We start from the raw sequence: 144,179 nt of genomic DNA on the forward strand, positions 1-144,179 counted from the left end.
CCCAGCGCTTGGACCATTTGTGAAGACAATGATTGCCAAGAGACTAATTAAAGTTTCTATTCCAAACAGTGGGCCTAGATTTTCTGCGCACAGACCTGGCTGTTATTTACACACAGCAAATCTAATGGAGTCTGAAATTACATGCTTCTCCGGGAACTTTAGATATAGCTGGGGAGACATAATACAAATACAAAAGGAGGAATATCACTGATGAATATCATGCTAATTGAAAGACGTAAATGAATCATTACAATAGCAAACTCAGGTGAGCAAGAAACAGCCATATCCTTCTTTTCTAGATCAATGTAATTTGGGCCCAGACTGAAAGGAAATTCAACTTGAGTCAATGCCAAGGGCGCCCCTCCCTGCACTGATGTGGTGTCCAGGTCTGAGAAGGCCACCGGTCACCTGCCTGTCCACATGAGTTATCTTGAGACACGAATTTCCAGTTTGCATGATCCCTTGAGGACCAAGCGCTCTGCCACTTTGAAGGCCCACCTAGGGCTCGGCAGTTTGGGGACAGGCTCGGTTCTGGCGCCCAGGGTGCTGCCTTCTCCAGCATCCCCCTCAGCTCTCCCCCGGGAGTTTGCCTCCAGCCCTGGGGTGTTGCCTTGGAACTGCTGCTTGGTCCCCATTCTTTGGCGAGTCTTATAGCTCTCTCTCACCTGGCCCTTCACCGAGGACATGCTTCACTCTGCAGGCTCCTCTCAGACACCTTGCCCTCTCTCTCCCACTGCTCCAGGCTACAAAATGAATCAACTCAATAGACTGGGTTTTTGCAAAAAGCAGGGAAGGCTGTTGACTTTAGGATACTCTGACTTCCTCCCTTGGCAAAATTCCTGAGGGTCTGGGTACTCAAAATGAAAAAAGGAAAAAGAAGGAAAGAACAGAGGAGAAACCATGCCAGCAAACATACCTGTAAGAGTTTAGAACTGGGAGTAACTGCTGAACTTCGAAGTTATTCAGCAGGGTTCGTGAAGGAAATAGCCCTAAATCTGAGGCTTGGAGGATGGATCGGTCTTGAACAAGGAGAGAAGAAGCAGGGCTTTCCGAGCACGTGGAATTCAGTGAGTGAGAAGGTGAAGAGGGAACAGTCACGCCCTGGCCAGGAACTGTGAACACTAGTGAGTTGGGAGCTCACAGAGCAGGGACAGACACATTTGGAGATGCCGTGGTCACATTGTGGAAGGCCTTGGATGCCAAAGTACTGCTCCTTTTAATTATTTGGAAGCTAACAGGAAGCACTAAAGACTTTTTCAAGGAGTATGACATGAAAAATGTGGTCAGATAGGTAAATGTGGGCAAAGCCATCTTAGGGTGACTATTAGAGAACACCTCTCCAAGGAGCTAGGTCTTGGGATTGCACCGTAGAAGGTAAGACCAAACCCACACACAAAACTGGTCTCATGTGGTGACTGATGAAGTTACACGGGCGCTAAGAGTGTGTGGAGTGTATGAAAAGTTTTATTACCCACATAATGGAGATATTTTGGGGAGAGCAAGGCAGATAGATACCCAAGCCAGTTCAAATGTTTATTCTTGTGGGTACGGGGTGGTGGTGTGGTGAAGTTTCCATGGGTTGGAGCATGTGTGGTTTGAACTTCCCACCTGTCCCTGTGCCGAAGGAGTGGAGCAGCTTCTTACTGGCTTGCCCAGAGGAGCAGAGCTTGAAGCTATGCATGGTTAAGCATCATAAGGGGAACCAGACTCTATTACAAGGTAATATTTCAGCTGAGACCAAGGGATGGGAAAGCCACAGGAAGAAATGGAGGAAGAGAACCCCAGATTGAGAGAATGAATGAAAAAGCCCAAAAGTTGGGAAAGGCCTTGAATGTTTGAAAGAAAGAAGCCAGTGTGCTTAGAAGATGGCAAATAAAGGAAGACACGGTTAGAGAGGCCAAAAGAAGCCAGATCGTGCAGGCCGTACTAAGCCATGGCCATGAGTTTGGATTCGATAGAAAAGGCAATGAGAAATCATTCAAGGATACTAGCCATAGAGAAATGAGACCAGCATTTGACTGCAAGCTTGACAAAACACATCTGGATATGGTGAAAGAGGAAAAAATAGACAAATCAATGGAACAACACTACCATTATTTTATTCATGTAGATACTGTGTACCCAAATAAACCTAACCCTCTTGGACCAAGAGGTTTAGCCTAAAGTTGAGGACCAGTTTTGAATTCCTGCAAAAATTTCCCCGCCCCAGCCTTCAACATGGTGAGCACAGTACTCTCTAGGTGCTGAATAAATAATTAAGCATGGGTATAGACAATCATTTTATAAAAATAAGTGGTACATAAAAGTAGCAAAATACTTAAGCACCCTTTCTTTTATGTTGATGACAGAATTGTAGGGCTTCAATCCTCGCCACCCCCCACCCCGCCCCGATGGCTACATCCCTCCGCTCTGCTCTGCCAAGGGTCACCTGGGGAAGAGAGACCGGAAGTGAAAAGGAAGTTTCTGAAACTGGAAGGTCATTAGCAGGCACCTGCTAGAGGACATCACGTACTGTCGCTTCTTTAATAGGAAACCTGCAACAAAACTCACATCCCATTTGTAGCTGATACAGTTAGCCGTTAGTGATAGATTTGAGAAAATCGCCCATTTGTTTTCGAGAGCAATTGTTGTTCAGAACCACTATTCCTTTAAAACGACGATAATGTAATATTTTCCTGTTCATTTAATTTTCCATTTGTATAAAACATTTGTGACCAGAATGATTTCTTCTAGGATGTTCAAAATGATTGAATTACATATTCCTTATTATCACAACATTGCTTTTGCACTTGCGACTTAGGCAAGGTGACAGGAAGTCACTGAACGCCAGTATTACTTTCACCCGTTTCTACCTGGAAATGGGCAGGCCCACCTCAGTCACAGGACATGACCATGCTGAGGTGCGTCCCCTGGGGATATTGTAAATGTTGCCTTTGAAGGCAATGACTCTACTTGAAAAACATACTTGTGTGTTTGACTTAAAAACTTTTTTTATGATTATGTCTCATGCTATATCTTGAATTCATACTTAACACTGTACTATTTCGGAGTTTGTATTCTATAAAAATAAAACTAGCTCAGTGTCACATTAGTATCAGTGTATGTTCAACTCCCTTCTATTGTTATTACCAAGAATCTTCTTTTAGCTGTGTTTCAAAATTGTCAATCATTAAGAAGTATCCTAAGAAATTGACATGTCTTATGCCATATTTTATAACTTGACTTAGCAAATAAATCGAAGACCAAAGGGGTCCCAAGGTTGATACTTAGAATAAGCCGGTAACTATGGAATGTGATTTTGGAGGGGCCAAGAGGTCTCTCTCTTCTTGCTGGTCACAGTGTTCTGCAACGCCACCGTCTTGGGTATGGTAAGGGGGGTTCCCAAGGCACGAAGTCTAAGGAGTTGCTCACTCGCAGAGCTGTGCAAGCTCCTCCTTAAATCGTGCAGCCTGGGCACCTCAGGTACCTCACCTCCATCTCAGCCCTGAGAGTCCATTGGGATGAAGCTCAAAAGGACCTAGTTACCATGCAAACACATTCTCTGAACAGTGTATCACAATCATTCATCAGCAACCACCAGATGCAACCAGCTTATTAGATTAGAATCAACCCCACCAGAAGGGCACTTAGGAAACGGAACACTGAACAGGTGGCAAAACAGCTCATACCTTTGTCTGCTGGTTTTCAAACTCCTGAAAACTGGGGAATTGGCACTGGAAGAATTCTAAGCTTCTTCTGTCACTAACATTTCACTCTATTCCCCCTTGAAGAACTGTTTTGATTTAAAATAAAAACTCTAACTACCCCTCTGGACAACTCCTGGACCATTGGTGGCCGGTTGTCTCACTCAGGTGTGTGTCTATATACGACTGGTGACCTTGCGTTTCCTCCACCTCCTCGTGCGGCTCTGAGCCCCCCTCTCACCCACATGGTGCCTGCAGCACTTTGTTCTGGGGAGAACAGGGGTCTCAGCTCTCTGCTGAGTGGAGGCCCCCTTGACCACCAGGCCAAACCCTTTCCTAAGCATTAAGCACTGAAGATGATTGAAGATGAGCTGCTTTTCTGTGGCCTGAGAGAAAGACAGCAAAATCCCATTACCAACACCCTAAACAGCAAAGAACGTTCTAAAGGTCCTGCAATCCACCCTTCAAAATGCTATGCACTCTTTTATTTTTCACGGAGGTCAAAAGAAACTACTACAATTTTACTCTTTCAAAAGATGAGCTTCTCTGAGGTGCTTTAGACCAACATTTAGGCTGTTGCCTGGCAACCATCCTAAAGGCCAGAGTAGCCTTAGGCCTGAAGAAACCTCATATTAGGAATGTGCCTAGTGCCCGTGTTAGAGTTGTTCTGGTTTAGTAGCCCAATTGAAGGGCAGAGACTTTTCTGCTTCGGAAACACAAAAGAGTGAGTTGACTTTGCTGAGGGTGAAACATGATTAGCACACTTTCCACCCACCCATCATCTATGGGCTAATGCTGCCATGGCACACGTGTAGCCTTTTCACGGGTGCCGTCTTAGTGCGTCTCCGCATCCACAGGGCCGCAGGTGGGCAGGAGAGTCTCAGCAGCTGCGTAACAGCAGCCCTCCCCCGTGAGCTCTTCTTAAACACTGTGATGACTTCCCACAGAGCTCACAATCTCATTGGACGGGTCCATACTTTTTCTTGACCGATCTATTTTTTGAAACATTCTCTTAGAATCAATCCCCTTCTTTAAGAACTGAAATTGTTTCTAGGTCACTTTCAAATACCAGTCCTCACTCTCCCATACCTTTTACCCTGTTTTAAATGTGTGTCAATTAACAGGAGCTACCGCAACAAACAAGCCTCCAAATGTGAATGACTTAAAACAGCAGAGGTTTATTTGTTGGTCAGCTAAAGGCCAGTGCAGGTTGCGGAGCCACCTCTATCTTGTAGCTATACTACTGAAACATGTTTCCAAAAGAGGATACAGGAAATTGGTGGGAGCAGACCAGCCCTAACTTCCTTGGCCTGTAAGTGGCACCAACAGATCTCTGCTCCTAGCTCATTGCTCAGCACTAGCCACAGGGCCCTGACCTAAGTGCGCATGGAATTCAGGGGGCACTGTGTCTGCCTCATCCCGTTTCTTCGGAACCAAGCACACAGGCTGGGAGGCTGAGGCAGGTTCCATCACACTGGTATTGAGTCCGGACGCCAGACCGTGCCCAGGAACAGCTGGTGCTTCTCTGATCGTGGAGAGAGCCGAGCGGTCATCCCTGCAGAGTCTGGTGGCTGGCCCTCCTCTGTCTCTATGCAGCGTCCAGAGTGTGCACCTTTCCCCAGCATAGCCTGGGTGTTTACAAGAGCTGGTGGCATGCCGTCCAGCCATCCACCGTTGTTGTCGACCAGATGCATTTTATATTTGTACCTCCAGACTCGGAGCTCAAGAATTTGACAGCGTGAAGGAGGGATGTCATTTTGTGCTCATTAAGATCATGTTCATTGAGCTCGTTACTGTAGTTCCACCTTTCGGACATTCCCCAGGGGCTGAAAGTGAGAGGGCAGTGAGGGAGCAGACATCAGACTTCTCCAACAAGCTGAAACTCGCGCTGTGATGTTTGACTCTCAAACGAGAAACTGAGACTCCCGGAGACCGAGTGACTTATCTGTGTTTACACGAGCTGTGAATGGCAAAGCCAGAAGAGCCCCAGGATCTGTGACTTTGGATCCAGTACAAAGCGCTCTGTTAAGGGCAAGCCAAGAACTAGATTCCAATCTCTTCCATGCTTTCGCTTTTCAAATGTCAGAATACCAGCCTGCCACTACAGGGTAGAAAACGAGAGAGACGCCAGGCCCTCTCTGATAACGGCTCCTGTGGTGTTAGCACCAGGCAAATAATAGGCAGTGGCAAATGCATATTTAAATCATGCCAAAATTAGTGGTATGATAAGGACCATAAGAGGCCTCTGATGGAATAATTGCTTCCCTGTGGGGTGTTTGAGCTCACGCACAGACTCTAAATGAGTTCGCGCTGGAGGTGTCTCCACAGCCGCTACAATGGAATTGAAGGGGAGGAGGCAGCGCTGGCATGGAGTTTTCAAAACCAAATGAGATATGAATTGCTGAAGTGCTGTTCAGGAAATTTTACACCCCTTGAAAAGCTTTAAAGTTTTATCTTTTAAGGAAGAAATGGCCAAATGACCCCCCCCCCGCCCCAGCATAGATTCTGCCCCGACTCCCACGAGGTTGGGGTAGGCAACATTCACTTCTGTAATAACAACCTAGACAGGCATTTCAAAACTGCCTCTGCAAGCAGCTGTGCATTTTGCAAACGCGTTCTGCTCTACGCTGGTGCGAGAATCATCCCGTGATGGCATCTGGGACGTCCATGGCGATGTGGGATGCAGTCGCAGAAGGGGACAACAACTCAGGATGACAAAGCCTGTGCACGCTGCAGCAGAATTAGGTATCGGATTGCAGAGAGCTCCTGATGAAACCAGAAAATCTGCATGATCTCCGTGGAGATGGCAAATGCATTACAGGAAACAAGTGGATTGGCTTTCCTCTGCAGTCTCAACACACGACCCCTGCAATCCCATACAGCTTCTTGTTCGTTTTGGAAAGCAAGGCGGTCTCCTTCACCCCAATTTGCACATATATATTCAAATGCATCATTTAAAAGCCCCGTTTGACTTATGTAGTCCCCGTCCTTTTGTGCAGAGGGAAAATTATTTACACTTTATTGAGTTTTGCACGTACACAGACGGATTTTAGGAGTCTGATTTGAGATGAGATGGTGCTTGTAAAGCAGATGGGACAGAGAGTGTAATCCCCATATTTTAAAATGAGGAAACATGAGGTTCAGAGGAATTAGGTACTTTGCCCAGTATCCCACAGCTAGCAGGAAATAAAGGCTGACCTCTTGTTCCCTCTCCAAAGGCCACAAGGCCAGTGTAGCCTCTGTCCCAGAGTTTACCAGTGGACTCATTGTTGAAAATACTCCCAGGAGCACACATTGTGTCCAGAGCTCCCGATACCCTGAAACAGCCCAAGGGCATCTGAAAATGGGGTGACTGGAGCTACAGGCTCTGAGTCTGGAGCCCACGAGCACTTGGGAGCTGCTCACACTTTCATAAAACATTTAATGTGGATGAATTTTCCTCGGGAAAGGGCCTGTGACTTTCAAAACTTCAAAGAGTGACAACCCACTAACTCGAAAGTAATAGGAAAATCCTGAAATAGTATTTCTCAAGCTTTATAAGCCTTTTTCTCTTTCATGAACATGAAAATCCAATGCCCTTCTTTAAAGTTATTTAAAAGTCAAAGTAAATTAGGAATCACCCACACAAAAAGGAATCATAAATGGAGCAAAGGCTCGCTTTGTGTTTGAACTGCACGGGTCATCCCACCCTCCAAAGATTCTAATGCGCTCCTGCTTTCCATCCGCTACTTCCCCCACCCCACACAGCACTCCTGCCCGGGAAGACGGTCTCCCCAGGACGATGAAAACTACTGTTCCAGACCCCAAAGCAATGCTAGACAGGACATGGAAAGCTTAGTCCCTGATAATTATAGATTTCTGGGGAATGTAGCCTTCTTCTGTTCCACATCTCCTTCACTCTGTTGCCCAATCAATGAGTGACCAATTAATTAATTGATTGATTAGTGGGGAAAGGACTAGGGGTCAGATTTGAGGGACAAGAAATATCATCAAAACCCAACAGCAGTTTACCCCAATATCCAAAAGCACAAATTTGGCTGTTTAAAAACCAATAAACAGGAATAAAGATTCATTTTTAAAAACAACTTTATTGAGCTATAATTGACATATGATAAACTGCACATATTTGAATTATACAATTTGACTAGTTTTGATATATGTATGTTCCAAGAAACCATCACCACAGTCAAGATGGTGATTGTATCCATCATCCCCCCAGATTTCCTCGATCCCCTTTATAATCTCTCCCTCACATCCTTAACTGCTTTCTATTTGCATTTGTCACAGATTTATGTAAATAAGTCAATTGTACATTATGTGCATTTTGTGGCTGGCCTCACTTGCTAAATATTGTTTTTTAATTTTTTTATTTATTGATTTGAGAATGGAAGAGCGAGAAACATCAATTTGTTGTTCCACTTACTTATACACCCACTGGTTGATTCCCGTATGTGCCCTGACTGGATATGCAACTTATAACCTTAGCGTATGAGGAAGTTGCTCTAACAAATTCAGCTACCTGACCAGGGAAGCATTATTGTTTTGAGGTGTTACATTGCGCCTATCAATAGTTCATTCTTTCTACTGTTGAGCAGTATTCCATTGTATGGCTATCTCACAGTTTGTTTATTCACTTACCTGTTGATAGATATTTGTATAATTTCTGATTCTGAGCTATTACAAAGCTGCTGTGAATGTATAAAAATCTTTGAAGGCCCTGGTTGGTGTGGCTCAGTGGATTGAGCACAGGCCTGCAAACCAAATGGTCACCAGTTCGATTCCCAGTCAGGGCACATGCCTGGGTTTCAGGCCAGGTCCCCAGCAGGGGGCGTGCGAGAGGCAACCACACATTGATGCTTCTCTCCCTCTCTTTCTCCCTCCCTTTCCCTCTGTCTAAGATAAATAAATAACTACCACCACCCACCCCCCCGGCAAAAAAAAGAATCTTTGCATGGCTTCCCTTTCTCTTGGGTTGGATAAATACCTGGGCATGGACTGGCTGGATCATATGATGGGTGTATTTTAACTTTTAACCTAGTAGTGTCTTCCTATTCAAAGCGCCTTTCTTATAGAGAGTATATAATTGGGTCTGACAATTATTGCCTTTTAATGGGACATTTAGACCATTTACATTTATAGTGATTTTTATGTGGTTAAGTCCAGCATCTTGCTATTTGTTTTGTTTTTACTTGCCACGTTTGTTTCCCTTGTCCCTCTTTTTCTGTCTTTTAGATTGACTGAATGGTATTTTCAAAAAGCTTTGTTAGTTTATTATCTATCTGAATTATTATTTTAGTGGTTGTTTTAGGTTCATAATAGATATATTTAACATAACATTATTTAAGTTATATTATACTACTTTGTATGTAATATAATAACCTTACAATACTATATGTCAATTTCTCTCATCTTGGTCTTTAAGCTTTGTATATTCACACAATTATAAACCCCAGAATACATTGTTATTATTCTTGTTTAAAAAGTCAATTGTGTTTTTAAACTTTTTAAATAAAAAGGAAAAGTCCTTGTAAATGACCCACATAGTTATTTTCAATATTCTTTATTCCTCTGGTTAGATCCATATTTCCCTCTGGTATCACTGTCCTTCTGTCTAAAAGACTTCCTTTTATACTTCATGTAGCGCTATGTGACTCTAATATATGTCTCTGTATATATTTTTTATTTTTTTGGCATACAAATAAGTTACTTGGAAATAGGTTTATCTTTTTGGATCTTGAATTTAAGATATATTAAGCCAGATCAGTGTGGTGTTTGCGGGCACAGGGGGAAAAGGGTATAATGGGAAAAAAACACAATAGAAATTTAAAAAAATAAAAAGTAAAAGTTTTATTGAATCATAAAAAAATAAAACATATCCAGCAGGATCACAGCAGCCTCTGGTCTGAGGCTAATTTTGCCTCACTGCTGACGCAAAGCTGTTCCCTGCACTTACCCAGTTTTCTGTGAATTACTAGGTTTTCCAATCTGGTTGGTAGGAACAGGCACAATTCCCACTCAGTGTGAATGCTGGGAACATTCACATCTCTTATTTTTCTCTCTCTTCTGTTCTCATCGATCCAGTACTCTTTCCTACAGGCTCTAGCTGCTTTGGCCAATGCAAATCCTAGATCCGTCTCCTCACTCGGGGAGGGTGCTGGGCTTTTCCCACATTCCCCCAAACAGGACAGTCTGGGAACTCTTCCAAGGCAGCCGTTGGGCTCAAGTCACTTATTTCTCATCATGTAAGGTCATTGTCCTTCACTGTCTGATATACAGTATCTCGAAACCCATTTTCTCATATGTTTTGCCCAGTGTTTTGCTTGTGTAATGTGGAATGGTCATTTTTTCCCTGTCACACCATCTTCACCATCTTTTTCTTTAATGTTATAATGTTATACTTTCTTTTTTACCAGGGAAATCTTATTCTTCCCACTATTTGTCTGAGCTACACATGGGCACTCAGGACGAGGGCTCGCCCTCAAGGAGGCAGGGAGCAGCACCCGGGTGTAAGAGCAGGGTGCCTGTCAAACACCAAAACGTCTCTCAGAGCTGTGAATGCTTCGGAATGATATTATTAACTCTCTCTGTCACTGAGTCTAAGGCCCAGGCATCTATTTTTTGAACGGCATTAATGTGAAAGGGGAGAACAGTGAATGCTACTATATTTGCAGGTAAAGTGATATGGTAAATTAGACATGACACGTAGTCAAAGGAGCGTGCCTATATTTAGATCTTTGTGTAATGTGGAGACAATCAGGTGCCCCCTCAAATGATCTTACCTATTTATTTAACAGTAATTTCTAACCATCTTCACAACCCTAACCCAACCTCCAAACAGAAAATTTTAGAAATTAAGATAATATAAATAGTTCCAGATATATCCACAACCTAGAGATGCTTACTGCTTAGTTTACCTAAATAAAATCTCCACATGAATTCTAATGGTTCCCACTGCCAATCTTCTAGAAAGAGTAACAATCATCTATCCTTGTCCCTCGTACCATAGCTCCCACCCTGGCTGCAACATTACCGAAACCTCTAATTGCCAAATCCACTGAGTTTTGTTTTGGGTTTCCCCCCTCTATTTTCTTTTATAAATGACCTCATTCAAGTCTTTGAAACCCTTCAAAACTCTTATCTTCTTGACGTGTTCTTATTTCAATCACTTTTCCTCTGGTTCACTCTCATAATGTCTCACCTAGCCTATGACAATGGCTGTGTAATTATGGAAGGCATGCAGTAATTTGTAATAAGTTAGCAGAGTATAGAAACAGCCAAATCAGGGGTGCCCCATTTGAAAGAAACCTTCCCATCTTCACATGTTGTTCTTATGATTAATGAGAAAAGTAAACCAAACCCGTGTTTCTTTTGTACTCGTTTTACTCGATAGAGAACTGCATTGCACATGGTTCAGAATATATGAATCACTGATATGCTTCCAAGTGTTATTCCTCATGCGGGGAGAGGAAGAGTGATTGCCTGATGTTGACTCTCACATCCACACTTTATAATCCACAACAGAGGACCAAATTTTGAGACACAAGTTGCACAAGAGTGAAAAATGTCCTCTGCCCAGACTGCGGTGTTTATTCCCCTGCTGTGATCCATTAGTAAACAGCTGTTCCTTGACTTCCGCAAGATAAGAATTCTTTCCGTACTGCAAGCTGGGAAGAGAAGGGACTCAATTCTTTCAAACAGGTGAAGCCAGGACCAAAACATAATTTACAAATCCTTGCAATGTATCCCACACATGGAGCCCCCAGTTCATATGCTCTAGGTGTCATTACCTAGCAGCATTCTCACTTAATCCGCTCTGGTATCACTCCCAATGGGAGGAAAATCACAAGAATTTGAAGTGAAGGAACTTTTGATGAGGTATAAAACAACAAAATATTTAAATCCTTAAAACAGATGCCATTTTTTTCTTAAACACATCCATCCTATTCTCTAGAATTCAATTTTTCAAGAGATTTAAAAAGAAAAATTTAATGTTGATGAAACCTCATACATAAAACTTCTGAATTAAAAAAAATAAGGTTTTACATGCACAAATCAGAGAGCACTCTGTTTGAAAAACCACTTACAGATTTAGCTGTCATTTATTCTGTTGCAAAATGTATTAAAAGAATACTTATCAATTGCTGACAGTGAACACCAAAAATCGCAGGGTAAGTTTCTCTGCTGAACTGTAATGATTAACACAGACAAATGGAATGCCTTAATAATGCACCTCCATTGCCAAATACAGGATTTTAGAGCTAGACCTCATTGAGTTTACTGCTGACATGTTTATCTTCTGGGGAAAAATAATATCACAGTTTAATATTCTTTAATATTGGAAAGAACCCAATAAAAACCATGAGTGCTATAGAAAAATAAATTAGTTTTACTTTCCAGGCCTATTTTTGCTTTATCTAACAAGAATGGACAAACCATGCATTTCATGAATTAATTCCTTAGAGAACAGAATTAAAATTCCTCGTGTGGAACACACTTAACTTGTAGAATTGAGTTATTTTTAAGGAATGTTCTTCAGGAAAATTTCCATGTTCATTACTAATCCCAAAGTTAATTCAAAATTGATTCAAATTTGGGAAAAGTGTTAAGAAAAAGTGTTAAGACAAAGTGTTTAAGAAAATTTTAAAGTATCCAAGTTTGAGAAACACCATATTAATTGGGTTTTTTTTTGTTCTAGTTTTTCCTTTTGTATCATCAAAGTATAGAAACATTTCCATTTTGTTGATTGAGAAAAATCACCAACACTGTTCATTTGCCAAACCCTTGGAACTCTCATGGCATGCCAGGGGTAATGCAAGATGTTAAAGACTAAAAGATGACTGAACTATAGTCTGACTTACGCTTTATAGTCCATAAACTGAAACTGGTAGTATCAAAAGGAAACAGACAGGTAAAAGACTCAAGAACTACGCACTGTGACAGATGGGTCAATTGTATCACGATGCAGAAACCACACTGTTATTTGAACAGGGAAACTGTACTATAAGAAACTATTCAAAGTTAACTACTAAGAGAGATGAAGGGGTCTAGAGGTAGCAGAAATGAAAGCTACCATCCCCAGGCCATGGAAAAGTGCAAAATAAGGGAACTAGTGACTGGGAGAGAACCTTCTCCCCAGCCAAGACCATAACCAAGACTTCTTGAAAAGGGGATGCTATAATAGGAGCACAAAATCTGCTAGTGACAAAGACACTTGCCAGAGAGAAGGGGACAGCTCTGCTCTGCTCTGCTCTGCAGAAAGAGCCCTGGTTTCTGGAGCTGGTGCACAGCATTGTGAGAGAGTGTGGAAGGATCAGAGCTCCTCGGAAGCGTCTGTTGTTGAGGAAAGCACAGTCTAGGGTGCAACTGCACAAAGCATTTCATTATTTCACTTCGCATTTATAAATGTGCTCACCTCTGCAAAATAATAGGTGCTTTATGCACAGAGTCCAGCTTTTATAGGAGGAATGGAAGCTGAGTATCCCTGCTGCAGAGGAGACGTGGGGTGTTCAGGAGACGGGCAAGGAGGATGCCTTAAGGAGCAACAGGACAAAGTGACTTTGTACCAGGTGTGTTTAATGAGGCTTTGCCCAGGGGTGTGGTGCACAGGGTGTGACTGTCACCGTTTCCAATGCCTCTGGAAATCTAAAGTAGGGACTGAAAAAAAAATAAGAAAAAGGAAAAAATGATGATGGATGGTAGGCCCTAACTTCAACTGAATTTCATGCGAAACTAGTGAAGGGTCTGAGTTTCACATACTGACTGATTTTAGGCCAAAAGAGAATCAATTTGAACAGAAGAGAAGACGACTACTATCTGGGTTATTTAAGCAGTACAGGTACAATTCAAATCTTAAAAGGAAAGAAACAAGACAAGCAAACTAAAACTTAAGAAAAAAATAATCCCCACTTCCAGTTTCAGTTCTGATATGTAAAGAGCTTGGAAATTGCCACTGCTTTCCTAACATAAAGAAAAAAAAAAGCTAAACAGACTAGAAATCAATGACCTGTATCAAAGAATTGAAGTCACAGGGCAAACCGGAATGCTGAAATGTAGAGATGGGAAAATACAGAAAACCACAGCCAAGATGCATTTGCCCAGAGCAGATGCTGCAGGAGCCACACGCTGCAGAAACACTTACATGGTACTTCTGACAAATTGCTGGAGTCTGAATGTGGCCTGGAAGGAGGGCGAGAAACTCCTGTGGGCTTCAGTCTTAAGGAAACTCTCACATGTCCGTGGGTTTACTTCCAGAAATCTCCTACCCTTCTCCTGGCGAACAGCCAAGAAAGATCCCCTTGTGGTTCCGCTGGAAGGCAGGGAGAGTCATCACTGAAATACACCCAGGATATTCTCCATAACACAGTAGAATACATTACCAGAGCCTTCCACACCACCAGCCCTCCTGTTTCACCCACATAGAGGAAAAAACTACAACCATTTGTGAAGTTCGCGGCACAAGGACACAGGCCCACTAAAAGACTCGTATTTAAGCATGAGATTACAGAACACTTCTCCTCAGCCTCACTGAAGTGCCGCATCAACAGGGCTTCAATATAAGGGGAGTGGGTTACAGTCATGGGCCACGTAACGACGTTTCAGTCAACAAAAGACAATATATACGATGGTGGTCTCCTAAAATTATAATGGAGCTGAAAAATTCCTGCTGCCTATTGACACTACAGCCCGCCTAGCATTGCAGCTCAATGCATCATATATGTGTTTGTGGCAATGCCGGCGTAAACAAACCTACTGGGCAAGAAACAACTAAACTCAACTATGATGTTGAATGTACGGCCAGTGACTCAAGATTTGTTTTTCATTTTATAATATGAAAGTGGATGGTGAGTCTGTGAGTGCTGGTGTGAAAGCAGTTGAATTTTTGCACACTCTAAATAAGCGGACGGTGGAGGAAATTCACTCGCCAGAGCCAATATTCAATGTGGATGAAAACCTCCCTCTTCTGGAAATGGATGCCTGAAAAGACTTTCATCCTTAATTAAGGAGGCCCAGTTGATGCCAGTTTTCAAAGCTTTTAAGGACCGGATAACAGTCTTGCTTGGGGACAATGTTGTACGCTACCAAACGAAGCCATGTGTGATCTGGCACAGTGAAAACCCCAGGTCCCCAAGAACACCAGTGAGCACACAGCGCCAGTGTCCTACAGGAGCAAACAAATGGGAACCAAATGAACACGGTAGGAGGGTCACCCCCGGGGCTATGGGAGCAACCGTGCCAACGAGGGGTCCTGGGCTTCAGCGGCTTCATGATGAATCTGTCTCTGCTCCCGAGTCCTCATTTTCGGAAGGCAGCAGAATAAAGAAGGTGGCTCTGCCTAAAACTCAGTTCAGCAGAGTGACCAGAGACAGAGCAACAGAGCCTTCCTGCTGGCATCCACACCTCGTGCCAGCAGGGCTCTCTGGGGCGTCTGTCCTTGGCCACGAAGACCACGGCATCTCTGGAACTCAGGCATCACTTCTGGCTGTGAGTCCCCAGCCCTGTGATGCTGCCAAATGCCCCTTCATAAACTCCTTCGGCTGCACAAACGAAACTATCTAGAAGAGAATCTGCTATTTCTACATTTAAAAGATTGTGTGACTTGACTGTGCAAGTCAGTACGGCTGACCCCTTCCACTTGCGGGCGGTCCCAGTGACTGGACCCCCCAGGACCGTCAGGCTCTTTTCTCGTGTGCTTTTGAGACCTGCAGTCAGAGCACTTATTTTAATTTTTAGTATAATTTTATGTGATTAATTCATGGACATCTGTCCCCCCAAAGACTAAAAATCCTGATACCAGGGACTGTGTCTGTTTTAGTTCACCAGTACTCATCACCTGACATTTAGCAGGTGACAAAGAAATGTTACTTGATGAAAAATAAAGGCACTTATCCTGGCTGGTGTAGCTCAGTGGATTGAGCGCGGGCTGCGAACCAAAGTGTCGCAGGTTCGATTTCCAGCCAGGGTACATGCCTGGGTTGCAGGCCATGACCCCCAGTGGAGAAACATCAATTTGAAACATCATGTTGATGTCTCTCTCTATCTCCCTCCCTTCCCTCTCTAAAAATAAATAAATAAAATCTTTAAAAAAAAATAAAAGCACTTATCAAATGAATCAATTTCCTCCACATTTTTATCCTGCACTTACCTTTATTGCCATATTTAACACATTCTATTTTTATGTGCTCTTTGTACATCCACACCCCATTAGATTATAAGCTCCTAGGTCAATGTTATTTCTCAACTAATTAAGAAATTAATTGAATACTCACCATTAAGTATTCAATAAATGTCTGTGGACCTGATTGGGGCCCTAAACTGGGAGTTAGTATTTCTGCCATGTATCTCAGTTGGCTTCTTGGAAATCCGAATTTTTTAAATCTGCCAAAGTAGGTATTTTAGAAATGATCTCTTAGGATCCCTTCCAGTTAAAAGCTAAAAGTTATATGATTCTAAATAAAAAACACATTGTCGTATTTCAAACCACTAACAATGTCTATTAAGCAATTTAAATGAATAAAAAAGGCCGTTGGGGTAAATTTGAGGTTTAGGGGAGAAATTTCATTAAAATATGTAGACTGAAAATTTGTTAACTATTTGATTTTTACCCAAAAGAACTACGAAACATAAAATGTTTATTCACTGAAGCTAAATTAGATAACCATAAAGAGTTTATGCTCTTTTGGGGGGCCATGCACATAAATGCCTAAAATGTGTGTGATTTTTTTAAAACTTATTTTGGGAAACGGTGTAGTTCATACTTGGAAATTTGAGAAATGTTATTATGCCTTCTGGATAATATTACTGTACACAAAGATTTGAAAATTTCCTTTAGGAATTTAGTATCAGACTCAAAAGATATATATTTGGGCATATTGGACCATTCAGTACACTCCCCTTTAACAAATTTGATTCTTGGTAAAGAATAAAACATATGTATATTTGAATGATTCAGCTTTAGCTTTCACCCTGCTCTTACAAATGCAAATTTTAAATTGAATCTACAAAATGCAATTATTGGAAAATCTAACCCAGACACAGAAGAATATCTTGAAATAATCTATTCAACATGAAATAATGTTTTACCCATGTGGAAAACTTTCCCCATTTAAGTTTTATTACAATCTTCAAAATAAATCATTAATGACCACTGGTTTCATGAGAAAGTACAGTATTTAGTGTCATTTGCTCCAGAGCCTGAGAATAATTTTTATAAGTCAAATAGTTCATCAAGTTAAAGGAGTTCATCAACACCCAGCCCTTATTATATTAAATGTTAAAGGGACTTATCTAAGAAAAAGAAGATCAAAACTATGAACAGTAAAAGACAAACTCACAACTATCAACAACTGAACCTAAAAAACAAAAACAAACTAAGCAAATAAAGCTAAAACAGGAACAGAATCATAGAATGGAGATCACATGGTGGGTCACCAGCAAGAAGGGGGAGAGGAGAAATTAAGGGAAAATGTACAGGGAATAAGACGCATAATTGTAGGTACAAAATAGACAGGGGGAGGTTAAGAATAGTATAGGAAGTGGAGTAGCCAAACAAGTTATATGTATGACCCATGGCCATGAACTAAGGTAGGGGTGGGGATGCTGGAGGGAAGGGGATGCAGGGTGGAGGGGGATAAAAGGGAGAAAAAATGGGACAACTATAATAGCATAATCAATAAAATATACTTAAAATGTTTTAAAAGATATTCCAGAGAAACAAGAAAAAAAGAAGGTAATTTGAGGAAAATGAGTAAAAGCAAATAGTTGTTTTGCTTCTCATATTCTCATGCAAAATATGTCCTTAGTGAACAACATTACTTCCTTTTGGAAAAATAGAATAAAACATATTACCTCCAGTGCCTTCCAACCTCTCCCTCCAAGTGATCGTTGAAGACTTACGTCTACGTATGTAGATGACTTGTTAAACGATCTCACTTTGAAAAACACTGATGTGGACCACTGGCCTCTAAAGATCACCTAGACCATCATAAAATCAGACATTTCTCTGCTTGAGATTCATTCTCTGGAGATCTTTGCGGTGAGTAGGCAGGTCCCTTTTTGGTGTCTAATTTGGGGGGAAGCACTAAATATACCAAACTTTTATTATTCCATCATGTTGCCTCTAGAACTTAGAGTACAGTCATTGCCCAACCACGAAGTAAGGCACAAGCGGGAGGGAAAATCAAACTGGGGAGAGGAGAGGAGGTGGCTTGTACCTGAGCAGGGCAGGCCTGGGAACCAGAGTGAGGCTTCCTCGACATTCATACTCCAGCTCGTTGCATCACTGGGGTGGGGAGAGGGAAGGAAGGAATAGAGAATGGTAATCAATGCTCAAAGGAACAGGAGGGTGGCAAAAATCAATTATGTCAGAGACCGATTATATGTTTTACAGATTGAAGTTGATCAAGATAACAAATAAAAAATACCTGGGACAGGCTGTAACTTGTGGTGGAGCAGGGAGGGGAGCGGGACGGATATGAGGGGAAAACATGAGACACAGGAAGCTGAGTTAAGCAGTAAAGCAGGTGGACAGACTAAAGACTGGAGGATGTGGAAACAACACTGGTCTGCGGCTGGTGCTGGAGGGGAGGTGAGGACACAGCCACTCTGATTGACAGGAGCTGGCGCAGGGGCTACAGAGGGAGACACATCACTGTTCTTACGTCTTCAGCTGATATGGGAATCTCCATCCCAACTGGTCCCATGCTCAAGGTAATATAAATTAAGAGGGTGAGCAGGTAAAAGAAAAAGTGCATCAAAAAATGACATTGGTATTTTAAAGCACTTACTATCATGTGGGGTCAGCACTTACTATCGTAACCCTTTGCAACTCCTCTCCTATCCTTCACCTTTGTCGCTACCAGTTGCCTGGTAGCTGGGCACTCAGCCCACTGTTTCTGAGGGCATGGGGAAGCCAGGACACAGGATTCAAAAACAGCTGTATATACATATTTACTGAAGCATGCGTGCACAGGCATTTACTCTCCAAAGCTAGTAATATCAGAAATACACTTAAGAAACGATTTCATTAATACCCTTTTCAAGTTGTTTTCTTTTGTGAAATGACTTTTGCTTTCTGCATGCCCTCACATGGAAAATCTCCCTGTCACCCCTTCCATTCGTTTTGCACATATCACCTCATATGCAGCTCGAGATCTTCGTAAATGAAAGCAAATATTCCTACTACCTCCTTAGTTGGTCATGTCTCTCCTCCAGTGGTACTAAAGAAGAAAAAACAAAATGAACCCACTTTCTTAAGCTGCAGACTACAAAAGAAGTACTCCTTTGAGGTTCCATTTAAGTCTGATGCATTTGAAGAGAGTCATACACAGTCTGAAGAAACAGATACAAGTGTGTCATGGAGAAGACAGGGAAAGGAAGAACAGCTCTCAGAACGAGCCTGTGATGCCAGCTCCCATCATGAGCTAAGTACCTCTACTGCGGGGTAGACGACAAACATCTAATTAATGCAAATACGCAACTTCTAATTGAACAGGCAGCCAATTATGTCAAAGGGAAGAAATTAAACAGCAGTGAAAATAGGAAGAAAACTACTCAGGAGATTATTTGAGAAATGTGATCATATTCATGAGCATCTTTCGCTTGAATGTACTTGGTTAAGACATCCTCACAGAAAAGAGCTCTTGTCCTGTGAGACAGTAAAAGGAAGTCCTTCCAATGGGAGGAAAAGGATGGTATTCATCCAGAAGACCAGCTAATTAATAAGATCCCAGTCTGTCCATCATGCTTGTCTTAAGTAGTGCTCTGACTCAATTAATCTGATCTGACTGTATGCCTGGATCAAAGTTAAAATAGAAAATAAATAAGTAACTGAGCAGGACTTGACCAATCTGCCTAATCTAATGTGGCTCATAGAATTGTCAGCCAGTAAACTAGAACTGGGTCCAGGAGTGATCAAATTTGAATTTCTTTTACTGACACCAGATTAAATTTTTGTCTGAGATGTTTTAAAGTGAAATCTTCATTTCACTTGAATCATTCTGAATAAAAATCCTACATGGAAAGCACATGGAGAAGATCATGCCCTGATTAGGACAGTCACTGCACTCGAAATGACTTCAGGGGCTGGCTCCTATGGCCTCTTCTATCCTGCAGCCTGTGCCCCTCTTTCTCCGTTACAATTCTTCTATTGGGAAGCTATCCACAGCTCACGCCATTTGGCCCCAAGTAAGTTATTCTGGAATTCCCTACACACAGTATGAAACCCCCTGAATAGCCACAGAAGGTTTACACTTACTTATTTAGGCTGCGCCTTTTCTTTATCTTTTCCAGCGTCACTTGGAAGTGGCCAGAGTCAATCCTGTTTTCTCTGGGAGCACTGCAACAACACTTCTGTACTGCCCTCCAATGCCCTTTGGCTGCCTTCGTAAATGCTAATTTGTAGCTGTTAATGTTCAGAGGAAGAGGAAAAATGGAAAGCTAACATAAATCAATAGTTAGAAGCATAGATTATTAATTAGGAAAACTTTGGAAGGGACCTCAGAAGTCATAAGATCAGATCTCACATCCAGTAATTAATCCTCTTTAAAACATTTTTGGAGTTTTTTCAACTTCTGTTTTAAAATCATTTAGTGGCAGAAAGATCACTATCTCCAAAAGCAATCTGTTTTACCATTTTCCAACCCTATTTAGAAAGTTCTTTCTTAAAGGAAGATGGATGCTACCACCCTATAACTCCTACCCATGTGCAAGGTAATTGTCTTATTTATAAGTCAACCCTTCACATAGTTAAAGAGTGCTATTTCTTTCCATAATCTTCTTTTTTTCAAGCAAATCTTCCTCAGTTCTTTTCTATATATTTCAATACTTACTCTGATCCACAAGGCCACTGAGAGCACTAGACGAGTGAAAGTCCAACCCCATACCTGGACGACAGTAAGCATCTGGGCAATTGTTCAAACAATGAAATCAGTAGTACGCAAAGCTCTCTGGGTTTTGTTTTCTCATCTATACTTCATGAAAAATTAGAAATTCTCTTTGGAAAACCATCTGACCTATAAAAGTCAATATCCTACTTCAAACTTGTTGACAGAAATCAATATAGTCTTTCAGTAGGCTAGTGGTCAGATCCAAAGTTTTGCAGTGTACTTTGTGGGGGCAGGGCCTGAGCACTCCAGTTTGTTTGTATATTTTCATGTGAAATAAATCACCCCACAATTTTGTTTGCCTTTTTAGCAGCAACAGCAAGTGGCTGGTTCATTTAAATGCCCTACATTGTTTTCACTTGAACTATTATTAAACTAGGCCTTTTTTATAATTTAAAAAAAAATCTTATTGACAATGCTTCAGTTATGAGCTATGGAAATATTTACTCCTGATTAAAATGTGGATTTCTTTTACCTTCTATTTCTGTCATTAAAGATAATAAAATATTATGTATTATAGCTCAAAGAGTTCTTTTTTATTCAGAAGAAAGTAAACCACTGAGAAATAAAATATATTCTGTACTAACAGGAAATGCTTTTGTGAAAATGATTCCTAGAGGAATAATATTGGCTAATGTTTCCATTTAAACCAGGAAGGTGCTTAGAAACACTTTAAAATCATGTGACAAAAGAGAACTGTTTCATAGCAATTGTGATTTATCACGCATATCAAAAACTATTTAAATACCAAAAATAAAAACAAATTTTCTCTAAAGAACTCCAATTACTGCTTGCCAGTGCCATATATGCAAGGCTCTTTCATCTAATGGGTTTACACGTGTAATGATCTTCCAAAGAGTGTCACTCCATTTGCTAGTCATCAGCTTAATTTATTAAAATAATCAGCTTAATATATTTAAATATTCAAAATTTTTCTGTGTCAAGAAATGTGATCTTTTTTTTAAAGTTTTTTTAAAAGATTTTATTTATTTATTTATTTTTAGCAAGTGAAGGGAGGGAGATAGAGAGAGAGAGAAACGTCAATGTGCGGTTGCTGGGGGTTATGGCCTGCAACCCAGGCATGTACCCTGACTGGGAATCAAACCTTCGACGCTTTGGTTTGTAGCCCGCGCTCAAGAAACATGATTCTTTTAAAGCATTAAGTTAATTTTTTATTACATTTGGAAAAAACAATATACTATAAATGGGAAAAAGTTAAAATTTGGTGTTAACTTCAAGAGGGAATACTGCCCATGTAATAATACTGACTATGAAGTGCACAGTTTGCTGTGGAACAGAGAATTCCACTCTTCAGAGACCTGAAATGTGACTAACAGGCCAGTAGGTTTGCCTAATATTTTCATTGTGACTTTTATTTACGACTATCTGAGGCCTGTGGCTGTTTATATGCCAAACAGAATATAAGGAAGAACAGATGGTCACATGTGATTATTAATTCCACTGTTTATAAGTTACCAGAGACTAAGCAAATTGTTGGATTAATCAGAAAAAAAGAAAAGAAAAATGCATTCCTCTACCTGTAAAGGCGTAGCTGCACAGGAAACTTACGCTGATGACGTGAACTCTAGTTCACCCTTGCTTAACCAAGACAATGCATCTATCAATCAAATCAACACACAGCCGTGAAGACATTCGTCTATAGGTTTGACCCAACCTCTGCTATTTGTGTCTCTGAGGTGAAGGATGATATTAACGTTAGTATCCAAAAGACAGACTTTTACCCTGAAATATATATGACATTTCATGACATTTCACCTTTTTGTGACCTTTACACAATAGTTTTCATAATGTCAGCCTCTAGATTGTGCAAAAGCTTCACCAAGGCAATATTTTGTATTTATTTATACCCCTCTTTCCCCAAAAAGAATTAAATGTGACATGCTATGATGGATAAAGCAGTATAGCAACATTAAAATAAAATTAAAAACACCTACGGAAGATGAGACCATAGGGTATAATGAAAAGCAGACCAAGGAGTAAAGTTAGTTCAGGAAATTAGTGCTACCTAATCTTAACTGTTCCTGAGAAGAGTAAAACAATTATGTATAAGCATCACAGTTGCATAAAGTATTTTTATTGCTCTGAAAAATAACTGCTGTGCTTAATTCCTTAGCCAGAAGGTAGTTGCTGCCCTGAGGTCGCTCACTGGGAGAACACCGAGCAGGGTGACACAAGGACCGGGGACCGACATTCTCAGTACGCGCGGCAATGCAGTTAGTTCACCAGGCTGCTCCTGTCGGAAGGCCCTCAGGGTCAGCCTACGATGGCCAACCCAAGGGAGATTTAATCAGCGCAATTCTCAGAAAGAGACAGAGTTGAAAATGCAATGTAGCATTTTATAAGATCATGGCTTTCTGATGTTGACCTGTGATATTTGCTACAATTTGATATTAAACCTATAAATTGTTAAAATGCCTAAAACAAACAAAAGAAGAAAGCCTTTGATAGTACTTTCATTAAATAAATTACTCAACCATTAACTTACATGAAAAAAAATTTCTCATGAAGTGTTTTTTTCACATTCTCTTAGATTAAAATATACGTTAGATCAGAGCACAGGATCCAAAGAAATATTTGGCTTAAGTAATATCCGAGAATGTCAAGAACCTATATGGCTAAGCACCATTTATCATTCTACTTACAGATGCTATAGTGCTGGGTGCAATGTTAAAGTTCTTTCACTTGGGGAGTGGTTTTTTTTTACTGTTGTTCAACTACAGTTGTCCCATTTCCCCCCATAACTCTCCCCTACCCTACTCACCCCCATTTCTCACATTCAATCCCCCCACATTGTCTTTGTCCCTGGGTCCTTCCCGTTCTTTCCTCCATTACACTCTTCCCCCGCCCCTCTGGTCACTGCCAGCTTGTTCTTTATTTTCATGTCTCCAGTTATATTTTGCTTATTTGTTTTGTTGATTAGTTCTTTCATTTTTAAGGAGAAGTAATAATTGAAGTAAAAAATAAAGTCAAAAAATAAAACTAAAACAGAAATATCAGGAAATTTTTGAAATAAAAAACTAAGTAAATAGAAAAAAAGTCCAAATATATAAGTAATCACAATAAACAGAAATGGCTTAAGCCCCAGAAACATGTGAGGTGCTGGGTCGGTCTATGCATTATTTGAACACCATTCTTTAAAATATGGGGGATGCTAGCCCTGGCTGGAGTAGCTCAGTGGATTGAGCGTGGGCTGCAAACCAAAGTGTCGCAGGGTCGATTCCCAGTCAGGGTACATGCCTGGGTTGCAGGCCATAACCCCCAGCAACCGCACATTGATGTTTCTCTCTCTCTCTCTATCTCCCTCCCTTCCCTCTCTAAAAGTAAATAAATAAAATCTTTAAAAGAAATATGGGGGATGCTTAACTCGTTTGACCTCAGTGGGTACAAAGTCTTCACCATCATTTTCCAGAGCATGAATTCATCTATGGCTTTTTTTTTATTTTAACAAGGTAAAAATAAAGATTTTTGAGGAGAAAACATACTCTACTTTCTTCATTATATCTAGGCAAACTAAATTCAAAAAAGTTTTTGCAAAGCAAAGGAAACCATCAACAAAACAAAAAGACAACCTACTAACTGGAAGAAGATAGTTGCCAATAATACATCTGATAAAGGGTTAATATCCAAAATTAATAAAGGACTCACACAACTCAACACCCCAAAAACAAACAACCCAATTAATAAATGAGCAGAGGACCTCAACAGACACTTCTTCAAAGAGGACATACAGATGGCCAAAAGACATAGGAAAAGATGCTCAATGTCACCAATCATCTGAGAAATGCAAATTAAATCACAATGAGATATAACCTCACACCTGTCAGAATGGCTGTCATCAAAAATCATCTGAGAAATGCAAATGAGAATCACAATAACTTCACACCTGTCAGAATGGCTATCACCAATAAATCAACAAGCAAGCAAGGATGTGGAGAAAAGGGAACCCTCATTCACTGTTGGTGGGAATGCAGACTGGTGCAGCCATTATGGGAAACAGTACGGTGTTTCCTCAAAAATTAAAAATGGAACTGGTTTATGACCCAGTGATTCCACTTCTGGGTGTAGAGCCAAAGAAATCCAAAACGCTAGTTCAAAAGAATGTCTGTGCCCTGTGTTCACTGCAGTGTTACTTACCACCGCCAAGATATGGAAGCAGCCCAGGCGTCCATCAATAAACTAGCAGATAAAAAAGGAGTGGTACCCATGTACAATAAAATATTGCTGAGTCATAAAAAAGAATGAAATCTTACTATTTGTGACAGCACTGATGGATGAAGAGGGTATTATGCTAAGTGAAGTAAGTCAGTCAGAGAAAGACAAGTAGCATATGACTTCACTTACATGTGGAATCTAATGAACAATATCAGTGAACACACAAAAACGAAACAGTGTCAAAGGCACAGAGAACAGACTGATGGATGCCAGAGGAGAGGAGGGTTGGGGGACTGGGTGAAAAGGTGAACAGATTAAGAAGTACAAATTGATACTTACAGAATAGTATCGGGGATATAAAGTACAGAATAAGGAATATAGTAAATATTATTGTAATGGCTATGTATGGGGCCAGGTGGGTACTGAAAATATCAGGGGAGGAATACTCTGTAAATTGTATAACTGTCTAACCACTACGCTGTAGACCTGAAAGTAATACAAAGTAATACTGAATGTAAACTATAATTGACAAATACAATTTAAAAACTAAATTATATTCAGTGAGTTCTGAGTTGTCTCTCACCAGGCATCAATGGAAGCCTTGCAGGTGTGACAATGGCAACTGGCTGTTTCGCACTGTTCTGGGTCCAGTTTCTTCTGACTTTCTCCTTTGCAATCCGTACTGCTCTGATGCTGTGCCAGATCATTTAATACTGATTGCTCTTAGCTCAGGTTTTAAATGACAGCAATCTTATTCACTGAACACTAAGCAGAATTTCCTGTAGTTATATTGGAATAATAATGTCTGATACAATTACAGTACAGGAATTCCTCCTGTCTTTTATTTGAATGGCTCTACATTTTCTCTGTGTCTCAGACAATTCTTTCAGCCGTCTCTGGATTTTGCTCTTGGGTTTCTGTCTGTCCTTTGGGCCCAATGGTAACTTCCAGAATGTATCTGAGCCTAAAGCGTTTCCCACATTGGACAGGTTCTTGGATATTCAATCATATCCTCTAGCTATGGGAGCCCAGAGCTTACCTATCCGATGCCTTCCATAATGTGTACTGCCCACATGTTTCATGTCAGCACTAAATTAATACCAAGGAATCAAAGATAAACAAATAAAAACAATTAAAGGAACATCTTTAGAAGGTGATAAGAAGATGCTCAGTAGAAGGCAAATAATATATACATTTGTACCACATTCTAAATTATCTCACGTGAGAGAAAATAGCTAATTTTAAACCAAAGCATGTCTTTAAATGTTTTGTGTTAGTTTTAAATGAAAGTTTTATTAGATTAAAAACTTGGTCCAAGTCTGTAAATATACAGCTAGAAACACTGAACACTGTCATATGAATCAGCTCTTAAAGTCTCTCCTTCAAATTTCTACTTGAGAATTCTACTTTTAAAATGTAAAATCCCAATTCACATATTTGGAGCCAAGGATTCCATTTGTGAGAAGTTCATTATTTTTACTGCTTCTTCTACTTCATGTACCCTTTTTATGTTTCTTTTAGTTAAAAAAATTAATAAGACTTGGTATAATTTCTGTCTAAAGGTAGGAAAAAGGGATCATAAACTTCAAATCAGCCCAATCCATTCATTTTCACTAGCCACTTGGCTACATAGTAAGAGTGCCTGGCTCACATAAGGCATGGAGACTACCTGAATGTGTAATTCTTTGAGGTGTACATGTTTATTGCCCAGGAAAATGGAAAATTTGTGGTATCTCCGCTTCAGGTTGGCTTTCAGTTAAGTAGGTAAGAATCACTGCTTTAAGGCCGATGATCAGAAATCACAAACACAGCTGTTCTGAAGTCTAACAGGTCCACCACGGGCTGCCTTCCCTGTCACACAATTTTAACCTGTAGATCATCACTCCAGAGCGCCCATCTTCCCGTTAGCACTGTCCTCCGAAGCCCAGCGGTACAGAAACTACTAACGACACTGTCCTAGGAGGAGCAAATACAAAAACATAAGTTCCTTAAATGACATAAGAATGTATTTTAATACCAGAAATGATGACAAAATAAAGACTATTTTTTATTACTAAAACTAGAACTTATATAATTGGTAGTGTGCCAACTGCTTTGCTTCAACTGTAAGCAATCGAAAACGTGACTCTGATTGGCTTGAACACAAATAGGTCATCATGCCCAACCGGAAGTGAAGAAATTGAGCAGAATCCAGGGCTAACTTATCTGGTAGCCACAACTTCAGTCCTCTTTTCTCTGTCATTTCACGTGTGGGCTTTATTCTCAGGCTGTTAGGAAGATGGTCCCACTAGTCTGGATCACGTATCCACACAGAACAGGAACTGAAGGAAGAAAAAGCATCACTTCCTGTCGTTCTTTATTCAGAGTGAATGGGGACAGACATAGATGGAGAGCAGGATGACAGGTAGTTGGGGGAGGGGAGTTACAGGGTGGAAGGACGGAGCAAAAAGGAACAAGGACTCACGGACCTGGACAGCAGTGTGGTGATTGCTGGGGGAGGCGTGTATAAGGGCACTAAATGGTAATCAAAAAATAATACAATAAAGATTTTTTAATTAAAAAAATAAAATCAGGATTTCCCAAAGGGGGGCAGTGAAAACACTACTCAGAAACCCCCAGAAACTCTTCATGTATCTCAGGGGCCCATGTTATATCACATACTGTTTCCTAATTTCTATCACAAGGGAAATGCTTGATTTTGCTCCACTCTGGGGTCCTGAACCAAGGATGAGAGTGTTGCATTTTACCTGTCTCAGCAACACTATGAGTGCAGCCTGACATCAGGACAAATCGTAAAAACAGCAAACTCAGCCCAGTCTAGTCCCTTCTTCCAAGCTTCCACTCCCCTCGTATCTGCCTGCTTTTTTCACCTCCATAGTCTTCAGGTAGTTGTGTTTGGTAGTGGTATGATTCAAATTGTACCCCCCAAAATCTGTGTATTGAAATCCTAACTCCAGTACCTTCAAATGTGAGCTTATTTAGAAATAGGTCTTTGCATATGTAATTAGTTAAGATGAGGTCCTTCTGAAATACAGTGGCCCACTAATCCAATGTGACTGGTATCCTTATAAAAAGGGGAAATTTGGACCCCCCCACATACACAAACACACAAACACTCATGGGGAGAATGCCCTGTGAAGATGAGTGCAGGGGCCAGTAATGCTTCCACAGACTGAGGCATGCCAAAGGTTGCCAGCAAACCACCAGAAACCAGGCGAGAGGCCTGGGCAGCTTCCCCTTCCATCCTGCAGAAGGAATCAGCCCTGCTGACACCTTGACCTTGCTTCCAGAACTGTGAAACAATAAACGTCTGTTGTTTAAGCCAGCCAGTGTGTGGTACATCTTTACGGCTAGCAAACTAATAATACATGCGGTGTGCCCAGAGTTTCTACGGGGTGGCTCTTTAGGAGCTTACTCTACCAAACCAGGAGTGAAACTCTTCCCTGCCTTAAAATAAGTTCACATTTCTTCTATGCCTTTAGTCTTCTTACCTGTAAAATAGAGATAATAGTAATATCTACTTCCTAGCCTTGTGGGGAAAATTAAATGATCTGACATAAGCAAAGCCTTTAGAGAACAGCCCAGAGAATAGGTGTGCTGTCAACAGTTATTAGCTATTCTTGACCTTCACTCATTGAACTATATGCCAGACTCCGAGACACTCTAGGTACATCACCAAACAAAATAGATACAAATTTTTTTAAAGATCTAATTTATTTATTTTTAGAGAGGGAAGAGAGAGAGAGAGAGACATCAATGTGCAGTTGCTGGGGGCTATGGCCTGCAACCCAGGCATGTGCCCTGACTGGGAATCGAACCTGCGATACTTTGGTTCGCAACCCGTGCTCAATCCACTGAGCTATGTCAGCCAGGGGTTAGATACAACTTTTTATCTGTACGTAGTTCACATTGTAGTGACAGAATGCAGACAATAAAACAAATAAAACAATTATGTAATATATTGGCCAGTAGTGAGTCCCATGAAGGATAATAAAGCAAAAAATGAGCAAAGGCAAAGCTAAGATTGGGTGTGGCGAATCTTGGTGGGCGGTCCAGGAAGGCATCGGTGCTGGAGGCACAGAGGGAGCCGTGTGCAGACCTGGGAGAGAGCCCTCCAGGCAGACAGCATGGCGGGGGGCGGGGGGGAGGTGCGGGTGTCCTGACACGGGAGCCTGCCGGGAATCCTCCAGGCCCAAGAAGACCCGTGTGGCTGGGGCACAGGGAGGCAGAGGGCAGTAGGAGATGAGGTCAGACACCAAGAGGCCCAGGTTGTGTAGGTCCTTGAAGGGCTTGGGCCTTCACCCTGAGAGACATGGCACATCCCTGGAGGCTTTGAGCACAGGCGCGCCATAATCCATGTGTTTCCCCAGGATCCCCCCGCCAGAGTGTGAGAGTGGACAGGAGAGAGGTAGGGGCGGGGGGTGGAGGGAAGGACAGAAATGGGGAGACCAGATAGGAGGCTCTTTCTGAAGTTCAGTCTGGAGATCAGTAACCAGGCTGTAACCAGGCTTCTTCTGTGGGGGAGATAAAACATGGGCTATAGATATTTTGACAGGAGAGGTGACAGATTTTCCAGATAGATTAAACATGATGTCTGAAAGGAAGAAAGGAGTTACTATAAGAATGACGCTGACGTTTGGAACCTGAGCAACCAGAAGTACGAGTCCCTTACCTGAACGGGGAAAAACTTTGGGAGAAATGGATTAAGGAAGGGAAGAGTGAAGTCATTGTCATGGTTGTTCCTCCTCTTCCCCTTATCATCCTGCCGTTATTATCATTTTAATGCGAGGTAGCTTCATCAGTCCTTATTGTTAGTTCCATCTCCTGTCAGATTTTTTCTTTCTTTTCCTAGCAGGTAATAAGCTAATGCACAGCACACCTCCTGTTTGAACAGCACATCACGTCCAGTTGTCCTTTTCCTACTGCCTTGACCATTTAGCACGACCTCCTGTCCTGTCCTGGGAACATAACCTTGACTCTCTCGCCCCTCTGCTACTGCAGCCGCACCTCCCTTCTCAGCCCTTCCAACAGTATGTTTCCTTCATAAAAGGAAACACCTGCTTCTTCTTTTGGAAATTTCATTTTTCTTTGATTGTCCTCATTTTAGCCATTTTTCTTCCACTTACTCCAATTCCCAATGACTCCTTCCACCAATTCTTTCCCGTAACGACACCGTCTCCTCTCATGTCCATGGGCCCACAGGGCCCCCTCAACACCAAAACAAATCTCCCGGCCGATCCTCCCAGCGCGTCCCTCCCCTCCGACCCTCTGCTGAATCTCTGTGCCGCTCAGAGTCATCTGCTGTCTCTGGGTCTGGGTTTGTTCCTTTGAAAAATAAAGGAATAAACTAGATGACAAATAAGAAAAGACAGTTTGCTCTTTTGAATTGCAACCAAAATTAATACTTAAAAAAATTCTATACACAAAGGTCATTTCAATTCTTTTATTGAGGAAAAATTACAGGTGACTCTGAAACAGACCAGACAATCCGATCACTGAAGACAAGGGAAGTTATTCCCAAATATTCTTAGCCCTAAAACGATTTTGCCCATCAGAGCAAAAAAAAAAAAAATTCATTCAAAAAGGATTTTCCCTTAGTGAAAATTACATAACTGGGCTTCATAGACATTAAGGAATTTCATACACAAATATACAATTGGTTAGAAATATTTCATTTTTAAAATTAAATTTTACACAACACATTACGACTATAAAGGGGTGACTTTAATACAACAGTTACCTCCAGTTCTTTTTATCAAGGGAACTGGACTCCATATTAGTCCATCTTGGCTTATAAATCTAACTTTGTAAAACTGCAGGAGAAATGTGCCTTGTCTAGCCTTCCCTGCTGAGCCAAATGCCATCTCCCCTGAGGCCCACAGTTATAAAGCGTCTTTCCCTCCTCTGAACGCCAGTGGGTCTCGCCTTGCATCCTTCTTATTCCCACCCTTCCTAAAGGGTGGGAGTCTGTCCCAGACTCCCTCATAGCTATCAATAAATATTTATGAAATATTTATTTCATAATAAGGATTGCACAATAAGCAAATAAGGATTGCAGTTTAATAGGAACAGCATGGGCTTTGACTCAGACAAACCTAGATGCATAACTCATTTCCTCTACTTAGTCACCATGTTGTCCTACCCAGTTGCTTTAACCTCTCTGGGCCTTAGTTACCTGGTCTATACAATGGAGATAACAAGGCCTCTCTCTCACACAGGGTACTGCGAAGATTAAAAGGGATAAGATGGTAAAGCACCTAGCCCGTAAGAGGCACCCAATAAAAGTCACTTCCCCCTCCCCTACCTAGCATGGCACCCACAGTTCAATCCTACGTGGTACTAAATGGAACACGGGGCTGTTCCTGGGCTACGAGCTCTTGAAGGCAAAGTCTCATTCGTCTCTGAGTTTTCAGCAGGACCTAGGGAGAGGCAGTGGGCTGCACATTCTGGAAGCACAGCGTGTGTGCTGTGTATTGTTACTGTACTAAACTGAGTGTGGACCAGGGTGGCTGCCCAGCTGTGGAGCAACGACCTATGGATCTGGGCTCTGGGAGCTCTATTGGTAATACAGGGTGAGGCACAATAGGTTTACAGTTGTTCGTATGGAAAATAATACAATAATTAATAAATAGTAAAACAAGAATAAGCTTGTTCCACATACTCACACCATAAACCTACTTTCACCCCACGTGTATAGCTCCTCTTGTGAGCTATGGCTCAGGTCACTTTGGCCTTGAGACAGCCCACCAGGTTTTAAAGCAGGTCGTACAAAATACAAGTACTCTCCTAAATTCTTTGGCAACTGATCAGAATGCTGTTCCATTTCTCATGGTAACAACTGCTGCAGAAACAGCAACCTTACTCTGTGATAGAGAAACTGAATTCACTCGAGTTCGTTGGCAGAACAAGCTGTGTTGAAGAAGCAGTGAATCAAAAAAACTCCACCTCAACCTTGAGTAGCAAGAAACCCTTAAGCAAGCTATCTGTGTTCACTGAACCTCAATTCAAACAAATAGAGAGGTGGTAACTCTACTTTGGATGTTACACGGGGTCGTGGGGGGCTCAGGAAGGTGATGCCTTGGAACAGACTTTGAAGCAGGATGCAAAATCGAGGTCTAGAAAGCCACTTATTTTGGTCACATTGAGGTCTTAATTTGTCATAGCCCAGGCTTCTACTCATATGTCCTTCTTGGCAATTGACCAGCTCTCATTTTACCATTTCAGTGGAAAATTTGCGTGTGCGTGTGTTTGTGTGTGGGGGTGGGTGGGTGTGGGTGTGTGTACATGCACACATACAAGTGATGAAATCTACATGACGCCCTATCTTTTTTTCTGCGCACCACTCAACAACGCAGCAAGAAATTGCAGTGGCGAATTCACAACACAAGGAACATGGCATCTGGAAAGCGAGGGGCGGGTCTGCTTGCCGGCGGCCAGACCTGCGTGCATTCCCTCTCTGTCTGATGCTACAACTACAGTGCACGGCCCAACTGCCTGTGGCTATTTCTCCTGTGTTGGTCACAGCTTCCTTTGTAAAATACTTCAAAGACAATACAGCTCTACCAAAGCATAGGAGAAAGTCGGCCCCAGACTGAAAGAGGCGGGTTGGGGGAAAAGCCAGTGGCCAGTCTCTTCGAGCGGAATCTTTGTTTCTAGGCTCTTGAACTCCCATGGCTCCGTGCTTCCACAGGAAATGGGAGAGAGGGGAGGCAGACGGGCCACCTACACACTGCAAATGGAAGAATGCACCTTCCCAAATTTCTGAAAGAAGTCCTCTTGTGCCAGGGCCAAGGCATCCTCATCAATGTACACGGCCGGCCTTTTGGCCATGACGAAGTACTGCACCTTCCTCAGCTTCCAGCCCATCACGTAGTGGAGCCAGCCGCACACGGCCGCCGTGGACCGGCCGACCCCCGCATTGCAGTGGACGTACACGGTGTGTCCATTCTCAAGCAGCGCGTGCAGGAGGCAGACCGCCTGGGGCAGCATCTGTACCCGGCCTGGGACAGAGAAAGCACAGCACAGTCACATGAGTAGTGGAACCCTGATATTGCTGCTAATTACCATCACTCCAGCACCCTGGGAAGTCACAGCACCGAGTAGAGCAACGCAGGGATGATATGACCGGTTCCATTCCCCTGTCTCAAAGGGAGAGGCGAGACAATACCAACTCCTGCTAATGACAGAGTGGGAAGGGTCCTCAGAGGCAATGGGTCTGCTCTGAACTGCTGCTGATTTGGCTGCTCCTTTGAGGGGCTTCTGTGCCCAGTTTCCCTTCAAAGAAAAGTTCGCTGTAGCCTGTCATCAGATGATCTGTGCATACAGATTAGACAGAGGTTTAGAGGATTTCACAGGGAGCCCAACAGGTCCTGTCAACTCAGTTTCCTGTCATCCAAAAGGACCTTCTAGGTAAATGTACAACAGAGTTAGTGGGTCTTGATGAAAGAAGTCAGTCTCATCCATTCAACACAAGATGCTAGTTCTCTTTTGTCCAATGGAGTGACTAACTTATTAACTGATACACTGTTCATTTATTCCCTCATGATGCAGTGGGTATTACAACTGATTCAGTTTCTCCTTTACTGGGCAGTCATGATTATAGTTATTGCAGCTTCATGATTAGTTTTTCAATTATGAGATGATTAAAATATCCCCTTGCCACACAGAGAGGATACGCAGGCTCTGCTGCAGCCTGTTGTAAGAGACCCTGGTGTAAGAGATCCCCCCTAAAATCATCAAACTCCTGGGTGCCTGCAGTGTCTGCTGCCTATAGGTTCACAGTCAAAGATGTTTAGTGGATTTGGGGGAGGGTTGGAGAACGGTCTGTGTAAATTACTTCAAAAAGGGATGAAACAGGGAAACCACACAGAGTCCTGGACTAAAACCCTGTGCCTGTGATTTGACAATCTCGAGCCACTCCCTGTCCTCAACCACACAGATACAACGTGTAGTACCCCCGGCCGAGGCCCAAGGCCTTCACATTGCCGGCCCACTGGAGGACCGGAGAGGCCCTCCCTCGAGTGATTTCACTGGGCCCAGAGTCCTCCCGGGAGAACCACTCAGGCAAGTTGAGACTTCCCTCTCCAGCTGTCCTCTTTCACGATGCAGGGGCCCCGAAGGGGCCAACACCACACACTGTGACCCGGAGTCGGCACCTGAGGACAGGTGTCACCAAGGACCTGCTTGTGGCCGGAGCGCCCTCTCAGTTCCCATTCCATCCTGCAGCAGAACGTCCACGTGGAACCAGGACAATATTCTATTTTTGCTGCTGGTGCTCTGCTGATTGCTATTACGACAGGGTCTCAAGAGCAGTGTAGAGACGCCTGTAACTGGGACTCCTTTAGGCAGGGCCCACTTCACAGTCCCTGGGGCCCCAGCTGTCTTAGTGTGGCCTGCCTGGTCCCCGAGGGCATCTGAATTGGAGACACACGAGCTGTAACTTATTGGGTAATTTCTCCGAGTCCACACTGAGCCACAGCTCTGACCGGCTGACACCTCTGTGCTGGGTTGGGAGGTGCTCCCAGGTGAGATCTGGGTGGGCCTGCCATGCAGTCAGTCATTTCTGGCAGTCTCCCCGAGGCAGGCAGATGTCACTGGAGATGTAAGGAGGTGAGAACACTGTACATACCAGAGAGATGTCTCACTGCGAGCCTCGGGAGAGGACGGTGTAGTTCATCCACTGTTTGAATTGGGTGACAGGGGGAAACAGACATACCTCCAAGGCATGTCTGTGCAGCCTGCTGATGGGGTGAGGCTGGCTCAAGTTCAGGGCTTCTGTTGTGCATGAAGGGGTGTTAGAGGTTTACCCCGAGCAATAGTGCAGGGAAAGGAACTCCCAGTGATGGGTCCAGGAAGCCTGGGTTCTCCCTGCTCCTCCCTAATGCACCACTTGACAAGGTCCCCATTTATAGCAACCTCTCAGCTACCATGCACACTGCCAGGAAATAGACATATGTTTAATGTGGGCTTTTATTAAAGGCCAAATATAGAAAGAGAGCATAGTGGCCGTTAGCAGGAGGAGCTGCTGAAGCCGGATTCCCAGCCCCTGGTGCTTGGCCCCTGTGCCATCAGGGCAGCTGGCCTGCCCGAGCCAGGGATGGCATGGACCTGTCAGGTCCCTGCCCAACAGTCTCTCTGGCTGGAGGTCCCCCGATAAAAGGGTCTGCACCAAACAGCCAAACGATGCGATCTCGCCCTTTTTCCTTTGTATCTGTGGAAGATTCTCCGAGATGCACGCAAAGAGTCTAGAAGGTAAAACTGTTGAAAATGGGTATGTGCTACTTTGAGGTTCTATGATCTGAGACATGTGATCCTGGAGGTTGAAGGTCAGCAACCGCGTGGGAGCTCTGTAAGGCTCCCAGTTTTAACACAGGTCTCACACACCAGTGGTCTTCTCCCAAAATCACTTAGCCATCCCACTTAAGAACTGTCAAGCAAAGACTCAGATGACATAAAAAAGAACAAATAGTAAAAAGGAGCACCAGACAAGTTGTAGGTCCAGGATGCCCACCCATCTCGGCCTGGCATCCCCCGGACACCTCATGCATCGTGACCTCCAGGGACGGCACATCACCTGCTCGGATGACAGCTCCTTCTGCCTTTTGACCAGCCACGTGCCTTTGTAAGCAGTGAGCACCCAGGAGCTCCTCTACAACCACCTCCTGCCAACGAGGACCTTGGTACCATTATTATCCCCCAGTATGCCTGAGGAAACTGAGGCTCAGAGGGCTTCCCAAGGTTATTGTTCTCTCATGGCCGCTCAAACCCAGCCAGCCAGATGCCACAGCCTCCAGTCTTAACCTCTGTGCTACTGTCCTTCCCTCGCCTGCCTGATTAGTGGTGCTGGCCGGCTCCCATGCCATCAACCTGATCTCTCCATCAGCCCCTGCTCCCCACCTGCCTGGTCACCTGCTGCTTTCAGCCCTGTGGGAGGGCCAATCCGGCCTGGGGCTACACGCCTCTGCCCCTGGCCTAGGGGGCCATGTGTGCCCAACGCGCCTGCATCCCTCTGCTTCCAGACCGCTCCAGAGAGCCTCAGCTGATCATATGTAACCCACTGAGGGATAGAAAGGGTCCCCAGGGTATCCTCAGGGCTCGCACAGAAAAGCCAGCATCTACCAGAGCCCCTGGTATTTGTTTTGTGTATTTTGGCTCCACATAGAATTTAATTTGGTAAAAAGTCTTTATTCTTAAAAACAATTATCCCGAAAGGCAAGACAGAAATGCATATTTTTAACGTATAACAGTCCAAATTTTAAATGTTGGCAACTAAGTTGAAAATCTGAAACCCTATGCCGGCCAACAACACACTCCACTGCCTGTGATTCTTCCTTTGGAACTCACAGCAGGCCCTGGCCCTCAACAGATGCCCAAAGGCATGAATTGAAACAATAGAAAATGAAGCCCAATACTGCCAATTTGCGCTGAGACACTACTAGACCCCTCCGGTCTAACTTCCGGCCCCGCCTCCTCTAGGCTCCTCCAGCTCAGCGGTGACTGAGCGCCTCCTGGAAGCACGCGATGAACACGCAAAGGTGGCGAGAAGGGGCATGAGGGGGAGCTGGGGCGGCCTGAGACAGGAGGGACTGACACAAGTGGGGGGCCCTGAAGACACCCACGGTTTAGCTGGGGCTGGCCCCGAATGAGATCATTCCTAGAACAACATTCAGCCTTTCCAAAACAAACACACACACATATGCACACACATAGCTTTCCTTTCTTAATCCAGGGGCAGATTTATGCCAAGTATATTATTATTCTATTTCAGTATATCTTCTTCTTCACCTTTGCATTGTAATGGAAATAAGGTTCATATTATCTATGACATCCTTTGGTAGAAACGTAAGGACTTGGGACTAATAACACAGTCCCAACTTTGTGATTTTCAAAGCACATTCACATCCATCATCTTTTTCCGCTGTTATAATCCTGAAAGGCGGAAATTATTATCCCCATTTTCCAAGTGCAGGAACTAGTCGGCCCAGTATCACACAGCCACACAGCGGTGACAAGGCTCACCCCTCGGTGCTGCGGCTCCGAGGTCAGTGTGCTTGCCTCACGGCAGAGCTGGATCCGGGGTGTTGAGTCAGAGAAAAGAACCCGGATGGAGAAAACAAAGGAGGTAGCTGGGGACGGGGCGGCCCACCAGCTCCTCTGTCATCCCAGCACTGCCCTGATGGCGCCAGAACCCCACGAGGGTCCTTCCCACGGGCAGAAAAACCAAATCTGGGTGAGCACATTGGTTCTTCTCAGGTGGATGCCAGATTTAGGAACCTTTTCTTTCTTAGGTGAAAGACACAAACCAAAATATTTTTAAAAAGAAAAAAGAAAACCCTAATTAAGCCCTTAGCCTATGACAAAATGTGCAAACCGACGATCGATGGCCCCAGGATCGAAACAGGTACGTGACAGCCCGTGGGGACCGTGGCCGTTCACCAGCTGTCTTCTCTCTCAGACATCAGCCGACAGCGCTGTGTGGCTCAAAACTCCTGCAGATGGACTCTTCTCTTGCGTTCTAAAAATATCTGGCAGAATTAATCTATATGTTTACTGTGCTGATATTGTGAGCTGCAGAGATGGATCTACTGGTCAAAAATTCCTCGGGGACTCCAAAATGGCCATTAACCCTTTGCCTACCCCCCTGCATGCAGGCTGAACTAAAGAAACCCTCCATGTACAGTTGGGGTTTGGTCTTTGTCAGTGGGAGCTTTCATTCTGCTGTCATTTCATGCAGTCGGTGGGGGGGGGGGGGCGATGCTCCACTGTCGTGACCAGGACCCCTGTTATCAAGGAACGATCTTATTTGTCTCTGTTTCCCCGGCAGCGCCCACGTCAGATCACAACTGTCTCTTCACAAAGACAGGACCCCTCTCCGCCAAAGGCTTTGACACGACTCCAGGGGGGTGTTGGGAATGAGCAGGCAAATTCCCGGCTCGCCAGCACGGGATGGAGTGGGACGCACGCCAAGTGTGTCTCGGTGTCGCTGAGCCTCGTCTCACACCGTATTCCGAAGGGGCAACAGTGCTAATAAACCAGAATCGAGGAAGCAGAAATCCAGGCACCCTCTGGAAGCTACAGGCACACTCCCTAACCGGTTCCTCTGTTTTGAAACCAGAGAAACTAGCTGGACAGGACAAATATGACCTAGATTCGACCAGTGCTATTCTGTGCCAATGAAGTTTTCTTTTTTTTTTTCTCCCTTGGAAAACAAAGCCTGTGTGGCTAAATCAAGCTCCTCTGGATCAGCATTACCAAGGGAAGTACCCAAACTGCCCTTAAGGAACACAAGTGATACCTCATCCCCAGCAGCAGTACAGCTCCCACACAGATCCACCAAGGGGTCCAGCCCGGCCGGGAGGACCACCTGAGTTCATGAAGAGCCCATATGGCCCAGGTCCAGGCACCTGTGCCTTCCCGGGCCTTCTGTCCTGACCAATGCCTTGATTATATTGACTCCAGGGAGACCCAGCTACCTCCCTGGCAACTCACGACTTTGCCTAATTCCAGCAAGAGATGAAAATGACAGGTTGGAAGTGCAGTGGTCTGTAGAATGTGCATGAGGAGTTCACGTGAGCATGTGTCTTGGAGCTACGTTCTGAGTCAGCCTGTTTGCCGAGAAATCCAGGCGGGGTCTCTCTGGTTTACCCTGGCCAGGTTACTGAAGTTTTCTCTGCCTCAGCCTCCTCCTCTGCAAAAGGGAGATGACAGCATCTGTCCAGAAGCTTGTTGTGAGAATTAAGTAAGTTAATGCATGCAACTGCTTAGAGCAGTGTCTGATAGATACATAATGTACTTTTGGGGGAAGAGGGTGGATGATAGAAATGTTTCCTCCCTAGGCATCACAGCCTTTCTTCTTTTCCCCAAAACAGTGTTGACCAAACTCCCTTAGGCTGTGCCATTTTCATAGCTCTCTGCTGCCCCCTGCTGACAACTAGTTCATATTACCAGTGTAACTTGGTTTTCTTGGCTCTAAACAGCTCCATTCCTTTTCTACAAGAACCCTATTGTCCCATACAACCAGGCTGAAATATAGATCATTCCTCTAACATCCCGTGGCTCTGAGCCTTGGCCTATGCTTTGTTACACTTGGCAATGACCTGTCATGCCCACCTCAAATGCAAAGACATTCGTGCCGCTTGTCTGTTCTCCATACAAAGTGGTCCTCTCCGGCCGTAACTCTCCCAGAGCACAGGATGCATCCCTCCCCTCACACTCTTTTCTGTACTGTAGGTAGTTCAGAACCTGTCCGCTTTCCCCTACCATTAGATCAAAACTATGGCCCATTTGTCTGTTTCCCGGGCAGCACCCCAGTCACATCCTAATTCTCTCCTCACAACAACAGGCTCAGCTGGTACCTGGGCAATGAATGCAGCCGCACTATCACCGCCCTTCCCTGCACTGCATTCTCCCCTCACTGCCTCTCACTTGAATGTGGCATACCCTCCTGACTGCATCCCCGGACCCACTCCGGGCCCACCCCAATTCATCCTCTGTCGAGAGGAGAAGAAAAGGGTTGTTTTGGCATCTCTCAGCCCCCAGCTCTTCCCGCTGCGTCTCATCACTTTAGGGTAAAATCTGATGTCCTTATTGTTCCCGAGTCCCTGCAGGACTCACTTCCCGATCCTCTGATCCGCAGCCACCAGGCCTGTTCTACGACCCTCGGTGCTCTCCTGCCGTAGGGATTCCTCGAAAGCTGCTCCCTCTGCCTGCACGCCTCACCACCGGCCCCACCTGGCTCTTCAGATCTTAGTCCAAACACCGCTTCCCCGGAACACATTCCCTGACCCCCTCCTGGATCTGCGGTCTGTGCATGCTCTCCTACTGATATCTATGCATCTTTCTAGTGAAACCCTGCCCAGTGGGTTACTTCTATTTGTGGTCATTTAATGTTTGTCGTGTCTATGGGACGATAAGCTCCGTGAGAACAGGAGTTGGCCTGCCTCTCTTCTCCACTGTGTTCCCGGCCACCAGCATAACACCACATACACGGTAGGTGCACAATAAATACATGTTTAATGAATCAATGAATCAAAGGACTCATGCTAAATAGAAACTTAGCTCAGTTGTCAAAAGACATGTATTAGACCTAAACCCTTTTTTAAAGTCCATTTCTATCGCTCATATTTAGGTCAATCAATTATAGACAGAAAGGCGGGCAGCCAGGCAGACCGGTGAGGGCCTCTCTGAAACAGCTCTCACAGGGAGCCAGAGGGAGTCCGATCGCTCACCTGTGGTGCTCATGTCCGGCGTCGGCATCCAGATGTAGGCCAAGCCTTCCTCCTTGTACAGCTTCATCATAGTGTCTGGAGACATGGGCTCGGGGTAGCGGTTACAGCCCGAGGAGTTCTGTACAATGTCCCACTCGGTCTGGAAGTTCATTACAGCGGTGACACCCAGCTCGTGCTTCAGCTTGATGGTCACGTGTTCCACCTGCCGAGGGCAGCTACCCAGCCAGAGGTTTGGCAGAATCCTAACGAGAACACATGGATTCAACTGTCACTAATGCCGTTGTGACTTGAGAATGGAGGAGCTGCATACAACCTAGTACTAAAATGCAAATAGCCTTTAAGTCTGGCAAAGGAACAGGTATAAGAATATGAGAACCACTGCTGTTATTGAAAGAAATAAATACCGGTAATGTAGTTTTGGGGGAAACAAATAATTCAATTAGCTGGAATGCCAGAAAACAGGCATTAGCAAACCAAATCTAGTAATATACAGGGTCCAGCAGAAGTAAGGCCTGTTTGAGCGTGGTTGGTGGGGTAATAATGTGGATGTGATAATTTATAGTTTTAATTTGAACATTTCACCCACAATGTCACATACTGTGTTTGAGTGTGACACTAGTATGTTATAGAATTACAGGCTTATGATTTTGTAATGAAAAAGGGACATTATTTGTGCTGGACCCTGTATAAAAATAAGTCCACCGAATTTACTTACTCCTCGAATATGTACATGGTTCAACATCAGGAAACCCATCAATGTATTTCAAATACCAGCAAATGAAAGCCCAAGTCCTATAATTAGACTAACAAATTCTGGAAACCACTGGCTAAAATTCAGCAGTCATTCTTATTTAAAACTCTATAAAAAATTTCAAATAGTATGAGACCATTTAAACATGCTGAATACCAGAAATAAACAACAATCTTCTTTTAAATAAAATCAAAGATTACTTCCATTAGTACCCAATATTGTTCTATATGTTTCATGTAATGCTACAAAGTAAGTAGAAGGAGTTAAAGCTACCTTTAAAAAGGGAAAACATTATTGTAGTTTTTGAAGTATGATTATCTAAATATCCTAATTCAGGGGGCAAATCTGGTGAACCAGTCCCTAAGAGATTCAAATACAAAAACTATGCAAAGTATTAAAAATATTAACATTAAGATATCTAGATGAGGGAAAATATAGAAAAATCAAGCAGCTTTGGCTCTGTACTAGCATAGAAATGAAGTGGGGTGGGGGAGGTGGAGGGAATCTCACTCAAAAATAATAAAAAATTAAAGAATATCCAGGAATACACTTAACCAGAAAACACTATAAAATTCTATTGGAGGACGTTAAACACACGATAATCAATAAATAGAAGGATACGGGTGACATTGTGATTTATAATACTAAGTATATGTTTGGTCTTCTTCCCCTAATCACACACCTAAAACTCTAGAAATTTCCCTTTCCCAAGTGTTACAAAGGTATCTTTTGTTATATTAATGAGGTAACTTTCTGAGAGCACCTAAGGATGGGGGTTGATTGCCAGGAGACCCAACCACGTGATCAGGGGGTTGGAACTTTCAGTCCCACCCCCTGACCTCTTGGAGGGGAGAAGGAATGAAGGTTGAATCAATCACCAGAGGCTAATGATTTAACCACTCCTGCTGTGTAGCAAAGCCTCCATAAAAGCCCACAAGGAGGGCCTTCTCAGAGCCTGTGGGTTGGTGAACACAGGGAGACTGGGAAGAGTGGCTGCCTGGGAAGGGCGTGGAAGCTCTGTGCCCTTTCCCCATACCTTGTCCCATGCGTCTCTTCCATCTCGTGGCTCCTGAGTTATAACATATCCTTTTATAATAAACTGGTGAGCTGCTAAGTAAATTGTTTCTCTGAGTTCTGTGAGTCACTCCAGCAAATGAATAGAACTCAAGGAAGGAGGGGGTCTTGGGAACCTCCAATCTGTAGCCAGTCAACCAGAAGCACCAGGGACAACCCGGGCCTGCGACTGGCATCTGAAGCTGTGCAGGAGGGAGGGGCGGTCTTGTGGGGCCAAACCGCTGCCCTGTGGAACCTGCTGCTGTCTCCGGGTGGACAGTGCCACACCTGTGTTGAACCGTGGGACACGAAGGGGTATCTGGAGAACTATCTGGCTGTATGAGGAAGTCCTTAACCCCCGCCCATTGGACCTAGGTCCCAGAACCCGAAAGATACGCCAGCTCTTTATCTGGAAGACTTCAAATTATAAAATGCACATATCAGAAAAATGTAAATATTTTCCAAATTATTACATACATTTAATGTGCATTATTATAACCTATTGTATATGGTGCATATTGTCTTGTTCACTGAGTAGTTTACATGTAGACATTCTCTCCAGACCTACAGGGTAAACTCTCTATTCCAAACTACTTGAATCATGTCACCCAGAACTTACCAGGTTCATTACAGGACACACAGACAATAGCTTTCAGATGATGATGGGTGACAGCACTGATGCTCAGCAGTGTTCCCAGTATCTCCCTCCAAGCATGGAGGACTGAACTTCCTCCCCACCTTGATGTGAGACATGGCCATGTGACTTGCTTTTGTCAATAAAAGGTGAGCTGAAGTGACATGTGTCACTGTCATAGGGACATATTTAAGGCCTTATGCATGCTTCTCCACAGTCTGTCTTTCCCTGCGGCAATGACCATGAAAGCACATGTGGATGCTGAGCTGCTAGCCGACTAAAGGAACCCGAATGTTAAGCGCCCTCAGGCAGGACAGCTGCCCTGGAGAGCTCACGCTTGATCTGCGGAGCCGACTTTGGCATTGTTTGTTACCACCGAGTAGCCTGACTTGTTCTGACTGATACAAACTCTAAATCATTCATTGTTTGAAGCCTATAAAATATGCAGGAAAGAAACTGAGCAGAGGGAGTACACTTTTATTTAACTACTTTCATTTTAAGTTTAATCATTCTCAACTGGGAACAGTTTTGCTTCCCAGAGGATATTTGGCAATGACTGTGGAGCTGGTTTTGATTGTTACACTGGGTGGAGCTACTGGCCTCTGTTAGGCTCAGACCAGGGATGCTGGAGAGCCTTCTACAATGTACAGGACAGGCTCCCACAACAGAGAATCATCCAGTCCAAAATGTCAATAATGCCAAGGTTAGGAAGCTGTGATTTAGGACAATAAAAGTGAAATCAAACTTCTTACTACGTGTAGCAAGAAAAGGAGCATGGAGCAGGAGTAAGCCCAACATGTCTGACATGGTCTGTGACTCATCAGTTATGTGATTCTGAGTATAGTATACGATCACATGTCATTTTAAAATACGAGTGTATGTAAAAATAAGGAATCTAGAGCGCAAACAAAGTCCTAACACTAGAGAGCTGACAAGCACAATAACATTTTTAGTGTGGCAAAGTGGAAGGGGCACTAACCACAAGCCAGAACAACGGGTTCAAATGTAAATTCTAGCGCAGTGTTTTTAGAATCACTCAGTAATAACTGTCTGACATTAGGCCAGTTTATCATCTCTGAGCCTTTCGTTGGCTCATCTTTAAAACAGGTATAAAATAAAATAGACTTGTTGACAGTATCTTTGTAAGGAGTAAAAGAAAGTAAATAAGTTATCTGAATAGGACATTAGTGAGTGCACAATAAACATACGTGGACTTTATGTCTAGTTATTGTAATGGACTTACTGTAGTAATTTATTTTGTATAGTAATGGTCATTCCAGTAATTTTGCATTGCTCAGTGTATCCTTTATTTAAATGTTGCAGAGAATAGAATATTCATCCTATATTTTACATGAAATCCAGCTTGTTGTTAACGTAACAAGCCAACTGACTGAACCTCAAATGTGGGTATTGTCATTCCATCCTCAATGAATATCTTACCAGGTCAAGCATTGTCTTTCTAACGCTTGCATCCTCTTTACCCTCCAGGAGAAAATAAACCAATTTTTCATTGTTGCTTGGGTTCTCAATTTAATGGGTTGTTAGGAAACTCCTTGTGGATTATTGGGAAAATAAAGGAAACAGAATTTAAAATAAGGCGGGAAGTGTGAAACCTAGGGAAGACTTAGTGGTAGTATGAAGAGGGATGAAGGATCCAAAGGCTTTTTCACTTTAAATCCTGACCCTAAAAATTTCTCAGATAGCCCATTGGGCCCAGTGGATTGAGAGAAAGACCATTACCAGGGCCACTTTCCAAGTGCCCCAGAGCTGCACTTGACTAGGACATTGCTATCTGATGGAAACTTCATTACCCCTGGGTCATTGCCTCTTCCCTCTGGCTGTTAACTGAGAATAGAAAGCTACCTCTATCTATATGTTCCGTCCTCCCTTAAAAGTCCTCCTCCAAACACCCACTGAATGCCTAGTAACTAAGAGTGCTCGGCCGCCATACTGATGCTTCGGGGTTTAACTTAGCATATTAAAGCACCCTTAACTGGAAGAGGGATATGGACCCCTGAGGTACACAACCAAGAACTGTAGCCTCTGGAATAACAATGGATTGTTGTTGGCAAAATCTTGAGGTGGACTGGTAAAATATTAAAACCAATATTCATGACAGGCAAGCTGAATTCCAAACATTATCCAGAATTCACTTGAATATTGTATCCTTCGGGTGAGTAGCACTGAGTATTTAGCTAGCAAATAAATGCCAAAATAAAATGGCTAGCGTGCAAGATTTGCCATAAAGACCAAAGAATAATTCATAGAGATATGCAAAGGGAAAAGTGGGGCATCTGAGCCTACAAGATAAGAAATCGGAATCTCAAACCAGAGTTAGTATATAATCACATTGTGTTGCTAAAAAAAAAAAAGAGAGGTATTATTCTATCATCTCAGTCATCCGTGGTCTTCAAATGTATTTAAACTAACTGGGAACTTGGGAAATTAAGAAAAAGCCAAAGATGAGTGGAACCAAACTTGGCGCCTTAACATACATATTTCCCACATCTATTTTCTAATAGAAGTAAACCCTTGAAATACACACCTATATGCTCTCACACACATATAAACACTAGTTTCTGTATCATACTATTTCCAGCTTTTTGGTAACATAATTAATTCTTCCTCTAGAAATGCCGGAAGTCAGAGTCCATATTTAAGAAATGAGTATAAAACAATTCCTGATTTTTAAAGGAAGTTGTTCTGAACCTAGGAGATAGATAATTAAAGACAAGTTCTGAAAATGAGCACTGTATTGAAAGATAGATAATTAAAGTTATAAAATAAGTTTACTAGCCTTTGCTGGTATAGCTCAGTGGATTGAGCATAGGCTAGGAACCAAAGGGTCACCAGTTCGATTCCCAGTCAGGGCACATGCCTGGGTTGCAGGCCAGATCCCCAGAGGGGGCCATGTAAGAGGCAACCACACATTGATGTTTCTCTCCCTCTCTTTTTCCCTCCCTTCCCTTCTGTCTAAAAAAATAAATAAAATCTTTAAAAATAAATAAATAAATAAATTTACTGAACCATTATATGGAACATAAAGACAAAACACTGGGCTTGTTAGAAACACACAAATCAATGGATTCTGCTTAATCAGACAGTTAAAGTGGCCTTTACACTCATGTATTTCAGTTTGTTATCTCTCACAGTGGGTGATATATTTCTAGTTATAGAATACACTAGAAGTAATAAGATGCATGATTTACTTTCCAAATAGTAATTAAACTCCTGCTTAACCATTCAAAAGAGAATAACTTGACATCATCAAAAATCAATTTTTACTCATTCCATCTTAGTTTAAATCTTCTTTCGAGTTAATAATACTTTAAACAATTTTACAAATCAGATTTTTTAAAGGTGAAAAGAAACTTGCTGAAATGTGGGATTTAGGGAATAAAAATCTTCTGTAAAGATTTAATCTCAATCACCCTGGCTGGTGTAGCTCAGTGGATTGAGTGCCAGCCTGCAAATCAGAGAGTCGCCAGTTCGATTCCCAGTCAGGGCACATGCCTGGGTTGCGGGCCAGGTCCCCACTGGGGGGCACGCAGGAGGCAACCGCACATTGATGTTTTTCTCACTTTCTTTCTCCCTCTTTCCCCTCTGTCTATAAGTAAATAAAATCTTTAAAAAAAAGTTTTTTTAAGAGATTTAATGCAAGACACACAAAACTTCTAAGATATCATAATGGAATAAAATATATAGCTTATATTGTCAATTACATTGTAAATCTTCCAGAGAAATATTTTATAAATAACCCACTATCGATGTTGAGTTATATCAGAGCTTTCTGGCAACTTCACTACAGGTTATTTGGAAAGTCGAAGAGAAACCACTGTACCAAATGGGCACTGACACCCAGCCAACCCAGAAGAGAAGCTCCCACACCCCGCTTTGCTTCAAGTCACATCCAGTGCTTTTATAAAAACTTCCATTACCAGGATCTTTGCCACGGATACTCATAAAATGGCTCTGGAGTGAGGTGTGAGATGCTGTGAATTATTTTCCCTTAGAAATTAACCAGATTATGTATACTACCAGCTTAGCAGAACCCAATAAACATGTAGGAGAAACTTAGTATATAGATCTTAATACCTCTCAGTAGAAGTAAAACACACGGAAACCAGAGGACATGGACTTGCTCAGCCCCACACACGTACATCTAGAAGTAAGTCTTTACCTTTTTCCCAAAATAGTTCCAAGAGTGCAAATGATTCCTAGACAGAGTGAGGAATGGGAATTATCTGCTACGAAAGAGCAGTTTTGAGAACGTGTGTCCGTGTGTTTCATGTGCAGTTTCTTCTTAAAAAGTCAAAATTAAACTTACTTCTGAGTCATGGCAAATATTTAATATAGTTATAACCACTTATAATGTACTTTTATAGAAAAAATTTAACCCTGGGTTTTGACTATTGCCACTCTGATTCAACAAGGTTGGATTTAGATAAAAATCTGTCCTCATAATACTACAACGTAGCCAACAACCAGGAAAAAGAAATGCATGGCTGACGTCTCTGGAACCATACCGTCTTGGACTGCAAATCAAAATCAATTTCATTCATTGGAGCGAATCTGGGTTTGTGGTTCCAGGTAATCACGTCACAATAGTACACCATTTGCTCCTCCTGTCAGGCCAGGCCAGTGGTACAATGGCCACTGAGGCACATGAATCAGAGCCAGCTTGCTCCACCTCGGTTATCAGTCAAAGGGGGCCTCGCTGGCAATAAAGAGTACATCAGGCAGAATGTGCACCCGCACAGTACGGGGAGAAAAGGAAACACACAGGGTATTGGCAGGAGGAGGGGCATGAAGAAGACAAGAGATGTCGGGAAGTGAGACCCACATCACAAGATCTACCAGTAATAGCCAGAGAAATGGCAGGATAACCTTTCCCTGAAGATGAAAATTAGCATTATTTTTTGACCACAGGGAAACCACAGGAATGATGAACATAGTTTTTTGTTTATTTCTGTGTTCACACTGTATGAACACAGGTTTTTGTGTGTTTCTTACCAAACCAAGAAACTACAGTCACTATAACCGCAGTGCCCTCTTCCTGGCAACACAAACCCAGCGCCACTTTGAAGATGGAGGAAGTGGGCTGAGCAGGGGCTCCTCATAAAACCCAGCTAAGGATTTAGGAGCAAAAAGAAACAGCACATTTCCTAAGATGAATAATTGTGCTACATTTGCCTTATTTAATATTTTATGGGCAATTTGATGTGAAATTAAAATGTGATCTGGCTTTTAAATAATGGGCAGAGAAAAAAAGTCTATCAGTCTTATAATTTAGATCTCATTAGTGAAAAAGCAAGAGAAACATTAAAAGCAACCCCCAGAAACCTCCAAGCTTCATTAGCACATATAACTCCTTCTGCAGGAAATTTGTCCTCTGGCGTTAAGTTTTAAGTAATTAATGCCAAACTTCTAACCCAAAAGGGTGCTTGTTATATACTCTAGCTAAGGCTGAATAACTGCTCAAAGACAAATGCCAATTTAGAGAGCGATACTAATTAACTTCTTTATTAAAAACATCGCTTTATTACAGTTTGCTTATGGGTCATAGACTATTGCGTATATAGAGCACACACTAATTTCTATAAATACCGTCACTTTCTTAGATTTTTATAGATGTGCTATGTAACCATGTAAAGTGACTATTTTTGACATGTCCTTTTATTTTCTGTATTACAAAATGCCATATAATTAAAATAATCATAAAGGTCTGTTATGGGTTGAATTGTGTTTTCTCAAAATCTCTATGCTGAGTCCTAAGCCCCAGCACCTGAGAAGGTGACCTCCTTCAGAGAGGGGGTCTCTACAGAGGTCATCAAGTGAAGGTAAAGCCATTAGGGTGGCCTCCAATCCAATACGACTTCGTCCGTATCAGAAGGGGCAATCTGGGTGCAGACGTGTATGGAAGGAAGACGATGTGAAGAGGAAGGAAGAAACCGGCCATCTACAAAGCAAGAGGGAGGCCGGGAGCAGACCCTCCCCTCGCAGCCCTCAGAGTGAATCAACCCTACAGATACATGGATCTCCAACTTGAGCCTCTGGAACTATGACCCATCCCTTTCTGTTGTTTAGGCCACCCTGTCTGTGACACTTTGTCATGGCGATCCCAGGAAATGAATGCAAGGTCTAAACATTCAGACTTAAAATATATGCATCCAATCATCTAGACTCTCCAAATATCCACACATCAAGTGTACTTAAAGGAAAGCATTTTTAAAGATTTTCACCTTTCATGCTGGTGTTTGGAATCCCACAAATTAATTAGGACTAACATTGGACTGTGGTGCCTCAATTGCTCTCTTACACTCAGTACTACCCCCCTCCTTCCTTCTCGCGTGTCCCTCAGTCCCTCACCTGAGCACCTCCTACGCTGTGGAAGAGACCATCGGGTCCCAGCCCGACTACCTGGCTTCCTCACAGTCTGATGACTCAGCTCCGCAGTGTTCCGAGATGTCTAGTTTTGGTAAATACAGCAGGATGCCGGGCCCCTTTGCTTGGTATTCACAGAAAGGACCTGGATGGAGGATTGCCTGGGATGTATGAGAGCACTGTCTCTCGGACTCATAACTTTTTAAGATTCTTAGCTCCGAAGGATGTGGCCGTCTCGATTTTGTGTGCTTGGTGCCCTGAAATGCGGGTGTCGTGCCACACTGACAGGTCACAGTGATAAGTAAGGCAGCCAGCACACTCCCCTTCCTTACAGTCAGTCACAAGGGGCACAGAGACCCAGACGAACACCAGGACAGCAGCCCCACTGGTTTCCTTGACACGAGCTTCGCCACAAAGCTCCAGTGAAATATCCTCTTGACGCGGCAGTTTTGTTTCCAAAGCTGAGCACTCCTTGAAGGAATACAATGTCATGTCCAATATTTTCCTAATAATAAACTTAAAAGGATTTGTTTAAAATTAAACCCTTGCATAATGAATTGGGAACTGTGAAGATCAAGGAAGAGATAAAAAATTAAACATGTGAAATTTTTGTATTTGTTTTAAAGTCATTCTCTGTATTCAACAAATACATTGCGATGCCTGCTTCGTGCCAGGCACTCACTCAGCAGTCCACGGTGAGGGACACAGCCAAGGTGTGCCTCCACCTCGGCCTACAGTCTGTGAGGAAGACAGGCAATAGGCAAATACAAAATGTGTAAAATGCATAAAATTTAACTGTAATGTGCTCCCAAGGACATAAACAGGGAGTTAAAATAGAGAACCACCAGGGAGCTAGACTGCAGATGAAACACTCAGGAAGGTCATTTCCAAAAATGTGACATTAAAGCTGAAACCTGATTCAGGAACATGAGACATACCAGGTTTTTGGTGAGAAGAGTGAGTTACACTTTAGAAACTGAGAGAAACCCAGAGACGTGGGGTGAGGTCAGCAAGGAAGGGCTGTGGCGTAGACAGATTGAGGAGACCACACTAGGCCTTACTGAGGCGCTGGGAAATCTGCGTGATGATATAAAACCAATGAAGGAGTGACATGGACTGACTTCAGAATTTTTTAAAGGCGACTGGCTGCCATGTTTAAATAGGTAAATCTCAAATGACCCTAATCATCATGAGATTGCATTCAGTTCTATGGGGCTCTGCTCTTATATGTAGCATATAATATATGCTCTCATAATCATGGGAAAGAGGGAAGACCTTGTGGATACTGATGGCTTGGGATACAGTTACTGATGCACACAGAAGCGGGCCAACCCAAATGTACCGTATTTTTCGGACCGTAAGACACACTTTCCGCCCCACCCCAAATTTGGAAGGAATAATGGTTGTTAATGCTGCTGTTGAGTTCTGTTTACATTTACATTGGTGAAATATTGTGTTATTTATGTTATTAAATATTTTATCACATTTTTGCTTCAAAATTTTTTCCTATTTTTCTCCTCTAAAACCTAGGTGTGTCTTATGATCTGAAAAATAGAGTACTTTAGGGGTGGAGCCAATGGAACCTGCACATTAATTAAATGAAAGGGTTGAGGGAAAGACTGAAAAAATGACTACAAATTTACTAATATGATATTATAGTCTACAATTTCTTAACCAGGTCTGCCCTCAATGAAGCTTGTATCTCTAGGTTTCTTTGCTATATATTTTTATATTACAGATTAACTAACATTTTATGGTATTTGCTAGCCATCATGCTAATGGCATCCATATGCTTAAAGTCTTGATGATATCAAACTATTCAAACTTCCTTTCAGTTTCCACTCAAATCTCCATTTATATTATGCAAATACTAATAAGGCAGAGTTTTTTTTATTAATTTAAGAACTTTGTATACAAGATGTGTTGCCCTTCATTTAGATATAAATCCTATCAGGGAAATATCTATTATAGACAAAGTAATACACAATGGAACTAGTTTATTTATTTAGTCAATTCACTAAAGAGATTTTTTAACATTTATTCTTTCAACTTGTGGGTCTATTTCAGCTTCAAAACAAAAATAAATTTAGAAAAAAAGACAGTTGGAAAGTGAAAAAATCATGATTTTTCTTCTATTTTATGTTAGTTTTCTTCATCATTTCATTTACTAAAATACAAGCAATTTCTGGTGTGAAAGAGTATTCTATTAAATGCTTTTAGCCACACTAGCTGTTTTCATTGCAATTCTATTGACAAAAAATCATTTTAGATAGGCCTGTGGTTGTTACACATTTAACCCAGTCCTTCTCAGGTATCAATGTGCAGACAAATCACCTGCAGGTGGTGTGAAGACACACACAGTCATTCAGGAGACCTGGACTGGGGCCTGAGATTCTGCATTTTCACAAGCTCCCCTCTAATACCAATGCTGCCAGCCTTCGGAACACACTTTAGTAGCAAGAAGTACCCTAGTAATGATATTTCATCTAAATATGATTATGGTATTATACATTATAATAGTTCAATACAATTCATAATGCTCTGGTGCAATGAGAAGTACACAAGGTAAGATCTCCTGCTGGAGCAAAGAAAAAGACAAGTGTTTGATCTCTATTTTTGATGCTAATATGAGAGGCCCAATGTTAACTATGCAGGGAGGCTAGCTATTTTTTTAAAATTCTATGAATTAAAAAAAATCTTTAAAACCTCTTTAGCCCTCTTTCTTGATTTCCCATCTACAGAAAGCCAAATGGCTGTGTTTACAAAATGACCTTCCTTGGTTCTAAAACATTCCTCTTTTCCCCTTGTTTACAGTGCTCATTAGCCTCTTAATAGGAACCTGCATTTCCCTTTAGTGTTATATTTTAAAATATGCATTTGAGACTTTACATAGGAATGCTGAAAACTGGGAAAAACACACACAAGACTTGAAATATATGAGACACCAAGGAATGTAAACGGTTGAGAACTCTGATACAACCCACATTGTTGCATTCAGGGGAGTCAAAAATTAAATGAGGTTCCAGAAAGACAGAAAACAGACACCTTCTCTCCCCTCTGAGATGTGACTAGTTAGTGTTGTAGGGACAAAGAAAGGTGCATAACTGAAAATACTACAATATTGGGACCTACAAAATCCCTGCGAAGTTCTGCTTCTTTCATTCAACCTGGACTCAGGACACACAGAGTGTATTTTATATTGTCCAGAGAGAAGTCAGGATTGCCAATAAACCCTCCTAAGGATGTGCTGATCAAAGACGCCTCTGTCTTCTTCAGGTTACCACAGACCCGGAGGCCCCACAGATATGGGAGAGCAGGATAGGTTCCATGAAACATCATCTTCTTATGTTATTTCTAACTAGGAAAGGTCTTAAATAAATAGTCGGACATGCATTCAATACAATTCACAAAGAAAATTAAGTCCAATCATATCAAAACTATGACTGCCCTGTTTAAATACGCAAACCTCAAATAACTCTAATCATCATGAGATTGCATTCAGTTACATGGAGCTCGTATATGCAGTTAATTCATTCTGCCAAGACCTTGGCAATAGTTTTATTTAAGACCACCTATTTCACAGAGCATACTTAGCTTCTATTCATTGAAGTGTTTAACTGCTACAAACTGGTCTTAAATTTTTAAAGCTATCACTGGTCCTTCCGCGTTTCCTCGTCTGGGATGTTGTCATCTCCGTCTAGCACAGCGCCAGACGCAAGCACTGCAAGCACTTTGATATTTTCAAGATTTTTCAGGAAAGTTATTCTGCATTCATAACTGGTCTGAAGTGTGTAAAGAAATGTTCAAATGTCAAACTTCTGAAACGTATCAGATATCTAAACCATCTGTCCCTTAAATAACATCCATAGTCCCCTATTAAGAAAATCCAGTCCAGCTGCCAAAGACCCAACACCTCTCAAGTCCCATCTGACACACTTATATTTTACAGAGACAGTTGGATGTACACTTTCTATCTGTTTCCCAAATTATATTACTAGGTGGTAGTGTTATCCTACTGCTCACACTGGTCACTCCCATTACCCTAATACTCCCAGTTTACTCTTCCTGTGCTTCTGTGTCCTTCATAAACTCTGTGTCTTCTACAAGCCTTTTGAGTGTGAGCGTTTCTCAGCGTTCCAACCTGTGGTGTCTCTTCCATTTATATACTCTTAAGTTTCTCACTAATTAATATACATGGCCATCTATAACTGTCATCTACATGCTGGTAAGTTACAAATCTATTGCCTCCAGGGCAGGCCTCAATGTTCTACTGGAATTTTCCACTCAATGCTCTGCAAGTATCACCTGAACCCCTCTTCACCACCTTCCTCTTGGCTCCCTACCCACAAGCCTGATTCTCCTCTATGGTTCTTGATCTCCATGAATTGCTCTACAAGCCACCCAGCCGCCTAAGCCAAGAAACTTGTCTTCATTCTTTCCTCTTCTCCTTCCCTATAGTCATGAATTTAGTCACATAAATCAATCTCCTAAACACCTGTAGGATCTGTCCTCTTTCTCCTGTTATCATTGCTCTCCCTCAGATTCTCAACACTTGAGAACTGAATTACACCACTAGTCTAAGTGACCTCACAGTCTGAAATCTTTCCACCACGTAGCTAGAGTGATCTTTCTAAAACACAGACCTGATCATGGGGCTCCACCACCTAAAATATGGAGGTGACAACCCATCACTTTCATATGCAGCCTCAAGTTTTCTACCTGACCCTTCAGAATCTGACCCCTACAAATGTCTCTAACCCAACATCCCCATATGAACCCCACCCTCCAACTTAGGGGAGCTTTTTGTAAGTCTCCTGAAGCGCCATGCACGCTCCCTTCCCAGTCTCTTATCCTGCAGTTCTTCCTCTTGGAAAGCATTTTCACTGCTCATCTACCTGATCAAGCCCACTCAATCTCCCCTGATGCCCCACGGCTCACTTAGCTCCTAAGTACGCGTGTTCCTAGAGCGTGTACAGATGATCACATACCTTTACCTCGCTCTGGCCTCTCTCGCTCTGAATGTTGGCTTTCCTGAGCATTGCCTCCTCTCTACTCTGAGCTCTTTGAGGAGAAGAATTATGTCTTATTGAACATCACATTCCCAGAACCTAACATCACATCCAGCATATAGTTAGCACTTAAAAGCAAATAGGTGATTAAATGAATAAATGAATGAGTGAATGAACAACTACAGGCTATGACTTTTGCAAAACTGCAGTGAAAATTTTTCAACTGTTATCCCAAGGATGTGTGTGTTAAATTACTGGTTGAAATGAATTCAAAATACCAATTTTCTCTGCCTACAAATATGAAAGCTGTTTGCAGCCATAATATAAATTACGTAATTCAACATGTTTCCTTTTTTGTCTTAACTGCCAGAAAGCTTAAAGATAAATTTGGTGTTCAGTAGTAGCAATTAGACCATCTCAAGTCCCTGGTCATTTCTATCACATTTGCTCTCACAAGTGGTCTATTTCTCTCCTACATTCTTCTATGATACCTGATTTTTTCCTAAATTATCCTATTATAAATGATTATAATATTTGTAAGTAGGTGGGGGATGGTGCCAAAACCTAGTCCTCCAGAACACTTGTTTCTTCCCCGCTAGGTCCCAGGCATGAACCAGCCACAACAAAGGTAGAGTCTGGGCTCTGTGCGAGCCACACAGACTTGCAGCAACCTATCCGAACCCCTGAGCATTTTGGTCAGTCTGGTTCTGCAGCTACACATGTCAATTTGATCGCCCCACTCACATAAAACTGATGGAATATTATAGCCGCTAGTACAATTCATCTGCAATAATAAAGTTCCACTCATGCTTGGAATATGGTCACATTTTTATTAATTATAAACCAGGGGCCATAGCCATAAGTTTCATTTCCTGACATGTAGTATTTTCAATGTTAGCTGTCACGGCAAGTGGACGTATTTAGCAGACAATAACAAATGTGATTCAAGAGCAGTGATTCGCAATCTTGGCTACACAGTAGAATCTCTTGGAGGTATCTTTGGAAATACTTATGTCAGATCCTCAATCAAAACAGAATTCTGAGGCAGGGGGATAGGGCCCAGCATCATCTTTTCAAGCATCCCGAGTGGTCTAATGTGCATGGAGGCCTGGAGGTCACTGATGTGGGGCCTGACAGAGGGTCAGGGCTGGAGATTAAGATTTGTCATCTTTCCTGGATAGGGAATTGCCTCATAATACTACCTCATAATAAAGTGAAAATAATTCTACCTTTTAAAAATCAAACTGTTTATTTATCCCCATTAAATGAAACTAATTATAAAACTTGAATTAAAAGGGGGAAATTAGAAGTGATGACTCATTTTTAAAAGGATTGTCTGTCTTTATAAAGGATTCATTTAAGCATTTCTTCAAGTCCCAGGTAGTGATTTAATTGATTTGTAGACTTATCTCAGTTACTAATTACTCTTGTGACCTTTGCAAAGTCACCAGAATCTCTCTAGGCTTCACGTCTAATGTGTAAACAGAGAGAACTGGATTAAAGAAGCACTTTCTTAACTCACACTGTTTCACAGAGGTGACCCAGTGCTGTGACCTCAGGTGAATGGGTGCCCGAGGGCACAGTCTCTGGAGCTGGGCTGCCTGAGAGTGAAGCCTGGATCCACACGTCATCTCACCTTGGGCAGGTTAAATAACCTGACTACAACATGGCATTAACAACACTGTATACCACACAGCGTTTTAAAATTAAGTGAAGTTATATAAAAGTAGCTAGAATATTTCCAAGCACATAATAAAAACTATTATATTAGCATTAGTTATTATTCCTATTATTAATACTATACTCTTGAGAAAAGTCAGGACCTTGAGTGTGCTAATGTGTTGGTGAACCTCTCAGAAGGGGCCACATCAGGTGGCATTTCAAAAATATACTGACCCAGTTAACCCGTGGCTGCAGGAGAGCACGCACTGGGGGCAATCGAACAACATGACTGCCATGTCTCTTTAAGCTCTAGTATGGTGCAAGTCATCTCAATGTCTTAGAGACTCAGACAACTATGTGCATGGGCCAAATCCAGCTTACCACCTGCTTTTGTAAATAAAGTCTTCACGAAAGACTGCCATGCTCATTTGGTTACGTGTGGTCCATATCTACTTCCACATTACAGCATAAGGGTGATGAGCTACAATGGAAAGCATGTGGCCCACAAAGCCTAAAACATACACTTTCCAACCCCTCACAGAACAAGTCTGCCCGTCCCTGCTTTAGATGTGTGATGTACGAGGAAGCCCAGAGCTCTTCCCCAGAGTAACTTGATCATCAAAGACAAATTTTGTTTTATGAGTGGGCATTTCTATTCCAACAACCCAGATGGCTGGAGGGAGACAGGAAATAGTCATCGGTGTGGGCTGCAAAGAGAGAGTGGCTGTGGGGACAGAAGGTTTTCAATAACATGGGCTGAAAGGATGAAGGTGAGGATCTCAGGGGGAGAGCCGTTGACAGGGGGGAAAACAGAAAGCAAATGGGAAAACAAAGCGACCTGAAAGCCTTGAGCCTCGTTCAAGATGCTGATGTGGAATGGACGCTCTCTCCAATCACCTCCTGAAAAGTCTACTCACCCTCCCAAAAATGTGAGGTCCCCTTTACAATTACTACTATTAATCAAATACACCACTTGAAATTTTGTTTTGCTACGATATTTGATTCTCAGAGGATAGGTATTATTATCCTAATTTCATAGATGAATTAACCAAGGCATGCGGAGTTTAAGCAACCTCCCCATAAATAATCAATGGTTGACCGAGCTTGTAGACAAGCCTAGTTTTATCCATCTCAGATTTTCCATTATGCCTTTACGGCAGTTTTGCAGTTCCAGAACTTCTCTTAAATGCAGAGAAATGCTACATGAAATTTGGAGCAGGATTTCTTATGCACTGTACAAGGTAACTGTTTATCGTTGGGCAAAGCTTTACTATTTCTACCCAACTAATCATGTAGCGCTGTCTACAAGTTTAGCTCTTGGGTGGCGGAGGGGGGTAGACAGGCGAGGTGATGTGAGAAATCTGCCTATGTCCTGCACAGATAGCAACACTGATGGAATTTATCTCACCGAGAGAGATAAAGAAGGAAATTCATTCAACATGAATAGAAACACAGGAAGTTATTGAAGAAGAGACAAAAATGCGCTATTTGAAATGGCAGCTGCAAACCTTATCTCTTATATTCCATTGCGACAAAGACTAGTCTAATCAGTTTTTCTTAGCCAAATGTGAATTGGAAGAAATATAATTTAGTGTTTAGAAAATATGCCTAATTTACCACCAAAGCTACACAGTTTGTCTTTGAAGTAAGGAATCCTACGTCAGCTTTTTTAAATGATGGTGATTAAGTAGACTACAATATACATCCAATGTTCTTTTCCTTTCATTATTTGTGGCACCCGGATGAAACGTAATTATGCTTTGGCGAGTTTTCCCATTCGATGTGATTTGGAGCACTTATCTGAGATTCTCAGCAGGGAGCTGACTTGACAACTCAAAGAGAACACCTGTTTCTGTCCATGCAAAGGAGGCTTCCCTTTGCCTCGGCTGAGCAATGCACAGCGTCTCTGCACCAGAACTATTGAGGGATGCATTAATGGACTGCCTTCTCCACTCAGCCAACAGAATTGGGCATCAAATGGTGCACCTTTATATTCAAATAAGCTCATGAATATTTAAAAAACACACAAAGGAGAAGAAGGGCGGCAGGAGTGCTTAGCTACACTGACGGCCACTCTTGCCAACATACCTGCAATAAGGATGTCCCTCAGCTGCTCAGGTGCTTTAAAAAAAATCTCGTAATTTGGGGGTTCTGTTATCTTTTTTGAATAGGTCAAAGGGAATCTCCAGAAAATAGTGGGTATGTTTGATTGTTTCCCACACACACTGTGTGTGTGAAAATTCTATCCATCTGCTTCTCACTGATATTAAAAGTAGGTGGCTGGCACAACACTTAAAACTCACAAAAGGATGGTCCTGTGGCTTTACTGAAACACTAAATAATTTCATTTTCTGCCTTTAGGATCTAGGAAGCTTCAAATATGCTTGCCAGGGGCTTTATTTATTCCTTTTATACTGCTATTACTTTGGCTTTCCACCATGTTTTAACAAACATCAAAAAGCACTTTCACAAATACAGCCATTTGGGCTCATCGCATTCTCGAGATGAACATCAACAAGGAAAATCAGTACAGTGCCAGAGATCTAAAATGCAATTTAGGTGGAGCTATTGAAAATCAGTTGGTGGACTTCAAAGAAATTTGTCTTTCTTTGTCTATACTTTACCATCCCTCTTTGTTTGATTTTACTAATTTTCTGGTGGGCTCTGTTCAAGGGAAATGCTGTAACAAGTTACTTTGGTCGTTTATCTTTGTACCACATTATAATTTTTGTGCCCTATCAACTTTTAAAAGTATTTGCAAGGCATGAACTTTTAAAATCTTTCTACTAAAACATAATATATATTAAAAATACAATAAATGTGCTCATCCGTGAATATTTTACAAGCTGAACACATCCATAGAGCTGGGAGCCAAATATCCAGAAACAGAACTCACCCTCCTCCTTTCTCGTCATTGCAAGGACAACCACTATCTGGACTTACAACACACAGGTTCATTCTGCCTGTTTTGTAGATTCCTGAACTTCTGTTATCCTGCTTAATCTACAAGCAGAAACAGAGGCGTGGAGACATGGTGCGATTTGTATAACGCCATGTAAGTCTTGAAGAACAAAGTCTAGACATTTCAACTAATATGATTCCCACAGCATTGCCTCTTATCTCTGAAAGTCTTCCTAATAGCCAGTGAAAAGAGAAATCCATAAGATAAGCCTGCATTTTTTTGCATATTAAAGTAATTTCTGACAGCTTTAATCCTAAGAATTAAAGGATGCTCCCACTGAAAGTCTTTGTTCAAACTATGCCTTTGATACCGTTTTCGCTGATCTCTCAGAGCTCCTCGTCTAGGAAGGAGATTAAATTCAGGAAGAGGCAGTAAGAGGTACAGGACAATCTTCCAGCTGATTTCTTTCCACTCAAGCCATAGCACTCAACTGTAACTGATACTGTATTAGTCAGCATTCTCTGTAAAAACAGAACTAATAGGTTGTATATATAGATTTTTTAAAAAGACTTACTTTATGGTGGCTCGTGGAATGATGGAGGCTGGCAAAGCCAAACTCCTCAGGGTAGGCTGGCAGGCTAGAGATTCACGGAGGAGCCAATATGCAGTTCAAATTCAAAGGCCAGCTACTGGCCAAATTTTATCGTCCTCCAGGGAGTTCAGTCTTTTTCTGTTGAGGCCTTCAAGTGATTGGACGAGGCCCACCCATGTTATGGAGGTAATATCCTTTACCAAAGACTACCGATTTAAATACGAATCTCATCTTAAAAAAATACCTTCGCAGAAACATCTAGAATAATGACTGATCAAACACAAGTTGACACATAAGATTGACAATCACGGATATGTATCACACGCTGCCTCTAGAGGCCCTCCTACTCTGATCTTGTTTAATTTACATATTATTAATAAAATGTTCATGTATTAATGCCATATCATTCCAAATGGACAGTAAGCTTCAGGGGGTCAGGGAGGTTTTCATGAACTTCTTTAGTCCTCTACTGTCCTGACCTCAGAACTCACTATATTTGTTGATCAAGCAGTGGATTTTTAAAGTGTAGATTTTACCATTTTCTGCATAGGCCATGCAATTCTAATGGTATATAAAAGCACAAACAGCAGAAAATTATTTCAGGAACACAAAGCAGAAACTAAAATAATAATAATTTAACTTTCTATGCTACTGAAACTCTTCTTGATTGCATGAAATACAAAACAGGTTTTGATTTACCATACTTGCAACAGAAATTCGAAGATTCCTTCAGAATTTTACGAAGTCTGCCAAGTTTATTACAATGTGACCTAGATTCTAACTTCTTTGTTTCCCCAGCAACTGAAGGTAGGAGAAGTCTCTTAATGCCCATAATTGCATGATATCACTTCCTGGTTAAAGTTTAAGAATAAAGTAAAGCGAAATATTTGGCTTACAGTTTGATAACTGCCTACTGAGTTGCAGATATTAAAACCAACTTCTGCTTAGTTTGAATCCTGTAAGCCAACAGGATTGTTTTTTAAGGTTCCTGAAGTCTGGGACAATTTTCCTGTTTCCAGAATCCCTTACTCTGCTTGTAGAAGAGTTCCTTGGCACTATCCAAGGTTATGCAGATTGTTTGGTTTATTTGGTTTGGTTGTGTGTGTGTGTGCGTGTGTGTGTACATGTGCATACATACAAGCAAAAACACACATACACACTATGTTGACACTGGAGCCAATCTAGAATTCTGAAAATTCCAGGAACCTGGTAATCCCAGCAGCAATATTTTACTGTGGGCTGGTATTTCTATTGAAATATTTCTTACTGTGAAAGGAAAGCAGGGCTGGCCCCCACCAACATGTGTTTCAGGGCCTGAACATCTATTATTACACTGCTTACACACTGTCCAAAGTAGCTAGAAGAGTGCAAAATGGCCTTTAAGTCTGTAAAAGCTACTCATGTACAGCTTCTGTGATAAAGGAAAAGCCCACCCAAAGGCCTCTTCAGTAATTCTGGACTATGTGCTCAGCACCCCGGGAATTCAATTAGGTTGTAAGGGTATGAAAGGTAAATAAAATGAGCTTCCTAATATCAAAAACTCACAAAACAGTGACAATAATGCTCAAATAATATTTGAGAGGTTAAAGTCACAATTTATTTTCAAATTGACAAAACAGAATGACTTCAATAATAATAATAATAATAATAATAATAATAATAATAATAATTATTTAAGGCCTAAGGACCTAAATTCAAAAGAAATATGGTACTTGATGAGGATGTTTCTTATTGGGCTCTAGATCCCCCTAAAGCTTTGAAAGAGCAGATCATTAGGGGGTTGGCATGGGTAAACCTCTTTGGGCTGGTATTTCTATTGAAGTATTTCTTTTTTATGACTGATATTTATTTTTTTTCCTTTTTTACAATTTTTGTATTGTTGTTCAGTTACAGTTGTCCCCATTTTCCCCCTACTACTCTCCCCTGCCCTACCCACCTCCCACATTCAATCCCCCCCTTGTCTTTGTCCGTGGGTCCTTTACACATGTTCCTTGACTTGACTCTTCTGATAAAACTAAAAAACAAAAAAAACTACTAAAAAAAGTGAAGAGAAAAAAAACTGGGCATTCACTGGTCCAAAAATTATTTTTAAGTTACAAATACATAAATTTATGACATTAAAATTAACTACAATGTCTTAAAACAGGAATGAGCTTAGTCCTTAGTGTTTTTAAGAGTTTCTATCACTGGATATTTTTAGGTTTTTGACCCCAAAATGCCATATGAGGGTTCAGCTAAGATCTATTTCTTTCTGCAATATTGGGAAAGGAAATGTTCAGAGCAAATGCAGAAATCTACTAACATCAAAAAGGTAGGAAAGTTATCAATTAAAGGGTTAAATTTCAAAAGTCTATAATAGTTGATAAAAAATGGAGTCACAGAAAATTCAGTAAATTCTGCTGCAGAAATCTCAGAACGTGTGACTAACTTGGCCATGTTCATGTGGCCAAGTGTACTTCCAAAGAAGCGTACACAGTAAATGTAGGAGTCTTCTTCCCCATCCCCTAATTTTTATTTTTAATAATTAGTGTTTATTTCATTATGTTTTTTTACAATGAAACAACTTAATACTTGGACAACAATGCTTAACTTCAATCCTGCATTTAAAATCCCAGTTCTGCACCTCACTGGCGTCTGGCCTGGTTAATGGATTTGACTTCTCTGCAGCTTACTTTCCGCATCAACGCATCAAAAAAAGGGGCCATTAACACCTGTGCTGCAGTGTTGGAAGAATAACGTGAATTAGTGCAAGTAGTGACCGAGGAGCTAGTAGATGCCCAACAAAATTTTATTCACTTTCTTACAATGTTGGTGTTTTCTACTGTTTTCAAGCTACTCGTGGCCTAAGAAAAATACATAAGCAATAGAAAACTAAATATCAGCATCTTATAGTTCCATTTGTGATAAAAAATTTTGAACATCTAAAAGTAAGTTCATTTCCAGAAAAAAAAATGGCAGCTTAGACACAGGCTTGAAAAACCTGCCTCACAAAACCAAACACACACACGCAAAACCAAAATAGTGAAGAATGTAGCACCAGGTCTGCAACTAACAGAAGAGCCCAACCCTACACTACTGACCTCAAAATATGGTTAAATATAAAACCATTTGAACCCAATGGAAAAAATCAGTGCACTGCTTTATGTCATGTGATCACAGCAACAGTCAATTCAGGTAAGTTTTGTGGTTATATTTACCTTACAGATGTTTCACCGTCTGTAATATACCCAGGCAGTTAAGTAATATACCCAGAATCCTACTGCTAGGAAGTGATAAAGCTGGGATTAAAACCTTGACAGCCCAACTCAGAGCCCATGTTTTTAATGACTGCATTATGTAAGCTGAAATTAATATAAAAAACACATTTAAAAAACCCACCCACACAAAATAGGCACACACGTACTCTGGATTCTTATCAGGCTGACCAGATCCTGGTTTAAGGCAAATAGACCGAAAGACTACCTGCACCCCTACTGATTGGTGGTGATGAGCCTTCTGAGAGCCTGTAGTCTCGGGCAGGATTAGCTCAACACATTAGCTAGACTGGGTCCTATAAAGTGGGGATGTCAGGGGTCCTCAACACCACTTTTGGTTCAGTGGTTTGTTAGAAGTCTCACAGGACTCAGCATATAGTTGACTTTCACAGCTGAGATATATAACAATGAAAGGGCACAAAGCAAAATCAGCAACCAGAAAAGGTGCATGAGAGAAGTCCAGATGAAACCCACCGCAAGCCTCCAAGAGTCCCTTCCCAGTGAAACTGCACACAGTGTGTTTAATTCCTCCAGCAACAAGTTGTGACAATACACGGAAAGGGTTGTCTACCAGGGTGGCTCATCAGACACACTTTTTGCCTGAAGGCTGGCACATAGCTACCCTCTGCCTAGCATGTACTAAAGTTCAAGCCTCCCAGAAGGAAGGCCAGTGTAAACACATTATTTGCACAGTTTAGGCAGAGTGAACAACCATTATCATTTTGGGATAGTTTTATATCAGCACAGGGGACCATTTCCTGGCCAAATTTCCAGATAATAGCAAAAAGCCCAACCTTGCAAACAGACTTGTCTAACAATAGGCAATATAGGCCTGTTCTACTAATTTTTTTCTGAACAGTGAACATGAAACACTCAACCACCTTGATCTAAGATGACCCTATAATATCCTACAGTTCTATGTTTCTAACTTTTTATAAGTTAGATTTATTCACCTTTCTCTACTCCCACTTGCCCACCGAAAAGTATACTCATCACAATTGGTTACTTTTGAAGAACACTCCCCCTGATTGCCAACCTTACATGGTCAGACCCGGGCCCTCTAGACAACCAAGAGGGGAGAGGCATTGTGCCTGAGGGTGGCCGAGCCAGGGCTTTGTAGTAATCCAGCTGTAAACTCCTCCTCCCCGCCCCTTGGCACCGCACAAGGTCAGCCCGTGAGCTGCAAAAGGTTTGAGTAAGTTCCTAAATGGCAAATAATAACCAGCCATTATAGGTTATGAAATTCATTGTCTAATGTACACATGTAAACATCAGATCTGTGCAGGCATTGTGTTAAAACCCATGAATGAATATGAGCTCAATTCAGACATATATCTTGCACTGAAGTTTATAGTCTTCTTTTTTAAAAAAAAGGATTTTATTTATTTATTTTTAGAGAGGGAAGGGAGAAAGAGAGAGAGAAACATCAATGTGCGGTTGCTGGGGGCCATGGCCTGCAACCCAGGCATGTGGCCTGACTGGGAATCGAACCTGAGACACTTTGGTTCGCAGCCAGCACTCATCCACTGAGCTACAACAGTCAGGGCTGAAATTTATAGTCTTCTTATAGGAAAATTAAAATGCCTCATTAAATAACTTTCTCAAACAGTAACACATGATCAATTACATAAGCCAAGTGTAGGCACCAAGCTGTGAATACAACAGTGAACGAAACAGACAAGGTCTCTACCTTCATTGCCAGAGAAAAATAGAATCCGTGAGAGAAGGAGTTTGATCAATATCCAGAGATGTCAGCATGATGCCAACATCATGGAAAACAGCTGATACTGTCACAGTGCTGTAGCTGTATGGGATAACAGCAACCGTCTGAAGCTGGATGGGGTAATTTCCTGATCCATTGTAACTATGCTGTTATTCACAGAATGCCGTGCATAGTATTTGAAGTCTAAAAAATCTCTGCTCTACAAAGCTCTTGAACGTTCATTCCCTTAAAGCTCAGCAGCAGGCATTGTACCCAATCTTTTAAATAAACATGGACCCTGGCCAGGTAGCTTAGTTTATTAGAGTGTTGTTCCAATATACCAAGGTTACAGGTTCAATCCTCCATTAGGACACATACAAGAATCAACCAATGAATACATAAATAATTGGAACAACAAATTGATGCCTCTCTCTCTCTCTCTATCTATCTGCCTATCCCTGTCTCCCCCCTTCCTCTCTTTCTCTTTCAAATCAATAAATTTTCAAAAATGAACCCAATTCAATGTTGTTCTAAAGGTATTTTTTAGGAAATGCTAGAAATTTTTTCAGTATCCACTCATAAAATGAGGTAGATTCATTTTAGAGAAATTCTATAATGGGTTTAGAATCAACAATAAATTTGAATAACGAGAAATTACAATAAGCAAAAAAAATGCTCTGTCATTTTTTATTTGAGAAATTTGATCTTTCTGATTCTTTTTCCTAGACACACATTGTAATTTTTCACAGAAGCTATGCTTCCTGACAGGGTTTATTTCCATCATTAGATTACATTTAGTTTTTCTTTCTAACCTGCTTTTTCTCATTTACATCCTTCCTTATTCCCTTTCCTCTTTTGCTCCTTCTCCTTCTATGCAAGTTTCTATTAAGCACTTCATCCGTAACCAGGATCCCACGTCCCTGACATTAAGTGGCTGTTTGGTCAGTTGGGGTCTGAGGCTGCCACAGGACAGGTTTTTACTATAACTTTAGGAGCATGGAGCAGCCTATTAAGATTTTCAAGTTCATTAATCGTTAAAGGTCAATTTCTTGCCATAATCAAAATGGTCATTTCACTCCTAAAACAGAAGATTTACAATCTCTGCTGCCAGAGTCCGCTGAGCTCAGAAGTACAGGCCCTCAGGTGATGCATCTTGTCCAGTTGCCCTCCGACTCTGTCCTAAACTGAGGGCCAAAGCCCACCAGCTTAGGAGACGGTAAGACCTTATTTGCTCCCTCCACTCTCTGGAATAAAATTTATTTCCTTATTTGTTCTCAGTACACTCGCTACCTTTATGAGCATTCTATATTTACTATTTTGATTTCCCAAAAAAGCTTTTTACATTAGCAAGAGAGCAGCCCAAGACAAACAACTTCAAATAAGTTGAAGAAATTAGTCGAGTAAACAAGACGAGATACTTCACACAAAAGGTGGATGTTAAATACTGCCTGCATCGACCCAAGCATGCAGTCCTATCTTACCCTCTCCTTATTTTGCATTGTATTTACAGACCTGTTCCATTAAATGACTGATCTGTTCTGCACTCTATAGAATTTTTTTAAAAATTTATGGGCTCATTTTTAATGAATATCCACAGTTTGGATTTACCATTTACAACAGAGTACATGCCTTTTGCTTTTAAACTCATTATTTCTCCTTATTACAATTGCTAGAATGCTGAGATAGTTTCAGAGAATTAGTCGTTTCTTACTTTTAGTCCTAAAAGCAGACACCCTGGCAGGTGCCTTTCCTTTTCTTTTCATTTAAAGTACAACCACAGGGTCTTATTTCAGTCTTATTGTTAATGGCACAGGTTCACTGAATTGCAGATGAAAGTTATCCAAAGAACTTGTATCCATAACTCACAGAGAGAGACAACTGGGTGGTGACTGCTGGAGGGAAGGGGATGGGAGATGGGTGGAGGTGGGCAAAGGAGGGGAAGAATTAAGCAATAAAAAAATCTACTCTGGGATAACACATACCTTGTAAGACAATCTTAAAAACCTAAATATGTAGGAAAATCTATTTTGCCTTGTATAAGGCAAATATAATTAAAGGAATGAGAAGCCACAGCAGTTTTCTTAATTCAAAATCCAAAACGGCTTCCGTTTTTAATGAAATAAATGCCAACTCAATCTCGCCAATGGATTTGAAGCCCTCAGATAATTTTTAAATCTCTATTTTCCTATTGTGCTTAGAACTATTTGCTTCTAGGCTTAGATGCATTTCCCTCTACAAGTCCCAGAATGTTGGGTGTGGGAGACAGTTTTTCCTACTGCCCTTCTGTGTTCTCCAGCTGGGGCTCTGTACGTTAGCCAGACAAAACAGGAGTTAACAGGTGAAAAAGCCTACAAATCTATTTATACTGATATACATTGATTTAACATAAGTTTTACATGGCATGGAAGCCTTCCCGAGGAAATGGGCACCTGACACAGCTAAACCAGAGGGTTTTTACAGCAGGTTGGATGGGAGTGGAAAAGCAGTGAGCAGACGAGATAGGACAAAAGCACAGGCACTAGGAGGAGTAAACTGGGAGAAACCGACCAAGACCTGTGCATTTGGGCTCCTCCCGGTCTTCGGAGGAAAGGATGCTGCCACCCTCTGGGCACAGTGAGGGCTCCTCTCAAGTGAAGGGCTAGTACCTGCTTTAGGGGAAGGTCAGAAAGTCCTCCCTCTGCATGTTGTTTCTCACATTCCTCCAACGTAAACTATTCAGTGTCCCACGGTACCATATTTTGAGGTAGTAAGTTCTGCAACCCATCACTGTAAAGTTGGATATGCTTGAAAATTAAAAACCACGATGGGCCTTAACTCAAGAGTCCCAAAAGTGATGTACTGAAACATCAGTCACTTGACTTACAAACTAAAAAGGTTAATATAGGTCATTTCCTAGACTTATTATGTCTTGGATCAAAAATCTACTGTAATATGTTAAAGTATATGTCAATCCACAAGACTCTAAAGCCTACCAACTAGATCTCTGTGTGGTGGGTAAAATGATTAGCCAACGAGGCTCCCCACACACAGCAGGGCAGGCTTCACACCACAAGGAGGAACCGCGGTGCAGGAGAGGGCAGTCACGTAAACTACTCTCTCAATCGCATGCTCCGGACTGTGCCAGGCAGCGATCCTGTACCCAGCCCTCTAGGAAATTTTATTTTTAATAACGGTAAATACCTAAAGCACAATTATAAGACAGTATTGTACTTTACCCAGAGGCTTTTTCTGTAGTTCAAAGATATAATTATTTCATTAGGATAAGAATATAAGAATGCTAGGTAAATAAAACTTTTATAAACTTTACTTCATAAAATTTTTAAGTACCATGGTCTCTCTATTACAAAAAAGTTCCTAAAAATTAAATAACTAAAATTTGCTAAGCAAAGTCACATTTTAAATCTAGAGAAAATTCAACAGGAATTCAATACTTTAATTCACCCAAGGCCACTGAAGAAAAATAAGTTGAAAACCCACAGCGAAGTAAAATATAATTTGATTGGAATTAAGATTATCATAGGAACACATATTTTACTTGTCTCTACAGTGGTACCATTAGCTTCTGAAGCAGAGACTCTAGGTCATGTTTATCTAGTTTCTGGCAAAAAGTAGGCTCTCAAAAGAGTTGAATAAAGGAATGAATCAATGAATGGAATGAACACAGACCAAACTCACCTGATTATCACATTAAGAACAGAAAGTACAAAGTATTTTAAATATCTGTTTAGATATGGACTTCAATCTCACATCGTGGTCAGTTTATAAATATCAAGCAGTAAAGACAGGGGGGAGGCCATTAAGGTGGGAAAAGAGGAGAGGGGAAGCCAGAGGGACAGTAAGAGGCCGGCAGGGAACAGAGGCACAATGAAAAGGACAGTGTAAAACAAAGGGGGTGGGGGTCACAGGGAGAAGCAGTGTGGAAATACAGAAAAGGGTAGAAAAACAAAAAAAAGTCGGAGAATGAGGGCAAAACCCAATAAAGGTGCATTTGTTGATAAAATGCTATGTGCACGATTGTGCAATCTGTAGTTCATGAATTTCAGGGTTTCAACTTTTCATTACTCATCTTTGAAATGTGAATTAGCTGGTTAATTACTGTTTGCAGTCTTGGGTTTTTTTCCCCTTATTCTTAAATTTGTCCTTGTCGTAGTGGCAGGGGCCAGCACGGAAACATTCCCCCTGTGTTATTAATTCATGCAGGGGGCACATCCTGCCCCTTAGCTCTTCCCTGGGAGTGTGTACACCTCTAAATTCTTTCACAAAGTGAAGACCACTTTTTGTGATATAAATAAATACCATATAATTTCATTAGTACTTAAGTTGAGAAATGTTAACAATTCCTAGCACTGTACCAGGCAGATGGTATATAATCAAAATGATTCATACTTCTAAATTGTTTTTTTGTTTTTTCTTCCTTTTTATCTTTGTTGTTTTATTACAGTTGTCCCAATTTTCCCCCATTTCTCTCCCCTGTCCCACTCACCCCCCTGCTCCCACAGACAATGCCCACTTAACTAGAGAAGAATATTAATCAATCTTATACAAAGGATATTTTGAAATGTGGTGTGCTAATGTTCAAATTTATTTCCATATTCAATTAACTACATGTACTTCCTGCTGCTCTGATAGGACACTGATCATCTGTTTCACTCTGCCTTGACTAATTTACACATCCGGAATTAAAGGGTAGCTCTTGAAGCCACATCAACTGTAAACGGCTATTATTCTGGCTGAGGACAATTGATTGGCACATTGCTGATCTCTCTCTGAATGGTTCTTTCACTTTCGCTGCATTCCTGGTCTTTGTTTTCTTTGAAAAGATCTGAAATAATAAAAACGCATCATCTATAAGCAACGATACACACAAGAAGCCCTATTGCTACACCTCTGGTAACATACGAAACAAGAGGTTGTTCGGAGTGAAGTTTCAAGGGACAGAGCATGCTTCAGAAGGAAAGAGGATTAAAAAAAAAATCCACACGCTATCATAGAATGGCGGAACAAAAACTGTCCAAGTCCAGAAAATAAGTCCATGTTCTTTCATCTTCCCACCTTCTCCTGTCTTTCCTCCTCTTTTCTTCCTTTCTAACGTTTCTAGGTTATGGCTAAGAACCAACTGTAATCACACAAGTAGCTTTATAGATATAGATCTATTTCATTGTGAACAGCAAAATGGTTCCTGATCATTTATATAAACCTATTATTTTGATAACAAATTGATCGTGCTTCTCATCAGTTTGTCATTTTGAGAAACTTAATTTTCAGTCTTGATTGATCATTAATTTTAGCTTTACGCTTCTCTTCCCTCCTAAAACTAGACAAAAAAAAACCTGTCGGAAATAAACTATTAAATCCTTGAGGAAGTTACCATTTAAACAAATTCTCTGGGGACTTCCAACTTAGTATAAATATGTCCCTTTGAGCTTTAGGACTTTATATATTGTTTCTACAAATTTAGCATGAGGAGTCACATCTGGTCCAATTAAGCTGCAGTAGCAGTGGGAAAACAATGTAATGTGGTTTACTCTGAAAGATCCTCTCATAAAATGCCTTCCTCGAACACCAACACACCTATTCATGATGATAAATGCAGTAAACAAGTCTGAGGCCAGTGCATACCAATCGAAAAGCCAGCAACTAAATTAAGAAGATTAATAGTAATTGTCTCAGAAAAGCAAAACAGCCAAACAGGGGAGTCTTATGGAAGAAAAGGGTGTTTGGACAAGATCTGTAATCTGGGGAAAGGAGAAGTGAGACAAGCAATCAATACAATAGTTCAAGATTACGAGGTGGGAAGAACAACCAGGCAAGATAAACGACAAGGTAAAAGCCTGAATAAATGTCACTTCAAAAAATGGCACAAAAGTGCTAGGAGACAGAAAAAGGTTTCTGGTCTTTCTTATAACTAATTCAACTTCTCCAGACTTCCATGGGCTAACAAACTTGAAAATCCGATTGGTGAAAATAAGGAGGATTCTTTTTGTCATTTATTTGTGTCGGTGTGTGTGTTGATCGGAAGTCGTTGGTAGAACGTTCTGGTAAAAGAAAGTGGAGTCCTGGCTTATGGGGAGAAAACAGAGGAACCTAGAGAACTGGGAACGGCAGCTCTCATCCTTGTCAGCTGTTCCGACCTCAGGGCAGTATCTTGGTAGCTTTGCTTCCCACTTCGCTCTTCCCTAACACGAGGAAATTCTGTGCAGGATTCCTTTTCTCTCACAGTCAGAAGTAGCTGAGAGCCATAAAGCAATATTACAGTGGAACTTGCCCAACATAATCATTATACATCTAAAATGTACTCCTTGCTTTCATTAGCCTCGATCCCAGAGTCCCAGGCCAGCACTCTGTCAAACACATGGTGGGGCCTGTGGGTGGAAGACAATCTTTTATTGTCAAGAGGAGCCGCTGTATGAGTAGATGTTGGCCGTGGGTGTGTATGCCTGTGTGTGTTTCTGTGTGTATGTTTCCATGTGTGTGTGTTGACATACCCAGTAGTTTTCCAGAGTAATGTTTATACATGCTAATCAATTCAGTTAATATTTTCATCTCTGCTGACTTATTTATCAGGACCAAAAGTCTATATAACATTCAAGGACAAAAATTAAAAGGACTTGGGAGAAAGAAGGATGAGAAAGGCATTTTGTGACTTATGAAAGAATGAAAATAAAAAGATCTCGCTTTTCCAAAACTATTCTGTAAACAGAATAGTTGAAATAGGGCCTTTATGATATAGAAATAGCCAACAGCAAAATCGATTCTTATATACAGCAAGGAACATACGTATTATGACTACTGTTTCCTAATCAATCCTCCCCCTCGGGTCTCATAACCATTCCAGTTTGTTCAGCCAAAGCTGAGGCTACGATCAAAGCAACAGTTCTTGTAAGTCAACTTAAACAGCCACAATGATTTTCAAAGAGATATAAATATACCAACCCTCTAAAAACAGGATAGAAGCATTCCCCAATTCACTCACTGACTCTAATATACTGAACAGATCCCTTGGTCTTCCCAAAGTATACCTTCTACCACAGTGACTAAACAACATAGCGACTAGAAAAACGTCCTCTATAATTCCTAACCTACCAAGACTCTGTTTTACTGTGTTAATTAGACTTCTTTACGAGCTGACTGAAGTGAGACACAAAAATGAAGAAAAGTGTATCATAGTTTTTTCCATTCATTTACTGATGGGCACTTAGGTTGCTTCCAGCACTTGGCTATTGTAAATTGTGCTGCTATGAATATTGGGGTGCATATTTTATTCTGAATTGGTGTTTCAAGATTCTTAGGGTATAATCCCAGCAGTGGAATTGCTGGGTCAAAAGGCAGTTCCATTTTTACTTTTTTGAGGAAATTCCATTCTGTTTTCCACAATGACTGCACCAGTCTTCATTCCCACCAACAATGTACTAGGATTCCCTTTTCTCCACAACTTCACCAGCACTTACTGTTTGTTGATTTGTTTGTGATGGTCATTCTGACCGGTGTGCAGTGGTATCTCATTGTGGTTTTAATTTGCATCTCTCTGATGGCAAAAACTATGGTACATTTATACAATGGAATACTAGACAACAGAAAGAAAGAAGGAACTCCTATCTTTCGTGACAGCATGGATGGAACTGGAGAGCATTATGCTAAGTGAAATAAGCCAAGTAGTGAAAGAGAAATACCATATGATCTCACCTGTAAGTGGAACCTAATCAACAAAACAAACAAGCAAGCAAAATATATCCAGAGACACTGAAATAAAGAACAAACTGACAGTACCCAGAGGGGAGGGGGGGTTAACGGGAGAAAGAAGGGGAAGGATCACCAAGGAACATGCATGAAGGGCCCACGGACAAAGGTAATGGCGGGGGAGGATGGGAGGTGGGGGTGGGTGGAGCAGGGGAAAGTGGTGGCAGGAAAATGGAGACAACTGTACTTGAGCGACAATAAAAAATAAAAATAAAAAATTTTTAAATTTTTCAAAAACCGAAGAAATAGGCTATCCCAGCTAGTCAAAAAATTCTATCTTCTTTATTTATTTAATAGGAGAGAATAATTCTTCTTTGGTTGCCATGGCCATTGTAATATTGGAATTGAAAGTCTTATAAAAATTAAAATTTATGAGTCAGTGTATTTATGCTCCATTAGTTACCAATCTATATATCTCATTCAGGCCTTAAAGTCCTTTCTCTTCATGTAATGGCTTTGCTTCCTATTTCATTGAGGCATCAATCAAAAACTGAACTTCCACATGCTCTCACTACTAACAGACCTACCTGTATCCATGCCCAACACTCTGCCCTCCGCCCCCGACTAAGGATGACCTGTTTTCTCCGGATTCAGTTCACCCTTGCTTACACAAAGATTTTGCTCCCGCACCTCTCCCCTTTCTCTTGTTAAGCATTAATTTGTCTCAACTGCATAGAATAATTTTCATTAATATCAGAACATTCTATAATAGCGGCCATCTTATAAATTACCTTCCACCACCTCGTATTTCCTCATTTGCTGCTCTCTTTTGTAGTTATAATAATCCGCATTTTTATAGTAAATTACCATATTTTACCCACTTAATGACTTAGAAATCTAATTTGCCTAACTTACGATACAGTATTTCCTTTCTTACTTCCGTTCTTGTAGACGCAACCTGAGATCTGACCACCAGGCCCTCTCCTTCTGTCGAGCTTCTCTCTCAGTCAGCAGCGACCAGGATACTTTAATCATAATTTAAATAACAATGCTATTGATAACACACAGGGCAGCACAGAACTCAGCTACTTTATGTCTGTACTGATTCCACAACAGCACTATCAGCAAAAATTGTTTTCTCCACGAACTTTGGCAGATACGTTTTAAATGACTCTTAAGAAATAAGAATTAAAGGCTATGTTTGCATTAGCCCATATTACTGTTAGAATACTAACATCTATCACTAATATTTTTGATATGATATTGAAAATAAATCATCTCCATATAACTACATATAAAATAGGTCCATTTATTTTATTTAATATACTTAAATGTTTCATATAATGATATATATTTTAATCATAAGAAAAAGAGGCCCTGTCCAGTGTGGCTCAGTTGGTTGGAGCATCACCCAATGGACTAAAGGGTTGCCAGTTCAATTCCCCGTCAGGGCACCTACTCTAGTTGCAGGTTCTATCCCCGGCCAGGGTATGTATGAGATGACAACAAATGGATGTTTCTCCCATCAATAATTTTCTCTCTCGCTCTGTCTCTCTCCCTCCCTTCCTCCTTCCCTTCCTCCTTTACTTTCTCTCTCTGGAAGCGATGAAAAAAAATGTCCTCAGGTGAAAATTTTAAAAAAAAAAGAAAAAGAGGATACCCATCAATTAACTTGACATTATAAAATATGAACAGCTGTATTTATACAGGGAAAGAAACTCTTCAAGGAATCTCACACACTCAGTTAATACTCAATAAAAAGCACTGCCCAATCAGAACTCAATAGAAGGATCACACTGTTTTCCTTTCCTACACAAACATGAACAATTATAATCTTGGTTTTAATATTTAGAAAAATCTCAAATCATTCGGTCAGGTGTAATCACCAACTGAAAGTAGATTCTTCCTTTGGCCAGTAGCACCATGACTGTGAGCTAGAGAAGCAGAAAACTTCACGAGGTGCTGTTGCACACAGAATTTTATGGCTATTCTCTGCTCCAAAAGAGCTTTCTTGTCAGAATTTCATTATAAATATGAGCAATATAAAAACATCATTATATGAGAAGTACACACTTATTAAAGAGTATTTGCACCCCGGCTATAAAATATGTATTTCCAAACACAGCTTTTTTAAAGTTGAACTGAATGTAAGTCCTGGGCTGCAAAAAACTGAGGGGAAGCGCCATCTAGAGGCAGCACTAGCTTGCAGGCACGTGGTCCCTAGACCGGAAACCAGAGAAGCCGATAGGAAGTATAGCTGCTCAAAGGCCAATACATAACATATTGGCAAAGTATTTCATAAGCTTTAGGTTTTTTAATTAGCTTTAATCCTTGATTGTTTCCGGAATGGCCTTGAGTATTTCAACTGGCTCACTTGGCAAATCGGGAAACTGTAATCTAGAACTATTACAGGGCTGCCCTAAGGTTACCCAGCAGTAAATGGGAACGCTGGGCTGGCACCCAAGTTCCTCAATCACTCTCCAAAATGATTGATTTCATTCATTTTGGAGAATGTGCTGAATACAACAGCGTTTTAAAATGAGAGAAATTATTGCTTGAGTGTTTAAAATATTTTTTTAGTGTTAAAAACTGTTTACCTTTTCTTTTTAAGCCAAAGGGACTGCAAAGTATAAGCATGCCTTTATAATACATTTTCTAAACTGTCATAATTTTAAACAGCATAATATGTGATGTTTATAAAGTCTAATTTGTTTCTTGAAATGAGTCTAACTGGCAATAAGTCTTTTCAAGATACAGAAATTACGGTCCCTTTTCACTAAGGTCTCATTAAATCAGTTATCTGTGTCTTTAAGGCAAACATTCATCCTTTTGCATAAAGAAAAATCTATTGAAGAAGGTGATGTAGTTTGGTACCTAGTACAAACTTTCCCTCCCCAGCCTGAATATGGAAGTGAACTTTTTTTTCATTCTTTCTTTTATTGATTTTTTTAAAAAAATTTTAGGGTTATTCTATTAGAGTCATCCCAATTTTTTCCACTTTAGTTTTCTAAATCTTATGCTAGTCTGGTGGAATCTTACAAGCTAAATGAGAGAAATGAAGAACACACTTAATATTTACTGAGCTACTATGACTAGGTGTTGTGTTAGGCACTTTGATATTTTATTTCACTTTTACTGCAGATGAATTGATTTCGCACATCTAGTTTGGCTGCAGTAACCCCTTTAAAACAAGAACGGATAAATTTTTTAAAAAAGCATACAGATAAAATCACAAGAAAGAACAGGAAGAAAGACTGCTAAATAATTTAGCAGACAATAAAAAACTAAATTGTAAAGCCAGTAGTAAAAAAAAAGCTGTGAACAGACTGGAATTACACTACAGAATCCCCACCGGGCTCGGACGCTGGTCTCACCTCCTACTTCCGGCTGTGGGTGAACGGATGGGAGAATTGGCTGGGAGTCTGTGCAAGCAGCAGCCAGGCCCACCGAGTCATTTCTCCCTCCCCTCCCCGGGAAACTCCCTCTCCAGTCCTGACAAAGACTAGAGGTTTAACAAACCTCTGGACTGGGGGACACGTGGAATTAAATAAGCTCCTAGAATATAAAGAACAATATCAGAAATAAAAAACTAAATAGCACAGCTGAGTGATAAAGTAGATTTAGAAAATCTGTCAGAAAAAAAGAGAAAAACAAAATAGACAGAGACATGCAAAGTAGAAAACACACAGGCTGGAGTTCCAATATCTGAAAAACAGGGGTTCCAAAAAGAAAGGGGAGGAAATCATCAAAGAAATAATTCAAGAAATTTACTTCCTACGTCTCCTTTAATTTAAAAAATATTAATAAAAAAAGAAATTCACTTTCAGACAAATACCTGATTTTGCAGAGTTAAAAGGTCTACTCACTGAGACCTCAGAAAGATGGATAAAAACAGAACCACGTCTAGACGTACCGTCATGAAATTTCCTCGTACCGGAAAGAAAAGATTCTACAGGTTGGGGACTTGGGGAACAAATCAAACAGAAAGGGTCGGGAGCCATAATGGCTTCCACATCTCAGTGGCACCCCTGACAGCTGTACAGTCTTCAAAGGCGTGGCCATCTGTGGCCAGTTTAGGTGTGTTAAATAGCATTTACATGGGTGTACGAACAAACAAGCAAAACACTGATCTTCTCAAAATTGTGGGGTAACTAAATTGGGAGGATCAAACAATAGAAAAAATGTAACTGAGATTTTTTGGGGGAAGAGGGGAAAAAAGGTAAATCATCATATTTCCTTGTGTGAAATAAATAGATAATACCTAAAACTAAAACCAAGAAGTACTGCTATAGTCATATTATACCTGTTGTACAGGCTAATTATTAAAAACACCTCTTTTCACTCTCAATATTTTACCCTTTGCAACAGCATGGTTGGACCTGGAGAACATTATGCTAAGTGAAATAAACCAGTCAGAGAAAGACAAATCCCATATACTTTCACTTACCTGTGGAATCTAATGAACAAACTGAACTAACAAGCAAAATAAGAGACGGACTGATAGAGAGCAGGCAGGCAGCTCTGGGGTGAGGAGGGGGTGGAGGGATCGAACAAAAACAGAAAAATACTCAAGGAGAGGATACTGTGAAGAATGCAGGGGAGCGAGGGGTTGGAAGGTAAATGGTAATGGAAAAACTACAATGAAAAATAAACTATTAAAAATACCTTTTCTTACTCTCAAAATCATCCTCATTGGACAAAACTATTTGGTCACTTTAATATTGCCTCTCATGCCTCCATGCACTTGCCCTTGTTAGTCTCCTTATCTTGACTTTCCTCTCCCAAATGTCCTTCTGGAGCAAAGAACCCTGCACATTTCTGCACAAGTTCTATTCATAAAAATGTCCTTGAACTAAAGCCTTTTCCCCCTGTGCCTCAAACACTCACATACAACGTCACTGTAACAATGATCTCAGTCTATTGCAGCTGTTTACGCAATTGTCTTCCCCGAGAACATGAGTTCCTGAGAGCGGGGATCACTGTCTCCCCGCCTCTCGTTACTCAGCACTGAACACAGGGGCTACACGATGCAACCCACACAATAAAACCACACACAAAAAAACCCCACAGGCATAATTCCGTCCCCATGTTCTGACTACAGGGTGCAAGTGTGGGACTGCAAACTCTTAGGTGAGTTTGAGTGTCTCTGTCAACACGGGCACTCAAATGCAGATAACCTATTCTCTGGGGGTGTGTGAGGGGTGTGTGTGTGTGTGTGTGTGTGTGTGTGTGTGTGTGTGTGTGTGTGTGTTTCAGCAGCTAAGGTAAGTTCGCACATTATTTTAGCTTTATACAGGACCAAATGAAAATGGCAAGCAGATAACAATTATATGTTTTCAGTTCAATAATAACACATACGAATGTCTTCTCAGCTCTTTTGAACTGAATTCGCAGTGTTATCTTGCCCAGTTTCAAGTGAGGATGAATTGTGGCTGGGATTTCTAAGGGGAGTTAGATGGAAATGACTGGAAGTACTCGAAAATCTCCCCCTTTTTTATTCTAAATTACTGTATTTATGGACTAATCACAGAAGTTCTCAAACATTTATGCCCATTAGAATCACACGAACAGGATGGAAAATAAAGATTCCTGGACTACTTAGTGAGGCCCACAAATCTGAATTTTTTTTAAAAAATCCATCATTCAATTGATTTTTATCTTAAAAAATAAATTACACCACCCAATTGACTTTCAGTTGGGGACTCAGAACTGTGAGGAGCACTGGAGCTTTAATGGGGCTCCTTCAAAGCAAAGATAGGGCTCCAGGTCCACTGTACACAATTGTTATTTATCACAGAGTCCACAGTTATCTCTGCTGTAGAGACAAATAAATAGAGGAACAAATAGTACCGTTAACTCCAAAACCGTGATGTGTCTGAGATTCTGTCCCACATATATGCATGTGTGTGTATTATATATTGCATATACATCTATGACATAGATTTATATTATACATATATGCTATTTAGTATATATTAAATACTATATTCTATATTACATATTATATATTATGATTATGTATATTTACACTTGGTATATAATATATTCATAATATATAATTCACATAGACACATACTTATATATTTATTGTATATTAAATATATAATTACATCCTCAAGGAGAATAATAGCAGGTTGAATTACCTAATAAATCAGTGGGATAGAGACTTGATATAAAACTAAGTTGCTTTAAACAAAATAAAGAGATGTAACCTTTTTTTTTGCCTAGTTGAGAACATGAACTATGATCCAGACCTCACATACAGCTATGATACTGACTGTGAAGCTGAAGAAATACCTTCCTTGAAAACATCTACTTTAGGAACAGAGGCTGTCAAAGTGACAGGCGTGCCCCACACAGGTCCCTCCTCTTACCATCCGGGGCGGGGTGGCACGGCGCCCAGGCTGACTGTTTCCTGTCTATACAGGGAGGCATGACCCATTGTCCACAGGCACCCCCTTACACCAACATTCTCACAGGTAAGAGGCTAGTAATGGCAATGCCAGCCACGTTTAACACTCCACCTACTCTTTTATACAATGAACATGAACAACTCGGTATAACCAGCTATTTGAAAAACTAACAACACAAAAGAAAAAGATCAAATGAAGAGAAAACTACTGATGAGGTAGATCCAGTAAGAGATGAGAACTTTTAGATCATTTTCAATGCTATTCTAAACAGATTAAAGAATATATTCATTCATAAGCTGAAACAAACTAATATGCAAGAGGAGAATAACAGAATAAGTCAGAGTCCATACAAATTAGGAATTTAATTATAAAATTTTTTAAAAAATAGTTGAGTTGGAAAAAAATGTAAAGTAATAAAACCAGACGGTGAAATTTTTTTAGAAGTCCAGAATATTATATAAATCCATAAACTCCAACATTCATCTCAGGAGTGTCTTTATTGACAGAATAAAGACAATAAAAGGGAGAAATAATCAAATAGAAGAAAATCCCTAGACCCTAAAACATGACTTTTCAGATAAAAGGATTCAGCAAATGTAGTTCAAGATAAATAAAAAATAACTCATAAACACATCCTCATTAGATGTCCACACATCTCAAAGGGTGCTCCTTCCCAATCTTTCCTCTGCATCCCCTTCTCCTTCATCTCTAAATGTTGTGGCCCCAAGAGCCTCTATTCTCACTTCTTTTCTATATTACACTCCGTTGCTAAATGATCTTATCTTCTCTCATCACTTTGAATGTCACCTATTTTATCTCTCCATTTCCAGCCTCTCCCCAAAGCTTCACACATCAAATTGATTTCCTTTCTGCAATATAACATACATTTCAAAAGGTAATATCTGAAATAGAAATTTTATCTCAAACCCTATTCTAAATTACTCATCTCCTAGTCTTCTCCATCTCAGCAAACAGCAACACGATTAATCCAGTTGCTCAGACCACAAAACTATGAGTCATTCTTAACTACTCAGTCACTCAGGATCTGCATCCTATCCATCTGCAAGACCAAGATCTAGCATTAATTTGTAAAAAAAGATGCATCCAGGAAGATCATTGATTCCCTAACACTATGATGAAGTCGAATACTCTTTCTCTCCTATCCGTCATCACTCTGTTAGTATTAATTCTCTCTCTCATTCAAAGCAATATAATGTTCAAGAACATGAGAATGCATCTCTTTGTCTATGGTACAAACACTACATGTTCTACCCTAAGTAACATATACATAGTATTCTATATGTTGGATATTGGTTTGAAAATTGAAATCATCAAAATGTGAAATACTCATTTATATTTACTAAATTAAATGTAAATTCTAGAAACCTGGAAATGTAGAAGTAACTAAAAACAGGAGTTCATTGGTGAAAATAGATGTGGAGAAATATAGAAGAGCAATACATTTCGGATCTTACACAGTAGAAAACCAAGAGGCACTGTCAAAAATTTATGGGTTGAGAAACAGAATGTTTATGAACTTAAGTAACAAAAGAAATATTTTTAAATGAGTCTGGTAGGGACTGGGAATGGGACAAAAGAACAAGTATATGAGAGCTAAATTTTTCTCACGTCATAGAGAGAATCAATAGCTATTTTTAAATTGGTACACTAACAAATACAGTACATGCACATTATTTAAGACTTGAATTTAACCTCCAGAGAAACTAATGGTAAATGAGTAAATATAGCTATTTCCGATGAGTGGGAATACAGGAAAGTGCAGTAAGCCTTCCTTTTCATTTAGCATCCCCTTGTGTTTGAATGTTTAATAAGGCATATATTGCTGCTATAATCATTAAATAAACAAATATATAAAAGTGAATATGTTAATATATGATAGAGCAAATGATCACATCCAATCTAGTTTTATGTCTAGATTTTCACCCATGTTTATCTGAATGAGATTTTATAAGGAGACACCCATTTTTGTTTGGTCAGAAGCATAAAAGATACAAATACTGATCTAGGTGATATTTTCACCCAGTTTTTATTTTTAATTAACTCAGTACAAAAATTGTTTAACTGCTGTCTGGTCAAAAAATGTGGATACCAGGGTATGAACTTAATGAAAAAACTCATTAAAAGGATCCTTCACGTCTAGAACTGCAAAAGGTCACACAGTGATTCATGGTAATTTGTCCCCTCAAAGAACTGCAGGACTGTGGACCCCTCTGAAGGGAGACACGGCAATTTTAAGTGCAGTAAATATCCCCATTGTCCTAATGCTACCTCTTGTCCTATTTCTATGTTTATAAACATGGCACTATTTTTACCTTGAGTAATGCATGGCTTGGTGACCTGCAATATTAAAATAGAAGTCTGTTGTGTGCTTCATCTCATTGGTGTGCCCAGTGGCCTCGATCCAGTGTCCTATTGGGAGACAATAAACACCATCCACCAAGTTGTTTTCATTATAAGTGCAGCAGCGGTCATGGTGAGGCCCATTGCCTGGAACAAGAAGAAATGAGAAACAGAGCAATTAAATAAAAGTTTTCCTTAAACAGCCACAAAGTTGCTGACACACAATTAATAGTAAGATGAAAATAAATATAAAACTGCATAATCTAACTACTTCAATATTTTAAAAAAATAGATGAGAGTGAGGGGAAAACAGTAGAAATTTGTAAAATGGTAGTTATGAATGTCATAGAGCTCTGTGTTCTTTTGAGCACCTGGACATTTCCAAAAGCATATTAACTCTTTCGTAATTTCATGGTACTTCTCAATGCCTTAAGAGCTTTTGTAAATTATTTTACAGCCTGATAAATTGCTGAAAACATTTCTTAAAGCAATCACCATTCCTGTCTTACATACTTTTAATTTTCTGGTGTATAAATTCATGATTAAAATCACCAATAGGTCTTCCAGTCAAGATGTCAGTGTAGGTAAGCACGTCTCATCTCCTCACACAACCACATCAAAATTACAACTAAACTAAAGAACATCTATCATTCAGAACCGCTGGAAATTGAGTTGAATAGAAGTCCTACAACTACAGAATTAAAGAAGAAACCACATGGAGACTGGTAGGAGGGTTGGAGACTCAGAACAGCCTGGTTACACACCCACACATGGTGGATAAAAGTCAGGAGGGATATCTCAGAAGCAAGGGGTCCCAGCCCCACACCAGCCCCTACAGCTTTGGGTTCCAGTGCCAGAAACATAAGTCTCTATAACTTCTGGCTGTAAAAACCAGCAGGGATTGAGTCTGGGAAGACAGAAACTGCTGGAATCTGAAGCAGTTCCTCTTGAAGGGCCAATGCACAGACTTACTCAGACTCACTCCCTCTGAGCTCCAATGCCATGCACCAGATTGAAAAGCATCAGAAATACATGGGGAGGAATGGAATTGTCTGGCATCAGGGCAAGAGCTGCGGGGGGCAGCTTTCTCCCAGACAGAAATGCTGGCAATGACTTCTATTCCTTTTCTGAGCCCTCCCTGTACAGACCCAGCAGGTGGGAGCCATATATGAGACTCCATTGACCTGGCTACACTGTTTGCTCCATCCTGGTGATTCCTTGTGGCCCTGCCCCACCCAACTATCAGGTTCACACAAGCTGTTTCCAGTGGCTTTTCCATCTGAATGACTTGCCTTGGCCCATGCTTCCAATTCTCCTAAATTCTCTCAAACAGGCTGGATCTGGCTTCAGCAAGGCCCATAACTCTTCCTCAGTTACCCCAGGCCCAGCACTACAGCAGCCAGCCTTGGTTCACAGCTTGGCCTCCCCAGGCACCTCCAAGCCCAGCACAAAGTAGCAGCTGTCTGCAGATTGCTTTGTAGCTAATGCTTTGTGATCCCAAACAGAACACAGGCAGTGGCTGACCTTAGACATGCCAAAAGCAATCAAGGCTCAACTACAAGAGGACATGCACACAGTCCATACAGTGTGCATACCTTAAGTGTCCAGCTTGGGTCACTTAAGGTATGCACACTAGGGGAGGCTGTGGCACTGGGCCTTCAGGACACATGTTATATTAAGCCACTCTATCAAGCCTGGGAGAAGTAATAGCTCTACCTAGTACATAAAAAACACAAGGAGGCTGCCAAAATGAGGAGACAAAGGAACACAGCCCAAATGAAAGAGCAGATCAAAACTCTAGAGAAAGAACTAAACAAAATGAAGAAAAGCAATCTATCAAATGTAGAGTTCAAAATACTGGTTATAAGGATTCTCAAGGAACTTAGTGAGGACTTCAACAGCATAAAAAAGATCCAGTCAGAAATTAAGAGTACACTAATTGAAATAAATAACAATTTACAAGGTATCAACAGTAGAGTGGATGAAGCCAAGAATCAAATCAGCAATTTGGAACATAAGGAAGCAAAAAAAACGACCAATCAGAACAGCAAGAAAAAAAATGAATTTAAAAAAAAATTGAGGATAGTGTTATGAGCCTCTGGGACAACTTCAAGCATACCAACATTCACATCATAGGGGGGCCAGAAGGATAAGAGGAAGAGCAAAAAATTGGAAACCTATCTGAAAAAATAATGAAAGAAAACTTCCCTAATTTGGTGAAGGAAATAAACATACAAGTCCAGGAAGCACAGACAGTACCAAACAAAATGGACCCAAAGAGGCCCACTCCAAGACACATCATAATTAAATGTCAAAGGTTAAATACAAAGAGAGAATCTTAAAAACATACAAGGGAGCCTCCATAAGATAGCTGATTTCTCAAAAGAAACTTTATAGGCTAGAAGGGATTGGCAAGAAATATTCATAGTGATGAAAAACAAGGACCTACAACCAAGAACACTCTTCCCAGTAAAATATCATTTAGAATCTAAGGACAGATAAAGGGTTACCTAGACAAGAAAAAGCTAACAGAGTTCATCATCACCATGCCAGTAGTAAATAAAATGTTAAAGGGTCTTCTTTAAGCAAAAGAAGAAAAAGATAAACATATGAACAGAAAATGGCAATAAATACATATCTATCAACAACTGAAACTAAAAATAAATTAAATAAACAAGCAGAACAGAAACAGAATCACAGATACAGAGAACATTTTAATGGTAGCCATATGGGTGGGGTTGAGTAAAAAGGTGAAGGAATTAAGAAGCACAAATTGATAGTGGGGATATAAAGTACAGCATATAGAAGAGAGCAGGCAAAGAACATGTATGCAGGACCCATGGCCGTGGACAAGGATGTGAGGATTTCCTGAGGGAGTGGGAGGGCTGGATGGAGGGGGACAAAGGAGGAAATTTTGTGACAACTGTTAATAGCATAAACAATCAGATACAATTGTTCTAAAGTAAAAAATAAAATTAACTAAAAATAAATAAAGTAAAATCAGATATAAAGTATTTCTGTTTCAGGTCAAAAATAAACACATTTTTAAAATGAATATATTATTAAATAATAAAAAAGTGACCACATCCAGTGTAGTTGGCTGTGTAAATCAGTAGTTAGTATCATGTTCAGATGGGGAAACTAAGAATCACAGAGATTAACTAGTTTGTCCAAGGTTATAGAACTAGTAAGTGCAGAGATGGTGGTAACCTAACCTAATACCCCTAGTCCCCACCTTTCCAAAATCTGATACCTTCGTGCTGTTTTTGCCTTTCTCACAAACATCTCACAAACCATCCTCTTTCCAGGGAGTGGAGCAAAAGTGGCAGAAATGGAAGAATATGTCCCTGAAAACACTATCTACCCAGTAGCAACTACACTTTACTTCTATGAAACATAAATCACACATTACTTTTATTAGCAATTCATGTCACCGCCCCATTTCAAACTATTGTTTTCTTTAGATTACCCAATTTCCGTCATTGTCATTAATAAGAAAATTAGCAAAATAAAAATAGGCATGTCACATCTGTTATGAATGTAAAATTTTGACTCATTTTGCCCTTGCTCTGTCTTGCGAAATATATAATCTAAAGTTATTTGGCATAAAACCTCAAAACAAAAATCCTTAAGTCATTGGACAATTCTTTAAGGATAAAATCCCCCTCCATCAGACAGAAGGTACAGGATGGCGTCCTTTATAAATCACCACTTATCTTCCTGGACCAGACTCCTCCTTTGCTCTTCATAGCTACACGACACTATACCAGCTGCTCTATCAACCTTGATATTTAGTACATGAAAACTGAACTATACTAGCAACCCCACTTCTAGAAATATATCTAAAGGAAATATTAACAGGAGTAAAGGAGGACACATACAGAAATATAGGTACGTGGCAAAACTATTTTACTAACAAATACTGTAACCTACTTAAGTTTATTTATGCATTCTTCCACAAATATGTGAGTGCCAACTATATGACAAGCGCTGTGATAATTCGTGTTAAGGATTTAGGTATTTACCATAAAAGCAATTAAACAATTGAAATACTTTAAGCAGGCCAGTGACATGACCAAATTTGTACTTTGTAAAGATGTCTCTGGTTACAGAGTAAAACATTAATTCAAGAGCAATGAGACTGGAAGCAGAAAATCCATGGGAGGAGATCATGAGAGCCTAGAGGTAGAAAAGGAAGGAGTGGGAAGACTCACGAGGAAAAAGCCATACAACTTGGTGATTCATTCGATGTAGGAGGCGAAGAAGAAAGGGAATCAATATGCTTCTAGCGAGCATAACTCAATATATAGTGGTTTCATTCACTGAGATGTGAAATCTGGAAATCGTTGGAAGGGGAACTCATTATTCTGGCTTGGCATGCTGGGCTCGGAGTGCTTTTTGGATATCCAAAAGGGGATGTCAATAGACAGTCTGAGTTACCGATTTGACGCTCAGACTAGAGATCTGGACTAGGAAAATCAATTTACGACTCATCTGAATGGAAATGGCAATTGGAACAAGGATATAGATGAATCACAAAGAAACACAATGTTGAGTGAGAAGAAAAGCATTCTAGAACCAAGTCACATAGCATCCCAACCTTTAACGACTGGATGGAGAAGGGTAAGCTTACAAAGGGTGCACAGAAAGAGAAGCTGGAGCATGATTAAAGGTGTAAACACAGACTGAAGGCCGGATGATGCATGTCTGGTGGTGAACAGTAGTTATATGTGGAGAGTGGAATTGAGATGGGACACAATTTTACTGTAAACTATTCTGAATTTATTGGATTTGTTACAAAAAGCAGGTATTACTTTTTAGTTTAATAGAAGAATAATATCTATGTCTCCCACTGTTCAATACAACAGACATAACAATTTATTTTTTTCATTATTTTATTGTTGTTCAATTACAATTGTCTGCATTTTCTCCCCACACCTGCCCCTCAACCTCCCCCAAACCTTCCTCCCTCCCTTGCTTCCACCCTCCCCCTTGGTTTTGTCCATGTGTCCTTTATAGTAGTTCCTGAAAACCCTTCTCCCCACTGTCCCCTCCCCCTCCTCTCTGGCTATTGTTAGATTATTCTTATTTTCAATGACTCTTGTTATATTTTGTTTGCTTTTTTCTTTTGTTGATTATGTTCCAGTTAAAGACGAGATCATATGGTATTCGTTCCTTATCGCCTGACTTATTTCACTTAGCATAATGCTCTTTAGCAAATGAGTGGATCAAGAAAACCTATGGTACATTTACACAATGGAATTCTACGCAGCAGAGAGAAAGAAGGAGCTTATACCCTTTGCAACAGCATGGATGGAACTAGACTTATAACAATTTAAATGATACAACTTAAGTAAGTGTAATTATTGAGGGCCTCAAATATATATAAATTATAATGTTCAAGAAAAATCATTAATGGAACATCAACTTCCTAAGAACTCTTCAACCCTAGAATTGATTTCTTTAGTCACTTATTTTTATACACACATTTTAGGTAACTTTTAAAGGGATATTTCATATATAGTAACCTGGGTCATGCAAATTGTTTCTATAGTAAGTGTTTTTACAGGGTTAGTCATTGTCTTTTGAATTTAGCTTTTAAAAATAGCAAAAGTGAAAATAAAATAAATCTTGTTTTTGAGGACTTTTGTATCAATGAGCGTGGAGAGCAAGACCAATAAAATGGCAATGAGCTTGACTGGTCCAGTCAAGATAGCATAAACCAGGTGTGTCAAACTCATTTTCACCGGGGGGTGATATCAGCCTCACAGTTGCCTTCAAAGGGCTGAATGTAATTTCAACTCCTTGACAGTTAAGGAGTAGTTACATTTATACAGTCCTAAAATTATTTTCACCCTTTTAAGGTAACCGCAAGGCTGATGTGGCCCCTGGTGAAAATGAGTTTGACACCCCTGGCATAAAGTATATAAAACAAAGTGGAGTCACTCGTGTCAACCAAGATGGCTGCCAGTCAGCCATGACCCTTTGGTTCCAGAGGCAAACTGCCTAAGTCAGAGCAGACACATCTGGCAAGGAGACAGACCTAAAATATCTGCACATGTGATCAGAACAGCCTTGCTTGCAAAGCAGGGCCACCCACAGATAGACTCCCGGACAAATTCCCCACCTGGCATCAGGGGTGCAAGACATTTATCAAGAGACCCAGAAGGGTGAGGTCCACCACTTTCAAGGTATAACTGAGGCAGGTTCCAGACCACTGCAGAGACAGCCGAGCTCCACACCCGAGTGCTGCTCCACACCACACTGATCCCCCTTGGCATTGGCTGCTGGAGGCTCTGCCTTGCTGGACTGAGGACTTTGTCTGCCCTGCTGCCCACCCGGCTCCAGAGGGCCTTCCTTGCAGGACACTGACAGCTCCCTTGCCCACCATGCTCTCTCCTGGCCCTGCAGACTCTGGGACTCGGGTTAGTTATTCCCCACTGATGACTCTGTTTGTATTATGTTTCTCTTAGACTGTTAGAGTGCAGGTAGAACATTAATGTATGTTGATGTTCTACTTTGAGTGAACCTGCATTCAATAAAAGCTGAGTGAATAGCAGTTATTGTGTGTGACTCTTCTCTATTTCTTGGTACCGGGCTGCTCAGCAGGCAGCCAGCTGAGCAGGTGCCCAGCTGACTTATAGGAAGGACTGTATCATGGACATAGGCTGGTGACAGTGACTATGGAGTAAATGTACTTTTCCCTACTCTTCCTGCTAACTACAACTAAAATCACTGGGCATCACACAGGGTGGGGAAAAAGCAGGTTTACAGCTTTAAGTACACAAAACAGAGTTTATTCTTATATGATTTATTATTGTATTATTTTCCATACGAACAACTATAAACCTAATTTTGCCCCACACTGTATATAAACACCAACAAAGGAGACTCCGAGAGGCAAGGAGAAGGTAGACTACCCAGGGATTTTGGAAACAAGGAACTGCACAGCAGAGTTCCCTGAGATGTTTGTTTGTTTGTTTGTTTGTTTGTTTGTTTGTTTGTTTGTTTATGTGCTTTGCCTTATGTATCCCAGACTTGGATCTGAAGAAGCCAGCCACCAAGTAACACCAACAAGGACAGACAAAAGAAAACCCAGCAGTCAGCCGAAGCAAAAGGAAAGAGTGTAGCAAGGCAGAAAGCTTTTAGACAGTAACTGCTCTACCCTAGCCAAATGCCACTTAAAAAAAACTGTGACCCCACACACAAGGAAAGGCCATGTGGGGAACCTAGACTTGCGCCCTCACCAGGCTGTAATGAACACCTGCTCCCTAGGGGTTGTCAAAGAAGATGAGATTTTCAGCAACCCCCTGGCAGGGCCATGGAGGCCATGTGGGGAGATGGAATTCTACCTCCACAAAGAAACAACAAGATGCTCTCCCTTCCCATGGATGGGGGGGTCACGGGAGGCCCACTAGAAAGTCAGGACTTTCATTTCCCTGCCACCCCTCGCCATCCATGGAAGCCACGTGGGGAGAAGAAGTATTGCAGCCCCTGGGTTTCTCTCAGTCTGGGAGGCATCAGCGGGGGCCTAGCAGAGAGCTGGAAGTCCCACCCCAGCGGCAGTCAGGAGTCCAACCCCGCCAGTGGGCAGCGGAGACTGGGAGGGGAGCCTGGGTGACGAGGTGGCACCCCCACTTTCCTGCGGGTGCGAGGTCAGAGGAATCCAGTGAAAGCACTAGGTGTAAAGAAGCCCCAGAGTCTCATTATATAATACTTAAAATGTCCAGGTGTCCACACAGTCACTCATTATATCATGAATCACAAAGATCTCAAACTAAATGAAAAAGAAAAAAAGCAATTTAGGTAAGTTAAAATAAAGTAGGTAAATGTGGTAAAAGGCTTGCTTTCTGGAACTCCAATTAAAGCCAGAAAAGTAAGAAACCTCAGAATGTAAAACAATCAGAACTAATGCATTATTTTAAGTAGTTCTATAAGTTTCAAAGTTAAGGTCAAAATGATTTTTTATAAAATCAGAAGTTTTGAAATTATATTGGACAAGTAATATCTATTGAATAGTCTAGTTTACTTAAAATTAAAATTCTAATTATCGTTCAAATGTTATTTTAATCAATCCTCTTTGGAGTTTAATTACTGTACAGTTTTTATTTCTAGCACATGAACATAAAGTCTGAACCTAACACCTTAATCTCTAATTTTAGCTAATAATTCATCCAAATTGGAACTCTCTCAGCCCCATCTGTTATTACCTCAGAAGTTATTGGTGCATAAAGTTGGGCAAATATGCTATAATTATTACAAACTCTTTGGCATTTTGATATTCTGTCATAATGGCCAAAACAAGACAAAACAAAAATTATTTTTGTTCAACCAACTGCCTCTTTGGGAGGGGTGGACCCCACTCAGGTCGGACACTTTGAGAAACTGCAACACACAAACCCACAAAACAGCCACGTTTGGGGACAGTGATGGAGAATGGATGAAGACCTCATTTACTCTCGTCATCAATCAGACTGAAAACCATTCACGCATGCTGCGAATTCTATGAAATAAGCAGCAAAAGCAAACGTCCTTCAGACGGATGTTTGGCAGCCAGGTGCAGTGGGCAGGCCCTCTCCCAGGTGAGCACGAGGTGTACGGAAAGGGAGAACAGCAGGAGTTACTCCTGGAGTTTAGCCTCGGAGGCCCTCTCTGCCCGGCCTCCAGAGGGGGTCTTTTAGGTAAAACACCCAGAGCAGCCTTGACCAGTTAAGGCTTACAATTTTAAGGAGACTTCATTAACACCTGCCAAGCCGAACAGAGCAGAAAATGTTAGAAGGGAAAGCTTTTGTGATTCGAGAAAGACATGGGTGAAATGGAGGCTGAGACCAAGCTATGTGGAAGAAATATAATGGGAAAAATGTGTGGGAAAAGCGAAATTTGGTAGTTCTTTTCTTAAAGACTTACAAATAATTTAGTAAACAATTTAGTTCATAAACACTAACTTAGTAAAACAATTTAGTTTATAGACACTAGTAATCTCAGTGTTTATAAACTAAGTTGTTTTCCCCCAAATGTACACGTTGAAGCTCTAACTCCCAAAGTAACTGGACTTAGAGATAGGGCCTTCAGGTAATGAGGTCACTACGATTAAAGGAGACCATAAGGGTGGGGCCCATAAGGACTGGTGTCCTCAAAGGAATGTGAGGACACACCAGAGATCTCCCTCCCCATGCAGGGACAGGGGAAAGGCCCTGTGAAGACACAGGGAGGCCACAGCCATCAGCAAAGCCAGGAAGAGAGTCTTCACCAGAAACCAAATCTGCTGGCCCCTGATCTGGGACCCCCAGTCCAGAACTGTGGGAAAATGAATTCCTGTCATTTAAGCTACCCAGTCCATGGTATTTTGTTATAGCAGCTCAAGCAGACTAATACACTCATACATATGACACATTCTAGGGTTTAATCCAGTTAATAACCAAATATTATTGAGAGATTGTTCTGTGTCCAGTCCTGTGGTAAACTGAGACAGAGAGATGAAATTTAAAACCTGATGCCAACAATGAATGGACTACTGTTGCTTAGACAAAGGTTACACAAATCAGTCAGTGAATTAAACAAAACTAAACTAAACAATGAATACAACTTTAAAACTATATGGCAAAACACCAATACATTAACAGATTATTCAAAGATTGCAAATAGGCCTCATCTTCAATGCCATTTTTAATGTGCAATGCTACATGGAGATGTATTTTCAGGAGCAATCGGCTCCCTTGGAGAGAAAACTGACAGATTGGCGGTGTGCACGCAGTCGCAGGCGACTGGAAATGGAGATGGCTGTGTCTGTGTGAGTTCCAGTTACTGAGGCAGGGCTTGTAATAGACGGAAGGGAGGGGCCTCAAGCTGTGATTGGCAACAGGGTATGTTTTAGATGCATAACAAAGAGCGCAATGTGGACCGTGATTCAAACCAGGAAATAGATAACAACAACAAATTTGTTTATTTCCGTGGGTAGAGTGATGACATAATATGAACTCACAGGAGATCTACATAACTTACAAATTCTAAAGCAAGCCCTGTAAAACAACTGGGTTCAGAGATTGGGAAAGCAGAGAACAGAATTACCACTTCTCTAACCAGAATTTAAGCAGTCAGATTTTTTTTTTAAATAAAGAAGATTTACATTAATTAGTGATTCGTGGGAAGCATCTCAAAGGCTGAATATTCTCTTTAAAAATATCCCAAACAATGGCGTTACCAGGCAATTATGCTTCCATTTAAAACTGAATACACTAAAAGAGCTCTCCTATGATTTTTAAAGAAAATCTGAAACTTAGATTGTTCTTAATAGTCTTGACTCAAAGCGCCAAGACTGAATTATTAATAATTCATTCAATGTGATAATTTAGAGTGAGGCCAAAGATTTGACCACCTGATTTGAAATGATCAAATCCTCTGGTAGCTAATTATGCCAGGACCGAAGGGATTAAACAGGAAGATCAGCATACTAAAACGCTCCATCTCTGCATAATTGGGCATATTTGCTGGATACCACACTTACTTTCTGTGTCCCATGCAGAGATGTCTATTCATGTGTTCTGTAAATCTTATTTAATTGCTCTAATAATTTTAATGTTGATATTGTCACTTAATTTTTATAGTAGCGTCTAGACTTTTGTTACTGTTACATTGAGGAGTCATTTTTTTTCTCCCCACAGGACTCTCAGGACTGGCTAGAAATTTCATTGTGTTTCATCATCCAAACACAAATCCAAGTCCCACTATAAAAAGAGATGAAGAATCTATATTAGTATTAGACTCACTATGTAAAGCAAATTCCTCTAATCAGACTCCACTACTTCGTTTGCCATACCCTGACTCTCAGGGCGAAAGCTCGCATGCCCCGTCTCTGTGGACTTCCAGTCACTGATGCTGACGCAGAAGGCTGCACCTTCCCCGGGAGCCACGCCTCAGGAGTGTCCACCATCTCCCGTATTTTGTCATGTATAATGCCTTCTCAAGTGTAATGCGGACCCACATTGCTGGCCCAAACTTTCAGGAAAAAATCTTCCATTTTACTTTTTTAATTCAACTTCTCATTTATTATTATTTAGAAACAAAACTGATTATCATATTCCAAGGTATTATTTTGCATAGAGATATTGTTATTGCTTTCTAGAGTTATACTTTTAACACATAAGCATAAATAAAAGAATTAAACACATGTATATAGATACAGAATTAGTATTACCCAGGTATAACACGCATCCTCATTTTTCCCTCAAAAATTTGGGTGAAAAAGTGCACATTATCCACAGCAAAAGACAGTAGATCCAAAGGACACAGAAAAATCATATTCATCCCAGGAAACTCTGCAGAACGTCGAGGATTATCTTACACTTAGCTCCATCCTACCCCTGACCACCCCAGCAGACATGCAGCTCAGCAGTTTCGCAGTAAGGCCCTCAGCTGGCTACAGCGTTGGCCCTCTCAGCCCAGGTTGCAGCTGGATCCCCGGTCAGGGCACATACAAGAATAAACTAACGAGTGCATGATTAGGTGGAAAAGCAAACCACTCTCTCTCCCCGCCCTTTCTCTCCCTCTCTCAAATCAATAGATAATTTTTTTTTTAAAGTAAGTAAATGTTTCGGTGTGAAATGTCTCTTCTATTAAGATTTGTGGAAACGTGGGCTAAGCTGTTTAACATAGTAGTCCTTTGAGCCGGTCGACTTGTGGTGTCAAGTCCATCTGGGATGGCTGAGCGCTTCTTTGGTTTCTTCCATGATGAAAGCATTTTGTCGCCACCACAGGGACCCAGCTGACGTGGGCACCAGGCAGGCGCGGCTCCAGTCACTGGGAAGAAACCAGAAACGTCCAGCTGATGGAGAGGACAGAGTGGCCGAGTAAAAATTCTGAAGATGAATTTTTTAAGGAATTGATAAGATAGATTATTGTGAACACTTTTAATGAGACATCAAAGGCTGGAACAATGATGAGGGTCAAATAAGGAGATTATCTTAAAATTTACCATAGCCATAAACTACATATGTATGAGATCTAAAGAATTGTGCTCCTCTGAGGATTATGCCTGATTGCAAGCCACAGAGAAGCTCACAGTGATTTAACAGATACACGTCTATCTCTCCCATAACAAAAGGTGCAAAGCCAGGTAGCCCAAAGCTGGTGACACACCAAACGTTTTCTAAACCTCGGCTTTGTCATCCTTCACACCTTGCCTTTGTTGTCGTGTGAGGCCACCTCACATTCAGAGGGTACCCTCCAGGCATCATGTCTGGAGTCCTGGCCATGAGGAAGGGTGAAGGGCAGAGCCTCTGTTCCTTTTCATGAGAAAAGTGACAACTTTCCTGGGAGCCTCCCCCAAAAGATTTCTTACGTCTAGTTAGCCAGAACTAAGTGACACAGACGTCCTTAGACCAGCGGCCGGCCGAGGAGACAGATCACCGTTACCAGTTAGAGCAGTAATGATGCCCCCACCTCTACGAAAGTGAATCAGGATTCTGCCAGCCAGGCAAGTGGGGAGAAACAAATGCTACTCAGGCCGTGGGAGGCAACTGTGCTAGGTCTGAGCACGTCATCTTTCTGCAGCAAACCACTTTGGAAGCTAGGCCACATTTCTTCCGATAAAAGTACCCAATGTACTAAATTGTTCATTGTCAATTATCTTTAAGAAAAGCAACCGTAAAACAAAAGGCATTTTAATGGACTTTCAAAAAGCTAAAAATTAGCCAGAGAGAGACAGAGGTCATTAGTCTAGCACTTGCTTTTGGCTTCTACAGCCTCCTTGCTGTAATGCGGCATCTCCCCTATTCTCAGCCACAAACCTCCGCGCATCCCTCCGTCTAGTTCTCCTGCAGCCTGTGCCCGGCCGTCCTGTCTTATAGCCTCATCTCCCCTCTAACTGGCCCTGTCCTCACTGCACAGCCTCACTTCCCCATCCGTTCTTCAGTGCACTACAGTTTGGCATCTGCCCTCAACACTCCACTGGAAAAAAAAACAACTTTGAAATGAACTCATCTCCTACCTGTCAGGTTCGTTTTTCTTGTTTCCTGACCTGCCTGCAGCATTTAATGATAGTGACCACTCTCTGTTGAATCTGTCCTCTGCTGGTTCCATAATTCTCTTCTCCTGAAAGGCAGTATATTACAGCAGTTAAGTGCACTGGCTCGACACGCAGACGCAGACTCCAGACCAGGTTACACTATTTACTGCTTGTAAATAGTAGTGAGAGAGTCATTCAAGCAACACGAGCCTGTTTTCTCATTTGTGAGAAAGGGATTACAGTGCTGCTCTCTGCCTCATAGAACTATGAGTGAATTCACTTCGTTAATCCATTTAAACAATTAAACACGGGACCTACTATGGTTAGTGTTCAGTAACAACTTACTGACAACTCTCAGCTACTGTTTTTCTCTTCTGTTCTTCCAGTCCTTTCAGTCGACTTGCAAATCTGTACCCCGACTTGCAAAACAAGTAAACCACTAAAAAAGACCAAACTGTTTTTAACAACAGCTTTGTTCAGACGTATACGTTTCAAGACAAGAACACAGTAACAGTTACTTCACCTGGGCTCGTGTGTCTCAAAGAAATGATCACTGATTTTCCCAGTAACTCACCTACTTTACAAATTCTGGACCAATCTCTGCCCCAAATCTGCTAACTTCTCCCTAAAATCAAAACTAATTGAAACTCCAAAATCTTTTCCCTCTGAATTGTTCTCAAGGCAAATTTTCCTAGTTCTCTATATTTATAAAATAACTTATTCATGCAAATACAAGACTTAATTCTTACTCATTTCTTCTTGCCATTTATTCCAATCTTTGGGACTAAGTACTTTGAATACTGCTTCTCTCAAACAAAATAACAACTCTCCCAGTTTTCTCTTATCAGCAAACTTGGTAGGTAAACTTCCTAAATCACTAATAAAAAGATTTAGCAGGAAATCTGCCACTTGCATTCACCCTCATGTTCTTCCTGGCCCATTAACGGAGCACTTCAGGTTCAGTTGTTCAATTTGCAGTGAACCCACCTACCTCATCTACTAACCAGCCAGGTGCTTTTTAATTTGTATGCAAAGAAATTGGGAGATTTCTCTAAAATCCTTTACTGAAAGTAAGATATTCTATTCCTCCATTTTCCCCCTTGTACAAGTGAGGGTTGATATTTGGCTAGTGAGGCTAAACTTCTAATGCAATTTTTAAACCTAGTTCAAAAATATGTAATGATGATAAACTATCAGGGCTTTTTCTTTTTACTTTACGTGGGACACAAGGCCCTTTAAGAAGAATTGATGAGAAACTATGAATCCCATCTTCACCCCCGCAAAAATTTTAATGCTCACATACGCAGTGCATACATACATCTTATCATTATTCTGTGTATAAGAGGAGATGTGATTCATAATTATGATGATAAAAGAAGGATGTAAAACTTTCATTAATATACCAATTGAAGTTTAGACATTTTTTTTAACTTTTTCCTCTCTTTTGTCCCTTGAAAACAGCAAAGATTTATTTGGCACAAAACAATTAAAATGTTCTATCAAGTACTGGCCATTTAAAAATAAAGACTTCTCTATTTACGTCAGGTTTTATAAACACCTTTCCACCAGCCTCATTTTTCAAAGCAGCTACTTGCTCTTGCATAGGATGCGGGGGGCTGTGACAGTTTAAAAACTGCATCAGTCCGTAGTCTCTTTCCAAGTGAAAACAAATAATGTTGCTAAAGATGTTTGATTTTTTTCCCACACTACAGGACAGTGCTATTCTAATAGAGCGAGGCCATCCCCTATATTGAAACCTCGGTATCAACAGAACTTAGCAAGGAATCACTTACCAAGCTTTACAAGTGTACTCCTCTTATTTCTCGATTCATGAAACTTATTCTCTAAGACATTCTGACACAAAGTAAACTAATATGGAACCGAGATAAAACACTTCCCAAACATATTCATAGTCATCAGAGGATTCGACATAACAGCTTTAAAATCTTTAAGATATAAGAAGTATCACTAGCGTTATCCATCAAAAATGTCCACACGAGTCTATGGCAAAAAATAATTGTTAGAGCATTCACAAAAGAAAAAAAAAGTCAATGGCAAGATTTTTGTAGATGATTTTAACTGATTTTAATTACCTACCATCAAGGTAATTTGCTCACATCTGAGTAAAATTAAACTATTTAAGACTTCTTCCCAAATGATGCAGAAATTCTGGCTAAATTGCTACGACTTAGGGAGACTGTCCCCAAGAGCCATTTAAAAAGAGTCCTAATTCTGTTTTAAATTAATGATAACACTTTCTCAAAATTGTTTTGGGACGTAGAGAGAGCAGGGAATAGCAAAGGGGAAAGGTGAGACTGAGAGAGAATGAGATGTTGATTAAATTATTTGAGACTATATCTAAATTGTAAAATTATAGTAGAACACAATGAAATACTGCCACCCAGTGGAATTACAATATAAATAAAACCTTCAAATTGGAAATGATTGAAAGAACTCACAACTTTTCTATTGGAATAACAGAGGTTAATAATTTTCAAAATACTTTCCAAAATAGTACTCCCTAAAAAACAGTCCAGTAGGACCAGTGTGAGTACACCTTTGCCTGATTCTGAGGCTCTCGTAGATTAAACGACTTGACCCGGTTGTGTGTTTCCTTAGCAGCAGGGCAAGTACCGGAGCCTGAGGCTGCTGGCTCCCCCTTCACTGCTGCTGACACCCGGGAGCCCCTCCTAAAGAGCATTGGCGTCTCTACTCTAATCCGATCCACTGTATCTCTTGGAGCAAGAACCAGACTCAGAGATGATCAAGGCTTATCGACCACTTCCAGGGGTCTTGGGAATGTAGCTTGAAGCAGTAGTACCCTATTGCTATGAAAACTTTTAAGACTTGTACTTTTCTTTAAAAAAATTGCATAATATTTGTGTTCTATTCCATATTATATGTTTCTATTTTAATTATAAAATGTTTTTCCCTCAAATGTCTTTTAGAAAAATTGTTGCTTTAAGACAATGGTGCATCTCTATCCTGGGCTACAAATTCACTTGCCCAGAACCCCACTGAAGAAGGGGAGATGAAGAGTTTGGAACATCTGGAAAGTGCATTGCTCAAGTTCATTCACTTATAAACTATGTAATGAACACCTGCTAAGTGCCAGGCATTGTTTTTGAGAGCCGGGGCATACTGTGGTAACAAACTGTCCGAAATTATCAGTGGCCTAGGAGAACAAAGGTTTACTTCCCTCCCATGCTCAAGTTTACTGCAGATGGCTCAGGGCTCCTTCCACAGTGTCACCGTCTTCATTTTGGGACCGTCAGACAAAGCCATGGCTATTTGGAACAGCAGAGAGGAACAGAGTGAGGCAAAGCAATGGGGAGCAGCACACATCACTGACCATCGTGTTCTACTGACCGAAGTTGGCCACATGACAAAGTGACACTTCTTCAGCAAAGAATAGTCCGCCCACAGGGAGAGGGGGTGGGTACTGGTACACAGCAGTAGTCTGCCACGCCCCAGCTTTTCCTCGTCTACCTAGGAAAGGCGGTTCTGAGTAACACAGAGGAGAGAGGTCAGATCTGTCAGCATGTGAGGTAGGGACTCAAGCAAGTTTACTTAAATATCAGAAGAAAGGTTTATCATAGAAGGCTAAAAGATTTGTAATATTTAGGCTTCAGATATGTGAGATAAAAATGAGTACATACAGGACAAGTAAACACAGAAAGACATTTAGAATATCTGTATGTATGAATTATGACTCTAAGTGCCATTCTGGACACAGCGCTGTATCGGTACGAACTCATGGGAGCTGTGTGTGTCCAGTGAAGGATGCCCTGTCTTATCAGAAGCAACAGACAGGATTGCTCACTGAGCATGCGTACTAAACTGTAGCCAGGTGGGTGGAGGCATCAGAGCCAAGGGTACACAAATTAAACCTAGGATCAGGACATTCGGGTACCTAATTTATGTATGTAAAACCCATGACCAGCTAATGGGGAGTCACAGAGCCAGAACATGCACCAATCACATATGTGCCCAAAGTGTGTGAGTTCACTAAACTGTGTGCCATTTTTCATAGCTCAGTAACCCTTGCTCCAGGTGGAGGAGTGCATGGTGTCCTTCCCCTCTGTTACAGCTGGAAGGGTAAATCTCTGACCAGAAGCTCTAACAAAAGCCTCTGCATTGAATCCAATCAATGTTGACAGCATAGGCATCTACCAGAGAAGAAGAAAGCAAGCTTACCTACACTGCCACTCATGGTCCAGGGCAGACACATCACAGGGATTAAGATACTAATCCCGTTCCCTAATCTGAAGATATGCATGTATGCATGTGTGAGTGCTGTGGCTTAATCATAACGCTTTGTTCAGATCTGAAGTGGCTACCTCTGACTGGGTTTCATGCTATCACACAAAAGCCAATGGAATAATGTAGCACGTTTCATCACAGGTCTACGACTGCCACAGTTTTGGCAGAAGTCCAAGAAAAGGGTACAGCATTAACAAAAAGTTACATTGTATGTTGGGGAAAAATAAGAGTCTAGATGGCTAGAACTCAGATTGCTTTTAGGAAGTGGCAGGAGAAATGCAGGCAAAAGTTGACTGTCAGATTGTGAGGCACTTCTCATACTAAGAATTTCAGACTTATTCTATAGGATCTAGGAAATCATCAAATAATTTAACCACATGACACATCCAATCTGTGTTTTAGGCAGGTAACTCTGGTAGCAGTGTGGAGGAAGGACAGAAGATGAGTTAGATCATGCAGAAGTCCACTGAGTGTCAAGGAACCAACAACCTACAGCAGAAGCAGCAGAATGAAAATAAAAGGGGTGATTTAGGGGCAGGAGGGAGGTAGAGAGAACAGAAGTATTTCCACAGCAGAACTTCTTACAGTGGTCTCTCAAATCAAAAACATCAGCAGAAATCACAAAAGTCTCAATCCCTGGCCATTCCTGGAACTATTAAATCAAAATCTTTATGGATGTGGCCTAGGAAATGCTAGTCTCATACCCCAGAGGCTCACGATGCAGGCAGCCCAGACTCAGATGTTCCTGTTTCCATGGATTTGAGTGATTGAGCTGTGGTTGTTCATGAGTGGAGGTTCGGATATATGGAGTTTAAAGTACTTACAGGAAACAGGTCTCACAGACAACAGGAAGTATACGGCTGAAGCCCAGGAAAGAAATTACAGCTAAAGCTGTATCATAGGATTCAAGGAGATCTTCCAAAGAAGCAATGGAGCTTGACATAAGAGGTGACCTGAGGAAAGAAGCTCAAAGAGCACTTCCACTTAATGGCGGTGCACAGAAAGATGAACTTGGTAATATTAGGGTTGGCCAAGAAAGGATAAATCTATCAACAGCTAATTCCTTTAAATGAACATTGACCCTTATTGTCTTACTTGTCTGCAATAAAACGAAGCTCTATACTAAACCAATTCATGCATTTCAAAGTAAAAGCTTCAATGCCCAGTCCAATTAGGTGTGTCAGCTGCCTACCCTCTGTTTTCCTGTACAGGGAAATGCCTATACAGGGATTATCTGTATCAATGTCACCTGTCCATGGTTTTTAGAAGACATGAACTCTTACAACTCAACAACTGAGAAGCAAATAACCCGATTAAAAATGGGCACAGGATCCGAATAAGCATTTCCTCAAGAAGACGCGAACACAGGTGTTATGTTCGAACACATGGCCAAAACGCATACGACAAAAATAGCCCACGTCATCAGTCACTGGGAAACACCAGCCAAAACGAGACCCCATTTCACACCCCCTCGGATGGCTAAAATAAAAAGTACAGACAATAACAAGTGTTGTCAACAATGTGGAACACTGAGGCTCGCATGCACTGTGGCTGGGAATGGAAAATGGTGCAGTCACTTTGTAAAAAAGTTTGGCAGTTCCTCAAAAGGTAAACAGACCATGTAGTTATCCTATGATTCAGCAACTCCACTTCTGGGTATATATTAAAAAGAAGCGAAAACATATGTCCACACAAAACTTGTGCACAAATGTGCATAGCAACATTATCAAAAAAAGGGAAAACAACCCACGTGTACATCAACTGATGAATGAACAAAAGGCAGGAGAGCTCTATAACGAAGCATCACTCCGCAGCAGAAGTGCATCAAGTCCTGACATATGCTACAATCACACATGAACCTTGAACATTTATACTAAGTAAAAAAAGTCAGTTACAGTGTGCCACATATTGTATGGTTCCACTTATAAAAAATATCCAGAATAGGCAAATCCAGAGACACATGGTACATTAGTGTTTGCCAGGGAATCGGGGAGGGAAGTATGGAGATTGGTTAGTAATGAGTACAGGTTTCTTTCTGGAGTGGTGAAAATGTTGCAGAATTAGTGCTGGTGACTACACAATTTGTGAATAGAATAAAATCCACTAAGTTGTATGTTTTAAAGTGGTGAATGTTATGGTATGTGAATTACATCTCAATAAAACTATTTAAAAACCACACGAATTTCCAGGCTCTATCCTTAGGGATTCTGTCAGTCCAGGATTGACCCAAGAATCCATACATTTAAAAAAAAACCTCTTGTTCTGATTTATTTCACTTAGTATAATACCCTCTAGATCCCTTGATGTTGTCACAAATAGTATTTTTTATGGGACACCCCTTCATTGTGAATAAAATATGAGATATTACCAAAAAATAATAAATATTAAAATCCAGTAACAAAATTTTCATTCAATATTATTAATACAAATATTTATTATTACCATTTACAAAGAATGTTCATATACAAGGTCTTTCCAGAAAAAGTCCAGCCATTGTTAATATAACATGAAGAGTTTGTGTGCAATATTGATGTAACCCGGCAGCCAAGGAGAGTGGACTGGAATGCACATGTGTGAACATTGACTTCACTGTACTGGTCAGTGGGGGCGGTAGACACCACTGAGTGAGCATGTGCACTGTGTGGCCACCACATTCAAAATGACTGAGCAAGTAGAGCAATGAATCTGCATCAAATTTTTTGTTAAGCTTGAACATTCCTCCATGGAAACTATCTGGATGATTCAGAAGGCTGCAGCAATGGGCAACTGGTGATTGGCAGCTTCATCACAATAATGCATCCATTCATGCATCACATCTCATGAAGAGTTTTTTGGCAAAACATCAAATCACCCAGGGAATTCAGCCCCCCTACAGCCCAGAACCCTAGAACTTCCAGCTTTTCCCAAAAGTATAATCCCCTTTGAAAGGGAAGAGATTTCAGACCATCAGTGAGATTCAGAAAGATACGATGGGACAGCTGACGATGACTGGGAGAACTGTGTGAGGCCCCGAGGTGTCTACTTTGAAGGAGACTGAGGTATCATTGTCCTGTGTACAATGTTTCTTGCATCTCATATCTTCTTCAGTAAATGTCTCTATTTTTCATATTACATGGCTGGATTCCTTCAGGACAGACCTCGCACATCAACTCATTTCTTCCTCACAATTATTCGGAACTAGTAAATGTTAAAAGTTATATTTTTAACCAGTGTCTTTTTATAAAACATTCAGAATTTATACAACCTCAGAATTCAGTTGATGATATTTAGAACGGCTTTGAATCTAACATCATGGACATTATAGTGTAACCCCAAACAGAGTTTTCTGTGTAAGGGAGTCCAAATTACTCCAGTTCTGGAACTGCTCTGTATGACTACTGCCACACTCATCAAATAGGTCGACTTTCAGTGACTTTAGTCAGTGAAAAAGGTAATAAATATATTGGTAATCTACAGTAAAAGACATGAATGCCAATGTTATATTAACTGTTACCAAAGGTACAAATAATTCAAAAAAATTTACAAATATAACATCCAGAAGAGATGGCAAACGAGATTAAATGACGATAAAAATTCTCTTTGTTCGTGGAACAGTTTAGATTCTACTGCAACTAAACTGAAAAGGAAAATGATTTTAGAGTAACCCTTCCTCTGACCCTCTGTGGTTTAGCTAGCTAAAAGTCAGGATAAAGGATAAGGCTCTCTGTTAACCTGACGTTAGGACTTAACATTCAGAAACACGAAGGTCGCAGACCTGACGACGGTCAGCATCTCACCCCAGTGTGCACTGGCTCTCCCACAGACCTCAGGGGGCTGGACACAGCCCAGGACGCCACCATCAGGGCAGAAAACTGAGAACATTTTCCAGGTAACAAAATTCAAATTTTTGATGGTGCTGAAACTACAGGACATTTTAAGGTGCTTACTGTAACAGAAGCCCCGGCACCACTACCAGTGCCGAGACCAAAAGCCACCTCTCACACCTCCAGGAGGACCAGCGGGTCCAACCTGCCCTGCCCACTGACCCGCCTCTCTGCCAGAAGGCTGGCATTGCCACAGACTTCCCTCACCTCATTAAGTGAACCATTCTCTGGCTTTCCACAAATCCAGTTGATATATCTTTTTCTCATTCATTCTCAAATCCCAAACATCCGCGAGCATTACCCTCACACACAGAAACATGTTTAATGAGGTATAAAATCCCTACCATATGGGTTTATATTTCCCTAAACATCATAGACTATGTTACACTGGTTCATACTAATGTCTCATCCAGCTTATTTTGTCTCCATTGAAGCACCAACGCACATTTGTAAGGTTGTACTTGCTCTACCACCTTTTGCAGGGAAAAAAAGAGTTTCATAACTTTCCTCCCTTCCCACCGTGTGACTATGCAATAACATTTTAATTTTCCCTAACATTGGAACCTCACTCTGCGTCTAGGGGACATGAACGAGTCATCTAAAAGCAGCAAAATTTTCATTTCAGCTCCCATTAACTTTCTGGCAAAGGGCTGGGATCAGGTACAGGGGAAGATGCAATGAGAATCTGCAACAGTACCTACTCCTGGATTATTTTAGTCCAGCACAACCTGTTTGCATAGGTGGTAGGCTGCGGTTGGATCCAAGAGAGAGAAAATAATGCTTTTCATTTTTATTTGTATGCCCTTCTCGATGATGTTCTCAAAACACTGTCATTTTCACAGAAACAACACATTATTAAATGAACGTTATGATGAAAAAAGTAGGAAGGGGGTTGAGAGAATGTCAAGAGAGAAGACCAGCTGGAACTGAGTCACAACTCACCTCTTCAGTGATCCCTCTGATGGTTCATTCAAGTGCCAGTTGTCGCATGCACAGTTGTGCTCTTGAAACACGCTCACTTCGTTAATAGGTTAAACGAAGGACCAAGGTCATATACAGAAGACCTGTCTTCTATTCAGTTTCCCTGATTAAACTGACGCACTGGACTCACAAACTTTGCTGGAATGTGGATGAGACCCCTTGGGCAGCAGGTGCCCACCTAACTCTGCTCCGACATCGTCTTCACCACGGTGTAGCTATGGGTAACACAAGCGGTTCTGTGGAGGCTGCAGCACAACCTGAATACAGGAGTAATACTGCTGTAGTTTAGGGCCAGTGTATGAGGCAGCCCAATTACATAAAACTGCTGCTTCTCTGAACACAGTTTTTAAGATAAATAAAGTCCATCTCAGTAAAAATGAAAACGCAGAGATACCTTTCTGCTACCAAAAACTGTTGTGTATCTTGAAGTTATAACTACTACTTTGTTCTAGACACTTCATAAACTAGTCCATATAACAACCCTAGTGTGGTTGTTTACCACCCCTTTCCAGAAAGGAAGCAACAAACTCACTGGGTTAAATAATTTATGTAAGGTTGCACAAGTCTGTCGCAGAATTTGGTCTAATCTGGCGTTATCCTACTCCAAGCATTTGTCCTCTCCACAGTACCATGGTGTCCCTGCACACTGCCTACAGAACATACGCCTTTTATCTAGAATAGTGAAGTAGTTACAGGGCAAAACTTTCCACTCAAAGACAACTGATAGCCTCTTCTAATAATGTTAGAATGTTAAAAACAATTTAATAATTTTTAAAAATTTTTTCAAGATGTATTATCTATTGCAGGTTAAACTGTGTACCCCTCCACCTCCAAATTTACATTTAAAACACCTAAGCTGGAGTTCTTCAGCATGTTACTTTATTTGGAGAGAGATCTTCACAGCAGTAATCAGGCCACAGTGAAGTCATTGGTTGCACCCCACTCCAATACGACTGGCGTTCTTACACACACAAAAAAAAATCAGACAGAGAGACACGTAGAGGGAAGATGATGGAAACACCTACGGAGAAGGATGGCCCTCTGTAAGCCAAGGCGAGAACACTAGAACAGATGCTTCCCTCACAGACCTCAGGAGGAACTGCTTCGGTTCTGGGCTTCTAAGGCACCAGAACTAGGAGGCAATACATTTCTGTTGTTTAAGCTACCCATTCTTAGTATTCTGTTATGATAGCCCTAGCAAACTATACATTATCTTCAAGATAGAAAGTTATATGTTGATTTGTTTAATCTTCTTAAATGTTAAGAATAGATTATTTAGGAATGCAACATTGCCACGTGTCAATTTTACTCTAATGTAATTATTGATGCACAAGAGGTGATATGAAATTAAAACAAATTCCAGTTTGTGCAGAAGGAATAAAAGAGTGGAACAAAAAATAGTGATAATTTGAACACTGAAGTTATGGCCATTAAAATCAAAACCCATAAAGCCTGATCCTGTTGGGTGGGCACAGAAATTTAATGGCAGATAACAATTAAAGAGTTAAGAATCTTCAGAATGAAAGATTATCAACAAAATAATTTCATTTTAACAAGACATACATTAGACTTTATGTGTGTCTCTGTTACATACCTATATAAACATGTATGCATATGCATGTGTACATAAAAATATGAGAAATAAATTACATAGCAAAATCAGGCATTGTTATTTTGCAAAATTTTTAAGAATATGCTAGAAAAATATCTAGCTATAAACTTTTAAAAATCAGAGACTGCTTCTACTGTCTATGAAAGTAAAAACTAGAAAAGTGGGGGAATATATAAAACAATTGTTTATATACATTGAGCTAAAACTTGTATAACCCTGTAATCCCTGAGAAAAGAAAAATAAACAAAATGAACAATGTGAATGCTTTGGTTTTCTGCCTGTAGGGAATTTCTGAACCGTGGCACAGGAAAGTGATCCCAAACAGAGCCCAGTGGTCTCGTAATTAAGGAAACAGAAATCCAAATTTGGGAAGAACAAAGTGACTAGAATTTGGAGAGCCACATTCCAGAGAGGACAAAGCGTGCGGAGAAAGAGGTCCGTAAATCTGCATGAAGGTCTCCTGGACTCTGGCTGCACCCAATCTGTGAGTGCAGGTGATGGAATCTCACGGTGCTATGCAAAGAAAAATGCCAAGAAAAAAAACAGTGCTCACACAGCACTGGGACACATATGAGTTTCCACCACAGTGAGGAGATCTTATATAATACATGGCGTATTCAGTAGTGAACCTAGAAAGAGCATGGCTTAGTAGGTCTCTTTCGGGGCTACAGTAGGCCTAGAGTAAAAGATACTATAGGCCTGCCCTTCTAAACCTTCAAGATAAACCTCAAATCCACAAGTAACTGCTTGGGGGGGGGGGGGATCCAAACTCTCTGATACAATGGAAAACTAAAGTGTCCAGCATCCAAACAAAAATCAGTAGACACAAAAGTCAATTTCTTTCCTAGGTATGATCAATGAACAACTGAAATTTAAAACTGAAATTAAAAATATATACCACTTAAAATAGGATTTAAAAACCCTTATGCACAAATTTAACAAAACATGTACTGAATCTGCATGTAAAAAACTACAAAACCCTAACGAAAAAATAAAAATAAAAGACCTAATTAAATAGAAATATATTCCATGTTCATGGGTTAAAAGAGTCAATATTTATAAGTTGTAAATTCTTCTGAATTTAATCTATAGTCAATGTAATTCCAATCAAAATCATAGCAAACTATTTTGTAGATATCAACATGCTGATTCTAAAATGTGTATGAAAAGGCAAAGAACCAAGAAGAGCCAACATAATACTGAAGACCAAAACTGGAGAACTAATCACATCCCACTATTTCAAAATTAGTACAAAACTATAGTAATCAACACAGTGTGATATTGGTGAAAAAAATAGAAACATAAATCAGTGGCACTAAATAGAGAGCCCAGAAATAGACCCATGCACTGCAAGCACAATTGACTCATTTTTGATACAGAGAAAGAATAGTAGTTTTGATCAATGGTATTGGAACAATCGGATATCTGTATAAAAAAAGCATAAATATAAACTAGACACAGACCTTACACCAAATATAAAAAATTAACACAAAATTGATCATAGGCCTCAATATAAAATATAAGACTATAACACTTCTAGAGTGGTGAACATAATACAATATACCGATGATGTATTATAGACCTTTACATCTGAAACCTATTTAATTTTATTAACCAATGTTGTCCCAATAAATTCAATAAGAAAGAAAAATTTCTAGAACATAGCATAGGAGAAAATTTAAGTGGCCTTGAATTTGGGGATAATTTTTTTATTCAAATCCAAAAGCACAATCTATGAAAGGAAAATTAATAAGCTGAACTTTATTAAAAGGTTTCTATCTGGAAAGACACTGCTAAGAGAATAAAAAGACATGTCACAGACTGGGAGAACATATTTGCAAATCACATATCTGTCAAGAATTTGTATCCAAAATATACAAAGAACCCTTAAAAGGCAGCAATAAGAAAACAAACCACCCCATTTAAAAATAGAGAAAAGATCTGAGTAGGCACTCAGATATAATATCAGTGTGTTAAAGAGGATACAGGACAGGCAAATAAGCATATGAAAAGATGCTCAACATTATCGACCATTAGGGAATTGCAAATTAAAACAATGAGATAGCACATTACATCCTATTAAAATAGTTAATATCCAAAAATTAAGCAATACCAATTATTGACAAGACTATGGAGCAACAGGAACTCTCATTCATAGCTGGTAGAAATGGATTAAAGAATGCTATGGCACCCTGAAAGATGTGTCTACACAAAAACTTGCACATCAATGTTCATAGCAGCTTCATTCATAATCATCAAAACCTGGAAGCAACCAAGATGTTCTTCAATAGGTAAATGAGTAAACAAACTGTGGTGCATCCATAAATAGAATATTACTCAGCAATAAAAATAAATGAGCTAACAAACCACACACAGACGCACAAAACCCTCAGATGCATCCTCATGAAATAAGGTAAGGGAAAGTTTCAGTTTCAAAAGAAGAAGAAAAAAAACATTGCCTACAAAGAAATGGGCTTATTTTGACATCAGAATTATCAACTACCATGGGTGCTAGAAAGTTACAAAAGCAAAGCCATCCAGGGGAAATTATTTTGAGATGAGACCATTCTACCAAATGATGAATCAAGGATGAAGGCAAAACAAAGACATTCTCAGGCATTTAAGAACTCAGATATTTTATCTTTCATTTACTGTTTCTTGAAAATTATATGAGGATACAATCCAACAAAATGATTCAGATATTCAAGAAAGAGGAAGATGTGGAATCCAAAACAATGCAACTAACATAGAAAAGTTCAATTAAAAAAAAAGTCCCAGATAGCTGTGCTCAGAAAGCTATAGATTAGTGAAAATTAGAAGAGGAATTCCCCATTCTTTAAGAAAAAAATGTTTTCAAAAAGTAAACAATTTGTATTCATCAAATAGTTCAATCAAGCTGGGAAATTTTGAGGAATAGTGTGTTTCTTCTGTTTAAATAGGTATTGTCTAATTTTAATAAAATACATTATTTATATGGTCACTCAGAAAAAGCTAAATTCAGAAAAGTTAAAGTTGCTACATCAAAACATAGCAATACAAGCAAATTATTCAAAGTTTGGAAGGAATACCAGAAAAGCTAAAATAGAAAATGAGGAAGACTGGGAAGGCCTTTGTTTTTAACCACTTTAATTTTTATTAATAGTATCAGGTTATTTTATTAGAAAAAGTAAGTATTAGTAATAGTACTACACTGTAAAGAAGGGCAAAAACCCGAAGAGGGTGACTTTCAGTTCTGGCATGGAGACACAATAGGACATTTAAGTGCCACCAGACCATGTAACCCAGTGGGATACAAAAAGAGGTACAGGGATAATACTTAGCACATCACAGAATACTCATCTCCTGTACTGATTCTTTGTTTCCTCATCACTCTGGACTAAATGGCCTGCCTTTGTCATATAAACTTCTACAGAGACCTTCATTTCCCTGGCTTTCGACAACTACTGAGTGTCACACACTCCAGTCCTTCGCCAGACACATTTCATTTAAAGAAAGGGCTGTCTAAAGTCTTACCACTGGCAGGAGTCTACACTGGTGTAACCTTTTCAGGGTAGACTTTGGCAGTCCTGCTGGAAATGTAAACTAGGGCTACACTTTGACCTAACGATTTCATTTCCCAGAATCTACCCCTCCAAATGCTCAAAGGTAACTCTATATACAGATTTTCAACGAAGCTGTTACTGTTTATAACAGAGGAAAACAAAATGCCAACCTAAGTCAAATGCACATTGGTACACGCAGAATATTTTGATGCCGTTTAAAAAATGAGATACATCTACATCGAGTGACACGAACAGGTGGTGTATATCCACACACACATGTATTGGGCAATGAGTGAGCCTAAGATGTTTGGAGGAAACAGTTTTTCGCCTTGTGCATTTGATTTTATTCTTATATGAAGCATTATTGTTTTTACATTTAAAACAATCAGAGCATGGCTTAACTGTCATATATTTGGGATTTTTATAAATCCAAAGAAAAATTCAACGTCTTTATATCAGTTCACTCTCAGATCTAATGGGGAGGAAATCACAACGCAACTGGCACGTTGCAGTCTAGGATTAGCGAAAAGGCAGGCTTCACTGGCGGGGACATTTTTTAGTGAAATAAGGCAAGAAAATGAGGGCACGAAAACAATTAAGGCAGAGCTGAAGGGTGAAGCCACGAGCGGCGGGGCTGGCCGGGCGGTCCAGGGACCCGGCGCAGGGAAGGACACTAGGGGTGAAGCAGACCGTGGGAGTCCGGGGCGGAGAGAACCGGCCCGCGACATTGGCACGACCTGGGTCATGAACTGGAAATCAACTGGGTACTGGTGTGGGGGAAAGAGGTCGGAGGCTCCCAGACCGAAGGAGCGGAGGGCGGGGAAGGGCACGGCGACAGTCTAGGGACTCGGTCGGGAGCCGGAGTCGCGGCTAGTGACGCGAGTTTGGCCAGCGCGGAGCGGCGGTCAACGCCCAGAAGGGGTGCGGCAGGGGACTCCGCGCCCGCCCGCGGCCCGGGCCGGGGTCCCCGCTCCGCTCCCGGGGCGGGCCCCTGCTGCCCGTACCTTCCCACGAGAGCTCTCCTCCCGGCTCCCGCTTCAGGAACTTGTACCAGAACGTGTCCACGCGGCCCGGCTCCGCCCCGTCCTGCGCCGCCTCCTCCGGCGCCAGCTCCACCTCCCCCAGCCACAGGCCCGGCTCCTGCAGCGCCAGCGCCCCCGCGCCCGCCGCCGTGCCCGCCGGCCTCAGGCGCACCGCCCCGGGCGGCTCCCAGCGCCCCAGCTCCGGCCGCGACCCCACGACCAGAAGCTCGGGCCCGGCCCCGGCCACTGCGGGCGGCACCACTACCCCGAACCGGAACCGCATGGCGACGGGCGGCGCGGCTCCCGGTGTCTCCGGGTGGCGGACGCGGCTGGAGCGCCAGGCGGCCGCGGCGATTGGGCGGCGGCGCTCGGGGCCCGGACGAGAGAGGCCCGGGCGCCGGCGGGGACACGTGCGGGGCTGCCCCTTTTTTGGGCTGCATCACGCGGCCCCGGAGCCCGGGCCTCGCCCAGGTCAGGACCTGAGGCCGCGGAAAAGGGTCAGTGGGAGCCACCACCCGCCTGACCCATAGAATCGGGCTGGCCCCTGTCCAGCAGCCTCTTCCTACCCCGGCTCCAGGCGGGCTGGGGACTTGAAGAAAGAAAAAGAAAATAAAATGGGGTTCGGAAAGGGAGGAAAACCTCATGAGCCCTGCGGTTTTGCAGTCATCTCTCCAAATGACAGATTACTGTATGAGGTTCCTAAACAAAAAGGGAATGGCATGTAGAAAGCAGCCTCTGTGACAGTGAAGTTGGAGAAGGATCCCAGACCTGGTATCTGGAGAGCCCGGGGCCTTAAACAGGTCATCCACTCTCTCTCTCTGGGCCTCAGGCTCTTCATCTGTAAAATGAGGGCATGGAATAATTATCTTAAAAGACCCTGCCAATCCCAAAGCTTCTCTCATTGGTGGAAGAGGCATCACTGAGGACCCAGAGCTGTTGCAAAAACACAATATTTTTTTTATGCCTGAAATAAAACATGATCACTTTCCTTTTAAAAAAAAATGTACTATTTTAGTATGTGTAAAATGGATTGTTTTACCTTCCCAAGCACAAAAACTCATTCTGTGATTATAAATGCATGGCATTCATAACTTTTAAGTGGCATAAAAATAGAACCTTTGTTGAAGATTGTCTTCCAGTAACAGCACTATTTCTTCAACTTAAAAACAATTTTATGTCAAGAAACACAGGGTTATAGCTATTCTGTTGAAAGAAAACTATTCACAGGGGAGGCGGAGCTTTATTTTTGGCACTGTTGTAAGATAACCAAGTGTCCCATTTACTTATTTGTTCCTTTTTGATTCTTTAATAAAACTGTTCTGTCCTTACATTTGTGTATTCACAAACACTTAACAATCTCTTATTTGAAAACTTGTTCATCGTGAAAGCCAAAATGTCATGCATTCAGAATATCATAAGTAAAACAGAAAGTACAAAAATGTAAACCATACGAACTCAGCACTCTCTGTAGAACAATTAGTCAATGAATAGTACGCTTTACTCTTAAATATTGATATTCCACTCGGTGTTTGCTTGGTTGCTAAGCTGAAGGATAAACACAAAGAAAAATGTGAAGACAGCAAGGCGGGCCAAACATGGCTGATTCATTAGCAAAGCAGACATTAAATCACGGTGGCATGTGAGTCCATTTATTCAAATTGACCTTACAGAATATTCTTAGACTAATTTTAGGAAATTAAGAGTCAACTGGCCATGCAAGAACACTAGGAGCTGGCAGTTTAGGACTTTCTTGTTGAAAATCTGCTGCCTCTATTATGTACTTTCCACATGACATTATTCCCATCACCTCTTCCAAAATGAATACTGTCCTTTGTCACCCTAAATAAAGAAGTAAACTGAGGCAAGCTCAAAATGATCAAAAATAGGATTTTTTTTTCATGAGTAGCAGAGGAATTGCAATGCTGGAAATGCAAACTATAGCAAGCTATAGGCCAGTCTATCAAGGATTTGGAATGGGCTGTATTTATGGGCAAGGATGTAAAGAGGGGAGAGTTCAGTTAGATAGAATGTATTAAAATAAAAAACAAAAACCAGCTTTGAAAATTTCCCGAGCAGACAAATAGAGTCCAGTAATACAAACAAAACTAAATTCAGCTTCTTTTGCAAGGTCATCCAATCTGGGTCATTTCTTGTTTATGTCTCAAGAAACCGTAAGCAAAATTTCTCAAGATTAATATGAGGTAACCACTGACCAACTCCCTTTTGTTTAAGGAGAGTCCAGTATTATCAGTTTACTGTAAATCACGAATTTACAGGAAATCAGTCTCTCAGTCCTTATGTTTGGTGTCCTTGCGATTTTCTACTTTATATCCTCCAGTTCCAGTTTAGGTTAAAATTCTTTCACACCATTCCATAGATAAAACATCAGCAGCAAAAGAAAGAAAACAATGTATTTGTTCAACAGACATTATTCCTCCTCTTGTGTTATAAAGAGGTCGAGTAATTTTAATAGTTGGAACTACCTCTAAACAAAATCGGTAACATGGATTTATATGTCGTACAAATGTGATAGCTGCATTGTACAGCCAGTAAAACACGACTAGAAAGAAGAGCAAGACCAAAATACAGATTAAAGGACATATGGCGAAGCTTCAATCATACTGTGACTGTAAATCATTTGAATTTGTTAACCATGAAAATTATGACAGCCAACGAGCCCTTATTATGTGCCAAGCATGTGGTTTTCATACTCATATTATCTTATATAATTCTCTCACCAGTTCTTTGTGGTAACTACTATTGTTATCCCCATTTTATGTGAAGAAACAGTCCAGTAAATAAGCCACAACAAGGAAGGGACAGAGTCAGTGCTAAAAGTCATTCATTCAGCCTATAGTTAAAATTTATACAATACGTAAAATTGCATCATATGTAATGTGCATGGCTTGGTTTCTGATAAGGAAGATCATTACAGAATGCACTTAAATCTCAGCATATTTAAATGAGTTATTCTTCATTAGGTCTTAATAAATAATGAACTTCCTGTAATTATTTCCTGTAACTAACTTCATCCTTAGAAATGATGGCACAGAATCATAAGCAGCAATCTAAATTAATCAATGAGTCTATCAAGACATAAATGCCTGGTATTTAGAGTGGATTTGAATCAGGTTCTAGAAAATGGTCATTTGATGCCTTTCTATGTCTTTCTTGTTGGTAATGGAAACACCGATTTAAGAAACCAAGGTGAAGAATTTTTCTAGTTATTAGGGTATGTTATGGCTGGCTCTTTTTCCTACTTGTGTCCCCCTTGTGACTTTTTTTTTTTTTTTACATTTCAAAGAATCATGATATTTAGTAAAAAGGACTGTTTATGAAATCGATTTGAGGTCAGATTCTTGGTTTGGTAATATGAGGACAGGCTTACTTGAAAGCAAGAATCAACTCAATAGAATAACATAATTCTGGTAATACTTTTCAAACACCAAACCCACTTCTTTCACTGAATTTCCTTTGTATGGTGCTCTCTTATAATAACTACAATATTTCTTGAAGAATGGGTGATAAATTCAAATTTAGAGTTTCAGTATCCAATTCAAATGTTAATTCTTTCCAAGGCCCCTCGGGGAAAGGCTTTACTTAGCTCTGTTGTGGTTGATGTTTTCTAAAGCAATCTTTGACTCGTCAGCTGGTCGTCAGAAATTTGTCCTTACAATACTGTGTATGTGGACACATCCTCACTGATGTGAGCCACATTCCATCCAGATACTTAGGGACCCTTATAACTCTCCATTTATTACTTACCAGAACATATCTAGGAATTTAATGTATCACATATACTATTTCAAGTTTTGTACCTTAAAAAATAAAAGCAAAAGCAAACACACAAAACCTTCCAGAGAGAATTTGACGACAGCTTAGCCACTTTGGTACATTGTGGCTGACTTTTCTGGGTTGGAAAATTGTAGGCTAGGCTATTTGAAATCCCTTTGAGAATCTGGAGCAATGGAAGGAATTGAGCTGTACCAAGGCTTTATCCAAAAATCCCACATTTCTCAACTATGTAAACAATGTATGTTACATCCTTTTCAATGCATATAAAAATCTCCCATCTCCAGGGGGTTCCAGTGAGTCCACTTCCCACCCCGTCCTGACAGAAAGAAGTACTGAGTCTCCAGTGTCTCACCAACAGCCAGTTTTGTCATGCGTCTTTTTTTGTGACTTCTACAATATTAAAATGTTAATTTTTAAAAGTGCTCCAAGTATAGGGGACTTCCTGTCAAGATGGAGGCATAGGTCGATATGCTCTGCCTCCTTGCGTAACCACAAGAAGGATCACAACTAACCTCAAAACAACACCCAGAACTGCCAGAAAAATTGAACTATATGGAAGTCCAACAACCAAGGAGTTAAAGAAGCCATATGCATCCAGACGGGTTGGAGGGGCGGAGACAGGGAGCCAGGGCAGAGAGAATACAGTGTGGCCATGGCAAGGTGGTGAGCGCAAGGCAGTGGCAGTGGTGGCCGGCAGAATGGGTGGTCCCCCATTCAAGTGTGGTGGATAAAAATCAGGAGGGACACCTTGGTAGCAAGCAATCCCAGCCCTAGACCGGACTGCACAGCCCAGGGTTCCAGCACCAGGAAAATAAAGCCTTGTGACATAAAAACCATCGGGGTTTGGGGCAGCAGAACAAATTGTAGATCTCTCAGGACAGTCCATTTAAATGCCCCGCATAGTCCTAGAATGTATGCAAACCCGCCCACTCTGGGAACCACCACCAGGGCAACAGCTAGAAGGGCGCTGGTCACATGCAGGAAGTGGGAGAAATTACTGGCAATGGGGCAAGTGCTGAGCAAGCCTCCAGCAGCCAGGCAGTGGCACTGTAGCCTCTCTGACCCCTCCCCCGACACAGAGCCACAGAGCAGTGAAGCAGGTTGCCCTGCTCTGGCAAATAAATACCTAAGGCTCCACCCCATACAACTTAACAGGTACGCTAGGACAGAGGGCCAAAGCAGCTCTACCCAATGCACAGAAACAAACACGGGGAGGCAGTCAAACTGAGAAGACAAAGAAATATGGCTTAAATGAAAGAACAGAACAAAACCCCAGAAAGAGAACTAAATGAAACAAAGATACCCAACCTATCACATGCTGAGTTCAGTAGACCAGTGATAAGGATGCTCAGAGAACTCATTGAGTATGGCAAAAGCATAAGGAGAGAAATGAAAGCTACACTAAGTAAAATAAATAAAAATTAGCAGGGAACGAACAGTGAAGGGAAGGAAGGCAGGATTCAAATCAATGATTTGGAACATAAGGAAGGAATAAACATTCAACGAGAACAGAATGAAGAAACAAGAATTCAAAAAAATTAGGAGAGTATAAGATTCTGGAACTTCTCCAAAAGAGCCAATATCTAAATGATAGAGATGCCAGAAGGAGAAGAGAAAGAAGAAACTGAAAACTTATTTGAAAAAATAATGAAAGAAAACTTCCCTAATTTGTGAAGGAAATAAACCTATAAGTCCAGGAAGCACAGAGAGTCTCAAACAAGTTGAACGCAACAAGGACCACACCAAGACACATCACAATTAAAATGCCAAAAGTTAAAGATAAAGAGAGAATCTTAAAAGCAGCAAGAGAAAAGCAGAGAGTTACCTACAAAGGAGTTCCCATAAGACTGTCAGCTGATTTCTCAAAGGAAACTTTGCAGGTTAGAAGAGACTGGAAAGAAGTAGTGAAAGTAATGAAAAGCAAGGACCTACAACCTAGATCACTCTATCTAGCAAAGCTGTAATTTAGAGTGGAAGGGCAGATAAAATGTTTCCTAGACAAGGTAAAGCTAAAGAAGTTCATCATCAATCCATTATTACATGAAATGTTAAAGGGACTTATTTAAGATAAAGAAGATCAAAATTACTATAAGCTGACAACTGTCAATGACTGAATCTGAAAAAAACAAAAACAAACTGAGCAAACAACCAGAATAGGAACTGAATCATATGTGTAGAAATCATTAGGAGGGTTATCAGCTGGGAGGGACAGAAGGAAAATGGGGGAGAAGGTACAAGTAATAAGCATAATTGGTAGGTACAAAATAGACAAAAAAGATGCAAAGAATAGCGTAGGAAATGGAGAAGCCAAAGAACTTACATGCATGACCCGTGGACATGAACTAAGGTGGGAGGGGAATACTGGACGGAGGGGGGTGTAGGGCGGAGAGGGATAAAGGGGAGAAACAAATGGGACAACTGTAATGGCATAATCAATAAAATATAGTTAAAAAAGAACAGTAGAGGAAATGGAGAAGACAAAGAACTTATATGCATGGCCCTTGGACATGAAGTAAGAAGGGAAGGGAATGCTGGGGGGAACAGGGGTACCAGGCAGAGGGAGGCAAAGGGGAAAAATTGTGACAACTGTGAAAGCATAATCAATAAGTTATACTTGTTAAAAAATGTTCTAAGTATAAAACTACCCTGAGGCATATGCCTTTTCAGAAGCATTGACCTGTGCCCTCCCTCACATACCCCAACGCACTGTCAGCCTTTTAACGCGCGCACACGCCTGCTCCCACGGTCCAGCTGAGAACCTCTGCTCAATGGGTCCATCGAGCCTGGGCTCTGTCAGTCACTGACCTCAGCTGACTTCTCCTAGGGAACGGAGAGGGCCAAGCTGGGTGGCCGGACCTCAAGGTTAGAGACGCCAGCTCAGAGCTTCCTTCAGATGTAAAAAGATCCTCCTAGGTCTGGGGTAAGGTGAATGGCAGGCTAGTTAACATCTTTCTCAGAATGGGTAGAGGGCTTGATAACTCAACCCCTCGGAGAAAAGGAGTGGTGGCTGGAAGAGATGATTTGAGACTCCCAGGGGAACTTGCAGAGAGTTTGATCAAAGGAAAAGAGGTTAGCTGAAAGCAGAGCTGGCCCGTGTATACTTAAGTGGAGAGTGAAGACTGAGGTGGGGCAGGGGCCAGGAGGCGGGAGAGGAGGAGGCAAGCCTGACAGGTGCTTTTAAAGAATCTGAACCCTCTGTAATTTGCCTTTTGCTCATTTTCCCTAACCGTCGAATGTGGTTCTATTCAAAGTATTTCCAACATAAACTGTTTAGGGTGCTTAGTTCTGAGATGGGGAGAGGAGGCAGAAGGTTGGTTGGAAGACTTTCTTTTACTTCATCATCTGTACGAAGAAGAGGCTCCCGGAAAGGAAGGTGTGGAGTAGCGGTGACTGGAAAGGAGAAGCTGCAGCGAAGTCCCGCTGACCTTCAACAGGAGAGAAAGGGTAAATCAGAGCTGGGCAAGGACTGCACACCTGCCCCAGACTGTGAGTTCTCACTAGGAGCTCAGGGATTCCCTGGAAATGCAGAGATACTATCGGAAGGAGAGGTGTACTTGTAGTTTAATTAGTGAAAGGAGCCACTTATTATTCAAAGATGTGTACTTGCTCAAGCGTGCACTACGAATGTCGTCAAGGTATAATTTCCCAAAATGACTCTCATGTAAATTAATGAGAAAGCCAGCAGGATGGTGAAGATGCGTCAAAAAGAATTCGAGATACAATGTGTAGAGACACTGAAAGGCTAGTAGATTACTAGGTGAGGTGCAAAATTGATGAATGTCCTACTGGGCCATAAAACCGTAACCGTAAAACTACTGGCATTTCTCTTCAGCCAGACATAAATCACTTGCATGTGTAACCGATGAACACCTACAAGATTTAATATGTAGCTTTGAGGATAAGGCCCTAATCAATAGTAAAATTGTTAAATAAGGCAAGTCATAAGTAATCTTTTGATTTAGTTCTGTGGTGGTTTATTAATAATAATTAAATGATACAGTCACCATGGCTACAGAATTGGATGGGCCAAGGAGAGTGATTACCAGAGAAAACACAGTGTCTCAGGGATGCCACACCAGTTGTTCCATCAAGCCACACATGAAGCCCATCCCACCTCTAGCCTTGGCATTGAGGAGAGCCTACCCCTTCCCTGGGACCACTGTTCTTTAGCAAGGAGAGCAATCTCACAGATGCTGAGACACTTCTCGAACGGGCCTGGTGCACGCTGCTCCAGCCCATAGGACATGCAGTCACTCTTACACTGTAGTTCTAAGTTTTGAATACTTTTTCTTAACAATGTATAAAAACAACAAAACCTTACCATTTGTTCAACGTCTGTCTACCATGGCCTAAGCATTATACCAGTTTCCTTATCTTCTTTAATTCTCTCCCTATTCCCATTACACAGTTAAGATCTCCTTTGTACAGAAAAAGAACCTGAGTTTTTGAAACATTAATTGATTTGCCTAAGGCCATACAGCTAATAAATGCAGAGCCAAGATGTGCACCCAGGAGTGTCTGATCCAACAGCCTCTCCAGCCAGGGACTCAGCATGTGATGGTGCAGCTCAGCACTGCACAGAAGCACTGGGCTGAAGGGGCTCCGCTTGCAAAGCCTTTTACTCTGAGTGCCTTTTTCTTCCCGTAAGATCTGTGCTCCTTGGTAAGCCTAGTGAGACAGGGAAAAATCTACACAAAGCCATGCAGGTAGAGAATGCCCAGGGGTGACGTATTTCACTAATCCACATCCCACAAAGGCATTATATGAGCTAAAGCCTGACTCCAAATGTATTTTTTTAAAAATTAATAACTGTCAGACACAGTTTGGCAAATCTCAGTATTTTTACTCATTGGGACAGGTCTGTAACAAAATAACTGCTGTTAGCAGATCATATATATGTGTATACATACATACATAAATACATATGTGTATGTAGACATGTAGATGTAGACATAGATATACATATGAATACACCAATACATATCTATATACACAAATACAAATGCATCTATTAATAGACTTAGAACAGTAGCCTGGACTTTGCAACATTCTCTAGGACGGTAGTGACTGCCTTCGGGGGTCGGCCATGGGCAGGATCCTGCGCTCTCTGCTAAGACCTAGTTCTGCAGGAACTTGAGCAGAAACGCTACAGCCCTCATGCAGTTCAGGAAACTGAATGACGAGTGAAACAGGAAACAAAAATTATAATGCTTCCTGCCTTGAAGGAAGGCCAGAGAAGGGTATAATGAGTGAAACAGGTTTCTGAACCTGACGACACATTGCACTTCTGTTTCAGCTAAAAATAAGACCAAATGGGGTGAGCTGCTACGCTCTCTATGCCGCACTGTATACTCGCACCCACAGGCTTGCAGCCTTTACGAAGTCACCTCGTGGGGAAGAGAGGGAGGAGGAGAGGGAGGAGTTGCGTCCGTGGAGGCATCGTAGCAATAGGAACTGTTGTTCCCTCTGAGGGAAGTGACCACCGAGACACAGCACCATTAGTCTGTGATCTTAGGAACCTCTAGTATTCTCTGTGTCAGAGGGCACAGAGTAGCAGACCACGCCTGACAGGTATATGTGTACTTTTATTTAAATAGTTACTGAAAAACAAGAATTGGATAATTTCACACTAATATACACATATTTGTCCTCTCTTAAAAACCCAGATTTGGCAAGAAGGGGCCACAACCTTCAAAGTTACAGTAGGCTGAAGCTGGAGGCTGCCTTCCCTTTGGGTGAACTTGAACTCCTGGCACTCCAGTCTCTACCACCAAATTGTCTCCCTGAAACTGAGGCCAAGTGGCTGTTTATCCTGACACTCCAAGAGTTTTTGTTTGCTTGTTAGTTTTACATGAAAGCATTATAAGAAAACAGCAAGGATGGGGAGGTCCTGGAACCCTAATGTATTGTTGCTGAGAATGTGGACTAGTACAGCCGCTTTGCAAAACAATTGGACAGTTCCTCAAAAGGGTTGAACATACAGTTACTATCTGACCCAGCAATTCCACTTCTCCATGAGAATTTAAAACATGCGTCTTTATAAAAACTTATACTTGAGCATTCAAAGCAGCATTATAATAGCAAAAATCAGAAACAACCCAAGTGTCTGCCCACCTAATGACTGGACCGATAAAATGCGGTGTGTCCATGCAATGGAACTGTATTCTGCCTGAAAAAGGAACAAGGTACCGATCCCTGCTGCAACATGGCTGAACCTTGCAAACGTGCTAAGTGAAAGAAGCCAGTCACAAAAGAACTCATATTATCTGATTCCATTTGTATAAAATGTCTAGAACAGGCAAATCTATGAAGACAAAAAGTAGACTCGTGTTTGCCTTAGGCTGGAGGGGAGAGGGAAAATGCGGGGGGCAACGAGGAGTGACTGGTGAAAGGCATGGGGTTTGGGGGTGGGGTGTTGGAGATGACCTAACAGTGGTTGTGATGGTCCTGTAAATCTGTGACTATACTAACAGCCATTGTCACATGCACTTTGAGTGGAAAACAGGTGTATAGTACATAAATCACGTATCAAAAAGTGGCTTCACAACAAAGCACGTGAACTGTTACACCAGCTTGTGTGAGCCCTTTAAGTCATCTGAGTTTGAAACCCCTGCTTTTCAAAGGAAAATGCAAATAAAACCGGATTCCTAAGAATCTACAAGAGAATTTGCTCCTTTTTATACTAGGGTACTGATTTGCACTTGGCCATTTTAATTTTTAATTGACCTTTTTAATTTTTTTCAAATCTTTCCAAAAAAGGCAATTAATTCACATCTGACAACAAATAGACAAATTCTTCTGAAGTACTCGGTATTGGGTTAGGAAACTTGGAACTCACCGATTATGAGATCCTTGCCCACAGGAGTCTACAGAGCAGTTGCTGGAGATAAATACACATGAAAAGTCAGGTTACAGCACAGGAAAGGACTTTTTTTTAAATTTAACAATACTAAATTCCTCGTCACAGAGCATTGGCTGACAACTACAGACAAGTGCCGTAAAGGTCAGAAGAGGACTGAGCACCCGACCCGGACAGACTGGGCCTGATGTCGGGTCATGAAAGACTTGCGACGGAACTTGGCATAGATAAACACACAGAGACGGAGGGGAGGGGACACTGGCGTTCCACGTGGGGGCACTGCATGGACAAAGCTGGCGCAGGGCATCTCTGAGCACACTTCAGATAGAGGAATTTTAGAGTGATGAAGGATAAGGATCCCAAAACCTGGTTTTCTAACATAATTGTACTACAACCATGTTTTGCTTTACTTAATTACATTTCAGACTACGCACTTCAGCTTAATTTCACATATCACAGTTTGAAGTAAATCTATGAAGAAGGAAAATGTCGTGGGTCTTTAATCAACTTATTAAAATCAAACTTAAACGCAAGAGGTGAACTATTTCATACACCTTCATTCAATATGAGGACGTGAGTTCAGTCATGTATTTCACAACAGCAGAAATCAGTACATTGCAAATTGTTATAATCAGTTCAGCAGTGAGTAGCTGAGTGCACCACATAAACTTACAAAAAAGCCAATATTAATCATGGCGAAGCTAATGTGCATTTAATAATCTCACTCAATTATCTAAACTTCTTGAAGTACAAGTTAACATGAGATTGCTTTTTCAAGCAAATGTTTTTGAGATGAAAAACAACATTCTTTTTAGAAAATGTAACTTATTATCGTTTTGGGGAAAGGGTTTTTTTTTCCAGAATCTTTAATTTTTGATAAATGTCCAACTCTGACATAGTCACTACAGGGCCACTAAGTTCACCTAAAAAAATAATGTGGTTTAATTAAATTTGAATGTCTCAGGTGGAATAGCAATTGGTTCTATTATTAAATTTAGAAATTCCTGCACAGAATAAATGAAAACATAATTTATTTTACCAGATTAATGCCTTTAATATTCAGTCAGTTCAACATTGTGAGTTTTCCACTTTACCCTAAGTTAGAAAAGTTAAAAAAAAAACTGTTATATTTGGAACTACAGGTTTTTAAGGGCCAGAGGATCTCTGTGTTGTAGCCTCTGTTACACAAGGAAACTGCTGTTTTTATAAGACCATTTTATAAGATTCTCATCTACTCTTTCCATCTATAAATCTAGATTCCTATAACACGAAGAATTATCAGACATATTTTTCCTTGTTTCCGTGGTTTTCATCCTCAATCATTTTCCTGAAGGACTAACTGTATGGAAACCTCCAATGTCAATATATCCACTGGAATATATATGACTCATGACCAATAAGAGTGATTTGCCTCAAGAAAATAAATGTCAGTGATATTTTGGTTTTATGGACAATATACTAGAGAGTTTTTCAGGCTATCTTCTACTCTTTGAAGGTAATGGTCCCATGTATTAGCATTTTAAATTTCACTCTCCCTGCCTTGGAATTTTCCAAGGAGTTGCATGGTCTGTAATGCGTTCAAGAGCAATCTTAACCACCTTATATGTTGTTTTACCTTTCAGGTAGATAGTCACCGCCCCCCCCCCCCCGCCCACACACACACCTCAACAAGGACCTACTGATCTTCATGCTATTCTTTACCTCTCCAGCCAGGGGGCAGCTGAACACATATACCCCTTGACTTGGGAGCAGTCCCTCCTCCCAACTTCCAGGCTATAAAACAAACCCCATTGTGTTCTCCTTCTCTACACTCCCTTCAAGTAGCCTTTTGGGAAAGGCCGAAACAATAGGTGTATCCGTTAGGACTAGGTTACACCTTGGGAACAAACGTCACCCAAATATCCATGACTTATAACCCCCACGGTTTATAGCTCACTCATATCACATGTCCATATTGAGTTGGCTGTATCTCTGCTCCACATCATGTTCACTGAATGACCTAGATGAGCAGAAGCCTTTATCTGAAATTTTGTGGGAGAAAGGAAATCAGATAATGTAGCCCTAATTTTCCTGCAAAGTAATATATCTTTACACATTCACACAGACACAATTTAGAGCTTATAAATGGATTCACCACATTTTCAGGATGTGAGATCAACCTGCAAAATCAACATTAATTTAACCAAAGCAATGCAAGACTTACATACTGAAAACTATAAAATGTTATTGAAAGAAATTAAACTATATAAATGGAAAGATGTCCTATATTCAAGGATTAGAAGATCTAGTATGGTTAAGATGGCAATAGTGCCCAAAGTGATTGACAGATTTAATCCAATCTCTGTCAAATCTCTAACTGCCTATTTTGCAGAAATGGGCAAGCTGATTCTAAAATTTATATGAAAATGTAAAGTGTCCAAAATAACCAAAATAATCTTGAAAAATAAAAAAGAGATAGGATACGCACCTTCCAATTTCAAAACTTAATACAAAGCTACTGAAAGACAGTGTGGTACAAGCATAGGAACAGACATCTAGACCAATGAGTGAAATAGAACTGAAAGTCCAGAAATCATCTCATGTATCTATTGATTCGCATGCCTTTGGTTGCATCACTAGGCCTGTGATATGCAAGCCCTTTCCATGTATCTTAGGACAAAACAACTCTGCTTCATCTACCTGGCAATCATGGTCAGTCCCACAAAGCCCTTGGATATAGCTTTGCAAGAAACTTGTTATTAACCAATGTTACCTCAATTTTTAAAAAAAAGAAAAAATATGAAATTGTAGTCTTTCCACCCAAGATAAACATTTGCTTCAACAGTCTAAAATTTACATTCTGTTGATTCATTGTTTTTCTTGTGCCCAAGAAGTTTTCAAATTTGAGAATGGATCGTACTGTGATCTTATTGAAGATGTTTTGGATGGTAAACTCAACACATAGAGCAATAACCAAGCTCATGTTTCTAATGAAGTGACAACAGTATGATGTTCCCACTGGATCTCCATTTAATTCACCAGTCCAGCCCCTTCAAAAACCAGTGGATCATGATAGACTGATGGCAGACTACATCACAGTCTTCCCAAAATTATGACTTTTCTGCTCTTGAGCACAATATAGTCCATAGGAACCTCAGTCATCTGGACAGTTCTCAGAACATCACACCAAGACACTGTGTTTGATAGCATAATAATTGGAACTGAGTTTCAGGAAGTTGCAAAACTCTAGATGTCCTGGTAAGGTGCATACATACCAGAGGCTCACAAAAAATCCTTTCAATGATTAGGGGCTGGGAACACTAACACTAAGAATATTTAAAGATTCAGTGGCTGGGACGCTAAGCATATCTCCTTGAGAGTGAAGGACAAGTTAGTGCACCTTGCAGTTCCTAAAACTAGGAAAGAAGCATGGGCATTAGACAGCCTCTGTGGATTTTGTAGAACGTGTACTCCACTTGGGAATGTTGCCTCAAACCCCTGCACTGGGCAACTTGGAAGACTACCAGTTGGGATTGGATCCAGAACAAAAAAGGGGCTTGTAGCAGCTCCAGCCTGTGGTACAAATGACAATGATTCTGGGAACATACGTCCCGGCTAGAGATACTTGAGGTAGGTAGTGATGCTGTGTGGAGTCTCTGCAAACCCTGACACATCTCTCCAATAAACACCGACGGGAAATGATGCTTAAATATCTCAGTCTCTTTGCCTTACATACATTAGCTATGGTGCATGTGTTTTACTGGGTCCCTTGAGTCTCCCAAATGGGATTCGGCTCTAGTTATCCACAGTGGTAACTGGCCTGAAAATGCACCTATATTATTTGCTTCCTTCTTTCTCTATTTCCCCAGGTCTACTCATATTTTTCTCCCTCTTCCAAATAAACTATTTGATTGCACCATACTTGCCATTTTTTGTGGGTCAAAAATGATTCAATATCAGTAGTTTCATGTTTCAACTTAATAGGTGAGCTTGAATCCTTCATTTAAGATTCCTTTTTGGGGCACTGATGCTAAGAAGATAAGTTTCACCTACTTTTTGAATTTTATATAAATTAAACCTTACTGCATGTATTCTTTTGTAATATGTCTTTTACTCAACATTATGTTTTTAAAACACATACATATGGTAGCATGTAACTATATAAGGGTCAATTATTTTTATTTATAGCATGTTTCATCATTTGAGTGTCCCATAAGTGTTACTGTTAATAGACACATGAGTTATTTTCACTAGGTCCTATTATAAACAGTAAAGTTATTAACAGCCTAGTTAATAAATGTATATATTGATGTACATTTGCACAACTTTTCTAGGGTATATGAGATCTGTCCAGAAGATGTCCAGCCATGTAATATGAAAAATAGAGACACTTACTGAGAAAGATACAAGATTCAAGAAACACTGTACATGGGACAATGATGGCTCAGTCCCCTTCAAAGATGGCACTTTGGAACCTTGTACAGTTCTCCCAGTTGCCATCAGCTGCCGCATCATACTTTCCTGAATCTCATCAACAGTCTGAAATCTCTTCCTTTTCAAAGGCAATTTTAGTTTGGGGAAAAGCCAGAAGTCACAGGGTGCCAAATCTGGGCTGTAGGAGGGCTGAGTCACCTGGGTGATTTGATGTTTCATCAAAAAACTCTGCAGGAGGAGGGGAGGGCTGGGTTGGTGGGTTGGATGGGTGTAACAGATAGAAAATTGTACTGCAACAACAGTTAAAATAAAAAATATTTAAAAAAAACTGCATGAGACATGGTGAGTGAGAGGGCATGTTGTCATGATGAAGCTGCCAATCACCAGTTGCCCATAGCTGTGGCCTTCTGAATCATTCAAATAATTTCTGTGGAGGGATGCTGAAGCTTAACACAAAATTTGATGTAGATCCTTTGCCTTATTCTCAGTCATTTTGAATGCAACAGCCACACAGTACACATGCTCACTCAGTGGCATCTACCACCCCCACTGACTAGTTCAGTGAAGGCAACATTGTTCACACATGCGCATTCCAGTCCACTCTCCTTCACAGCCAGGTTACACCAATGTCCTGCCAACCATTCTCGTTATATTAACAATGGCTGGACTTTTTCCGGACAGGCCTCATATACCCAGAATTAGACTTGCTGAACACAGAATATGTTCAATTCTATTTGTTTTTTAAAGAAATTTAAAATAGGAAACAATAACCTTTCCCAGGGGAACAACCCGGCGTGTACGACTTCTTACTTTCTACTTCCCACACAGCACAACTGCACTGTGAGAATTTTGATCTGTGCAGCTCTGGGTAGGAAAGAAGTCAGAGACACTTTTTTCCTTTTAGAGTATCTCCTGTATTTAAGTGTCTCTCTAAGCATTCTTTTATCTGCAACTGATAAACAAGCCAATTCCTTTAGTCATTTCTTCACAGAGGCTGTTTCCCATGCCTCTAGTCCTCTTGAACCTCCTTGGAACTGCCTCTAGATTTTTCAGTTCCAGGGTGACTATGTAATTTATTGTTCAAAGCAGGTCAATTTTGAGGATGAAAAGAGGTGTTAAAATTTTTATGTTTTCATTGGTTTACAAGAGATGTAAACTAGATCTCTGCCGGCAAACCAGAATGTGCCGTTACCTTTTTCGTGTCGTATTCTATGTGTGCATTCTGAACACATTAAGGAACACTCCGGGGGACTACCTTGAAGTACGTATTATAGGAGGGGGCTGGCTACAAGACATGTTCCCACTGACAGTCCTGGTCTCAGAGAATTCATTACGAATTTGCTATGCATAACTAACAGCACATAATGATATTCCTGAACAGGAAGGGGAAAACATTGGTCTTTTAGTGGCAATGAGGTAATATTAACAGATTTGCACTGTGCCCTTTAGGGAAATTGTGACTGCTGTTTGAGCTTCAATTTAGCAATAGACACAAATCTCAATGGTAATTTCATATTCAAAGGAGATTTAGCTGATAACTAGATTTAGCTGGTTGCTAAGTAACCGTGGGGAAAAGGCAAAATAGGAAAAATTTTCCTAACTTCCCTTGTATTTACTGCCTTCAGAAAACAATTCTCTTTTCCATAGAACATGTTGGACAATTTATGCTTGGAAAACCGAAAGTGTGAAATTTTTCTACAAGTAGAAATATGCAGGACAAAATTATTTTAAACATAAAGAAATTTCACAGGGTTAGTATTTGTTTATATGAAACAGTCTATAATACATCTCATTGTTTAAATAAGCAAAATGCCTGAATAAAAAAAGCAAAGATGTTTGGGGAAAAGTCTAACTACCTCAGAAATACTTGGATTTTCTCAAATAGTTGGTCATAATAATAGAAGAGCCCATTTAATAGTGGTGTCACTGAGTTTCAAACTTTGGTTATATTATGTAATAAAACCCCCTTAAATTTGATAACTAGAAATTATAATTTCATTTACTGGTTAACCTACTGAAGTTCAAGTGGTTAAGTAAATTCTTTCTATGTTCCAAGTTAGTAGGCAGTTGAACTGATATTTGAACTCAGGACTATTTGATTCAAAAGCCCTTATACTTTTGTATAAAATACTCAGAGAAAAAAAACCTCATGGACACTGACAACAGTGTAGTGATTACTGGGAGGAGAGAGTTATGGGGAGGTGAAGGAGGGTGCGGGGGGAATAAACAGTGATGGAAGGAGACTTGACTTGGGTGGTGAACACACAGTACAGCGTACAGATGAAGTGTTGTGGAAGCATGCACCTGAAACCTGTGTAATTTTGTTAGCCAGTGCCACCCAATAAGTTCAATAAAAAGAAAGAAAGAAAAGACTTCAATTTTATTTGCTACCTCATAAAAATACTACAGTTTAAAATACTACAGTTTAAATGACATTAAATTAATCAAGACAGCAAATACAGCACTGAGATTTGGGAATGTTAGGTTATCAAAACAATTCAAAAGGATGTAAGAGATTTGGGGGCCCACTTTAAAAAATAGAAGCTATATTTTCCTTGAAAATATATGCCTAAACTAAAATTTTTTAATTATTAATATTTAAGCACCCAAGAAGTTGACTTAATCTAAGAAGTAGAAAAAAATAAACACTATTTTAAAATAAATATCAAATTTCACATTCTTGGGAAGTCAATTTAAACAATATTAATTTAGAAAAAAATATGTATCAGTTAGTATGATAATGTGGATGATCAAGTAGGAGGAATTTAACTCCCAAACCCACAGAAATAAGGTTTTTTTTTCTGGTTGCCTCTGCAACCCAGTAATTGCTGTAAACCAAAGTTCATTTTGGTAGATGAATATATCTAGCTGATCTTGTATGAGTTTGATATTATTCTGAAGCAGAAAACCTGAAGTCATTGAAATAATGCTCCTGTGAACCTAACCTTTTCAAGATACATTGAAAGTAGACATTTTAAAAATTCTTTGTCATCATTCTTTTCATTGCCCATCATGCATAGGAATTTTTTTCTTTTCCATTTTTTCATTTCTGTTTAATTTCCATAAGCTAATCACCATTTTCTCTGATCTTCATATTCTCTGTCCTACCTTCTTTAAAAATCTTTCTGAGTTTTTAACTCCTACAAATTCTTGTGAAATGGTTGAACCATATTAGCTATTTTTCTTCCTTCACAGCATATTAAAAATGATTCTTTACTGGGGGAAAAAAGATAATGCTATAAACGTCCATATTTGTTGAAATTTAGCTTTGCTAAAAATAAATACAAAATTAATTACTGTGGTATAAAGAAAATTTTTTCCACAGTGATTTTATATATAAGCTCCCAAATGTAATACAAGCCACATCTTTTGGAGACAATATTAAAAACATCAAGAAAAATTTCCTAGTGACTCTTGATATGATTCTGTTATTGCTAGCAAAGTTAAAGATAAATAGGAAACTGGACAATATGACTTGGTATCAAAATAAAGAATGACAGATTTCTGACAAACTTATATCATTTTTAAAAAGAGATGCCAGGCAGCATTTTTTTTTATTTCTGAAAACTGCAAAGTGATAAAGTAAACTTAATTGTATAGTTCTGCAAAAGGAATATTATTTCAATGCCTGGTCAGTGAAGATTTGATTTGGAATGACTGTTTAATTTGGTTACATTATAATATCATAAGGTCTGGGGCTGACATATCCTGAGTAGAATTAATGAGGGTTTTTTCTTTTTGTCAGTAAAATGGCAAAACAGTGTTCTGCTTAGTGTGTGTGGCGATCAATAATAATAGAAGAAAGTAAACCAAAGGTAACAAACAATGATCTTTCATGTACTTTGGCTGTGTGAGAGTGCGTGAGTGTGTGTGTGAGAGAGAGAGCACAAATAGGCCTGAGGATAGAGGGGAGAGATCACTCCAGTTACAGGAGAAAGCAGAGATGAACAGCCCCAGGTCAGAAGGATGTGGTTAGGTAGGGTGGCTACTAGATCGCCCCAGAGGGGACAAGAGGGTATTTCATGTTTGAACTAAAAAGTTGTTAAGTATGGGTTTAAAAGTATTCACTAAGCACCCACCAGGTACAGATCACCAATCAATATTCATCAGAAATGCAGAGGTTTTAATCACAGTTACCACCTATAATTAGTCCAAATCCTGCTTCTGTTTCTCAGGTATTCACAGGAAAAGGAAAGGACCCCTTGAGATCGGGGCTCAGCCAACTGGTCCACCTGCCTGTTTCTGTACATAAAGTCTGTTGGAATGTGGGCGGTCCCCTCATCTGTGTAGTGTCTGTGGCTGCTTCCAACTGCAACAGCAGAGCTGAGCAGGTGCGACAGAAACCCAGGGCCCTCCGAGGCCGAGACGCTGACATCTTACCCTTTGGGGCAAAGTTCACTATCACTTCTCTAGACCAGGGCTTCTCAACCTTAGCACCTCTGACATTTTGGGCCACTTCATTCTTTATCTTGTGGGGTTGTCCTGTGCATTGTAGTATGTTTACCAGCACCAGAGGCCTCTGCCCACTAGATACCAGTTATACTCCTGTAGATGTGCGGACCAGTACATCTCCAATTGTCACCAAAGGTCCCCTGGGGGAATGACACAAATTGCTCTTTCATGGCAACCTACATAGCAGCATATGAAGAAGTAAACTTGAATAAACTTTTATTTAATGTATAAAGATAATCATAAAGAAACTTCTATGAGCTCTCGCCTCTACCTCTACCCAACAAAACACACGCCGACTGGTACACTCTGCCCTCCCTCTCTCATATGGGGTGTCAGCCCTCCTCTGCAGGCCAGCTCCCCCTCTCTGCAGACCTCACCTCCTCTCATCTACCCAAGATCATCACTGCAACCAGTCCCTCCCCACCCCATCTCCATGGCATCACCAATTTTCTTTCTTTACTTGGTCTCTGGTGCTACCATTTCTCTTATCTCACAATAACTTAAACCTCTTTCTTCCTTACATCTCCTCTTTACCATTCACATCCCTTTGATACCATTTACAGTATATCTTCTGGAGAGATTTGCAGATTCAAGACTTATGATGAATCCCAAACAAGTAAACTGAGAAATCTATACCTAGATCTGGACCCATGAAAACAAAGAGCACCAAGGAGTTCATCTGAGAAGCAGGCAGAGAACAAAGAAAGTGATCCACAAAGGAAAGATAACTGGACTGACAGCTGGCTTCTTGCAGAAAAAGCAAAGCCAGAAGATGGCTGAGTATCACCGAAGTCCTGTGGGCAGGACTCCTGACCATGAGGCCTCCTGCTGAAGAAGTCTCAGCTCTCATGCTATTGATGCAGTTGCAACATCTTTAAAACAGGGATGGTGACAACAGTACTGGTCCTGCTTACCTCACTGGGCAACGAATAGACAGTAATTCCCTTCTCAGTATCGTAAGGCTGATTTTGTTCTTGGTTCATCTTGAATTTCTAACCACAAAATCACTTTTGGCATCGTGATAAGTGTGTATGACATTACATAAATGTGGTCATATAGTTGCTCATCTTTTCTTTGTTAACACTTTGATCATTTAGTATCAAACCAAAAATCCATTGAATAAACAAAAATGTCGTAACTAGTAAATACATTCTAGAATCAAAGATGTGTATGGACTGTTGTTTGTACAAATCTGTAAATTGTGAACAATTTTATTTTTTACTTAAACATATAAGTGGTAAAATCTTTGGATTTATTACTACTAAACCAGTGGTTGTTTGTAATCAATATCTGTGACAATTCTAGACAAACAAACAGGCTGATGACACACAGCTGAATAAGTTTTAGAAAATAAAATTAATTAGCAACTGTCAGTTGTCGGGAGCTAGCAATGTGGTTGCAAACTGCTTGATAAGTCTAAAAATCTTTGATGCTCAACAGCTATCTGTACCTCTAAGTAAATATTTAAATAAGTACTTACTTTTATATTACATATGCAGAAAGATAAAATTTTTTCCATTTTCCTCAAACTTTTTCATTTAATGGTGCACACACACACACACACTCATTCCATGCCAGACTAGAATATTCAAAGAAGAATCTTAGATGTCAGGAGAGCAGAGAAAGGAGTCAGATTATGCTATAAAAAGCAGTCTACTAGTAAGAAAAAGGTTCGTCTGTCTCATGAATGTCTCTTGTTAAGAACTGAAGGAAGTAAAGCAGCCCCCGAACTAGATTCCATCGAAGGGGCAACTCAGTGGGAACAGGGCTGGGGCAGCCTCAGCATCTGAGTTGCTAACAGCTGATCGAGGACAACATCCTTGTAGAGAGAAGGCAGTGCTTTTGCAAAAGATGAGGAAAGCCTTGTCCACGTTCAACTGTGGAGACCGTCCAGGAGAGGTTAAGTGGAAGACAATTAGGCCAGTCACTGTGGAGTTTAAAAGAAGTTTAGATTTTTTTGAAATTATATTTTATTGATTATGCTATTATAGTTGTCCTAGTTTTTTCCCCTTTGCCCCCTCCACCCAACATCCCCTTTCCCTTAGACAATACCCCCTCCCCTCATTGTTCAGGTCCATGGGTCATATGTAAAGTTCTGTGGCTACTCCATTTCCTATAATCCCCATGGCTATTGTGTACCTGCCTGTCTGTACTTCTCCATCCCCTCTCCTCTTCACCCATCCCCCCCGCAGCCCCCTCCCATCTGGCGACCATCAAAACATTCTCTGTGTCCATGATTCTGTCTCTGTTCTTCTTGTTTGCTGAGTTGGGTTTTTTTACATTCAATTGTTGGATTTGTATTTACTGCCATTTTATCATTCATAGTTTTGATCTTCTTTTTCTTAAATAATAAATCCCTTTAACATTTCATATAATAATCGCTTGGTGATGATGAATCCCTTTAGGTTTTGTTTGTTATCGTTGTTGTTGTTTTTGTCTGGGAAGCTCTTTATCTGCCCTTGATCCTAGATGATATCGTTGTCAGGTACAGTAATTTTGGCTGTAGGCCCCTGTTTTTCATGACTTCGAATACTGCTTTCCAGCCCCTTCTTGCCTGCAAAGTATCTTTTGAGAACTCAGCTGATAGCCTTATTGGCACTCCTTTGCAGGTAACTCCCTCCTTTTCTCTTGCTGCTTTTAAGATTCTCTCTTTATCTTTAATCTTGGGCATTTAAATTATGACGTGTCTTGGAGTGGGCCTCTTTGCATCCATCTTGTTTGGGACTCTCTGTGCTTCCCAGATTCGAGTGTCTACTTCCTTCATCAAATTAAAGACATTTTCTTTCATTATTTTTTCAAATGATTTCCAATTTCTTGCTCTTTCTCTTCTCCTTCAAGAGTAGTTTCTTTGCCATTGCTTTGGGGCATATCAAATTGCTCGAGATGGCTGGTGAATGAGTGGGAGTAAGCCACTCTTTCAAGACGCTTGACATGAAGATCCAAGAGGCATGATGGGATAGAGGCAAGTGAGGACAGAAGTGAAGAGAGGGCCGTGAAGCATACCGGGAAATTTCTGTTAGCTTAAGACACAGAAAATAAGACATAGACATTCTTTTTATCCCACATGCTGAGAGAAAGCTAGTATGGAGGCAGAATTGAAATGTGCAAAGCAATAAATACTGACTGATGGAGCGTATTTCTTCTAAGGGGTAGGAGAGAAAGATGGACCCCAGAGAACTGGTGCAAGAGGTTAACTTTGTAATCAAGTAGGAATAAGTATTCTAAAAGGGAAAAAGGACTAAAGATGAAGACACATGCAGAGTAATCTGGAATAATTGTGGGTAGAAAACTGCTGGGCTGTCTTGCTGAGGCCTCTGCTCTCCTTGACATTAGAGGCAAGTCTCCCGGTTGAGAAGCTGGGAACACAGAGTGGCTGGGCAGCTCTGCATCCCCTTTGGTGTTTTGTCTAGAAAACACTTTGGGGGCATTCAGTCTGATCAGCACCTTGACGGCACGCAATGAGAACAATGAGCTAAAAGTCCCCACACGACCTGTGGTACCAGGAGTTCCTAGGGCCCCACGTGATACCTGCCTCCCTCAGGTGGCACCTGCCACTCTGAGAAAGCCCCGATTAAAAGTGAAAGCAGAGTTGAATCATGGTAGACCATGGCAAGGTAAGAACAATAAAAGGATACTATTTTTCAGAAGGTGATTTTAGGAGGCATTGCATTAACATAATACTTGCCTTGCTTTCAAGTTCTTAGTTCCTGTGTCTCTTATAACGAATTTGCTTTTAGTATCAAAGATCCCAAATTTGACAAAAATGTACCATTTAAAGTTCGTCCTTATGCAAATATCATTTCCACTCCCAGCTTTCCAGGAGCGTTTGATTGAGTGGGAAAGAAGGGAGGAGACGTGAGCGTCAACACGAAGAGAATGGCGAACAAGCCAGGTCTGTTTCCGTGCCCCCCTCGTTACTGGGTGGCTCTCATTGTTGGACCGTTTACTGCCGCTGGTTATGAGTTATTGGAAGTGCTTACGAGTTGTGCTGTTGTAATTAGTTTTGTATATTTTTAATTTTGCGCATGGGCACCTTTTTAATGCAGAAGAAAGCAAAGATGAATGAGGAAGTTAGTGGCAGACCCAACTCTGCAGAATATAAAGGAGATTAATGCTCAGAATATTTCTGTCCATAACATGACAACCTTGATGGTCAAATTAACAGAAGACAAAACAAAGCACAAGTGAAAATTTCAAAACCCTATTTAGGTTACTGATACTGAACTCCGTGAATTTTACATATTAAACGTTTTAAACTGAGATACAGCTTATGCCATAAAATTCACCCTTTTTAAGTATAAAGTTCACTACTTTTTAGTACATTCACAAAACAGTTTCACCACCCCAAAAATAAACTCCTAGCCCATAATTAGTTACTCCTCAGGTTCCTTTTTCCTCAGCCCTTGGAAACCACTCATCAACTTTTCCTTCTCTGTGGAGTTGCCTATTCTGAACGTTTCATATAAACAGAATAACGCAAAATGTGGCCTTTTGCGTCTGGCTTCCTTCACGTAGCACAAAGTTTCACTGTCATACAATGTATGGGTACTTCATTCTTTTTGGTGGCAAATAGTATTTCATTGTATGGATCTACCAAATCCTGTTTATCCATTGACAAGCAAAGGTGATGTCCGATTGGATGAGGGCGGGTCCCAAAACCAATGACTAGTACTTTACATGAAGAGGACAGGACCCGCCGACGTGGGCACTGGGAAAAAGACCGCGTGATGCAGAGGCAGGGACTGGGGTGATGCAGCTACAAACCCAAGGGTTGTCTGAAGTCACCAGAAGCTATGAAGAAGCAGAAAAGCATTTTCCCCTAGAGACTTCAGAGGGAGCATGGCCTTTCTCACACCTGGATTTCAAACTTCCATACCACAGAACTTTGAGAGAATAAGTTCCTATTGTTTTAAGCCACTCGGCTTGTAGCAAGTTGATAGGAAAGCCCTTGGGAAAAATACAACAGCTTAATTTATAACAATCTGGTTCAGATTCATACCAACTTAATACCAAGCACATATAAGAACTGTGCTCCTATATATCTCCTTCCCCTTCCCCTTCCATTGTGTTGTTATTTTATATAAATTATACCTTTATGCACTGTATGCCAGTGAACACATATTTCTAATGATTGTTTTATACAGTTATCTTTTAGGAGGAAAAAGAAGTTACAAGTAAGAATTACACTTATGCTGTTGTTTGTATTTACCTTTATAGTTACTCTTACTAGAACTCTTTATTTCTTCTTGTGGATTTGATTTACTGTCTGCATTCTTTCTGAAAGATTCATTCTTCCTCAAGTGTTCCTGTGTGTGTGTTGGGCATGACTTCATTGCAGCCTTCCTGCATAAAGCCTCAAGGTCAACAGGGTTTACGGCCTTCTCAGGTCTGCCCTAGCATGCAGACAACCCTGCGTATACATACACTTACAGATTCCAATAATATGTCAGAGCTTTACCAAGTTCCCCTATGGACATAGCATTCCTCAGCTTTTCCTTTTAACTTTTTCATTTGACTATTTTTTGCCCTGGCCACTGTCGCTACCTCCGTGGCTGCAAAGTTAAACAATTACTACTGATTAATTTCAGTAAATGTCCCTGGATAAAGGCAACTGACATCAGGTGAGGTCTGAATCAGGTCAAATAAAGACGTGCATGACAAGCGGAGTTTGCCAGAAAGCTGCCAGGTAGTTTAAATAATTACATTTCTCTGTGAGCGGAACTTGGAATTGCTTCCAAACCCATCCCAACCCTCCGGTCACTGCACAGCTGCTGGATTTCACCATGATCAAAAGCTGTTGGTTTTCTAGATTTCCTTGGAGCTTGGGGAAGGGAGACAAGATCAGGGGAAATTAAAAATGCCCTAAAGCGAAAATTGGACAGGTACGTGCAGAAATATGAAACTAGACCACCTTCTTACACCACACACAAGAATAAATTCAAAATCTCTCAAAGACTTAGATGTTAGACCTGAAACCATAGAAGTCATAGAAGAAAACATAGGCAGCACATTCTCAGACATTGCTCATAGCCATATCTTATCAGATATATCTCCCCTGGCAAGGGAAACAAAAGAAAAAATAAACAAATTGAACTGTATCAAACTAAAAAGTTTTTGCACAGCAAAGGAAAACATCAATGAAATAAAAAGGCAACCCACAGAATGGGAGAACATATTCACTGATAAACCTGATAAGGGGCTGATATCCCAAATTTATAAAGTACTTATAAAACTCGACACCAAAAACCTCAAACAACCCAATTAAAAAATGGGCAAACGACCTGAATAGACACTTCCCCAAAGAGGACATACAGATGGCCAATAGACATATGAAAAGATGTTCAATATCACAAATCATAAGAGAAATGCAAATTAAGACCACAGTGAGATAGCATCTCTCACCTGTCAGAATGGCTATCATCAGTAAATCGACAAACAACAAGTGCTGGCAAGGACGTGGAGAAAGAAGAACCCTAGTGCACTGTTGGTGGGAACGCAGGTTGGTGCAGCCACTGTGGGAAACAGTATGGAGATACCTCAAAAATTTAAAAGTGGATCTACATTTTGATCCAGAAATCCCACTTCTGGGAATATAGCTGAAGGAACTCAAAGCACTAATTTGAAAGAACATAAACATTCCTATGTGCAATTCAGCGTTATTTACAACTGCCAAGATATGGAAGCAGCCCAAGTGTCCCTCAATAGAAGGGTGGATAAAACAACTAGGGGACATTTACACAATGGAATGCTACTCAGCCATAAAGAAGAAGGAAATTTTACCCTTTGCAACAGCATGGATGGACCTGGAGAACATTATGCTGAGTGAAATAAGCCAATCAGAGAAAGACTAATACCATATGCTTCCACTCGTATGTGGAATCTAATGAACAGACTGAACTAACAAGCAAAATAGACACAGAGTCCTAGACGGAGAGCAGGCTGACAGCTAAGGAGGGAGAAGTTGGAGGGGTGGAGGGATTGAGCAAAAAGTTGAAAAGGACTCATGGACATGGACAACAGTGTGGTGATTGCTGGGGGGAAGGTATATAAGACGAATAAATGGAAATGGAAAAAAATACAATAAAGATTAAATCACACACAAAAAAATGTCCTAAAGCTTCCTGTTCTTACTGAGATTCAGCCATTTTCTTGAATAAATGTTCCCTGGATTTCTGGTTCATTTCCTGAGTTATAAAAATGTTCATTTTGACTATATTTGCCAGTATTTTCATTACTTTTGTAGAAAAAAATGTTATTTGAGGTTCTCACTCTAACATACTGAATGTCACCCCATACACTGAAATTTTAAATAATGAAACAAATGTATCTGTGTTTTTTACTCTAATACATGTTACTTAGAGTTACTTTTTCCTGATGCTCTTCATTGTAGTATTTCGTTGCCCACGTGCACCTTTACTGGAGAGAGAAAAAAAGAAAAACAAAGGTTATAAAGCTCGAACTGACCTGTCACTTCTCTTGAGGTGCTATGATAAAAAAAAATCATGAAGATTGAGCTGAGTCTGATAGCTAAATCAGAGATTTGAAATAACTGGAGGTATAATTTTTCATGTTATTTGTGTCCTCTGTCACCATATATTTTTAAAAAGTATTAAAGGTACTCCTAAGTGCAATATCTACTAAGATGTAATATAGTCAAAAAACATTAATTCCATTTAACCTTGTTTTCAGGTAATACCCAGGGTGCAGGAGAAAAGTGATTAAGGAAGCAATCAGACAAAGTCAGGAAATGGTTCGCACACAAGTCTGATCTGGACTGTTCAATAAGTTGGTGTCACAAGAAAAGATTGTGCTAGTTTCAAACACACTTATAATACATAACAACCAGATGTAATATGTGGGCTTGGATTAGGTACTTTGTTGAACAAATCATCTGTAAAGAACATTTTGCAGAATAATTAGAAAAAAAATTGAATATGTCCTGGGCAGTAGGTGAAATACAGATTTACTGAAACAGAAAATAGAGGTTATTGATTGGGAAAAAAGCAACTCACAAAGCAGTATTTACAGTATAGTATCATTTGGGCCAAGAAAGTTTATAAAAACACCTGGAGATATAAAAACTTCACTATTAAATGTGATTGCTTTTGAGTGATAAAAATTTGATGCTAATATTTTATCTGTAGTATCTATTTTCCTACTTTAACATGTGCTACCTTTTTAACATCTTAAAACACCTACTCCTTAGCAACAGCATTTTATCTCGTGGTTCTGCATGAAGAACATTTTTGGTGATGTCACTTTCAAAACTCTCCATGAATATACTTAGATTATTCATGATGTATCTTCTCTGCAGCACATCAGCGAGGATGACTATAAAAATTCCTTATCCCCTTTGGTAACACAATCTGTATGAATTTTAAAGCGGTATTTCCAAAAACATCAGGCACTTTTGTTACTAACTAAAGAATTCACTTAATTTGTAAGCAGCTTTGCCCACCTGTGCCCACCTCACAACATGTGTCATTTGAATCCAGTCTCTCAGGGCTGCTATCCCACTGACCAAAGACTCACGGGGCCCTTCTCCAGCGGAAAGACACACAGCTCTTCTCAATGGAGGCCTCGCTCAAGTTCCCTGCTATTTATTTTCTGGGGAGTCACTAGGGAACTGAGCTGGATCCCAGTTTCCTATTTGTGAGGCAGGGATAAATGTTCTATTTCTGCACTCCAGAAAACTTGACGCCATGCCTCCCTCTTTTTCTCTTACGCTTTGCTGATTCACTGCTAACCCCTGGCTTACATCACCCCTTCTTCTGCCTGGATTACTTACTGCAGTCGTCTGCAGACAGGTTTGCTTGCTTCTGTCCCTCGCTCTGCTACAACCTACACTCAGTACAGAGCATGGAGTAAGTCCCACTCAAAGCCATGTAATGACTCCCCATTGCACTGAAAGTAAAAGCCAAAGTCTCACAAAAACTTCCAAGGCTCTGCATGACCTGGTCTTCCATCAGCTCCCTCATCATCTCTCACTGTTTTCTCCATCACTCCTTTCCAGCCACACTGGCTTTCTTGCTACTTCTTGAAAATACTGGGCACACTCTGGTCTGAGGGCACGCGTACTTTTCTCTCTCTGCTTCCTGCCTGGAACCCTCTTCCCCTAGACTGCCACTTGGGTAACGACTTCAAGTCTTCGTCCAAATGTTGTCTTCTTAAGGAGGCTTTCTCTGGTCACTTTTAGAAACAGCAAGCTGTCACTCATCCCCTGCCTCCTGATGAGTGCTTAGTTTTTATTTTCCTATTTCCCCTAGTTTTTATTTTCCGCATCATTTCCTTCTCACGGCTTATCTTTTACCAGAAACAAAACACGTTTCATAATGATAAAAAGATCCATTCTTTTTATCGTTACAAAGGAATATACACCTATTATGTGCTTCTAAATATCTGAAGCAAAAACTAACGGAACTAAGACCAGAAATAAATGCACAATTACAGCTGGAGATTTAAACACCCCTCTCAATTACCGACAGAGCAAGTGCAAGAGAAGCCAGTGGGGATGTATAATGTGTGAGCAATGTCTGGAAATGATATAGCCCCAGATGCAGACTCCACATTCTGTCCAAGGGTACACAGATTCTTCATCAAGACTGCCTCACGCTGGCCCCTAAAATAAAAGTCACGAGAGACTTCAAAAAGTTGAAATCATACAGAGTATACTCTTAGAACACAATGGGATTAAAAATCAGTAACAACTATTATCTATAAAGTTCTCCCAATTTGAAAATGTAATAACCTCTTTCTAAATACGTAAGAGAAGGAATCAGAGGGGAAATCAGATACTATTTGGAATGGGATGATAATGAAATACAACATATCAAAACCTGTATGACTGAGGCAATGATTCGAGGGGAATGAACATCTTTAAGTGCATACATTATCAAAGAAAAGTTTGAAATCAATGTTCTAAGTTTGCACAGTAAGAAGCTGGTAAACAAAGAACAAATAAACACAAGGCAGAAACAAAGGAAGCTCAATAAAGAGAAGGGGCACAGTATCCAACAGCGTGTAACAGACAAACAAGAAGAAAATGAACAAAGCCAAAGTTGACTCTTTGAAAAAAAATGCACAAACCACTATCAAAACTAGTACAGAGAAACAGAAAAAGGATACACACAGTACTAATGTCAGCAATAAAGCTGGGCCTTGACTGCAGATCCTGTACACATTAAAAGGATAATGAGTCACTTTCCCACCACAGTGCTCCTCTCCTCCCTGCCGTCCCACACAGAATGATGTGCCCCACCCTTCCAGCAGCCAAAGCTGCTACTGAGAAACAGAGCGCGCAGGAACGCTGGTTATGGAATTCTCCAGCTCATCCACACATACCTTCAAAGCCTCCCGATTTAGCAATGTTATATCTTCAGGGCTATTACCCCAATTTTAAACTGAACATATTTTGTATTCTGTGTGGCTCAGTCCTTACACTGAGTTACTTTCAAGGCAGCATGGGTCAGGAGCCAAAACAGTTTCAGAAAAAGAACTCCAAGCTTGATTTTTCTCTCCCCCAAAACATCCAAGGGTTCCACATCGTAAGCGACGTCGTCCACAGTGCGCAGAACAGCATTCTGTCCCCGCCCCAGTCCTCTCCTACCATTCAGACACACTGGACCCTACGTTTTCCTAAACTTTTCCCCACTTCCCAGCTCTGGTATCTTTTCTCCGAGCCTTGTATCCTTTACTTCATACTACTCCAGCAAACATCCAGGAGGGAAAGTCACACCACTTCTGCATCACACAGGACCACTGTGGAAAAGCTACAGCGTCTGATAACTTTCCTTCAGCCCAAAAGAGTTAAACAGAGAGGCCTTTCAAGAATGTGATTCTTTTATTCTGACTCGATTTGTCTCAAGAAATTCCTATGTAAATTTTCTGGAAGACAAAATTCATTACTTTTTTACTCTCTTTTCAATTTGAAAAAAAAAAAAAGAAAAAAGCAGAAGATCATTTTGAATTGGCCCTAGATTTTAATATTCAGGGATTTTAGTCACAGATATCTAAAGAAGGGAGGACAACCTATCAAATTTGGAAATTACCCAGGCATTTGTGGACATGATTTTAAATCATGATTTTAAATGGACATGGTTTTCCCATTCCTTATATATATTCACACTCATTTGCAAGATGACTTTACTTTTCTGCCTGTTGAAAGGTAGAGTCTATTTCTCCAACCCCTGAGTTAGGGATTGGCCCTGTAACTGCTTGGGAAAATGGGGTATTAGCAAATGGGGCAGGTGGATTGGAAAGGGCTTGCACTTTGGGGCGTCCTCTCTTGCTGTTCTTTCTATTCTTCCTACTGCCATTTAAATAGCCCAGGCTAGCCTTGTGGCTGATCAGAAACATGGCCTAATCACGCCCATCGCCCTAGCCAATAGCCTGCCAACTCTCCAGTGTATCAGTCACCCTGTCTTGGATTATCTAACCTCTAGCTGACCCATCTGCTGACCACAGATGTGTGAGCCAGTCAGGCAGAGATGGGTCAAGTCAGGCCAGACCAGAAAAGTCCTGCCAACTAATCATGAGTTCATTCAATTTGGGTCAAGCCACAGAGTTCTGGAGTGGCATGTTATGCAGCAAAAGCTAACTGAAACAGCATTAAAAATTATTTAATCATGTTTGTTATTAGTTAACAGACACCTACTGAATGCCTTCTGTGTGTTGGGCCCTCTTGTAGGCACAGGATCCAAAGCCCAAAAAGACATGGTTTGTACCTAGAGGGGCCCCCAACCTAACAACAGCGTACAGACACCAGTAAATAGGCAACGGCAGTGCAGTGCGATGAATAACGAGAAAAGGTGTGATCAAAACTGGGAATATAAACAAGCCTGCCTCATTGGCTTGGAATGGTCCAGGGAAAACAGGTGACATCAGAATTGGACGGTCACCAACAACTGACGTTAATGAGGCAAACAGGTCGGGGAGGGAATTCTCGGCCAAGGGGAAAGACTATGTGCAGGCTCAGAGAGGTACGAGGACAAGGAAATGTTCCAGCCTGAAGGCGGATGGAGAGGTGATGATGAAGACAGAGGTTCAAAGAGCCTATTTGGGAAGCAGCCCTAACTGTCGTAGAAATACCACAAAATGAAGGAAATAAGAAGTAACCAACGTGGAAAACCACAACAAACGTGTTCGAGTATGAATCATCACAGTTATTTCCCCTCCTCCCGCGCGCTCTGACTTGGAGCCGGCTGCGGTGCGCAGAGCGATGGGAGGGCTAGTCTCCTCTCCCCTGATCGTGTTTACTCGCACTGTTCACACTACCAGTCGCGTTCTGTGAGGTCCTTTTCATTATACTTATTCTCGTTCCAGTTGGAACACCTTGTTTGGCATATATACCCCCAATGATACGACAGGGACAGTTAGTTATTTGCAAAGCAATCTTACATTTTTTCACATTGATTTCAACCAACAGTTTTCCAGAGTCAGCTCCGTAGAACAAACACAGTGGAAAATTATTGGTTTAAAATACAAGTATACCCCACTTTTCAAAGGTTCACATTACCTCGCTTCACTCTCATATTATGAAAGACCTATAGCAGTACCTGTTTCTGCTAATGAATAGAATCTGAAGATTTTGGCTTTTGTATAAACGGTGTCCAGCACTGGCTTTGCAGCTGGCGGTTATGGAGGCATCCGGTTATGTACCCGGAGCAGAGGCTGTGGACCTCAGCACCAGGCCCCATGGTGATGAGTTGTATCTGTGAGCATCTGTGCTTTACCTCTGTTTGTTCTGTACATTCATTAGCGTGTGTGTCCTCAGGCATCAGAAAAGCCGTAAGAAAGAGAGCTCGTAAGGGTGTTATGCTTAGTACAAAACCGCACATAATTAGCATTTCCATTATTGTGAACAAAATTAAACATTGTGTGTGCATTGAACTTGCCTGCGTGGAACATTCATACCATTTACATGCAGAAAACGTCTTGAAAGCTGCCCAAGTTACTATCAATTCTGCTAGTAGCAAAATGGTCTCTTTTAGACGGCACCCAGGAGTACATAAAATGGAAAGTATCTTGTTTGGATTGGTACCAGCTTGTATACAAAGCATGGAGTTCCATTAAGTAACACTTAAGAGGAAATTAGTGTTTTTAGTAAGTGGAACTACACTGTGCATATATTATTTTCTTTTATGGTCTGTGTTTATCATATCATTCCTGCTTTTGCTATATGTTAGTCTTATTTTAAGTTTTATGCATTATTTGGTATAATTTGGTAAGCTATTTTGGGGGTCTGGGAATGCTAATTTTTTCATATAAATTAATGCTAATTGCTTCTTTGCTTTACACCATTTCAGCTTGCAAAAGTTTTCATAGGAACACTCTACTTTTGAATAGTGGGGGGAACCTGTAATTTCCTCTTTCCCAAGGTCATGGAAGTAAACGTTAATTGCATTTAAGTAAAAGATTATTTGTGCTCACGTGTACTTAACTGTACTAAAGAACATATCTTTAAAGAGTTTAGGGAAGAGTTATGGGAAAAACCATTTTAAGTGAATCTCTGCCTAGAGCATCCCCTTCTCTGGAACTTGTCCCTTTGTCCATGCATGTGGCACAGTTATCAGAGACAGAGTAGGAGGGGGAGAAGAATAAGAGAAGAGGAGGAGGAGGGAATGGGAAGGGGAAGTAGTAATTCCTGCGTAACTTTAGGCATGTCACAACCTTCCAGAACCAAGCCTACACAGTGCAGGCATGAGCTCCATAAACGATTGTTGCATGAACACCCTAACAGACTAAGCTTGGATTTCTCCAAATTTAAAATAAAAAAATAAATGACCATTGAAGTACCTACCAATCCCAAAATTCAAATGTTTTTTCCCACAAGACAATAGAAAAGAATACAAAATGTATACATTACTTCAATTTATTAAGTCTTATCTATCACATCATTGTATTTTCTCTTTAAAAGGAAAACAAAGTATAAAACTATAAAAAATAATCCTGAAAATTATATAAATTTTTCAAAGCATGATATTAAATATGGACCTTTAAATTGAGACGTGCCACAAGGAATTATAAGAAAACGTAAAGATGAAAAGTGAACATTGATACTGAAGCCAATTACTGCCACAGGTGTACAATTCGGTGACATTTAGTACATTCGCAATGCTGTGCAATCAACAGTATCTTGTTCCAGTATATTTGCATCACCAAAAGGAAACCAGTACCCATTAAGCAATCACTTCCCCAGCCCCTAGCAACCATTAATCTAATTTGTCTCCGTGGGTTTGCCTATTTTGGATATTTCACATAAACAGAATCACACAATATGTGGCCTTTTTTGTCTAGCTTCTTTCATTTAGTATTTTTTCAAGAAAAGCCATATCCTTTCGCATTTGAGAAGGAAACAATGTAAATCATGAAAAGATACAACATCTGAGGTAAACGAGTCAGTGCAATTACACTTCAGAATGCAATTCAAGTTTCCAGGACTGGCTGGTGCTTGAACACTGATCAAATGAACAATCCACCTGTACCATTTCATATGCAGCACAAAAATACTTAGGACTTATGTCCTCCAAATTATTAATTGTTCAAAGCATTTTATTTTCATAGGTCAGAGTTTTCATCACAAGCCTATTGGAATGTTGTAGGGAATCAGTACTATTTCCCACTTTATTTCAAATTTCTTTCTAACACAGGTAACAATCTTAAATCAATTTTAAAATTATGAATTGACATAAAGCCATCCAGCTGACAATTAAATATTCACTCGGTAATTCTACTCTTGACCAGATGTAGTACTTATTGTTTTCCATTTCTATGGTTTGATTTCTTTTAACCAAAGAATATGGTTAAACCTGAAAAAATTTCAGTTATTCAATACTATACATTTTTGAGCTGAGATACTTTAAAAGAAGTTGAAGAAGTTACTTAATCAAATATAAACTTATTAACCAAAGCTACTTATCACAGACTGATTAGCAAAACAAGTTTTATAAAACTATGTACTTAGGATTTTTGATCACCTGGTCAGAAAATTAAAGATATGTGATAAATAAGCAATAGTGACAATCGATATGGAAAGGAGGATTCCAATGAAAAAAGCATTTAGGAGGACAGCAAAGGGCAGGATCTCCTTTTTTCAACTCCAATCTTTTGAGCAATAACAAGTTACTGCTTCTGTTCTTATATGAGACCACTGAATAATGAAATAATTAATGTCACTTTTTAATTGGACTGGGTATAGAAATCTAACTCGAGGCAGCTCACCTGCCAACAAATGAACCAACACATATCAACCTATTTACCTGTTTACGGATATTGTTGGAGAAAAAAAAATTCTAACAACTTATGTTAGAAAAAGGTAAAAAGTTAAACTTGATGAATTTGCTTTTACTAGGAAAGGATAATTTGACCTGACGATTTGGTCAGTCTTAAGGAGTTCAACAGAAAGGCAGTTTTGTTACTTTCAAACACATACACTATTACCACCACTAGAACTACCTATGTATTGAAGAATCACATCCTATCATAATATTTGCATGCAAATGGGCTAATAAATTACTTGGAGGGGTGCTCAGGATTTTATTGGTGTTAATGAAAAAGAAATGTATTTCCCTTGTTTTTTCAGTTTACTTTAGAAATGCTTTTCTTCACAGTAAAGAATAGAGACTTCAGTCCAGCAAGTCAAAAAGATAAAAAATATATAAAATAGAAATATCAATGAGTTTTTACCATAGTTCTATAAAGCATTTCATGAATCACCCCTGTAACCCATTTCTTTGTAGTTCATTAAATTAATGAAAAGTCACTCACCACATAATACATTGCAACATCATTCTGGATACAAAATATCAGTTTTGAAATGTTCTAAGGTATTGATAAAAAAAAAGCACCTCAACATTTATCTCCATTATATATCTCAAGATGTATTAAAACCTACTTGGCCAATTAATGAAGACTATACATGCAAATAAATATACATATAAACAATGAATTTATGAATTTTACTACTCACAGATGTAGTAAAATACTTATAAAAATTCAGCAAAGGACTGCAGTTTTTGC

At 40.7% G+C, this 144,179-nt stretch overlaps 1 protein-coding gene across 1 annotated transcript; it reads right to left on the reverse strand.

Annotated features, from left to right (window-relative positions):
- Nucleotides 1–30,174: 30,174 nt before the first annotated feature.
- EPM2A (EPM2A glucan phosphatase, laforin) lies at nucleotides 30,175–109,033 on the reverse strand. The gene is made up of 4 exons (XM_045844098.1): nucleotides 108,626–109,033; nucleotides 80,330–80,504; nucleotides 39,964–40,205; nucleotides 30,175–32,736 (listed from the first exon to the last, which is right to left on the reverse strand). Exons 1-4 carry the CDS (start codon nucleotides 108,924–108,926, stop codon nucleotides 32,459–32,461), a joined length of 996 nt encoding a protein of 331 aa, XP_045700054.1. The 5' UTR covers nucleotides 108,927–109,033; the 3' UTR covers nucleotides 30,175–32,458.
- Nucleotides 109,034–144,179: the final 35,146 nt, after the last annotated feature.

This window comes from Phyllostomus hastatus, unplaced genomic scaffold (assembly GCF_019186645.2).
Source record: "Phyllostomus hastatus isolate PE091 unplaced genomic scaffold, TTU_PhHast_1.1 phas_contig_40, whole genome shotgun sequence".
NCBI lineage: Eukaryota > Metazoa > Chordata > Mammalia > Chiroptera > Phyllostomidae > Phyllostomus > Phyllostomus hastatus.

What these genes read in the sequence shown, in the direction of transcription:
- EPM2A (XM_045844098.1), bottom strand. Translation starts at nt 108,926, where the DNA reads ATGCGGTTCCGGTTCGGGGTAGTGGTGCCGCCCGCAGTGGCCGGGGCC. An exon ending in AGGAGAGCTCTCGTGGGAAG is followed by an intron (nt 80,505 to 108,625) that starts GTACGGGCAGCA and finishes TTCTTGTTCCAG; the next exon opens with GCAATGGGCCTCACCATGAC. An exon ending in GCCGGACATGAGCACCACAG is followed by an intron (nt 32,737 to 39,963) that starts GTGAGCGATCGG and finishes TCTCTGTCCCAG; the next exon opens with GCCGGGTACAGATGCTGCCC.